The sequence below is a fragment of the Tinamus guttatus genome, unplaced genomic scaffold (assembly GCF_059628265.1).
Source record: "Tinamus guttatus ecotype Peru unplaced genomic scaffold, ASM5962826v1 Tinamus_guttatus_pri_ptg000215l, whole genome shotgun sequence".
Lineage (NCBI taxonomy): Eukaryota > Metazoa > Chordata > Aves > Tinamiformes > Tinamidae > Tinamus > Tinamus guttatus.
Window position 1 is genome coordinate 677172 of NW_028288749.1, and position 144179 is coordinate 821350.

The following is a 144179-nucleotide window of genomic DNA, read 5'->3' on the forward strand; positions in this document are numbered from 1 at the left end:
GAAACCCTATTAGTTAGAGGCTGCTTATGCCCTGAAGCTTGAAAATTTATGATCCCTTCTAAGGCACATGTTTGTTTATTTACTGAGCAAGGAGAAATTCATTTTGTTTAGTCTTTCCTATGACAACTCATGGATCACTATAATTATCCAATTGATTTCTAAATTCGGCTCAGCCCTTGGCCGCAGTGAGATTGTGCGGATTTCAACGGAGCACTAAGATATAACGAGCGGCACAGGGCTTGAAGTTTTTATATAAAATTTGCCAGTAATTCAACAGATAGGACCCATTTTTCCTTTCTGATACGCCCTTGAGTAGAAGGTTAAACAGATAACCTGCAGATTTTAAGCATTTATACTTATTTCCCAGAGGGAAATGAATGACTCCTGCTGCTAAACTTATCTCCTTGGCCACCTCATAGGAAAGGTGTTACGTGTTGCCATGTTCAAGCAGCCACTCTGCCCCCCTGAGAAAAATGACTCTACATATGCATAAATATTCCATTTTGTTTAAAAAGTCAGATAAAGAGGTAGAAATAGAGAATAAGTGGGTACAGGTGCTATAACCTGGATCCTGGCAAATGAATAGCAAGAAAACCCACTCTGTTGTTCTGATTTGGCTTCCTTTTTACATGCTAAATAGCACTGACCCCCAGAATTGCCCTATTAGATATTTTCTCATATTAAAACACATACCACAAAAACAAAGTAACTCAGGGATGTGCAAACTGCATGTGTTGTCTTTCCCCTATGCTATTTGTTATTTGATAAATAGGGCTACAGTGCTCCATTACACAAGGCTATATACAAGGCCAGAAGTTCTTTGATGGCCTATCATGATGTGGGAAAAGAGCTCAACAGCCTGTGTTCAAGCTGAGAAAAAAAAAAACATGAACAATTTGTTCATTACTTCCCTGACATCTTTTGGCCACAGACATCATTTTGAGAATGGCAACTTTGGGATTCATGCACCTGGTTGGGTTCCTGCAATTGGTGCATGCAAAGAGGCAGGGAAAGTGCTCCTGAAGGCCAACTTCTGTTGGACGAGGTTCACCTGCCTCGTCTCCCTCAACGGAGAATGGAGGGGCCGGGTCCTGCTAACCACCTTTTGGGTAGCTGAAATTCGGTTCAGTTCCGATTTAATCTCTGCACTACCCATAAATGGAGCCTAGGAAAAGCAGATTAAAGGTACTCTTTGGGAAAATCCCATGTAGAGTCTTTTCTTTCTTTCATATTTCCTAATTCCTGTTAGGCACACGCACACCAGAAGAGACATTTTTGGAAATTTATGTTTTTTTGGAAATATATGTATGCAATTACAAACATAAAAAAGGCAAACAAAAACCCCCAAAAGCAAAACCCACAGCTCTATTCCAGAAAACTGGATTCCAATGAATATTAGACAGCAATTAGTAAGACTAACCCCTATAAATACTTTTTTCTCCATGTAAGATGTATAAAGGCATATTAGTTTGGCTTCTCAAGCCCCCTGGTCCTATTAAAATTCCTTCAAGGACTTCCTTTCACACAAGCTGTAGCTCCTGTCCGGAGCTGAAACATTTTGATTATTATGAATTGCTTCATTCCAGGAAACTTTCTTTTTAGATTAGAGCAAGGCAAGTGAATCATCTTGACTAGCAGAGAGTAAAGATCAAAATGCTTCCGATTTGCAGAGCTCCGTCCTCGCGGCGCAGACGGCCCTGGGCTCTCATCCAGCTCGACGCTCCCCAGATTTAAGATATAGATTTAAGAGCCTCGCGCCCACGCTGGGGCCTTTCGCATCTCCGCAGGAGGCATCGAGACCTGCAAGAGCAGGAGGATCTCACCATCACCTCCTCACGAGGATGGGGCTGAGGAACATTCGTATGACATTTCAAATTGCTCTTTAATGTAAATGTAGGGGTTTTCAAATGAGGTATCGAGCCCTGTGCTCTGCTCTCCAGGCAGACTTTTTACAGAGTTTTCAAGCAAGTTCAAGGGTCTGGCCCTGAACTTTAAAACTCAGTGCTGTGGCCCATTTATCTCCCCAGGCTCCGAGATGGAGGTGACACCGGCCGGCTTCACTCTTTGCACCTTTCTCTTCCCAAGGGTAAAGCAGTAAGGACATATGCATGCTCTCCCAAAGGGAAAATCCCGCAGGAATTACCGTCCTGAAAACTGAGAAGGATTTAATAATCCAAAACCTAACGGCCTTTGCTTGTAAATGTATTGCCTTGGTTACTTCTAATCACACAGTGGCAGTGATAATAACCAAAGCTTTCACCCTAAAAGGGGCAGTTACAAGACAACTGTAAACCTTAAAGAAATACAGCGGCAAGGCACCTGGAAAATAAAGCTAAGCAACCCATACGACACATTAGTTATAGCTCCTGTGTAAACTCAGATCCACGGGGTAACCAATACTTTAGAAGTGATCTCTCATGCACACAAATTACCCTAATCCTCCCAAAGTTCAGGCATTTTTAGCTAATAACCTCATTAAAGCAGAGAATAGATTACAGCCTGTGGCATCACTCTGCTGTTTTATCTCCTCATCCAGAGATCAGGCTTTCCCTTTCTTAAGGAAACGTGTCTTTCTCTCGGCTGAAAGGATGAGTCCTGAGGCTGCTGTTGCTCAGGGCAGCTGCTACCCACATCAAAACACTTCTGGATCTTGCACACAAACAACAACAACAACAACAACAACAACCCTGCACTGCCAGCATCACCCCTGCACTGCCAGCATCACCACAGAGCCTAGGAAATCTTGCTTACAAACCCATATCCCAAAGGCAGTAGGGCTGGAAGGGGAATTGTCATCTTTTAGGTTGGTCCTATGGTAGAGGGTGACAGTCATGTTTTTTGCACCAAAATATAGTCCCGATGGGGCACCTTTTAAAAAGCCATGAATGCCCTCAGCAGTGACCCAAAGACCCCACTGAAATTTATAGTACTTTACAAGCAGTATTTTCTGCTAAAATGCATAGAGATATACACACACATCCATACATGCCTAAACATGTATGTATACATCATAGCCTTGTCTAGCAATGACTTCTCTGCCTATAGCTCTTTTGTCCTTTGCACCACCACTAGTGCTTGTATGTTATAAATGCATTTGAAAATAAAGCATAACAATCTGCTTCCAATGCATTAACACATTGGTTATCAAGGATAAATAAGAAATTAAAGAATGCTTGGATAAAAAGAAGCAGGTTTTGCTAAAATGGGTAATCAAAGATATCCTCAAAGAAAGAAAGTGGCACTTCTTAGTCAAACACTGCAAACTGTACTGTAAATATTTTAAGATACCAGAGGTTTCCCTTCCTTACTCACAGTTTCTACTGCAGAACTGCTAAACATTAGCATAAATCTAAATAATCCAGTGCTCAGATACGCTGCTTACAGCTCTTACTCAGGATTGAGTAACTTAAATAGCAACTCTTATGCACTGCATCTTAATGGTTTGCAATCAAGGTCTTAGTTGCTTCTCCTTGGACTCCAGCAAAAGCTGAGCACCTTTCACCTGCCCTGGGTGCATTGCAGAAGCAGCCTGTGGCCTCGCTCAGCCCTGGCTAACTGCACCAAGGGCATCTGTAAAGCTGCTCTGTGCATGTTCTTACATTTAGAAAGTTTTTTCACTTTAAAGACAATCTCCTTTAATCTCCGTCTCTCCCCGCCCCCTCCTTTATTTTGGTTGTTTCCTTTTCTGGGCATTTTTGCACATGTTGCAATTTTGCTAATGGGAGATGGAGGATGTTTCATTTAAAGAATTTTCCTGCAATTCAACTGTCAAGTCAGAGACAGGTGGCAAAGGAAATTGCTTACATTTTAGGAAAGGTGTCTTATTTGGGCAAATAAGCAGTAGTTATGAGTCACCTAAAGTGCAGATGATTATCCTCAGTAGTTGCAGGAGTTTTTCAACCTTTTCACCCCATGTGTCTTCCTAAAATGTCCCAGCAGACTCCAGGACAGCAAAATTAAGGGTTTTTTTTTAGTGACTTAGGCTCAAAAGTTTGAAGCTCTCATGTTGACAACCCTCAGTTTCAGCTAATTATAAAATTTTCTCCCTCCATGGGGAAGGTTGCTGCTGCCCTGCAGCAGAACGGAGGGATTTGGACTATTTGACGGCAGTTCTGGTCTACACCAGTTACCAAGTCCTTCTTCCAGGCTCTTTGATGCTCTTCATATACCTCGCAAGCCCCAAAATATATCTTTATGCTGTCTTCCCCGTTATGGCTTTGATGTTGTTTCCATAGCAAGAGGAAAGGAAAGGGTCTTTTGAAATCCAATAGTTTTCAGGGGTTTTTTTCTTTTTTTGTGGAAAGGAAAATGCTTACAATGTAAGTGTTTAAAAAGGCCTCTAAAGTTGCATGTTTTTGCCTCAGTAAAACAAAGCTGCTGCGTCGCCTTTGATAAGGCTGTGAAGCAGGAAGCAGTTTTGTGTCAAACGCTGATAAACTGAAGACTGAAACCAAAGGAGCCCAAATTGGTGAAAACAGGAGTCCCGTGCAAACATAAGCATAACCTCTGCACTGGGGCTTTTTTATTTCAACTGAATTTTGAGGAAAGACCTGTTCCCATACAGAATTGGAATGGGGCAGCAGAGAAGATGATGAGACACATTTTTCCTGTAAATAGAAAAGGAAAATAATGAGAGCACCCTGGTGGGACAGACACAGGCTATTGTGCTATTGTATTTTGTTAGGTAAATTAAAAGCCAGGCAGAACTATTCCACAAGAAAACAAAATTAATATTTCTAGTCTGACATATCAAATGATACGTCTACTTTTTACTCACCTAACCATCTACTGGAGTAAGTGCTTCAGAAGTACCAGGACGTATATACAGTGGATGGGCAAACAGCATTAAACGTGGTTTAGCCACTTTTACAGACTGGTCATATTTAAAGTATTAATAAAAAATGAAAAGAGGAGATAAATTGCACTAATGACTTAGAGTGGGTCTTCATTAAAAGAGAACAATTGAATTATGCTTTTTTATTGTGTTGCTGGGGGTTCAAAGGAGCATGAATGTAAGTATAAAATCATTATCTTCGGGCTGCATTAAGTATATTGCAAACCCTCATCTGTTACTCGAGGCTCCCAAATGACACCGGCTCGTGTGACTGGTGGGTCGCTTGGCAAGCCGGTAGCTGACACATGGCTCTGAGAAGTGTAAATTATACCTTTCCCAAGCTTAGTTAATGTTTTAAGTGAGTGCATTCATACATTTGGACTAAATATGAGGAAATGAAAGAGGATTTGAAACTTTTTTGGGGGAATAATGTTTGAACACGCTGAGTTGAACACTGATTTTTCTGGCAGAAAGACTAGCCTCATAGCTACTGTCATCAGTAGCACACAATTCACCAAGTTAAAATAGAGATGCAATAGGAACCAGCTGTTAGGGAGAGGACCTGCTTTAATGAAGAATGATCCCTTTCTCTTGTACCCTGCATTGCTTTGAGTTTAATTATCAAGTGTCTCCTTAACTTAAAATTTTAGAAGGAAATATATGCAAAGTAGTGACACTTTCCCACCCTTCCTGTCAAACATTCAATGATAACAACAATATGTCATGCTGATTATCCTAATATATGTGTGATATTAATAGTACAATCTCATCTCAGGAAAACTGGAATGTCTCTGCTGAAATCAGTTTATGCCACCAAATAAAGTGACCTGCCAGTTTTTAAGCAAATGGTCATTCCTTCATGTTCAAGAGGTTTAAAGAAGGCTAAATCAGGAGTGAACAAGATAAGAAAAGTTAAGGAAGGTGCATCTGGAAGGTGCCTCAGGGAAGCTCCAAGGTGAAGGTGGGAAGACACCAGTTTTGCTCTGCAGGGCCAAGCATGGTGATCACGGCATCCATCCACTTCAGCAAGCGCTGGAAGGGCCCGTAGAAACTCTGAAAGAAAATTTGCTTTCTGTCTTGATGAGACCCAAATCGTGGTTCAGAATGAAATTTCCAGCCATTCAGCTTTCATCTGATGCTGGTAGAGCCTGGATGGACCTCTGGGTGGCAGAGAAAGGAGGAGAAGCAGACCTGATAGGAAAAACAAATGGAGACAGGAAGTAATTTGCCATAGCTTTCCATAAGAACAGTTGTAGAGCACTCAGCTGAGCACTCCATTTTTTTATGGTGTCTTCAATCTGATGTATTTTTCCCCACCAGTACTTCTAAATTTGAAAACCATTTGAAAACCCGACATCTCTCAAGCTAATGAATATCTCCAGAAGTTGCCTACGCTGCTGCATTAACAGAAAATGAGCCAAGTAATCAGTGACAGGAAGGATTAGAGCCCATCCTGCTTTTGTGGGGACGTGCGTATTATGTCTCCTCTGTAATGCGACTGAATTAAACTTTATGGCCCTGCAAGGTTTTTTTTTCCTTTTTTTTTTTTTCTTTCTTTTTCAGAGCCCTATCAAAGTGCTGTGATATTCTGGTGGCTTGATCCAGAAAATATACAGTCCCTGCTGCTGACAGCCAGCAAACCATCTACCAGATGCTTGAGATCCGCTGCTACAGAGCCAACTATGACTTCGGAGCAAGGAATTAGCATCTCTTCTTCCCTTCAGCAGCTAAGGAATGCCTCATTAGTGCTCTAAAGGAAGAACTAAGGGCACATTGCTCCCAAATATAGTGCACACTGTCTCTCGTTAGCTCAAGTCATTAATAGTCTTGGGATGGAAGGAGTTGTCAGGCTGATAGATATGTGTTTTTATGTCCAAAGACCCCAGTGATGTGGGTTGCTTGCAAATGTTCTCCCTGTTTCTCCTCTGTCTTGTGCAACTCCAAAATTCACTACTGACAAAAAGGGTGTTTTTTGTTGTTTTAAGTGAATATAGGCATCTAATTTACAGAAATGGATGCTCTTGGACAGAACAAATTCAGCTGTTCCTTTGGATATATTTTGTCTCGTTTATGAGAACCATTGCCTGCTCAGTGACTTGATTGTGGTAGTAGTCATGCCCAAATGGGTACTTTCACATTTTCCTCTCCAAAAATTTTCTGCTAAAACTGCCTCAACAAATATTTAGATTAAATTTCAGGATGATTTGTCATTTTTTAATATAAAGCCTTAAATCACAATAAATTAAAACCTTCGAGTTCATAGCAGATAAGTTCAGGGAAAAACCATGGTGGAAAAGCTGTATGTAACACTTAATTTAAATGCCAGTGCTTCCATTTTTTTAATATCCTTAGTCAGGACATCTTTTTTATTTTCCAAGAGCAATTAAATATTAATTGCTGCTTGCTTTTTTAGTTGTGATAGAGGATAACTTTTAATGTGTCCTAGCTGAGAACTAACAGCATTAGTTTATTTGCAGGAATCTGCCTTAACTATTAAGCCCTCCCGAAGTGTCCCCATGTTATTCATGACCTGCACATCTCATCTATAGCAAGAAAAATCTTTAAATATACCAGAAAAAGGGCAAATCCACCAAAATATACATGAGATCTTCATCCTGTATTTTAGGTGATGCCGAAGATGTATCAGCTCTCTGCTTTCCCAAGCAACAGAGTTTCCAGAAAACAGTCTGGAAGGAGCTAAGGATCTAAAACACGCAGTTTTGGAGAGTTCTCATTTCCAGACTTGTCTTTTATTGTGCATTTGAGTGGGACGTGTTAACTGGAGAGCAAACAGCGCGTTGCTCTCCTTTCCAAGCAGCCATTTCCAACACAGCATTGCTAATTAGGCCGACTCTTTCAGGGCTCACTCAGTGGCAAAGGAACTAACTATTGCCATGGAAATTTTGAACCTGATGGCTTATGTTATGCCACTAACCCTTTCCTGGGAGCGAGTGTCTCACTTCTTTTAAGTACAACATAACAGCATCCTTGCAATCCTAACGTGCAAATTGCACTTTTGCTGTTAAGTGCCACGCACAGACAGATTTGGGGCCAGCTGTTTTGTTTAGTTGTAGCCTGTTGTTATTCAAAGGGTGAGCAAAAATGTGACCTGCTGAAGCAACACAGTAAAACTCAATTTTTTGTATTGCCACTGGGCTGGGAGTGATGCGACAAGCCGGCTTTGGGGCCACGGTGGCTCTGCAGTTACCCATGCCAGAATCAAGACATTCGGGCGGTGTTGCAGTTTCACGCACTCGGATGCAGATTGGAGGTGTTAATTCAGCTCGTGCTTGAGGCCGGCGGGAGTTCTGCCAGGCTGGCAGCGGAGCTGAGCTAATGAAGGGCTTTGGGATTCGGCCTGCGCGGAGAGATTACACGGATCAAACACCCGAAAGGACAAATCCCCCATTAGCGCTTCCTGAGCCAGCATTAGGTGATCTGGCCCGGGCTCTATCACTTTTTTTAAAAAATTTAATATCAAAGCCCAGGCTGAAGCCTAGGGAAAGGCTAAGGTGGAGACTTCACATATTTTCCACTGGACCTCAGTGAGTACAGGCTCATGCCCTTAAGCTTGGGATGCATAAAAATGTTATTTTATCCACTTTCTATGGGCCTGGGCTGATCTTTAGGACCTGAGGAGCCACCCCAAGGCACTTGGTTTCAACAGCTCCCATGAAGGTCTTCTGGGTTTGTGCATGAACCAATTACAACATTTGATCCAAAGAGACTACTCTCACTTTTGCATCATCTCCAATTGCTAAAGTCTAAGGAGAAACATATGAGCAAAACATAAAAACACTGATATTTAAGAGAAAACATGGAGAAACCACCTAACGATAGATGAACTCATGAACTCACGTGTTCCACCTGCACATTTGTGTTTACATATATCACATCATGCAAGCTGCTGTTGTATCAGCGTTGCATCAGTGTCTCAGCCAGCATAATACTGCTCCAGAGTGTATTTATCATCCACAATGTTTTCATAATACAGAGTCTGTTACTAGATCGGCAGCAACATTTGTTTTCTCTCTTTGAATATGCTGCCCACACTGGCTACACATTGGCAATCATTCAGACTTTTTTCCGCCCATGGCCTTATACGCTTTTATTTGGAGAATATTGAACATTTTATCAGAAAAAAAGAAACACTTTCTTAAGGTTAGGAGAAGAGCTAACTACAGCAAAACTAAGCTGAGCTCCTTATTCCTGCAGACTTTTTTTTTTTTTTTTTTTTTAATATACCAACAGTGTTACCATAGGAAGCCAGTGGCCAGAAAGGACTAGCCACAGAGGCCATAGAAACTGTTTGCAATGTTTTTTTTTCCTTTCCAACCAAACTACACATCACCACATCTGTATCAAAACATCTGAAAGATAAATTAAACCATCTAAGCGAGCTGCAAAAAGGGGCTGCTAATCTAAATGTGCTGCAATCAAAACTCCTTTGTATTAAGCCCACTCCACAAAGTATGAATTCAAGGAAGGTTGCCTGAAAGTGAAGATGTGCCTATTTATACTGAGAAATATGTAACCAAAGCAGGCATGAGATTAAACAGTGTCCAGTAGGTCCATCGCATCTGTTTTGTAGGCTGCTGGGTGCACTGCCTTTAATATTTCACTTCTCTTCTTTTTTGAATCGTTTCTAGTGATAATTCCATGGAATTATCCAACATAAGTCAAGGTCTCATTCCTGAGTACTAACAATAGCTTTCAGCTTTTCATTATACATATTATATAGGTACATATAGACACTACATTTTATTCTTTCTACTAAAGGAAGCATCATCTTTCATAACAGCTTTATGAACAAATGAACTTACATGAAAGTGGAAAATATTAGATTTCCTAACAAATTGTATCGATGGGTGTTAAAATAGGAATTACTCCTGAAGAAGCACCTCAAATCAGTTTTTAATGGCTCAATTCACCTCTTGTTTTGGTGCACCCAGAAAGTTGCACTTCTTTCAGATAAATATGTTTTACCCACTGATGGGTAACAGATTTGATAGCAAAGGGAATTCCAGTCTACAGGTCACAGTATATATGGAATTAAATAAATATGCTTGCATAGCAAAAGAAAACAAATGCATGTGCATATTACCATAGCTTTGGTTTTAAGGCTGCAATGATTACTTTCTTGATTTCCATTTTAAAAGTGTATATATATATATTTTTCCATTAGACAGTGGTCCCTTGTGCCTGTCAATACCTGGAGATGCAATTTAGTCATGGAAAATTAAAATGTGTCGTTTGAGCTGCAGGAGCTTGTCTTCAATAACGGAGCTGTCCAAGCAAAACTTGCCTTTACTCAGAGTTTCGTGGGCAGCTGGTCCCCGTCCAGGAGGAAGCTTGCAGACATCAGCAACTTCTTTGCTGCTAAACCCCCCATTATTAGAAAAAGTCTGGAGAAACAAGCAGAATAATGATGAGACTCTAATGGGAATGGCATTATTTTCACTTAAATCTTCTAGCAAAAAATGGATGCGTTGTAACGAATGGTGTTCACATGGCACAAATTTCTCCGGGCTGATAAACTCCTGTTGGCTTGTGGGATGCCTTCAGGTTCCCGTTGTTTGCTGTGGGCACAGGAATTAAGATCATTTCTCCTGCTTTCTCCATGTCCATAACAAATGCAAACCAGTTAAGTGTAGACCCAAAATCGTGCCTACACTTACACGCTCATCTTGGGTTATGCTTATATCCAAAGAAGTAGCTCCAGGTCAAATAAAAATATTTCCAATATGTACATGTACCCTTTACTGATATTTTTCTCAGAGAAAAAAAAAAAGCAAGTATTTAAAGAAACCTAAGTTACTGTAGATGCAAATTTGGTAACAGCACTTGAGGCTACGGAGTGATCTGAAGCTAGTAATAAAACTTTAAGTAAAATTATATAATTAAAGCTACACGGGGGATATGAAAGAGCTATATGCATATATCTCCATGCATGTGATTAGATACTATGTCCACAGTTACCTAGCAGACATATGAGCTACAAAACAAAACGTAAATGCTGTCTTGCTGTATAAGGGAGAGAATTAAATCTTTGTAGCTGGATTTACTAGAGAGGCATTGAAATCAATCTCTTTAAAAGACATTTTAAGGACATAAACAAGTATTGTATATACCCAGGGCAAAATTAAACATAAAAATGTATTGCCTCTGAGGCAGAACAAAATAGTTTCTTGCAGTGAACAATATTGCAGAGTCGCAGCATGAGTTTTGAATTCTATTTCAGTGAGGAGGCTCTGGAAAAGAAAAACACATTAATAATAAGCTTCTGCCTGTGATAATGAAAGTTTTGAAATTCTTGATTTTAGTGGGCCTTGTAAGTGAGGAAAAGCTTTTTAGTTTCTTTTTATATATATAATTTTTTTTTAATGCTGAGCAACATCCTCTGTGCTGTTTAGTGGCCATGATGTGATTTTATTTGCATTAACAGACAGCTGGCAACAACATGAGCTCACTCGTCAGGAAATGCTCCTTTTTTTTCCATCTCTCCTCCTTCTCCCCACCTTATCCCAGCCTAACTGGCTTGTTCCATAAAGCCTCATAATCCTTTGCCATTTACCCTCTCTGTGGCTACCTATGCCCATGGCTACCCTCCCTGACACCAGAAATGGGGAACCAGCACCGTCCCCCACCGACCAAGCAGAACCACTGGCATTTGGATGAATTCACTTATAAAATATATGGGAAGAAACACAGTCCCAAATGTGTAGTCATCTTGCAACGGGATACGGGAAATGGGCAAAAAGGGGATTCTTCTGCAGCATCTGGATGGTTGGCTTAAGTGTTTATTTTTACTTCTCTTGTAATAGCTGCTTTTCTGGCTTTCCAGCTAATGCAGAAGAGGAACTGGAATATACCGAAAACCAGCTATAATCATCATGCAACTTCACACTGTGATGTATTAGCTTGGTGCTGCACAGCAGATGCACTATGTTTAATTTTAATGTCTTTGAAACAGCATGGACGCAAAGATGCACATTTGGCAGTCCCATAAGAAATCATTTTCCCCCCAACTTTTTTTTTTTTCTTTCTCACCGTTGTCTTGGAAGAATCTCTTGCTTTTATGCCCGTTTCCCCAGCGCACTGCAACAGCTTTTGCTTTTCTGAGAGTCACCGGAGCTCCTCCGAGAGCAGTGGCACTTCAGTGCTCTACCACTGATGAAAGCTTGAGTTTTAATTCTGCAGGGCACAGCAAAGTGGATCCAAGGAGGAGAAAAATAATCACTGTGCATTCAAGTCAGCATTCATGCCTTCCAAAAAGAGAGAACTTACTTAAAGTCTTAACCTATGCTGGTCTTAACCTACACTGGGCTTTATTTTTTCAATGTTTCTTTCCCATAATTTGAATGCCGTTTTATGCACTTGGCTAGTAAAATCATCTCCTTCCACCCTCCTCCACTCACTGTACACCTTCCCCTCAGGAATACTAATGTCTGCCAGTGGGAAGTAAGTGCTGAACAGCAGTTTTCTTTGTGCTGAACTAATTTAGGAGGAGATTCACCTTGCCCTCCGCTTTGCTAAACCAACTAAGGTTTGCAGCTTTTGACCAGCTATTTCTAAATATAAAAATAAAACCATCAATACAGCAGTAGGGAACCGATGAAACAGTTGCCCTTCCTAGAAGGCAAGAGAAGAAGGAGGACCTTCTTCTTCCCCTTTCGTTCCATCAGCATGTAGGGACTCACTGCACTTCAGCCCAATGCCAAGTGGAAGAGGGTTGTCAGGGCACCCCAGTCAACGCAAGCAGCAGATGGTCTCAAAGCACTCTACAGATATTAATCTGTTGTGCTCAACTCCTTTAAAAGTCCTTTCTGACTAGATGTACATGGCCAAAATTGTCAAGTTTTGAAGAAGAGAGATCAGTATTTTTAGTAGATGTAAAAGACTATAATGGATGATTCCATTAAGTAACAGGAATTTTATCCTATGGAGGTAGGATAAGAGACCATTGAGCCATGAGAACTCCAAGACACGTGTTTCTGATGCAGAAGTATCTTTCAAGATGGATCCTTTGGGTCACCTTCCTCAGTATTATGTCAAAGCTTCTTATGAGTGAAGAAAATGGATTTCCCACTTCTTCCAGTTCCTTCCTAGAGAACTTCAGGTATCCTCCCAAAGGAAGATCTCGCTCCACCCCAACATTTCCTATCCAGTCATTTTTGTTAGTAACATATCCTATCATTAACATGTCCTTGACTCGCACTGTTCGCAATGGTATCTGCAAGGTCCAAAGAGAAATACTATCCTTTCTCCTCTTGCTTAGCCCACAATCCTTCCTCACCATTCCCTCAAGCAACTCATACCCTGGCTCAGCCTTTGCTTTTAGTTTGGGAAGAGGATTGCAAAGAGGAATGGGCTGACTGATAGGACCACAAACACAGTGAAAATACTCCCAAGTGGGGAGTCTTATGCTAGATCACCTTCATTTAAACTCACATTTTTTGCAGAGATTCAGGCCATCCTGGAGAGGGACCAAGGAGCTTAATATATTAAAAGAGCTAAGAATTGCTCCCTTAAATTTTCCAAGTAGTCTCCCTATCCTAAAACAAGAAGGAAAGATGGCTTCTGAGATCTTAGAAACTTACAATCTCTTCTGATGGGTATTGCCACAGTGCAAGATCTTGAAGGGACCTTAAAGGATTGATCACCCAAATTCAATGGGATGGTGCCCTTAATTCTTTCTGGTTCTTGCGAAAGCTCTTAAACAGAGACCAAATGTCAATCACAGCCAATTAAAATTTGAAGTTTATTGTATGGTTTTTTTTTTTTTTTTTTTTTTTTTTTTTGCACATCAGGTTAAAGTATATTGCTGCAATTCTGCACGACAGGCTGTTGGAAGTAAAACATCGTGATTTTGCCAATTCGCTCAGCAACAGCTGGGACAGAACTGTATAAACCATGACTGTTCTTTTGCTGCCTGGCCAAATGTGTAAGCCAGGGTGATTCATATTATGTGTATTTATTAAGCTGTTTACATAATAACCAGCCAAGGACTCTAATAATGAGGTTAAACTGGATTACATCCACATGGCACTTGCCCCACTCCACTTACTCGATGTGGATGCATTCACAAGAACTTCAGCAAATATAGCTTCTATGTTTTTAAACAGACTCTTTGTCAGATATAAATTAAGGAATATTTTTAGACTTTGAAAGGCAGTAACTCAACAGACCCCTTCTCTGTGTGCCCCCAAAAAGCCATAGAGGCTTAAAGAGGGGTAAGGGAGACAGCACCACCCCAGTAGTGCTGTGTAATTCTATAAAAATACTGCTCATAAGGAAACAGAGGCACTACCTTGAGACATTGAATGCATGGGAAGGATCTAAAAAAATGTCCTGTGGGATAACAACAACAAAAAAATATATCCATAACATTTGCCTTGCTTGCTTGAAGGAAATGGGATATTATGGAAAGGTTGTTTCTATTATTTTGGTAGAGACCAAAAGAGAAACAAAGGAAAAAGTGCCTGCTCAGAGGATTCTTCCTGCAGAAATTCCAGTGCAGCCTGGCTTTCCCACTCGGAAAGACTCCCAAAGACATCTGAAGGTTGCAGGGTCATCTGAACTACACTGCTAACCTGTCTACACTGGCCCATTAACACACGGAAGCTGCTTTATGGAATTATTCTGCCAACACAGGAATCAGTAAGGAAAGAGAAATCATATTAAACTTTGATATTACTGATGTTATTGCAGCTCTTGCAAGGGCTGAAGGGCAGATATGAAAGGAGGCCCCTTTCATAAAGTGCATTAATGAATCAGATGACCGTGTGCCAGTGATGGCAAGAGAATATATGTGCATTTTTACTGGAATACATACTTCTGAAGACTAATGAGCAAAGCCACGGCTGTCAGATGATCAATAAAAGAGGAGAAAGATTTTAGGATTAGCATCAGAAAACTGTTAAAAGGCAGCAAAAGAGAAAGAAAAAAAAATACAGCTTTCACATGAATGTAAAATGGACAAATACATACAGGAGCTATTGCTCAGCTGTTGTTGCTTCTAGATGTTTTTCATGTTTTTCCCTCCACTTTGTTTTTTCCCCTTGCTCTGAACAGTCAGCACAAAATGTCTTTTCATTTACTCACCCACTAAGACTATCTGATGCATTAAGTCTAATTTCTGGTCCTGTAACATCTTGATGCAGTCGTGGGATGATTCCAGATAAATGCCTGTTACCTGCCATAAAACAACTGTCCAAAGATAAAACGAAGAAGAATGGATTGTGCTGATTTGTAACAAGTTTCATCAAATACCTTATTTGAGCCATGTGGGAAACGAGACACTCGAGTAAAGTGTTTGTTAAATGTATTTTGATTATAAGATACCACTGCTAGTGTCATTGAAACCTGTGACATATGCTCACAGTGACATTCTTTAACACCTGAGGGTATTGTTTAAATTTCCATTTAGCACAGAAAAATGAGTTGAATTTGTTGCAAAGAAGAAATCAGACAGTATTTACCAAAAAGTCTCCCAACTCCTCAAAGCTATCTCTATGTATTTACTAAGAACACAATCTAATTGCGTTGTCCAGAGGCAGTGTTACAGATATAACTGTATATATTTCAACCTGTGAGGAATGGTAACATGATTAATGTTTCCTGATATCAAGCCAGAACTCTTCAGGTTAAATAAATTGTCATTGACTGATATGAACTTAGAAGCCAATTTCACTTTCATTGATGCAAATACCAATTAGCACTTGAAGATTTGTTGGCAACTAGTGTCATAAATGGGAAAAAAAGAAAGTTTTGTTTATCTATTCTTTTTCTTTGAAGAATTACAAAAGCACCCAGAGGATGCATATAGAAAAGCAGGCATCATCTGAAGCTAGAAATGGTATTTTATTAAAAGAAAGTGCAGAAAATATTATTGATCTGCTTGTGTTTTCTGCCTAGGACAGCTAAAGAGGAAGTTAGGGTAGCACCGTATACCTCTCTCTAGTTATTTTCTGATAAACATTGGAGCAAAATTATGGATAACCACAAAAATGGCCTTTGACATCAGGGGTAGTATTCCTTTTTAAATAGGGGAAAAGAGATTCAGTAGTCATCAGGTTAAATATTAAATGAATATTAAAGTGAAACAGCTCCTTTCTGCCTTGCAAATTAGCAAAGTTGAAAATTAGAGACCAGACCACTACAAAACTACACTCATCATTGTAGGCTTCAACTTCATCAAATATGACCATTAAGTATAAGCAGAATACTGTAGATTTTCAGAATTAACATATAAAAACTAATATGCCCAACTAATGTCTCGTGTTTTCACATGCCAACTGTCAGTATATTCTGTCAAGAATTTCATGTTTTATTTCACAGTGATTAAAAAAAAAGCCTACTTACTCTGAAGCAGCAATAGTATTATGCATTTTGGTAACTAGCTTCACTTATGTTAAACAAAATATGCTAAAGTTATACTAGAAAAATATCACAGTATTCATACTGGGCATACACAACAATATCACAATCATGATATTTAATTGCTGTCATAAGTAAGAATATCTTTTTTTTTCCCTGCTCATGGAATGCAGCTGTATTTTATATTTATTAAACTACTGCCAACCTGCTCGCCAAACTGATCTAAACAGTCTTCTGCTGCAGTTTGGGGCCAAAGAGTTTCTCTTTTATTTCCTGGCTTAACACCACCTCCGATAAAGCTGATTATCCTGAAATGCATAAATATATAAAGAGATAAACTTCGCAGCCATGGGGGAAAAAGAAGAAAAAGAAAGAGTATTCTGCTTGAGGTATTTTAACACTTTAGATTTGGCAATCACAGCCTATGCATCATCCAAGTTTAATTCTCATCAGCATCATAAATTATCTACATACCTAGATACTGGTTTCAAAGATGTTTGGACTTTAGGCAAAACAAGGCTGGAGACCACAGAAAAAAAATAGATTTCCTTAAGAGAATAAAAGCCTTAAAATCTCATTCAGGTGAAACTAGAATAAGTCTTTTTCTTATCATAATAGCCTAGCTGTCATTTTGCATTAGAAATGTCTCTTTTAGTGTCCTTACTCGCAGAATCATTTAAAAAAAGGCTAATAAGGACCTCAAAGGGTTATCTAGACTAAGATCCTGTTGCCTGGAGGGTGCCAATTGCCCTTTTAGGTGCCCTGTGGTATTTGAAGCTGGCAGATGTGACAAGGCCACACGTGCCCCAAAGGCCAAGCAGGGTCCCCTAGGTCATCATATATATAATGCCTCTGGATAACCGCTTTTAAAGAAGGAAATGCTACTAATTATGTTGCCTTTAAACCAGGGTTTCGCTGTACTTTTCTTTCTCTCCTCTTGCTGCAAAGTACTCCTGTCTTCCTCACCTAAGACGAAGAGGACTGATTTCCCCGTTTCTTGCAGCAGCCTTTTACATATTTGAAGACTGTTCCCACATCTCCCTTTAGTCTTCCTTTGCCTAAGCTATCTCTGTTCTTTCAAGCTGTCCTTGTAGATCATGTTTTCTAGGCGTCTAATTATTTTTACGACAGATTTTTCCCTTTTATATTGCATTAAAAATGCGAACGCACCTTTCCATTATAGAAGATTATTTCTATTCTACTGTCAGCTTTCTTTGGGGAGAAGAAATTGAGTGATTCTTCCCTTGCTCTGCTCACTTCCCTTGCTATTATCTGCCTCTACTTGTTTCATTATTTTAGATTTATTCTGTTATGCCCTGCTTTTGATTCTTTTCTAACCTCTGCTGTCTTTATCAGCTGTCCATGGGTGACCGGGTCTCTTTTAAAGTTTCCTTTCCTATTAAAGAAATCTGAGTAGTAAGCACTTCCACTTGCCTGATATACAATAGCTTTCACAACCGGGAAAATAAATCTGAAAGGAGCCTTTCCATCACGTGTGAAGGGAAGGTAGGGTCTGATGGCGAAGTTCTGAAGACATATATTGCACACCGTTTTATTCCCATTTGCACCCAGAATATTGCAGAACCCTTATTTGCAGAAATAGGGATTAAAGTTTAAGGAACATGAAGTGGGAGGCAAACAGCAAAAGCCATGGGTAGATTTGAGAAGCAAGGTGGAAAAACAAGAGAAAGGACACCCATTCTGAGTGGCTTTGCAGCAACAGTGCTATGCTCTCATTCAACACATCCATTTTCATGAGGGCATGTTGATTAAAAAACATTTCAGAAGACTGCCACCAGCCATAAAGAGTAATGGCTTTAATTTTCTAGAGGCAACCCAGCCAGGAAATGAGGGGGAGCAGAAGGATATAAAGGAAAACAAAGGGCCATATAATATTTCCTACTCTTGCTTACCTTCAAGTTTTCTTCCCTTCATCCCTCTTCTACTATACATTTCGATTGTGAGTAATTAAATATTCATACTGACAGCTGAGGTCTTGTTCTTAAAACACGATGAAATAGAAGCACGATCACAATTTTCTAGAAACACCCTCGTTCAGCAGCTATAAAGATTTAAACTCTTGGAAAATTGATGGTAACTCTGTGGAGGCAAAGGCAGGGGAAGCTTTCCATGGATGGATATAGAGGTTTGATCAGGTGAGGCTGGGGTTTTCAAGGTAGTGCCTTGCTGTGAGCACGGTTTTGGGTTTTGTGTTGGGGGAAACGCTGCTGCAAGCGGAGTTGGAAAAGCAGCGTCCAGTCCCCAAAGCACAGACATACCTGTAAGATTAAACAGACTCCAGGCCATGCGGATGATGAATTTCAAAGAAACGGATGAGTTTCTTCAGGACAAATAAAATCTCTTACCTAAATAGGGGGGCAAACACCTTGCCAACTCTGTAGGCACTTCGGGCTAATAGCTCTGAAGGATCCTATATAGGTTAGACAACAGTTTTTCTCTTTTGGATGATCATCAGCTTCCCTGTGATGCGCATTATGCTTTTTATATACCGTAAATTCCCTCAACAGAATACTGCACACCATGTAAAATATGAATTGCCTTTGAGTCGTTACATGTGTCAGCCAAATGAAATTAGAAATCTCTTCAAAAACAGGTTTTTTTCCACATTTTTCTTTCCCACCAAGCAGAAAATATGTTGGTCTGAAAAAAATCAGAAAAGCGTTTCATTTCACTAGGAATTATTCAGGTGAATATCTAATCAGAAGCTCTGTATTTATGAATTCTGTGAATGGCGCCATCACACACTGATACCAGGGAAACACAAATAGCTTAAGATTGCATTGCGATTAAATGAGCCCTTTCACTGAAAATCTGAAGCTGGATTTAAAGTATCAAGCAACTAATGTTGACCCTGGGTGTTCAGAAGAGTTGTGTGAACGTTACTGATTTCACAGAGGTACCACACCAGTAATGGGCTGTAAGGGTAAGCTTAGTGTTTACGAATGTGTTGTCCTGAATCCCGGTGCCACTGGACTGCTTGGCACTGCCATTAGGACTCTCATTAGCACTTTCTGCTTGAACCCTACGGGTGTTATTCAGTGATGACAGAGACAACACGATTCCGTCCTGTCTCTCCAGATCTCTCCCTTGTTCCTGGAGCCCACGTTAGACAGCACAGTTTTCTGTTTTCATGGCCCATATTATTTTGCAGACTCTCATCTTCATCTTCTTAAGCGAGCTCCACAGGCCTGGGTCTCCTGTAGCCTTGTAGCCTACAGAGTAGCAAAGTCTTGTAGGAGACCACAGGCTGTGCTTAGCTAACAGCAGAGACCTGTGAGCTTGCCTTGGCCTGCCCAGAGATTTGTTTTAGCTTGTTGAGCTCCAACAGCAACTGTCTAATCGCCAGGTGCCTGCCCCTGCTCTTCCTTCCCTGGCTTTGTGCTGTAGTGCTGGGTCGTGCTTACCATGTTATTGCAATTGTTTGACTTTAATAACAGATGTTATTGGGTGCAGAATGAGGTATCTGGGGCACCAGAATAAGAGCTCGCATAGGGAAGTACATGTGTGGGAAGACAGAAGCCTTGGAAGTACAGACACAGGATGATGCTGGATGAATACCAGCCAGCAGGGAATTCAGCTCTGGGAGGTGGGCAAACCCATTCCAGGGGCATCAAATAAGCGTCAAACACGTATCAAACACACTCCACGTGAAGATAGAATAAATTCATATGTAACAAGGACTTGCGGATCAGCAACAGCAGGAAAAGGTTAGCAAAAATATAAAGTCTGTTGGAGCATGTAAGAGCATGTTAGAAAAATACAAAAATGACCCCAAAACAATACTAGAGCAAACAGAAAGCAGCCATCCAGACCATACTCCTCCCAGATAAGTCCTGATTAGACTGTTAGGTCTTTAATTAAACTCACAATTATTTCTTGGCTTTGAACACAAAGCATGTTTCTTTCTCCATGAGACTATGGGTGTAAGAAACTCGTGGGTATTGAAGCAACGTAACCAGGACTTGGATGCAACAAATTGGCAGCACTGGACCTTGTGAACTCAGGCTCCAAACCTACCTGCACCTGCCAGATGAGTTTAGACAAGTCACTTCTATCTCTCTGCCTCATCATTTTTCATCAGCAAAATGAGGGTAGAGAGACTGACCTCTGCTGATGGAAAGCACTGAATAAGAGGAGTGAGATAGTAGGAATCAGCCTTAAACTGGCCTGCAATTCAATACAGACTTTCACAACTTGTCTCCCTCTGGAATTTTTGACACCTGAAAGTTCAAAGGTTATCAGACTCTGCCTCCCTGAGTGCTTAAGTTTTATTCTTGCTGCTGACTTCAATATAAAGAGGGAGAGAGAGGGAAGAATTGTTCCTGTATCAATTTCTCCAAAATACACAATTTGCTGATCCGATGGCAGCTCCTCAGTAAAAAAGGGTCCCTTTAGAAATATTGTTCAGGTAGCTGATACAATCTGTGCACCAAACTTTGCTTAAATATTTACTGTTTTTTTTAAATAAGTTGTCTGCCAGGACTGTTTATTAATTGCTTCTCAAATCTCTACTTGTAGTCATTATTATTATATTATAATCCTCAGCAGACACATACGCAAAGATAGGTCCATTATATACTTTTAAACAGATTTTATATTTCTTTAAACTTACTGCTCTTCAGAGAGGTTATCAGGAGAGGCTTCCCTTTCAGTTCAGAAATGTTGTAAACCAGAGCAAATTCTTCTGTTATACAGTCCCGCAAGAACAAAACAAAACAAAACAACAGACCTGTAACACCTGATACAATTTAAGTGCTCTAATACGATTTAAATGCTCTAATTAGGGCATAATTAACATTAGCTTCATTGAAACACAGCCAAAATCAAGCATATTAAAGCAGTATGCATACCCAGACGTGATGCAAAGGTATTTTACATGAGCATGTGAACAAGATAACCACCAAAAGGGCAAAGACAGACGCACGGGGCTGCATGCAGGAGCCATCCAAGAGAGAAGAGGTTGTTAAAGCAGTTAGGCAGAAGGGATTATAAATAGGCAGGGTATATGTATGGATGTATATGCAGTTGTGACAGTCTCATATAAAATGCATAGATAGCTTTGGAAAGGTAACAGTACCCCAACACCCTATTTTACGGAAGTTCAAGTAAACATCAACATTGTTCAGAAGTTCAATATTAACATTCAATATTGTCCAGATTTATTCTAGATCTACACTGAAATGGTTAAGGTTGTTTTTCCACATACCCTGCCTGAACAAAAAAATCAATTTGTCCTTTTGACAAGTGTAGAAAATCGTCAGGTATAATACTAACTGGCTTTGCACAATTTTTTTGGAATGCCATCTGGTTAAGCTCTAAAAAGAATGACAGTTAATATGTCATATGGCTGAATTATTAAAGCATGTTAATTTACCACATATATGCAAAAAAGTAACATTTAATAAAGTTAAAAAAAAAAACAAAAACTCAACAACGGTTCTTAGTTTTTTCCTCAACCTGAAGTCAAATTAAGAAGACAAAGTGACCGCACTATATCATGTGTCAATTTTCCTTTAAACCCTTTTTCTTTCATCCACTGAATAGGACATACGCACAATGCACCACAAACCAGTTCTCTTTAAAGCAGTATAGAGGAGTCTTAGGGTGTTTTTAATTTGCTTTTTTTTAGAGCAGTACAGAGGAGTCTTAGGGTGTATTTAATTTGCTTTGGTGTTTGAAGAAGCATTATGTGAAACCACTGCAATTGAATATAAAACTTTATTAAATTCATTAACAACACACTCTGTGAATCATTGTCGCTACTTATATAAAAAAGCTGTTAGTTCTTAACATTTATATCCTCAATTAGCTGTACGTGTACAGTGCCATGGAGCTGGTGCCCTAGCGTTAGCATGATGGGTATATCCTGCTGATCTACGGTGCCACAAAATACTTGCTCTTGTTGGCCACAGTATGGCTATATTTGGGTTCAAGGAAAGCTAATATTAATTATATCCTAAATACTGCACTTACACTGTGTTAAGGGCCCCAGGCTTTGGCTACAGAACAGGATTGTTGCTCTCGGGCAGGACTCTTCTAGTGATGTTAGCACTAACCAGGTTGCTTCTTTTCCCAGACTGGTCTTTCATGCAGAGTAGCAAAGAGCCTATCAAAATCACACACCTGTAGTCAGGTCTCCTACACCACATTTAAAGCAGTGGCAAATCATGTGGAGAAGTCAGGCCGTAGAGTTAACTGTTGTGTTTATTTCTCTCAGAAAACCGCGAATAGAGTTTGTCAGCCTACAAACAAGTCTTCAGCTGGAAGTCTGTTAGCCTGCCTCAAAGATGATGAATAACAGGCTAAGCACCAGCTGCCCTCTCTCCCTGGATCCCTTCCACAAATCTTCTGAGTGAAGAGAGAAACTAAAAGGCAAATTTGTCTCCCGTTTCGTTAAAATGGTAACAAATCTGAATGAAGCTGAGAATTTTGTGCTTCTCATAGGCGAACTAAGTGCATTCTAATATCAAAAATGAAAGCTGAACTTCCCTGAAAACCTGACCTCCCTCTCTGGCAGCTCAAATACTCCCTATAGGGAACTCTCGCTTAGTCTAGAAAGTGCTTGAGATCAGATTTACAAAGCCAATAGTAGTAGTGCTTTTGCCATCTTTTCTTTTATTGAATTTTTTTTTGGCATTGCAGAGTCCAATAGAGGCAAATCTTTAAAATTCAGGAAATTAAAAAGAATTCCCGAAGACTTGCTCTGTGGTATTTCCAATTCCTATCTTAACCTGTTGTCTAATATCAGAAATTGAGAATTTATGTTTACTCCAGCAGCTGCAAATCCCGGGGAAGAAACTTCCTCTGAAAAGCTGAGCAAAATGTCTTGCTGCTTCTATACCAGATTTGCGCTTTGTTATGAGGATGAATTATACTCATTTGGCTGAAAGTGAAAAGAACGCCTAAAAAAACTGCAATACAGCTTAGCAGAAAATTAGAGTTTCTCTAGAGGAATATGTACTAGCTTCTGGGTAACAGGTATAAAAACACTCTCTGCCTCTACGCAGCAAACAACGTAATTACATCAATTTGCCAGGAGGATAAATTCATCAATGCAAGGAATTTCTCCATTTACTCCAAGAGCCTGGTGATGAAGGAGATTCAGGACCCAGCTGGAGGATTTCATCAAAGGGATAGAGGTGAAGTGCAATGCTAGGAATATAGCAGCACTAATGAGGAGGGAGGCATCGCAGGATCTTCTAAGCTCCACAACTTAAAAGACTCTGAGTACACACAAAAAAAGTTTATCTGCGGCTCCATTAAGCGAAGTGTCAGCCAAGAGCTTGACAGATGCTCGTTGGGAACAGCAGGCACATGCAGTCATTTCAGAAAGACCTCACTTTCAAAGGGATGCATTTGGAGAGCTCTCCAAAGACTTGGGAGACTCCCAAGGGAGATGAAAGTTGGCAATAATAATAATAATAAAAAAGACTCTATAGACATTAGAATTATCTTTCTTCATCTTTCTTCAGCTATGGTCTGAATTTTGGGGTAAGAATCTCAGCAAATACAAATGAGCCTAACGGTCCCAATGTAACAAGGCACTGGCAATTTGAGTGACAGATACCCAGACTCTTTGCAGTAAAGCTCAGATCTTGGTCAGAAAATCTTAGGGAACCAATGCATTGCCCAGCCACAGAGCACTCTTTACAACTCTTTGAAGCCCCATATTTTAAACATATACTAACTGGGAGTCTTGAAGCATGAATTCTTTATATATATGATGACTGCCATGAAAAAAAAAAAAATGTTTTTTTTGGTCACCGTAATTTTATTGGTATTTTTGAGATAATTCCAGTTCTTTTGTTGGAAGGGGGAAGAGTTTCCTGCATATTACGGTAGGTAGTAGAACACGCACAAAATTTCTACTAAGTGTTTGGGGATACTTATTTCAATCCAGATGAACCATATTGTCTTGTTTTCTGTAAAGGATGAGTTCCCTAGATGGGAAGAAGTTGTGGAAGGGAATTGGTAGTTGAACAAATAATTTTACTGCTAATGATCTGCCTCCCTCTCCTTTCAGAAAGTTTGATTTCTCAAAAGAAATTCTGGTGCTGAAATCGTGAGATTCCTCTGCCATTGAAGGAAAGTAGCTTTGTCCGAGTAATTACTACCAAAATTGCTGCTTAGATTTTCCCTTTAATGAAGAACTTTTGTTTATATTGCATTACACCAAAGTTGAAGTTCAGCAAAATACTGTTTTAATAAGGAAAAAAATGTAATATTTGTTATTTGATTTTTTTAAAAGGCAATTTCTTAATAACTAGGAAAAAGATCCATTGCAAAGTTTTCTTTAGTTCTTTTTTCTCAGTGGGACAGAGATTGTAATCTTAAATCCTCCCAAACTAAAAGAATCATACAGCCAGCCTCTGTGTGGGAGACTCTATTCTCCCTTGTAACAGCGAACCTTTGTACATAACTTGCAAGCCCTTCTATTAATTATTTCTAAGAAACCTTGATTAAGATTTCTATATATTTTTTCTGGGCTTAGTCAAAGGCATGTATGCTATCTAAATAATACATAAATAAAACGTCCTTTATCAGAAACTGAAACCCACATTTGATGTATGTGCAATTCATTACATGTTTTAATCTCAGTTTCCGTTGATTGAGATATAAACCATAGGGACAACTGTCCAGGAACAAAAATAACTAAATAAAGTTATCTTCACTATCCAATAATTAAACACAAAAACCTTTCAAGTATAATGAGAAATGAGATGAAGTGAGAAAAGTTCTGTTTAAATAAACAAACAACAAAAAAAGGAATGGTGTATTAAGAGTCTTTTCTCATCTATCACAGCCTAATGACAACATTTAAATGACAGAACTAGGTGAACTCTATCGATATAACAAGTTTTAGAAGTCGGAGCAGAGCTGAGATTGCAAGATCAGGTTATTTCTGAAGCGGTGTCCTGACAAGGAAACATTTTGAACTCAATTTATTTCTCACCTAGAACAGACTTTCAGAGCGATACCAATTTACTATGAGTCTCTAGTGTCTACGGGGATCTGCAGCCTTATTCTCAGAGAAACTGCTTGCAAACTTGAAAGGCTTGAAAGCTTAAATTGCAGGAATCAAATGATCAAAAAATTCCCGGTTTAATTGTATGCTAGACTAAGAACAAGGGTCCCAAGATTTTTTCACAGACTGCACTTTGCAGCAATTAATGTCACAACGCCATGACAAGCATGTAGCAAGGGACTGCATAGCCTATAGGTGTTTTTATTTTAAAATAGGACTGCTGTTCCTTATGGTGCTTCTGCACCCACACGTTCCCCTCTCTCTCTTAATACCAGTCTTAATGTTTCCATTACAAACATCAACACAATGGCAACTACAGCAGTCCTTTATATTGAAAAATAATGGGGAACATGTAACATAACTTAATGGTGTTTAACAACGAATAACAAAACCAACCTTTGACAGGGTTTCTCTTGACTTTGGACATCTACCTGGTCCCATTAGTCTCCTCAGTTCTTTCTATAAGGGAAGGAAAAAAAGATACTGGAGATATTTGATCATGCTGGCCTGGCTGTAGTTATATATATATTTTAAACACACATCTAGATAAAAACACTGAAAAATATATGTATATAACATACATATATAATCAAATAGGATGCATTTTTTTCTGAGAGAAAACCTGTAATTTCCCATATTGCTTAGACTTATTTTTATTGCAATGATGTATATGAATGTGTATGTGTATGTATTTGTTAGATAATAGTTAATTTGAAAATACAGTTTGACCTTATAACCAATGAGAATAAAAGCAGCGATAGTACCAGCAATTCTGCCAATGAATAAATAACCATAGTTTTATATTCTGTCTTGTTGCCAGTGAGATGCTCCAGAGGCAAGGGGCAAAAGCAATCTAAAGTAAAATGCCAAAGCAGCATCTCCTTGGATAAGAAATTCTGCGCAGGTGACCAAGTAGCAACAAAGGCAACAGAAACATGAGAAACTTCATCCAAGGGCACTGATTCAGGGGAACTGGAGAATTCTGTGATTCAGGTCACGGCTGTCAGCAGGATTAAGTTGCTCTTTGCAGACCTCTGAATTCAAAGGCTGTATCATCAGCCACAGCAAGTCGGGTCCAAGAAGCCTCCTCATGTCGCCCCTAGAAGATTTGCCCAGTCTCCCAGTTCCATTAACCAGTTTCATTCCCAGTCCCAACTTCTCCAGTGACACCCTACGGAGGCTGATCCTCAAAGGAGAAGGCTGTTCCCAACTTGCACTAGCAGTTTTGAGTACTACAAGCCCTATCTGCTCAAAGACCCAAATTGAGAAGAGAAGGTTGAGAGGGGATCTAATCAGTGTATATAAGTACCTCAAGGGAGGGAGTGCAGAGGATGGTGCTGGTCTCTTTTCAGTGGTGGCCACTGACAGAACTAGAGGAAATGGCTGGAAACTGAAGCACCAAAAGTTCCACAGGAACTTAAGGAAAAATTTCTTAACGGTGAGGGTGACAGAGCACTGGAACAGGCTGCCCAGAGAGGTTGTGGAGTCTGCTTCTCTGGAGATCTTCAAAACCCGCTTGGACGCAATCCTGTGCCACGTGCTCTAGGTGACCCTGTGTGTGCAGGGGGGTTGGACTAGATGATCTCTAGAGGTCCCTTCCAACCCTAAGCATTCTATGATTCTATGATTCTATGCATACTGCATATGATGACAAAGCGTTTTTATTGAGCTCAACCCTACTCAACCCTCAACTTCTGGAGACTTTGCTTTTGCAAGAACAACTTGGCAATGAACTGGCTTGCAAACAGCTCCCCAGGCACATGCAGTACTAGACTGAAGAGATGCAGTTTTGTGTGTTGGCCCCCAGACTGTAGGAACAACCTGCAAACAACAGGTACATGTGATCTCATTTGAAACTTTGAAATCCAGGATACCATGGGTTGTACCTGGGTTTATATTATGACATTTTTTTAAACCTGAAATGGTGAGATTTATACTTGGGGTCTACCAAAAGCAAATAAGCCATAATTTAAGTTCTGTTACTTCTTCCAAGTGAGACAGTGCAAAGGAAATGCGATCAGTGCTTGTGTACTCATCAAATGGCATCAGTAAAGTTAGCCACCCATGGATAAACTGTCCAAACGTATCAATATCCCACAGAATAAACACCAGGTTTCAATTCCTAGCTTTCATCCAGAGACAGGAGCAGAGAGCAGCACAAAGGTGATAACAAAAAAAGATTTGTGAACAAAAGTAAGGCACAACGTGAAATGCATTAACATCAACTACTGGTACCTGGCACAGTGCTGAGAAATATGCTGGGAACTTTTCAGGACTCATTCAAAACCGTGTTTATCTCGACAGAGCTTCATAGCTTATGTCAACAATGAGGGAAAAAAAAATCTGTTCTCAGTATGAAATCAACCAAAAAAAGAGAGTAATTGAAAGCCAGACAATTATATTATAAACAAACAAACAAATAAAAAAATCTCGAGGCTATCAATAGTTTTCTGCAGCACAGATATCGATTTAGTTGGAAGATAAATATGCATCCATTTGAAGAACTCAGGAGAGTTCATTCATGCTGGAAATTAGTACATTGATCATGCCCAGAGATTTTCTATCCATTTTCTCCTTTCTACTAGTGCTTGCTGCGGGCATTCCTGAAGGAAATGCTTTTCCTGTAGCATTTCAATGCTTACCAATGATACTCACCTTGCAAAGGTTCAAAACAGCTTGCAAGTCTTGTGGAAAAAAGCCCTCAGAGCTGTGTCTGCGTGTCTACATACATGAACACACATGTTCCTACGTGCATATATGAACTCATGCATGTTTGTACATAAGATTCAAAGAACGAGAGTGCAATAATATTTCAAAACATTGAGTAGAAAAAAGTTCATGCTTGCTACATTTAACCAAAGCTGCTAGGAAAACACAACGGGATTGATTTTCCCTTCAACTCGTTGCTTGCAATGAGCCAGGGATAAAGTGCATGACCCAACAGAGACACCATCAAAGCACTGGCAGGTAATTAGCTAACCCCAGCACTGCAAATGCCCCTCAAAGTGCTGATTAGGTGTTTGCTCCATAAAAAAAACTAATTGCACCTACCATGGCTGCGTAAAACATCAACTCATCTGTGAGAAAACCGTGACTACAGCATGAGCGAGCAAAGGCACGAGGGGAAGAGATGAAGAGCGAGACCTGGTAAGAAATGGAGCCAATTCTGCTACAAAATTTCTCATCTGGATAGGCTTGGTTGAGGAGCACAGGCAGAAGCCTGAATAACAGAGCACTAAGACTAATTTAAAGAAGGAGTATGTATTTTTTCAGCATAAGAACGCTGCAAAAACATGCTTTCATCAGTTATTTCAATCCTTTCTTTAGTGCTTCCTTGTTATTGTATTTATGAGGCAGGGATTTTGAGGTGGAGACAGTTTCCCAATTAACTGGTATATCTCCAGGTCCAGTTAAAAAGTGGGAATCTTAGAGCATGATCTATGATATCTGCAGTCCTTATTTCCTTCATGTTTGCAAGGCTGAAGATATACTTTGAATATATATCCTGAAGCCCCTTTACTGACTATACATGCATATGACTATCCATATATAAAAATATGTATTATACACACACCCCCATTTTGTAATCATGGCTGTATCCCCACCATTCTTCGCTTAAGACGGTTATTTATTTTCTTGATACAATGTGCTAATCCAGGAAGTACCGTGCAATTAAGGAAGGAGATGTGCTACATGAGATGGATCATGTCCAACATGGAACCAAACAGCAAAAAAGATCCGCTGAAATGATTGAATGTTCTGTAAAATTGTGCAACTTTCTTACAGCAACCATTTTTGCCAGTCACGTCAATATGCTTGTTGTTATTTTCATTTATTTTCTATTTAGCAGCTGTGGTGAGGGGAACAGTTAAGACTACAAGCAAATAATAAGAGATATGCATTGCCTTGAAGCTAAAGGAAGATGCAAGGACATTTTATGACATGAATTTTACCAGTCGGAAGCAAAAGCACATGAAAAGAAAGAACAGTTTATTGAATCTGTAGGGAATGTTCTTCAGGAACAGGATTGCATCAAAACCTTTCCTACTGTGGAAAAATGAGAATAGGCCAACATGCATGATGGAGCTTGTTCACCCTTCCTTAGAGGTGGCTCAACACAGCTTTAGGGAACAACTGAAGTATTTCTGCTGGGAAGTAGTTTTTTTAAGAAACGTTTTATTTGCTGACACGGTTTTCTCTTTATGAGCCAGAGATTAGTGTAAATAAAGAATTAGGAGAAAATGCCACCAGGTGGAGCTGAGGCTTAATCTGAACTACAGTCAGAGTTAAAAATGCAGGACCTGTAAACAAATCTTTGCTTTCTGAGATGAAATAACTGCATAAAGATAATAATTGCCACAACTTCATTCCCTTCACTTCAAAGCCCTTTATGAACCATGAACTAATTGCACACTAGATGTTAGCAGTGACACAGGAAGGTCCCTGAGGCCTAGTCTGTTCTTCAAGCACATAGTAAGAGATGCCCATGCCAAGGTCCTCGATAGCACTGTTATTCTGAAAAAGCACATCAGAAAATGTTTTAAATTATTCTTGATTCAGTTTTAAATCTAATCCTTAAGTCACAAAATAGTTCATAACTTCTAGCCATAAATCAAGGCAAACAGGAATACTCTATATTTAAGATAATCTCACAACACCTTGTACTCTTGGGCAAAGGCTAGCATGGACAAGACTTTTATCATCACAACTAATTTCAATGTGAAAAAGAAGAAAAAACCACTCTCATACATCTTTTGTTCTATTTTTTAAGCTCACTGTATAATTTACATTTTAGGTGCTCATTAATGTGAAAAATGTCAGTACTGTAGAAAGACTAAATAAATTACCTTCATTTCTTCCCCCCCTCTCTTTCTTATTATTAAACCAGAGATCACTCACACAGACACACACACAAAAAAAGGGTAAACTCAGTTCATATGAGAAGGAATTTATAATATGTCAAATCACATGCTGGTCGAACACCATTACGGTTCATTTTAATTAGGCCTTTCTCACTGCCCGCAGACAAGAATATCTATAGTAGACTTTAAAATACTATCACGACTATTATATAGTTACCAGTGTTTAAAATCAATTATATTTTATGGAACGCTATGCTCACAATTTTAACGTTTGCATTAGGCAAGTGCTGTGGTTTATTCTACGATCAATACTCATATCATAAAATGGCAATGCACCAATGAATCCAGTTATGCCCAAGTGTAAACGTGCATTTTATTGTAGGTTGCACAAATTCTGCCCCCAGATTTGCAGCAACGGGCAGTGAGGAAGGCCCCAAAATCATTTATTTTGGGGCAGCAGCAGGGCCACCCACCATTCCTGGGCAGTTCCAGGGATTTTTTCAGCACTTCCAAGTTGCCAAAACAGACTTTTTTTTTTTTTTTTTTTTTTTTCTGCATACCAAATCTCATATCCATGGCTCAAGTTTCAGACTGAAATCCAACTGATCAGAACATCTGAACCGTGAAGTCTCTGCACACCTCAGAGCTGTTTTAAGACATTGAGTGCTTTAATTTAATAAAGAGACACTATTTTATAATGAATTAGATACTAATATTTTGCTCATGAGAAGAAATTCCCTCTAATAAATCATGTCCTGCAGCCGCTCTTTGCAAAGAGCCTTTTTGTTTGTGCCAAAGGCAAGTTTTACAATTATAAGTGATCCCTTTTAGCACAGGATCCCACAGCGTGACTGTATATAACTCATTGCATATATTTCCTGCTGCCCAGGTCTTGTATGTAACAAAATTAATTGGTTTATAAGTTCATGAAATTTCGAAATTTCAAACATTTCAAACTTCAGACATTTCACAGGGAAGAGTAATCCAGTATTCTTAATTCAACTATTTACCTCATATTTAATCTCACAAGATCCTAAACATATGCATCTTTGAATAATTCCCCTATGAAGGTCCCACTTGTATGTGACATACCAAATTTATTCAGTAAACTTAGAACTGTTTTAAACAAACCAAAGAGCTTTTACCTTTTGCCTGTGCTTTGCAGCTGTGCAGTTCAGTTAACCAGAATGAATGCAGAGTGCAACTATTTTTCTTTATTTTCACCCAATCGCTTCTATAATTTTTGAAAGAGCAAAATCCCTGTTGTTTGCCAGAACAGGAGAAATCTGTCACAACTGATAATCGCTGTGAATGTTTTACAGCTGACGCAAAGGTGAGAAATAAACGACCAGGAGCTTCAGCCTGGGACTGGGGTGCAAAGTGATGGCTTTGAGATCTGCTCTTGATTTGGGCAGCACTTCTACCCTGAGTGTATCCCTTTTACAATACAAAAACACACAATATCATAGCAATAAAAAATCCTGTGTGTAGGCAAGACAGACAAATAAACATGTCACAAAAAAAAAAAAGAAAAAAAGATTATCTAGCTCTTCCTCTTTCTTCATCCATTTGTAAAAAAATGGTATTAACAAAAAACTTATCAGACACAGTACAAAAATGTTCATGTAAAACTTATTTTTTGGTATTTCCTTCTGAAGAGGTTGCTGTGATCTCTTTCTCTAGAATACTTAAAAACTCCAAGGGAAATAAGTATTTATCTTTTAACCACTCTTTTTTGTTAAAAATAAGGGTTTAAAAAATGTTTATCCAGCTCTATTGCTTACTTTCAATGACAAGAATAACCGGAGAGAGTCAATGCATTATAGCAAACTACTGTGAAAGCTTCTGGATGAATGATGCTATGAAAGCTGGAGATTATCATGATGTTTGTTTTTATCCTTTTCAGCAGCAATGAAATCTCTAGCCAAATTCTGCTGTGGATAAGTGAAGTTAATACTGACAATAACTGCTCATGTCACCTTGTTTGATATAGAACTCTATTTTACTCTAAATAAAAAAAATAGCACAGAGTGTGACTTCAGATTTAAATGCTTTTGCGGAGGGGGGGAGAATACAATAATATGATCGTTTATCCATCAGCATTTTCACCATTATCCTTACATAGATATTTTAAGCAAAACAGAGCAAGAGAGCAATTATCACTCCTATCAGTTGTAAGACTACTTGCATTTATGTGTTATTTAAGCTATATGGTATCCCAGGAGATAGTGATAATGTGTAATATCATCATTTTCATCATGGCTGAAGGTAGTCAGCTGTCAGGTTTTTTTTTTTTTTTTTTTTTTGCTTTTTATTGTAACAACCCCTATATGTGGTAATAGAACTGGCAGATTTAAAACCACTGCAACAGAAACTGCCTTATTGCCTTTCTATCACAGCTGTATGAATAGCTATGAGAGCCTCCAAGAAGGAGGCTCCTGACCATGCAGCAATCAGATCAGGTCAGACATGGCCTGATGAAGAGCGACGAAGAAGCAGAATCCCCTCCTGAGCCTGATCAGGCCTTAGGCATCAGGGCTCTGTTGTGCTGTCCTTTGAAGCCTACACGAGGCTGAATCTCTAACCAACACCTCAAATCTGTATACAAAACTGGAGATATCAACACTAAACAAGAGAAAGTCAAGCTGAGGTTACTTACATCTTTTATATAAACCTATTTTGCATATATTATTAATATATTAAAACCTATTTTTATGTTATTTCATATGTATAATACGTGCTATAAGAATACATTAAAAAAATCAGAGTGAAGCCATCCTGTTCTTATACAAAGGCTATTGCCAACTGGAGAAACAAAACTCAAAATCCCCAAAACAATTGTTAAGTACAGATTGTAGAAGAAAATATTACATAGTTCATACCGAAAACAGCAGCGTATGCTTCATTTCCCTAAAAGAATATGGAAAAGGCTGTTGTAGTAGGAAGGAACAGAGGAATCAGTCAACCTGAAAGTACTGGAAATCATACTAAAAACAAGTTTTTTCCATTTTTTTTTATTTTTATTTATTTATTTATTTTTTACTAAGCAAGGCTATTAGACATTGTTTACAATCAGATGTCTCTCTGAAGTACCTTTAAAATATGCACCAAGATAAAGAATTTCAAGGATGTGGACATTATTTGGAATATTTATACATATCAACTAACTTGATGCAAGTCTTCTCTTCCCACATCCCATAAACTGTGGAGACATGAAATTAGCTCTTGATACAGAAGAGCAAGACGTTGGTAGTGAGCCATAACAGGGACATTAGGATAATTTTAGCATCTCTTCCCTGATGTTTTTCCAGCAGGCACCTTTGAGAATAGTAACCACCACCATACAGCACCCTCTTTCCTTTGGGCAGAACAAAACATCTTTTCCTGATTTTCTTCTGCTTATTTAGGTAAAAAATTTTAGAGAAGACGAACAAAACAAAATTTCATGAAGCTGCTTTCAAGAGTTTTCTAATCCACCCAGTTATTCTCCAGTTAAGAGTTTATTGAGCTTTCTCCTCTCTGTTTTATTCTTTCTTGATTTTTCATTTGTACTGGTATGTGCATATTCTGCCTTCAACCCAAACATATATAAAAAAGTGTTATCCTCACCCTGATTATTTCAGTGGTGTTTCTATACGTTATGCCTCCAAACTACAGTTAATCAAGATCAGTGCTAAACTACTACAGCCTTTTAGACTATAGATACGTGGGAGAGCACATGCACCCTTCCAGAAAGGGAATATATCCAGCAGGCAACCTTCAACTCACTAACCATAGCTCTTGAACCACTCAGACCCAGCACAGCACAGTTTACAAATTACTATCTGGTCATTCTCTGGAGAAATGAAGAGGCAGATGGGTATCCTCCTCAGCCTACGTCCAGAATCATTGTAGCGCTGGTGCAAACTCTCTTGCTTTCCTCAAGGGAGGTGTGCAGGGACTTGTTTTTGAAGTTTGTTCCCCAGAAAGAGGTATTTTCCATGCACTTAATTATTGAAAGTGCGTCTCTTGATGCTTCTTACATCTCAGTTCTTCTTCCACTTCAATGATGGGTCCCTTTCTACAGGCAAACTCTTCAGTCTGGCTATGTAATGTACACATAAACACACAAAAAAATCCCCAAACTAACAGACACACCAATAAAACAGATTGTCTGGCTGATGTAGCTACTGGCAGGACACAGCTGGAGTTTATTATTCGTGTATTCATAAAGCAACCTTGCCCTCAACTGCTCCTGTTTTGATGTAGTGCTTTTGTGTTTCGTGGTGTCAGCACTGATTGAAGCTGATTGACTTCCCTCCTGCTCTAGGATACAAAACAACAAAAGGAGGAAAAAACAGCATTGGAAGAGGCTGTGTGAGCGCGGCAGCCGAGGATGCATGGCAGAGGATGCCGGGAACATGCTGGATTCAGGAGCAGGCCAATATTTCTGAAATCCCCCCATGCATGAGGCGCCTGTGTAATACACTGCTCCTAGACTTGATAAGAAGCAAAGCAGAAAGTAGCAGACAAACTTTAAGCTCTCCATACAAAGGAGAGAGGCTTAAAGATTTCCATAAGAAGAGGAGTGCTGAAACGGATGCTCGGTCAGGAGCTTTTGGGGACAAAGAAAGGCTTTCCAAAATGTGCAACATGTAAATGTGCTGCTCCGTGTACGCAGGGAAGACAGATGACAGGCTGCCTATAAAAACTCTATTAAATCGTATCTGATATAAAGCAGACGTGCAGTCTAGAAAGTGTTATAAAAAATGTGCCCTGCTTTTTTAGGCGAGGGAGATTCAGATTGATACCCCCAGCTAACACCGCGTTGTGCCAACACGCAGTCATTAAACTAGAACAAGAGGGCTGGAAGCCCTCAGCCTAAGTGATGCTTATTTGAAAAGAGGATGTGAAGGGAGTGCAGGAAAAACAGATCTATACTGTTTATCCAAGCCACTACAATCTCAGATGGATTTAGAAAGCCTACAAAGGTGGTTTCTTGAGAGAATTCGTATCCTCAGTGAGCACAGCTGTGTGACTTTAGTTAAGGCAGGAGTGAAAAAATGACGATGGAAACCTGAAATGAAAAGTCAGGGACTGAAGACAGGCAAAAACAAGGGAAAGGACACCTACCTGGAGAGGTGATGCTCACATCCAGACACCCGGTCCTGCCAAAGAGACTGTAGAGGACAACCTGAAAAAGGAGAAAGAAAATAGAAATAGAACTTTAGTTCAGTATTAGCTGCATGATGCACGCTGTTTCTTTTGCTTTGATGTAGTTTTCCTCCCTTCTTTTGGTACTACAGGTCAGGCTGGTTTGAACATTGGAAATATTTTCTATAGGTTGTCTCAGGGTGGAAACTACCTTTATTGGGTAGAAGATAGAAGGAAGGAGGGAAAGTTCTCTAAAGCTCTCTCTCACTCTCTAAAATCTGAAGTGGAAAAAGCACTTATAAAAATAAAATGGTCCTTAATGGGAGCCTGAGGCCACCCATCCCTTCAGCCCAGCCTGCAAAGGGGGCTTGTCCTCAGCAGCCTCGCTTCAAATGTAGGGAAGCAGTTTGTTGGGCTATCCCCATGTCCAGCTTTCCTGCTCTTCAAAAGGGTTCCCCTATCCTCGATTAAGAACACAGTAATAATCTGATTAAAGAAAATCTTTCCTTGCAGTTGTTCAGTCACAAGTTATCTGCACATGCACCGGGTATGAACAGTGGAGAGGTGGTTTTCTTAAGCAGTAAAAATTCACAGGAACTATTGCTGGTGCCAAAGACAGCAGAGAGAAAACTCTCCTTGTGTAGAGCAAGGAAATCACTCCTTGGCCTCAAGTAGACATGAGATGTGTTTCTTCTTCAGTGTTACTTGTGTATGAGTTCCAGATCAAAAAGAATTTAGAAACACCTATTAGAAGAAAAAAATACTTCTAAAATCTAAAATAGAGACTTTTTTTTTCTCCAGGTAAATTAAATAAAGCTTTGGATAGCAGTTCTGCATAAATAAATCACAACAAGGTCCTTTTTGCGACCTCCCAGATCTGCCTCTTCACAATTTCCTCATCTTGGTGACCTTCTCGGGATATGAAAACTCAGAGTTATGAAATACTGCCATCAAATTGCAGGGGGGGCTGAATTTGAAGAACTTTTGTCATTACTTCTCAGCTCCAATAACGAAGAGCATCCTTCCTCAGGAAAGGCAGGAGATCTGGGGTCACGTCCAAGGGAGGTCTTCTCCAATCATGACCACCTTGGAGGCAGGTTGTTGTGGACTTTCTAAGACAACTCTGCTGGACTCTGTTCCTGATTCTAGTTTATTACAACTTGAGAGCAGCTGTAAATTCCTTGTTTTTATGAGAGAATTGCTCAGTCTTTCCAACGACACTAAAATGAGCTGCATGCTCATTACCATTTCAGTGCCTGTGTTCAGTGACTAATTGAAACTAGGACAATACTGTATGGATAAACTGAGCCTTTCTGTTTGATATTAGCTCATTAGCCCATGTCACCCACGCAACGTACTACTCAGTAACTCTTCAGCAAGAGCATATGATGGAGAGCAACTTTCAGCTCTAAAAGTAGGTAAGAGAAGGCAGATAAATATGTGTTCATTAGCAAAACCACAAGTAGGGCACATCTGGAAGCTGCAACTGAGGTTTTTCACTCCTCTATACTCTGCCTGATGAAGAGAAAGAAAACAAGGTGTGAAGGTTCCTTCTAACCTTAAGGAAAGCACAGAAGCCAGATTTCATTTGTAGTATGGATCGTGAGTAGCTTGATATGAAACTCAGCCAATGCAGGGCCATTACAGCTGATGACAATGAGAGTATTTTCCTGGAAAACAGGAAAACAAAACACTATTTCCCTAAAACAAAACACATTCCCTATGGAAAACAAGTGTTTTACATTGTCCTGTCAACACGTACTTGAGTTTTCAGCATTTCCATATTATAACTCTGATACAGTAAGTGAGGCCAAGTCAGGGGAACGTCAGTAACTATGTTCTAGGTAACAAGGGCCAGTGTTTACATTTCTTGACAATAGTTATTATCTTCTATAATTAGAATAGTTATTAGAAATGGGAGGAGGGTTAAACAGCAGAAACAGAAAGCTTTGGTCTTGTACGAAACAGTGTGCGATATTTGGGATCACACAAATAGCAAATCACAGAATTCTGAGTATAATCTGTGCCTAGAAAAATGGATTATAAACAGAAACACAGAAGTTATTTAGATGAAACAGACTGACAGTCTGGCAGTAAATGGCACCTGATGAATTGGATCAAAGCTAAAGAGCAAGAGCGAAGCCTGAGAACACATAAATCCAATGTCATCATTTTTGTTATTAAATTGTTTCTGTCAGGATAGTTATACTTAAAAGGCCATCATACATCTTAAGCTTCAGTAATTAACTTTTTCCTTCTCTCTTATGATTCCAGGAAAAGAGGATTTAAGAAATTTTGTATCTCAAACTCTGCCTGACAATGTCCACAAAGGAGGAACAGTGTTATATGTTAGCATTATAAACCTCATTTATTTCCTTGCAGAAAACTGTGAGCTTTAATTTGCTGCATTTTTTACTCAGCGGGACTTATCCCACTAGAGAAGCATCTGATCAGAACTAGCTAGTAGGAATGAGGAATATTTCACTAAATCAGTAGAGCTATTTGGTATTTATACCACTTTAGCAAAGACAATTATACGACCTACTAATAGGCATAGAGTTATTACCAGAGGACTAAGTATTAGTCAAATTTAATATCTAGGAATTGGCAAATTCGCAGCTCAAATAATTGTTTACTTCCTTTTAAGCCAAATGAGGTTTTCTACACACATTTCCAAATATTGAAATACCCAGATCCTCATTAAGAAGCCAACTTAGAAAAGAAAGGCAGCTCTACATGGAAGTTAGGTGTTAAGGCAGGAATTTAAATAGGAAATCACTGCTGCAGAACCCCGAACAGGACCCAGAAGAGCCATTTAGGGAAGGCAGAGGAGAACAGAGTCACACGCAAAGGCCAGCACCTTGAACTCGTGCAAACCTTAATCATTGCCACAAAAGTCCCCCTATGTCTTTGACTTCATAAACTCCTTAAATAGCCTCTCTCGCTACATATCGTGGTTGGAGCAAAACGACTGCAGTGGAACCACTGTTCTTGCAGAGATGAGTTTAACCACAAGCGTACTGGAGGACAAAGTGGTGAGGAATTTTCTTTTTCCCAAAAATTATGCCCTCGTAATAGTTGAATTAATGGAAAAAAAAAATCTCTGAAAGACTACTGGACTTAGATTTAATTAAGAACCACACGAACTACAGCAGAGCAGCAGTGTAGTGCACAGTGTGAGATATAATTGTTAATGTAAAGGTTAATGAGTTAATTAGCCACATTTAAATGTTTAATTCAAAGAAATGTTCATCCATTATCTGTAACGGGGGCCATTTTGCCTCCTTTATTTACACAGGGCTTCCTATCCCCAGTGTCCTGCTACAGGTATGAGGTTCAACATATGGCAAGCTGGCTTTATTAACAACAACAACAACAAAGGTAAAAGTGAAAAAGTGATGGCCTTGATTCCAAATCTTATATTTTATTTCCAGCTATAGCATAATGGACTGGAGCGAGGTTCAGTGCACATCCCAGAGCAAGCAGTAATAATCTTGCCATTACATTTTTCCTCCTTGCTTCTAGGCAGCAGTAAATTTATACCTGCACCAGCCAATGCTAGAATGCTATTGGCTATATACTGGCCCAGGTAGGCTGGCTAGTGAGTAAAAACGGGGATTTGGGACCAAAAGTAAGCGATGAGAGGGAACTAAAGCTCTTTGGATGTTTCCAACAAGACTTTGAATATTTCAATGCAAATTTTGAATGATGCAGAGTTTAAGTTTCAACGCAAAAGCGCTCAGATAACTTTTGCTATCCTATATGTAATGGAAAAAAATCTCTTAAAGAACAAAACTTTCAAAAAATTTTATCCCCCGACTAGCCTTAATTTTTACATGGAAGAGTCCAGATCCATACTCATTACAGACTGATGCTTCATGTCAAGGAAAACTTGCAGAGCAACCCTGAAATGTGAATAAACTGCTTTGACTGAAGAGCATCTTGAGAACACAGGTAATGTTAGCAAACTCGTTACTGCACACTTATAAATAACACACAGATCTGACTAAAACATTTTTATTTCCTAATAATAAAATGAAAGAAACATATTATACAGGAGTAGTAATAGAATGAAAATTACTATGCATTAAGAATTATTTTAACTTTTTTCCTTTCAATCATTAAAGAAAATAATTGGTTCATATTTAAACTTGTTCTTAAACTCAAGAGTTGAACTACTGGATATTAGGAGAACTAAAATATATTTTTACACAGGTTACTGGCCCGCTAAGGTATATATATTCTCCTTTTCTTAGGAGTTATTTTACAACAGGTTATCTCAGGCGCATTTGTAGTTCCTGTTTTTATATGTAGAATTTTGGAAACATCCATCAGAGGGATATAGCTGCAATTTAAGCATTAAATTGCATTTCCATGACAAATGTTGCAAACATCAACACGCTGCAAGGGGATCAGCATCCCCATTGCACAGTGTCCAGCACATGGGCATGGCACGTCCACGGTGAGACCACAAGGAGCACCCTGGGGTAACGTCCTCTCCTGGACCATGCTTAATTCACACAGAGGTGGTAGAAATTAGTGTGGAACCAGGGCTTATTTAATTAGCAACGCCAAATGCTAATGACTGCATCCCAGTTCTGTCCTCACACCCTCTGATATGTTACTAGCTTGCTAAGAGCTGCTGTAGATAGCGACTTCACCCTAACTCGGTCCCATTTCCCTCAGTCTTTACACTTTTACTGATTTCTATCCTTTTAACACCACCAGCACCTACGTGACTATCCCAGAGCCGTGCGTGTCTACAGGCACTCATCCTCACATCCCTCAATTACCTAGTACCACTTTTCACCTCATTTGAACAACGCGATTCAGGTTGCTCTCTGAACACCAAAATTATCGTGCTGTTCAGGGGAAAACAAGCACTTGATCTCTTTTCAAAACTGTACTCCTGCTTTCCTCAGTTCAAAGGGGGAAATCAAGCCAGGCATCTGTTAGTGTCGCTTTGGCTTGAAAACAGGGCTTTATACAGACAACAGGGCTCCGAGTCTGTCAGCTCGGTTTTATTTTGCTCTAAATCAAGGCGGCATCAAAGATGCTGAGGAGGAGCGACAGGCAATAAAACCTGAACCTTTCATAAAGCTGATGCCAAAAAAGAGTCGTGGCATCGTAAAGGATCACCCCTCATTAAAGCTTTCGGAGGAGGAAGGGGTGTCGTTTGGAGGGATGCTTTAGAAGTTAAGTCTCTTTCCCTATTTCCATCTCTTCCCATCCTCCAGTGCAACCTAAATTTTCAGTGAACCACTCTTGCCAGGGAGCCAGGGCTTCTCTTTGGGGGTCTCTAGCAGCTTGCCACTTGCTCAGCAATAATTATTGTGTTGATTAAAAAAAAAAGAGACATAAGACTTGGATCCATGACCAACCTGCATCCTGAGCTGCAATCAAGCAAACCCAGAGTTCTGCTAGACCTTTCTCTTCTGCTGAAGCTGGTTAAAGCCTAAAACAGATTAAAAATCATTAGAAGAGACAGGGACAGTACCAAATAATTTTCATTTCCTCAGGAGATGAGGCTAAAATGACCTATGATATACCCAGCTCTTATGTTTTGAGGGAGTTCATATCCATCAATTGATGGTATCAGATATATGATATGCATTGTGAATGACACGTGTTGCATGAATGATGCTCATGCAAAGAAGATTCAATATAAACAGGCCTGCTAATGTGCCATCCCCAAAGGATTAACACACTGGTGCTGAATATAAGCATGTATTACTCAATATATTGATTTTAGAGCAGTATATTAAGTACGAGTAGTGTGTATGAATGAAAACTTCCTTAAAATATATGTCCTTTTAAGCATGTTTTACAGCAGTGGATTGCTAAAGTACCCTGGAAAAAGTCTGAAAGTGCACTGGAAAGCAGCTAAATATTAAGATATTTCTTAGTATTATATGGAAAAAAGGAAAAAAAATCCAAAAACAAAAAAAAAAACACAAAGATTGCTTTCACCTTAAAGGCAGGTAGATATCCTGCTGCTGGCAAGCCAAACTATATGCAGACTTCCTGGTCACAGGTGTTAATTTTGGAAAAAGATTTTTTACACAACGCAAGGGCAGAAGAGTGGGAATGTCTCAGCAAGACAGAACACGCATGGAAAAAAATCAATAGCATTTGTGGTAACTGAATCTAAACAAAAGATGAGATCAAACAGATAATTCTCAGTCTGACTATCTATAGAATTTGAATGTTTATACATATTCATTTGTCTGACAACTCTCAAAACTTTTAACCTTTCTGGCTGTTGGAAATGATATTTAGCAAAAAGTCAAACACCTTAAGGATATATTAAATGAACAGTTTATAGAGATATATAAGCAAAAAAAAAAACACTTAATGCCTCTCATTGATAGAAATACTTCTTTTCATGAACTGGAAATACAAGACAGCACTTGATAAGCTCAAATCATGGGAATCTGCAGCTTTTGATAATTCCGCAACTATGGGACTAACTCTGCATTTGAGCCCTAAAACTTTAGTTTTCAGTGTGTTTCATATCCAAAGTTAGCAACATCACAAGAGTTTTTCAGAAAATGGTTAAATCTGCCATTTGATTAACGATTTCATTCTAGTGCTCCAAGTCCATTTTTTATTATTAGCTGCAGAAGAGAAAGTAATTAGCCAAATACAGTGGAGCTGCTTAAGACTTTTTAAAGCTGCTAATGTAGGAGCAGAGTAGCATGAATAAATACGACAGAATGAGGGGCCTCTAAAAATATCTCCTTCAAACATAAGGTTCCTTTTTTTTTTTTTTTCTTTTTCTTCCCCCTGCATTTTTCTGTTCACTGGAACAGGAAAGATTTTTCTAAACATAGCAAGGAGCAAGAAGTGTATGTGGAAAGTTAATCTGCACTAAATCGTGAAACAGGTTTCACATGGGGCACATTGTGCTTGACTGCAGGTTAGCCTGGTCATAAAGCACAGCAAGGGCTCTTCAAAAAGCTTGCATTAGTTATGTCTCACCACCATTATTCTTTGTGCCCAGCTGATAATTGCTGCTTTCCAAGGTGTCCAAGAGCAGCTGCGAGCTGCCGCACAGGAGAGTCACCTTTGCGTTGTTCATTATTTTTCAGGAATTCACTGATTTTACCCCTCACACCTGTCACACAAAACCTGAAACGCAGCATCACAACAGCCTAAAAATCTGCCATGTGTCCTCTCTGCTAATCCTCTATTCCTCTCCTATACAACTATTCTAATGTTCCTAAAAATAAATACATAAATAATGTTTTATTTTTTTGGCTAGGTATACTTTTCTATAAGCCAAAGAACATCGCTTAACAATCTTGTTATGTGATCCCTGTTATGACGTGTCTTACGCCCTGTTATGATGATCCCCTTTATGCCTTGTAAAAGACAAGAAGGTTCTAATTAGCAAAAACATCTAATATTTTCACTGGCAGTCAGTCTAGTAACTCAGATAAGTAACTCTGTATGAAATAATAGTCTATAACCTATATAGATATATGCACGTATATATATATATACACACACACACACTTTTTCCTTCATCACAGGCCCTTTGTCAGAACATATGTGACTTTCAGCTAAAGAGAGAAGCAGCTTCACCTCACCTGAAGCTATGAAAATACTTTTATAAGTACATATTCTTTCCATTTTTCACCAGGGATAGTGCTGCTATGTTACATCTGATATTGAAAAACATTATAAAATGGCGTAAAAGATTCTCTCCACAATGCTGTCACTGGTAATTCCCCAAGCCAATGGCTGGCTTCCTTCTACAGTGACAGTGCGTTCACTGTGCTTTAGAAAACTCCAGTTCGCAACCCACTCCATGCACCCGCAGATCAATGTTATCCAAGGATTTCAGAACGCAAAATCCAATCTGCAGAAGCCATTTACTTAGTTACCACATGGCCTAAGAAAAAGCTCGTGAAATCCACGGGATGGACAAACTGTTGGAACAGGGATGGTGTGGGAGCAGCGCTGCTGGAAAGACCCTGAGGTCCCTGGTGAATCAGCTGTGGACCACAGCAGGATCCATAGGAGCGTAGCCAGTGGGTGGAGGGAGGTGACTGCTCCCCTTTTCCAGATGCTCAGGAGATCATGCCTGGAATAATGTCCTGATTTGGGGCACCCAGGACAGGAGAAGCATCGACAAACCAGATTGAGTTGAGCAGTGACCCCTGAGGTGGTCAGAGTTGGACCCTGGGCTCCAGGAGGAGGAGAGGCCGAGGGAACAGGGTTCTTCGGCCTAGGGCGGGGGAGGCCTCAAGGGCATCCATGGACACTCGGCACATGCGTTAGGATGGAGCCAGGCTCCACGGCACTGTGCAAGAACAGGAGACATTGGTCATAAGCTAAGACAGAGGAGGTTTCTAACAGATGTAAAGGAAAATACTGTCACCGTGAGGGCAATTAAACATTGCAAAAAATTGCCCAGGAAGGCTGTCACATCTCCACGCTTGAAGGTTTTCAAGGCCCAACTCGATGAAGCCCTGAGCAACCTGGTTGGATCACAGAGCTGACCGACTCAGAGCAGTCCTGACTAGGGGTCCCATCCGACCTGAATCATCCTGTGGCTTGAGGATACAAGGAAATCCATGTAGCACGTGGCACGTTACAAGCGGATAAATCTAGGACGAAAAAGAGCACTACACAGCATGCATCAGCTTCCAACTTTCAATGCACACGCGTCCATCCTTTGATCTTTTTCTCTGTGTTTATGTTTCACTTCAATTGCTTAGACACTTAACTCTGCGGCTCCGCGTGAAGAAGCTTCTGCTTCTTCCCCAAAATCGTGATCTGCTGAGAACAAACGTTTCCTGCGGTAGGAAACAGACTGCGTAGGCAGGAAGGAGTCAACCCAGGCAGCACCACCTACCTCCTGTTCTTCAGTTCAAATTAGTGTAACAACAACTGACAGTCTTTTAACAGTGTGTTTCAGTGGAGGTCAGTGCTAAGGAGGAAGTGATAATATTCGACGTTATCATGCATTTTCTCACATTCACTTCCAGAGATGCAAGATGTATGAAGAGCTGGTAAGTGACCTCTGCATGTCACACTGATTAATTGGGGAAGTTTGCTATCACCACTGGATACCAAGTGGCCTGTCAGATTAATTATCATTCCCTCCGAAGACTATTTCTCTTCCCGCGCCTCCTCTCGGATCCCCTACAACATGCCTCATACAACGAGGTGCACTCTCAAGACACTGATTATTTAGATCCTAGAAGCTGCGTCTAAACATCTAAATTCTTCCACACATGATGAAAAACAATCAAAATTTTCTGCAATTCAATCAATGCTGGAAAAGAAAGATAGTTACTCGTCAGCAAAATAATTTCTCTTCCAGTCGGCAGCATTCAGGTACTATTTAAATCCCTGAAAAGCTCAGTTCTCCAAATTACATGTCAAAAATTAGAAACTGCCACTCTCAGAGCAACATGCTATGTAATAACAAAGTAAATATTTTGATAATCAAACTTAATTCTAAATGTGTGATTATTTCTAGTGATATCCTTTATTTTATGGGATGCTGGAAGGCTTGCCTCCTAGAGGGTTAAAAACCAGGAGACAAATCCTACCTTACAGATTTTATGCTAGTCTCCTTCCACTTAAACCTGGCCCCAGATGACAGTTTAATCATGCCTTCTGTAATGGCCTTGTATTTCAGGTGCACAGATTGTCTTTCTGAGACAGCCTAGGGGACACCAGAATTGGATTTAAATGACTGAAGATGGTGTCCTAAAAAGGAAAATAGTCCTGCCATAAGCTAAGTGTACTTTTACCCCCTTCTCTGCTCTTTTCTAGTGCTTTTCCTTACCACTAAACTCAATGACTTCTTCCATTAAGACGCTACAGAGAAATGATGGTATCCCATGCCCCTTTGCTATATATTCCAGTCATCTTTCCACATAATTTCTTCTTTTTTTTACAGGCCTTCTTCTCTTTCTTTTCTCTCCTCTGTGCCCATCTTATATTTTCTTTAGTGAATTTACTTTACTAGGATACTGCCTTCACCTTAGTGAAAAACAATGTTATTCCACTCTTCACAAGAAAAAGCTTTTGACTTTATGAATAGGACTTTTGAAAGTCAGAAGAAAAGCATTTAGCAGGTGACTGGCTGCTGTTGGTAAATCCCTGTTCAGAAGTATAGACATGTCTGAATTGCTCCAAATGAGGTTGGTAGTTACACAGATGCCAAGGTACATTAATTTCCAGATTTTTCAGGTGTTAAACGGTGTTTTGCCTGCAAACCAGAATAAGTTTGTACAAAGAACTACACAGAGAAACCAGAGTTCATCCAACATATGCAGTGAACACAGAGGGGAGCCAGAAATAGGTAGTCTGCATCATTTCCAAATTCATGACCAAGGTTAGTCTTTTATCTCCGAGGTAACAAATTTTAAAGCATACCCTAATGGCAAAGAGACATTAACTTGATAGTCATGATTCATCTAAATAATACAAATATACCTGCAGACAAACGTAATTGCAAATCCTTTAAACACTGTATGTGGGTGTATTTCAGATACCATTTTTTTTAGAATTATACAGAAGGTGCTTAATAAAATTGCATTTCCTCAGTCAGAAAAGATACCATTCTGAGGGAAGAATTAAGCGGACTTAAAACTTTTTTTTTTTTTTTTTTTGCCTGTTTTAAACATGATCAAGCAAAGTTTAGTTAGATACAACAGGGTGTTAGATTTCAGAATTCAGAGCCAAAACCATTTTTGGTGAGGTCTGGTTCACTGACTCTTTGTGCTCCACGTTACGAGCGCTGTGGTGCACACTGCCCAGGCACCCTGGCTCTTCCGAGGGCTGCAGGTGCCGAAAATTTCATTCCTGAGCTAAACATAAGCATAGCAATTAACAACCAACATTAACATAGCAAAGATTTTCAAAAGGTTATATCCCATCTCTCAACTAAGCTGATTTGCAACACTCAGCCAACTTCTCAGACAGCTGGGCTGTCACACTGACCTTCACAGCAGTCCTGCAGGAATCTCGTGTTTCTGTTTGGGTTGGAGATACCTGTCAACAAAAGAAATAGCCTTGTGCCTTGTCACAGCATCACAGGATACAGTATCTTCTATTAACTCTTTCTTTTGCTCCTCTGAAACACACCTCTAGCGGGTATCTTTCAAATTAATGTCCTTAGGATGTCCACATTGTATTAGTCATAATTCTACTTGAAGTGAACAGACAACGGGAATTTAAGAAATGAGGTTTCACATCTCCCAAAAGCTCCTCTTCCAACATTTTAACCACATTAAGAACATTGAATCAACTGCTGCACAAGTAAAATAAGCTATGGAAAATCAAAAAAAAAAAAGAAATGCAATAGTTTATCCTAAAGAGAAGAAGACATAAAAGGCTGTTGCAAAGAGGAAGACACTATTGCCCAAATCCGTGGTGGTTAGGACAAGAAGCAATGGACATAAACTATCTTGAAATATTTCATTCGGACATCAGGCGGACATAACAATCTCTGTGATCCCCCCACCACATCTTCAAGTAATTTAAACCACACTTCCTCTATTTCCACACAGATCATTTTTAACTCTGTACATACTTTAGTCTACCAGTCAACCCAAGGCACAACACAGTTTGTAGGACCTATATAGCTTTTCTTTTTTCCTTCAAGGAAATCTCCAGGGACCACAATATTCAATGTTATCAGATGCAAGCCATGTATGGTTAGCAAGTTTCAAACTCCACTCCTTCACATGGTGCAAGCTTTGCATAACTCCCCTTTTCAGTCCCACCTCTAGAACTGTCTGTGCTGCTGGGTTATTTTCAGTTTTTAAAAAGGTGGAACACAGAGCCATAGAGAGGAAAATCTAAATGAAAAAGTTCCTAATGCAGTCTAGCTATGACACGATTACAACTAGGTTAAATGTATTAGTTCTCCACATATTACACTAGAGGTCATACAACATCTAATTTATTTCCTTGACTTTCACATTTCACACTCCCCTGAATGTAATTTCTTTCAATTTTCCCTGCTGTCGGTAATTGGCGTGCCACACATCTCTCTTCTCCAACAGACTCCGTCTGATTATACCGGCACTGCATTCTGTGTATCTATTAAGAACCAGGGATCAAACTTTCCCCCAGGCCTGGTTTTCATTTCTCTCTCTCTCTCTCATACTTGTTCATTTGTTAAGGGCATGAAGTCCTCATACATTTCACATTTAGAAAGGTTAGTATTTTCTAAAGAAAAACAAGAATAAATAAATTTTCCAGGGGCAGAGGCTGCCTTTCGGACCTCACATTCTGTCTTGGCTTTCGCCTCCCCGCATGATGGGCTGCAGGCTTTGGAGCTGTCTTTTCAAAGCAGACAGGGTCTCAATCTCATCCGGCAAAATCTTTAAACTAGAGTGACAACGAAGCAGAAAGTTTGGATTATTCTGTAAACAGTTTTAGGGAAAAAGAACCATTGAAGACAACATGAACTGAATATCGTTTTCAGCTCTACAATTTCTTACCACTTGTATTACATTCCTGATCTGGTTCTTCAGGGCCTGCTTCCATCTGTAGTACCAATTTTTTTGATTGTGGAGTTACATCAAATTCCACTGAATAGGCATTAGTCATGCCTCATTTTAAAATGCAGCACAGAAACTGGACTGTAATTTCTTGACTAAAATCTGTGCAGTTTTGGTGAGACAGCCCTTTTTCAGCCTCCTAGTTCAGCCTCCAACAAAATATGCCTCTTCATACATCTTACATATTCCCACATACTAATCTTGTAAAAGACAGCAATCGGGATCTCTTTCTCATCTGACCTCTGTCATTTTAACTACTTCACACTGTTCCCTAGTGCCTAAGAACCTACGTTTTGCTGTTATCTTGGCAGCCGATTGAAATCATTATTACTTTGCTTTCACATTTATAACAGTAAGTTATCTGAAAAAGAGCTGCAGTTCAGGAGCCGTATAGATTATAGGAAGGAGAGGGGAATCCATGGGGATGGATCCTCTCCTTAGCAAACCCTCCTCTCTAGATTCCTGCTGAATGAACTGCAGTTATTGCACTGATTCAAATTCACTTTGATTCCAGCTCCTCTACTGAAAGCTTTCCTGATGAAACATGAGTGTTGGGACATATAAACAGCATTGTTTCTGGTAGACAGTGAAAAATAATGTTTTAATATTTTGGAGCTTTGTCCAAAATCCACCATTTTCAAGAAGGGCTGAGTCCTTTTTTTTTTTTTCCTCTCTCTAAAGTTTAAAATACTTTTCTGAATCAGCTTTCATGCATCATTCTATGACGGACCTAAAATCATATTTCAGAAAACAAGATATACCCCAATTACTTATAGCTGTGGATTATCACCAAACAATTTATCACAACACCTGCATAAATCGCAGTCATTGCTAGAGTGACAAAACTGAAAAGTCATTAGATGTAAGTATAAATATGTTTGCTAGTTGCTCACCAGTTATCATTTTCATAAACATAAGGCAGCTAAAAATAGGAAAAGGTAAGAGCAGGCACCGTTAGCACAAAGGCTGGATTTTTTCCCATCATTTCTTTCCGGGCAGGAGAGCAATGTTCATGGAAGAGCAGCACCACAGGCACTGACACATGGGAAGCAGTGGGCATCTCTGGTGGGACCTTTCCCATCTGCACGAGAGCAGCTGGACAGGACAAACCCAAACACCTCTCCTCCTTTGGCCACCTCAGATAGCTTTGAGGAACAGCCCATGCTCTTAAGGACCCTGCACACAGTGAAATAATTGGTCAAATACAAGACACTGTTCCTGCTTTGTGTCACTTTTCCTCAATTTATTTTGCACTACTACATTTTCCTACCTGTTGTGAAGCACTAGGATTTGAACATACATTGATTTCAATCACATTCAAACAGCACGCTCTTGCTATTTAAAAACTAACAGAGCACTCGGGCTTTCTGTCTTTAAGAAAGTTAATTCCTGCATCTGCAGAAGGCTATAGCTCACTAACACTGGCATAAAATAGCACAGCAGATACCAAATGTAAGCATCTCCCAGTGCCTACCAGGGAGAACAAATCTGAATTCAAATTAACCTTAAGCTGTAATGAAATTGTTACATGTCATTACATTGTATTATATAATATCTACAAATCAATCCTAGCAAGCTATTTGCTTAAGTGACAAGCTTTTTGCGTGACAGAGTGAGACTAGTGTCCTTCTTGTGATTAATTTTTTAAATAACAGTAAAGCGCAGAAGAGAAAACATGTAATTTTGTCAAATGACAGCATTTTGGCTCACAAAACAATTCATTATGTTTAAGAACCAATAGAGATAACTCTTGAATAATATACATCATGTAATTTAATTATAACAAGGAAGTTAGTTTTGCCTGACAGCCTTCTGGAAGGAAATGTGCTCGAGTGCCCACCAAGCCAGCTGCCGCCCTTCTCCCACTTCCCTTGGCCCAAGCAGGGCAATACAGATTTTCTTCTGATAAATAATGTCCTTCTGTATTTCCAAAATCCTAACTTCAGTGAGGGACCTCAAAGCAATTTGTCTGAGGTTTACTCAGAACATTTCCATTTTACCCGGTTCAAACACACACATACATCTACAGGTTATTTTGCTGTTGTGAAGTGCTGTGTTTCATGAGAAGGTGTTATTTAAAAGGTTTTCAATTGATTTTTTTTTAATTAATGGATTTTAATTTACAATGTTAATTTTTAAATGTTTCAAAATTAATCAGGGATATTTCTCCTTTGTCATTTGGTTTTGCTCCGCCCATTTTTACACATATTTTATTGTCAAAGTAAACCTTTCATTAAGATTGCTTTTCATACCCAAAACAATCTTTTCCAAGATACTGTGGAGAAAACAAAAAAAAAATAATGTTTTAGAGGAAACTACTTTTTTGTGTATGTGTGAATGTTTGCTTTATTAACACTCGAGCACATGCACCTTTTTAAAGAGCACGATGGCAGTAAAGGGCCTCATTCACCATCACTTCATTCTAGTTGGATGTTGAATAAGTATTGCTCATAATGCCATTACGAAGGCATAAAACTAATAGAAGGCAGTAGTAATTCAATTCCTATGTAAACACCAGATAATAAAAATGTCTATAGGGAAACAGCCTTAAATATATTGAGATAAATAGACATTTGAGCCAACCACCATATACCGGATTACGAGTGCCTCTGATCCATGGTAGATCCATGGTGACCACAGCCACGGAGAGCTGTGAACACGGGAGCTGAGGGGAGACCACCCCTTGTGGAGATCATAACATCTTTAGCATTTTGGTTTTGCTCCTTTATCTTTCTCGACACCGCTGGAGAAATCCGATCCGCAAAATACGGATGCATAAGGAGTTTTGTCCTCAGGTTGTGCAGTAATTCCTATCAGCCAAATTCATTCCTGGTGCAGCTCCATCTGTTCCCAATGAAGTTACGTGAGGTGAATTTTGCCCAAAATGTTTAAAACCTTGAGGAGCCATTAATTTGCACAAATTTTGGAGGCGCTACCAAGATGGAGAAGGAGAGGCGTTAGTGATGTCATTTGGGAGGCAATGGATGAGAAAAGGATTTAATTAAAGGTAATGGGAAAGCATTAAGGCAAAGGAAATTAGCCAGTAGGTTGATTTAAAAATATACACATATCTCGGTCCTCTGATCAATTTAACAGTTCAGCAGTCATCAGAACAATGCTGTATCTCGCAGTTCGACACATTTCAATGCATGTGTTTCAAACAGCAAAATCACAAAACAGAAAAACCAGAAATAGAAAAATCATAAGGGTCTTTCATCCCCAGGTGTCTCTATTTTGAGGTTTTCCCCAATGTGATGGCATCGCATGGGACTAATTGCATTATTTATCTGCCAGCTCTAACACTCGTTGTGCTGTTTGGTCATGACTGACCTGACAAAACTTAGTTAAGTGCAGAATATCATTTTGGGATCCTTAAACGTAAATTGTCCTTTTCTGCAATAGTTTGCTTTTTTTTTTTTTTTTATTTGTCCTCATGCAAACTACAACAAATTATATTACTGAAATAGTGAAGAAAGTAATGACATTTTCAGAAGAGCTATATAAAGAGGAAGAATAACCATCAATATTAACAACATGCACAGACTCCTACTCTATGTGATACCATTTGTTCAACTATCTCAGTTAAAAAATGTATGTATATTTACAGCCAGCTTATTTGGGTCCTACTCCATGAGTAATTAATATTATTGATTTCCTTATTCTGAAAGGCCATTAAAGAACAACCCAGACACACATGCTCTGGAGAGAACTTATTGACGGCGTGTTAAAAAGTTAGCACATTCCAAAGGCTGGTAGCAAGACCCAGGCACACAGAGTTAACCAAGTGTGCTCCCTACCATCCATCAGCTGTCACATCGCAGCGATCTGGCGCTAAAATCAATATAAAAGCCGTCAGATCCACAACACCGCTTCACTGGGAACTCTACCCTCAATGTGTCATCATTCAGGTATTTAAGCACTGGGGTAAATCGGAGACAAAACTTAACGTAACTTGTAAACTCTGACAAAAGATCTATTTATTTTGCAATTTGGTTGGCTTTGAGCACACTTCTCTGATTCGTTCATCTCAGCAGTTATCTTCTTGAGACGGATCAAAATGCTTTTTTATAGCCAAGACCTTCCCAATGTACTTCAGCCAAGTGAAATCACACTTTTGATTTTAGTAGAGATAGAAAAATGTTTAAAACATGAGGTATTTCAAGAAAAGCTTTTCCCCGATTATCTTTCATTGCAACAGGTGACCCTGAAGCTTTAATTAGCTTTGTTTTTACATTCTCCCTGTTTCTGTGTGGAATTTTGTGCACCCTACTGAGCTTGACACTATTTATGCAAAAAACAAATCCAAGAAGTATAGGTAAATCAAACTTTGAGATCAGATAGAACTGGAACCACAACATCTCTAGGTAGAGCAAAGCAACTTATGTGCCACATGTTGATTTAAGATGGGCATTATTGCCAATCCCATTATAGTTATGGTGTCCATGAGAAAGAGTAAGAGCAGCCCAAAGAAACAGCTTAGACACTGCGATGTTTCCCTTTGAGCAGGGCTCTGTAAGATACGAAGAGCCAGATATGAACAAAACCACCTCCTTATCTCCAACCTCGTGACCTTTGAAGTTTGTAGCCATGAATCACATCACAGAACAGCTACACAAGAAATTGCAGTATATGGGGTGGCTCTTAATGTTAACATTAGCCCATAGCTCCTTTCATCTCTCCAGCTTTCTCTTTCACTTGTATCGCCCAGCATCTTCTTCCCTGTTTTTGCTCAAGGGCTGCCCTTACAACCCTCTGATATATGGAATAATTTACAACAATCTTTCTACTGTTCTACTCACTTCTCTTCAAAATGAGCAATCTTGAAATCTATTGATAATAACAGTGCTTGTAAATCCATAGACAATGGTTTATCCCAATTACAACAAATACGATTTGTGTCAGTAGCAATTTTTGGCACTATTTCCTATTGCTAAGATGCAGGCATTCATTTACTTTTTACATTAACTCCCACTATGACGCCCAACAGAAACAGGAGACCTGAAGACAAGGATGTTCCCCTTCTGCTCCAATAAATATGCCGAGCTGCATTTTAAGGAAGCAAAAATTAAGTGTTGGGAAACAATACTGACTCATTTAATGTCTATTTTCCTCACTGATACTTCATTACAGGTCAGCAGAAGTTACCTACTGTCCAAACCTTTGTTGAAGGCACTCTTAGCTGCTGAGGTCTTAAAAATTGAAGTTGGTTGCCAGTTGCTTTCTACAATCTTCTTGCAGTGTATGTGGATCTTCACTATGACTGTGCCTTCTCCTTGCCAGACACGGTGCCCATCCTGATCCTCCACAGTGTCTCACGCCGTGTCAGTCCAGCCTTCCGTCTGGATCATCTCGTCCTTGTCCCAAATCATGTAGTATCGGAAAAACTTACTACCATACACAAAGAAGCTCAAAAAATTAACATAATACTGCACAGTTCTCTCTTCTGCCCTAAGCATTTTCAACGCATTTTCAGAGCCACCTGCAACAATTTTGTTTCAGCTCAGTAAGGGCAGAAGTAACAGCAATGGCAAGAACCTGCTTCAAATGTCAACCTCATTAGGCTCTTACACAAATTACCTTAAATCAAAGCCATGTATTTTTAGCAGAAAGCATATGAACTTCATATTAATTCCAAGTCATACATTAATATCCACTCATGACATTAAAATAGAGATGAGTAGATATATGATGGTTGTTTTTATTTCATGAATCACCCATGTGTTGAAGTGCTCCATTTATTTATTTTTAAATGGTAGGATGCTACTTCTGTCCCAGTTTTTCTAAAAATATATACACTGGCATGATACGGAGAGGTGAGGAAAGTCAGAAAGCTCGCTGCAGAAGTATGTTTTTATTCTCACACGTCAGTTTTTTTCTGAAAAGTAATGAGCTTATGAAATAAATGGTAAGCATTTTTAAAGACATTTATTTGTCTCTTCTGTGAATGCAGCACTTTCACAACTTCAGTACATATATTTGAATAGCCTTGTTCCCTGTTTCTCTTATGGCTGCTCTGCATATAACCTTAGAAGAAAACATCACTCGCGGTAGCACTGTTATAAACCTCCCAGCTGAACAAGAAACAACCACCCTCAAATTTTATATTCCTCAACTAGGAATATTGAAATACACATAACACAGCACAAACTCAATCACAAAATCAAACATCCAATGCAGATGTTTGCACTGGTTTCATATTGGCTATCTCGGAGAGCCGTTTATAAGGAAAAGAAGGAGCAAATCAGTGTAAATTCAAACAAGAATGTGAAAAGTAGCTGGAGAAGCAGCCTTGGGGGCTGCAAAGTGAAGTTTCTGAAGCTTGGCCATGCTGTCAGTTGTTTAACTTCCTAGAGTGAGAGGAAGTCAATTAGCCAGGAGGGAATTAACCAAGAAACACTTTCATAATTGAAGATTTAAATTGTTTCTCTTATCCTCAAATCATAATCAGGCTTGGACCTGTCAGAGAAATGGGTTGAGAACACGAGGAAGCAGGAGCAAAACGATTAGCGTGTTTTGTCTCTAAGGTATAGCCCAGAGACAGAAACACAGAGGCTTTTAAAGCTTACAGATAGAATTGTTGAGTGCAAAAAGATTTGAAGTATAAAACTTGTTTAAGCCAAATCCATTAGACATCTTTATACTTACACAAATAGCTTCCCATTTTCAAAATTTATTTTTCTAAGGCATACTTGTTTGTCACAAAAGAGGGAATTCAAGTAAGTTACCCACAAATGCTTCTTCATTTAGTCACTTTATAACACTGCTCCTGCACTGAAATTCAGCATCCTTTCCTTTTGTGTTGGGATCTGATGGAAAGGCTGTAATAAAGAATAAAAATCAACAGAGGTGAGTACATCTACGTGCATAACTGATGAGCTGATATATGAGAATCACTTGAAGCCCTGTGCTAATGCACTCTACAAGCAAGAAAAGCACTCGTTTTCAGTCACGGAATAAAGCAGTGTTTTCCATTTGCTTTCACACAGTCCAAAAAAAAGGCAGTATTCTCAATGGCAAGAGCATGAGGGCAAGCCTGTCTTGTGGGGTCACTGATGGAACCACAAAGGCAAATTATTGTTGTAAAATCTGCTACAAAGCAGTTAGTTGACACCACTGTACACAGACATAGGGTATAAAAACTGCAAGTTATATCTACTTACAGCAGCCTTCATACTTGTTCTTGTTTGTGTAAAACACCTTGCAGCTTTCGCACCTCTGACTGTTGGGGAAATAAGAACTACAAGCACCTCTTTCTCCATCATTTACTATAAAATACATTGATTTTTTCTTCCCTTTAAAACTTCAGGACATTTCATTGAGAAACTTCTGCAACAAAATAAGCATCAAAGCCTTAATCTCATTTATGTTTTAAATTATTTGTGATAACGGAATGATTCTCTCACTCACAGGCTTTATTGAGAGAGGGCCATTGCCATGCAGCGAGAAAAGTATCCCTGTTAGACACATATATCTATTATTGATACTACTCGATAGTTTTGAGCACTTCAGTGGACCATCGGCCCAACTTGTGGCATCCCTTGAGGTATTTATATCCTTTTTGAGAGCTGTCATGTAATAACTGGTCCTTATTCCGTATTTACCTACAAAGTTGCTGCCAGATTCTGACTGCTGCCATCTGTTCCTAGAGGTAACAGAGCAAAGTGCCATCTTGTATATTCATGTCAACATGCCAAGCAGTTCCAGTTAAAATTAGCTAAAAGGCAGATTTTCACCCTTTATTTTTTTTTTTCTCCTGGAGAATTGAACTTGAGAACCGTGCGGGCAAATAAGCAAATAAAACTGGTTAGAATCTGCTTACAAAATCTCAACCACTACCAGTGTAATGCAAAAGCTTTATGTATTTTATGTACTTTAGTCTGAAACATTTATTGTCACTGTTACATTTTGCAATTACAGTGAAGTGAGGCAGAAAATAGAAGTTCAAGGACGTATTTGAGTAATGACGTTTGAACTATTATTTGAAAGGTTGTTGTTATTTTAATAAATATTTAATCGCTTTTAGAAGCTTGGATTCCTAATTGATCCTTAGCTATTCTGGTTCCTGGACATTCACTATAAACTTTTAATTGCTGTTTTTAGGTAGCGGAGAAAAATGCAACGGGTGCAGGAGACTGTCATGCTACATCGGCCACCTTTACTAAAACATTGAGAAGCTTTTTGACAGAAAAAACCACTGAGGTTCACATCAGCTATACAAATCTCATTTTTTTCAAAGCTCCTTGATCATATGCCAATAAATTAATTAATTACAGTTAACGTTCAGGTTAGATGAATGGAGGTTGTTAAAAACTTGACAATCGTTTTATCCTTTCTCTTCATTTTCTCTGCAGTGAAGTTTGTCCGTTAAAAACCTTTTTGATTCTTGCCTCTGTTACAGAATAAGGGTTTGATTTGGAATGCATTTCTTTCGCAAGGGGGTGTAAAAGTGTTTAGTTATTTTGACCTTATGTTACACCAATAATAGTTTCCCAGTTTTGATCAGAGAATATACCGTGTTCTACTGGATTATATGGAATGATTTGTATAATTATTTTTAGTAATTTTTGATAAGAAATATGGAACAGTCTCATGACATTTATGCCTCAGGTATCGCTACACGATGATTTTTGCTGAGGATGAGGCTTATCACTGCTTCAGAAACAGTCAGATACTGAAATATATTTAAAGATTCCAACCATAATTAACACTTTGCTATTAGATCTCAGGCTTTGTGGCTGTTTGGAGCCTAGGAACTACGCACTGATAGAAGTGCTTTGAGAACCATATGTTCATTCTCATTTTTATCCTGATGCTTTAAACATTTTTAATGAATTTCTTGTGAAGAGCTTACAAAGTAAGCCTGGCTTTCTGTGCAGAAGTTAGGCCACTGGCTATTACCTTCCTAGATGGTAGCAGACAATTTGCCTTGGTTTGCAATTTCTAATTTGCTGAAAGACGGGGTCTCCTAGTTGGTTTTTTGTTAGCGCTTATTAGTGCCTGCTGGGAAATGTACAGCTTCATGTAAGGCTTTGTGGATTTGTACAATATTTATTAGTATCAAAACTGTGCATAATTTGCTACTGGCTGCTTAATACAGCTCAGTATTAACCACACAATTATGTATGTACAAACAAATATACTTGTTCTTTGATGAAGGGCTCCTCTCCAAAATTAAAGTCATTGGCATGAGAGTAGTGACAACTCTGCAAGAGAAAACTCTTTGGAACAGGGTAAAGAGCATATGCTCTTCAAAATGCCACCTAGACTCACCTGTTAAAAATAACACAGTTTCTCCACCATAAATAGGACACTTTCACAGAACAAAATAATAGCTAACTCCAAGTGTTAAATTCTACTGGGAATTATCTGGATGTCCTTCTTTTTATGTCTAAATTTAGCCTGGAGTGAAGCAGTGTATTCTCAATACAAAAAAATTGTTTCAGGACAGAAACTTGTAAACCCAAAATTTTTCATTTGTTTTCTTTTGTGTGTATGCATGTGTCTTTGCAAAGGAATGCAAGTCATAGTAGCAACCCTATAGTTATTCTGTAAGGTGATCCTACCCTTGCACATTTCTATAAAAAAAGCAAGATTTTGCTCTGAAAAAATATAATTGATTTTAGATGTAATCTACTGACTTCTCTGCAATTACTGATACAGCCAAATGTTGACTTTGACCCAGTAAATGCTGATCTTGAATCAGTAGTTTACATCATTGCATGACTTTGTGTAGGTTACTCTTTTACCTACATATCTGAGCCTGAGAAAAACATATTTGGGTGTCAGCTTGCTCTTGTGTCATAAAAGCTTATTTATTTGCCAAGAACAAAGTAACAAATTGAAACAGATTCAGTTCTAGTAAATTAGATGGGAAAATATTAACCTAAAGTATTAGACTGGTGAAAACTACTCACAGATCTTTAGGTATCATAGGTGGTACTTTACATTCAAGAAATAAAACAGAAAATGTCACTTAGTCTATGCTGATACAAGGGCAAATAAACTAATGGAGCAGAGGGAAGAACATTTTAAATTAATTGGTCCTACTTACAGGCTGGCATGCAAAGAGCTACCTCTCTCCACTCCCCATTTTCCTTTACAAATCTTGATTTACAGAAGTACCAAATTTGGACCAAGCTGCATCTCTCGTGTCACCCTTCTTGCATATTGTGCATCAGTGGAACTGCAAAGTGTCTAGACATTACTGATTTTTAGGGTGGTTTTCCTATGGAAATCATATCTATAAAAGCTCAGTCTGTATTATCTCTAGTCTCTCAGGAGAGTAGAAATCGTGCTTGGAAAAAAAAAAAAAAAAAAAAAAAAAAAAAAAAAACCTAAAATACATTTACATAATTGTGACTCTCATTGAGTCACCTCTATTTTCTATATATTTAAGATAAACATGTAGAAGTTTTTGTGCTGTACAGGTGGTATAGCAAGTATTGTAACACTGCTCACACGGGTACCTTCACTGGGTGAAGACAGATTCCATCCCTGTCACTTGAGCATCGTTTCGGAACTGTAGACATATCCCTGAAAACAAGGCAAAAAACTTAGTGTGGGATATTCTGCTAGTTAAAAATAAACTAAAAATTCATGCAGGCTCCTTGGATGTAACCTGTTTCTTCATCTGTTAATATTCAATTCTCAATAACACCATTTTTATATTAGCAAATACATTCATACATCAGCTAATAAAATTATCTGCTATTAAATGCTCATTATCTGCATTGCTTAATGCACAAAGGAATCATCATTTTAATATAAAGAAAAAAAAATTTCATCTTGCTTTCTACATTCAATAAGAAACTTTCTTAATCCTGATTTTTATATTCATCCTGAGAGTTCATTACTGCATTTGACTTTGTTAAAACAGATATAGTTTTAAATACACAAGCACGGTTTCAAACAGAATTTCAGACTGCCTTGAATCTTAATGATCTGCGGTCATACACATTTACTAACTAGGTCCTGGTTAAATCCTGTTTGCTTTGGAACTGCTTATTAAACATGGTCAGTAGCTATGGCTTCATTTTCTCCATAATTATATTTGTGATTAGGGTGGTGGTTCCCAAGCAGGCTAATGATAAAAAACAATGTTAAATAACTGGCTAATTACAGTCACTATGCTTTTTGATGTTTTGCTTAATTGATCCTGGGGGAAATGGGGCTGATGCTGAATAATCGTCCTGATCAGAAACATAGGAGCTGCTGTAGTTTGGGTTTTATTTTGTAGACAACTAGCGTCAGCTGCAAAAACATCAGATAAGAGCGATGATCCCTTTACGGGACCATTTTTAATAAGCAATTTGTCAAGGTACATTCATTTTTTCCCCATATCCACCAAGCCTATAACACATTCCCTCTAAAGAAGCCATCGTTTCATATCTCTGTGCCTGATGTAAGATGTATCTGAAAAGTTAGACTGAAACACAGATGGAAGAAGAGGAAAGTAAAAAAGGATACACACAGGTGATTACTTCATGCAACTTCTCAATAAAGAAATCAAAAAACAAAAAAAGCCACGCCTTCATTTACTGTAACTTTGACACACTAAAAGACATTCCAATCTGTAAAGAAATTCTGCCATATAGAAAAAAATGAGTCATTGTTGACTAGGCATTCCTGAAAAGTAATAGCATGCTCATATATTTTGCATTGAGTGCTCATTCAGTCTATCCAGAACATGGAAAACCAGCTCTTTGGAAGGGTAGTGGATCTGTGGCAGAAGGAAGAGAATGATTTTGATTTTCCTAGTGAGCAAAGCGTCGGTTAGTTGCATACTATGAAAACATGTATGTAATTCAAGGTATTTGCAATACCAGATCTGGGGAGTAGGGGCTGTAGCCAATGGCCTGGCTAAGCCCATGTTGAAGCTGCTGTGCACGCATTTGGAAGAATCTTAATTTAATCTTAATGTGTATACACCTCTGTGTGATGTGCTATGTCAGAGCTCATTATTAAAATTTAAAAATATTGAAAATGATTATTAAAATCAAAAATATCCTGGGAAAAGCATATGCTAAGCTATCATTTTCTCATTTTTTCTTAAGAATTATAAAATACTGGCATTATTTGGTCTTTTTATAGGTTAGTATCAGTAATTTTTTTTAGAAACCAATGCTAGTTTAGAGTGTCAAAATAGCTGTTGCACATAATAGTTCATTGAAAATCTTGCCAATATATATGTCCCTGCATAATTAAGGCTTCTAATCTTGCTGTTTATGCAGTTTATTATCCTACTGCGTAACTTAGCTTATCTCCCTCTCCTTCAAATCAGATAGAAAACCAGAGTTAAAACATATCTTCCTTCATGAGTTGAATATAATAGTGTGAGGTATTTTCTTGAGAAACTGCTCACAAAGAGTTAATTTAGGGTTTGCTGAGAGCTATTTTCTGTTTGTATCAGTCAAAATATAGCTTTAGGGTTTGATATTAGAGTCCCACGGTTTTAGTTCGGTGTTAATGAAAGGATGGTGGACTTCAGTTCCTGAAAAATCAGCTCCTTTTTGCCTTAGCAGACAAGCAACCTTCAACTGCCTGTGTACAGAAAATGCATTATTAAAGGAAATGCCCCTAGAGCACATAGTAACTTAAAAAAATAATCAAGTGCTTTGTTTCAGAGGAAAAAAAAAAAAAAAAGGTGGACTAGAAATGTTTTGATTTAGTTTTGGACTAATTAAAAAAGTTTTTGTTAGATTAACATTTCCAAAATCTGGCATTGAGTATTCACTTGCTCAGAGCTACCTCTCCCAACATGAGTGACTAAAATTAGAATTGAGCAGCAATGGTCCTAGACTTGCCTAGACAAGACCTTTAGGAATCCTGACAGTTTGCTCCAGGGGATAAAATAACAGTTGCCTCTCTAAGAGAGAAAGTTTTTCTACTATTATCATCACAACACCGGTGCAACGATGACTACAAGTGACAGGCTCCCTCTTTTCCTGGGATGAATGGCATGGCCAACAACCTCCGCGAGCAGATAACAACGTCACGTCGGCTGATTTCACTGACCAAGCAGAAGGTAACGTGGCAACCTGCAATAAATAAAGGGCCCCCTTGGAATAGGTCAGGCAAGAACCGGTGAACTTGCTGCTCTTCCGAAAGTTTCTCCAGCATGATTTAACAAATAAAAAGGTACTGCCTTCTGGATGCAGTCTGTTTTGTTCAACCGGCACAAAATGGACTGCTCTAAATGCTTCAGTCCTATTGATTATTTTATCAGGTTCAGAGATTTGTCTGATGTTGGAAGTAATGGAGCCATGCATAAAGCAGCTTCCATCGCATTACCTGACATTACCACTAATTTTTGGACCCCGCTGTTGTGATAATTGCCTCAGTATCTAGCAATAAATACAAGTAAACAGGCAGATAGAGGCAGAAAGACACAGTGGAAGAATACAATCTAGCTACATACACAGTAATACTAAAAGGTAAAATGATACAGAGAAAAAATAATTATCTGACAATTTTCAATGCAGTTCTAGCACAAAAACTGTAAATGAATTTGCATTAGACATTAATACTACCAATAAAATTTAATAGAAGACATTGTGGCAAAAGAAAATTCCAGCAACAACTGAGCATTCAAACACTAACCACCTCTGAGCAACCTAGCCCTATTTGTGTAGGATAACCATCACCACACAACTAATTTTTTAAACTAAGTTTTAAGTTATATGAGATACCTAATAAACAGATATAGTAAAGGATACATATATACACACACATATGCTTTTCTAGACATTAGGCACAGCTATTGTTAGGCTCTCTGCTGGCTACGGTGAAGAAACAACTCAATGAGGGCAGTGAAGCAGCTTAACTTCTACACATGAGGAAGAGGCAGAGTAAAAGATGGTATGAATGAAGTATTGATTTGGTCTCATTTCCAGGCTTTTTCTGATGTTTCCTGGGGCTAGGCAGCAAAACTTTAGGAATCAAGAATTTAACTAGACTAGAATAACAATAACGGAACACAGTTTCTGAGAATTGATCCAATTTGGATCATTAAAGCACTAGAAATATCAACATACGGTGAAGCTAACGATACATAACTCATTTCTAAATTTAAAAACCTCACCTGAACCAATTTATTTGTTCCTAGTTAAGTTATATTTACACATCTTACCTGCACCAGATTAATTTAAGAATAGAGCTAGCAAAGATGCAATACGCTCCATCTACTAGGACTTCTTCTTAACCCTCCTTAGGAACTAGGGATTTCAGATGGACTAGATTAGTCTAAACCATCAGCCTCCCAGTAAATAACTTGGGGGTGACTTGAGCAACAAAACTGCATAAACTTCAGCAGTAAAGCACGGAAGATACCAGACCTGTTGCAGTCGCTCTGAGATGCTGCTCAGCCCGAGGTATCAAATGGACAAAATGCAGGAAAGCACAGAAAGCTGAGACTAGGAAAGATGCACTCCAGAAGCCCGTTTTACCTAGGCACGTCTCAGTGGTTTAGTGAGCTGTTTGTAAGAAAAATGTACCCACAAACAGGACCCTCTCTGCAAAGCAGCCACACTCCTCCATCAGCAAGTCTCAGCTTTCCTAGACAAAAGGGGAAAAAATAAAATGTTTCCTACTCTTCAGTGCTTCAGGGTAAGGCAGACCCAAATGCTCTGTTTTCAGAAAGGATACAGCAATGTCAACACCAGATAAGTTATTTCAATATTAAGCCATAATTTTTCATTTTAATAGCCTGCAACAAAATGTTTTTTTTTTTTCCTCAACAATTTCACATGCTTTACTTAATGTTGCAAATTGAAGTCTGCCTTCCTGTTTCAGGGTTGTTTTTCAATGCATTCCTTCTCACATAGATTCCCTCATGCAGGGTCAATTTTCTGCCTACATTACAATTCCCACACTCCCATCAGGAACCAAGACGGCTTTGTCAGAGGCGGGCGAAAGGAGACAAATGGATCTGTGCTCCAGTCTAATAACCTTCCTGAAGAAGACAGATGTGCAAATTGCAAAAGTTTCACCTGCAAAATCCCTACTGGTATTCTAATTAAGGACTAGATCTCTTCAACCAAAGCAGGAAAAAAAGGTCCACTGAGAAAGAAGGGGGAGAAAATAATTGATGGGAAGTGGCTCAACATCTTCCCAGAATCCTTTTCTGAGGTCTGGATTACACACAGCTGCGGTGCATTTTAAACTAGACCTGTAAGGATTTACTCGTATTTGAAGGATCTGTAAACAGCATAAAAATCTTCAGACATGCTCTGACTCTGCTTTCCTATCTTATCGCTCTTATTTGGCCTACAAGACTCTGTGTGATTTTTCATGCTGAAAACCCACCTTAAAGATGTTTTTTTTCTTCTTTTTCTTCTCCACAAGGAAGAGGCAAACTGGAAAAAGGCCTTCACACTTACTACACATTCAACTGTTAGAATAAAACCAAGGCAGCTGCCACCCATTACCTTGCATATCTCACCCCAAACCACTGAAACAGTAGCCTGTGATTTATATGGCCAGCCACAAACAACCCAGTCCCAAATATGAGAAGATAATGGATAAAACTGACAGCTTTTTTATGTGCTTTATCACAGTTCTCTTTGCACAACAGTTTTGGGGGAAAAACTCCACCTTAGCACCAATTCTGTTTGAAAAAATTAAAAAATAAAACAAAAACAAACTATGCATCACAAAAGATGTTATGGTGTTTCACCCAGCTGTTGAGTCATACTCTAACTTTGTAATTCAAAACACTTGAAAACAATTCATTAATGTCCTTAGTGCCTCTGGAAAATAAATCTTTATCAGCAGTACCCTCTTCACAGAAATGCTAGATGTGACATGTGAATACTGCAGCCTTGTTAAACGAGACTCATTAATTTTACTCGTGAGCATTACTACATTCTGATTTTTCAAAGACTTAAGGGCTAAATACTTGGTTCCTAGCTTTGCCTTGCTTTTCTTTATCTATAAAACGTGTGGCTAATACTGCACATCAAAAAGTTGTGGTGATGAAACAATCAAATCCTTACAGTCTTACACATGTCTGAGCATAAGCAGATCAAATGAGCAAATGTTTTCCCATGGACATTCCACATATATTACGATGTTACTGAATTTACTGCTTGAGTTCTCATAAATAGAAAAGAAATAGATACAAAAGTGTATTCAGAAATGCAATAAATTTATTATGAAGTACCTCTCTGGAAACGCCGATATTCAGAGATTACCTGAGCAGTATAAACAGCCAGTGAATTTCCCAGAGCCTTGAATAGGACAACGCTCACTGTGATCCCAAACAGAAAAAGCATTTTATCCACGGTGAGGGCAGTAAACTCCAATATTACATTAGCTCACACTTTAGGACTAGGCGTCTCATAGTCAGTACAAGCTCATAGTACCACTCACCCAATAGGTGCTCACAAGTGCAGCCCAAAAGCATCACAGTTGCACGAAGCACTTTTCCTCTAGGTGAGACAACTGTTCTTCTTTATTTCTGTTATGAGTATGCTAAAAGGCCTCAGTCAGGATGCATTAGCAGTGCAGAAATGCATAAGCTTATACACCTTGTGCAGACCTGTTTTTCCTCCAGAGAGGAAACAAAAATTGTGTTTTACTATAGCAGCAGAGGCAGCCCTAGGGCTGCAGGAAGAAAAGATGTGCAAGTTTGAGTGGTTACCCTGCCACACGCTCTACCTCTTTATTAGCAGCAACAGCAGAAAAGGCTGAGCAAGACAAAAATATATATATATATATATAGAGTGGGTTGGAACAGTTAATTCCGTCTTCTCTGGCTTGCACAAAACTCACCTACACCATGAGCACTTCTTTTCTAAATATCAGTTATAACTCTATCCTTTCCTCTCCCTTCTATGGGAGGAAAAAACAAGTATAATGCTGTTAAATATCACAGAGAAGAAAACCTCATTAAGGTGAGTGATGCCACAGACAGGCCATAGCACTTGTATCACCCGATTTATCAGGCCTCCTTTCTGGCACGTCTGAGACTTTCTTTGTGGCTATAACCATGTGAAAGAGCAACCATTTCTTTCTAATTAAAACTAAAATTCTGTAGAACAAAGCAGCAGGTTCAAAATGGAAAAACAGACAATATGTAGCCTTTTCTTGCTGTTTCACATCCATTCGACAACTTGATTAAAATTAAGAGTGAGCCTAAACATTCTAGGAACTGCAGCCTCACCGGGCACACGGTCCAGTTTTCAGCTAGAGCAACCAGCCTGCAAGACAGACACTGCTTTAGGGATGCCAGGAAAAATGGTACATACCTTCATTTATTAAGGTGGCTCAGCACTAACCTTCCACTAGTTTGTTCTGCAATCTACAACTAGACTCTAATTTAGTTAAAGAAAAACTGTGGAGAACAAAGTCTTCCAGATAAGTTGTGTCTTGCTTTTGTTTTATTATTAGAAAAAAATCCCTACCAGAAGGTTTCTGTTGCTTCATTTTAACTACGATTTGTTTTCTTACACTGGTTTATAAATCCTAGCAATGACAAGATTCCATCTAAAAGTTACAGTGTTCCTGAAGATCTCAAGAAAAAAAGAGAGTTGTTTGCAAAGTTAAGCTTGAACCTTTTACTATTACTTTCACAGTAAGACTACTGGATTGTATTAATTCTCTGTAACCCAGATTTCCATGTGATACCTCCTTTATAAGAGTTGCAATTATCTAGCTATTTTGCAACTACATCTGTAAAATTTCATTTCATTTCTGCATGTGCCTCATCTTTCAGCTGCAACGAACTCTTTTACTGAGAAAGATAGTCCTGGAGAAAAAGGTTGACACACATCAAGGCTGTGTACAACAACAGGACAGACTGCAGGAGCCGGCTGGACAGGAAGACTGTATTTGATTTCGGAAGGCTGTTAACTAGATATGCCCATGAAGCAGATGTCCCTGCGCTCCTGCAATCCATGCCTATTCAGTATTTCCAGGAGAACTGTGGTGGGCAGCCTCCAAAGAGAAGCATCACAGCCCTACATCCCTTCCCATCTTCTCCGGGGTCTCCGCTTCTCTGATGCGCTCCAGATGGGCACTGGGTCCATGTGTGGGTTATACACACACAGTGGGTATATTTGGCTGCACAGAGCAGTTACTTGCTGCAGCAAGAATGAGCCTGACACATCAGCTCCGGGGCATTCCCAGAGCCTGTGGGAAGTCCACGCTACCTGCTGCTGCTGGGAAGCCTGTCAGGATGCTGCCTGCCCTTGGAGAAGCTCCGGAGCCCACGTGCGACTCCTCCGGGGAGCTCACAGGAGGCAGCAGCCCATTTACTCACTGTGCCAGCGCTTCCTATAAATGTATTTATAACCCTGGCATGCCTGCCTTACCGTAATCTCAGGGGTTTGCCTGGTTCGGAGCGAGTCATAATGGGAACTGTAAACTTTTATGCTTGCCCTCTCTAGAAATTGTGTCGAAACTTTTATATTGGAGATTTTTCACCTTTTGCTGCCTTCTCCAGCAATCTTACTCACAAAGCAGCTCCATAAAGAATTTTAAATAGTGTGAGGTGCACCCCAGCCCGATGGCTGCCTGCACCTGCTGCAGCTCCTCGTCTAGACGCCCCACTACAACAGCTCGGTTGTCACTGTCTGAAGTGCTTCTTCCTGCAATAACGTTGATGGAAAATATTTGTTATCCCCGTTACCTGCGTTTGCGCTGGAGACAGCAGAATAGTGCTCAAGACAATTCTTCCTTTCTGCAGAGATGTAAGGCTTTCTTTATAGACTTCTCAAGGAAAAGGAAAGAAGAAACAAAACAGAAATACTTTAGAGGTATCTATGTTAATAATATTTTGTCAGGATTGCTGGGAGGTTTAGGAAGGGGAGCAATTATTGTGAGGCGAACCAGAGTTTTGCATAACAAAACTACTGCTGAGAAGTTACATTTTTCGTGTGAGCACCAAAAAGCCCCATGCAGAATGTGTTCCACACTATGAGAGGAAAGTTGAGATGCACAGTTAACAGACAGCTCGCAAAACCTGCCGTGACCTTACTGAGGAAAACACCAATTACCATGAGAAAAGTCAGTAATTGTCCATTTGCCAAGAGTTATCATAGGATGATACCCAGCTACAGCTTTCTGCGCACAGCAGATGCACTTGGGCAATCATTTTTTGGCAAGGGGCACTTGAGAACCACACAAGTGCTGTTTTACCTGCCGACATGAAGCAAAACTCGGGGGAATACATCATTAACGCTCATAAAGCCTATGCAAGTCCTCACTTGACAGCCAAGGCCATTTACACAGACATAATGCCACAGTCCCGCAGCAGAAAAGGAGGCTCTTTCCTACATCCCTAATTAAATTCTGGAACATAGCTCCTCTCTGCTACCTTTTGCTCCCCAAAGACCCCCGAGCAAAGCAAAGTTGCTGAGAGATGCTCAGGCTCTTTGCAGCCACAGAGGTTGTGTCACCTGAAGAGAAAGGCACATGACACCGTGGCCGTAACCGTCACGCATGTTCCACGGGATGGAATTTGTTCACACACACATTTGATGCATATACCTGTCACCGTAACAAATAGTTCTGCCAGGCTCTAGGAAGAGGAAATATGCAGTCTTCCTTCCACCACATGAAATTATTTGTTCATCAAATCCAGCAATTTATCCAAGTTACACAAACCAAACCAAGAAAAACATATCACTATTCAGTTCTGCTTGAAACTACAAGGACATGATTTTAATGGTCTATATTGTGTTTTATCCTTTAGCAGTGATAGGAAAACCTTCTTTATGCAGTATACCCCCATGCAAGGGCACTCAGAACAACCCCTTTGAGTCGGATTTCTCAGATTTTGGTATGTCAGGGAAGAAAAGGGACCATTTGGGAAGATGGAGCAAGGACCATGGCTTGCACCTTTCTGGATTGGTTCAGCTGAGAGCCCTGTGAGCAGTCATTATAAAAGTATCATAGCATGTATTAATCAAACCTAAAAGAATGAACCTTAAGAAGTTTCTTTCCTTCACACTTTTCTTGCAAATCACATACTCGAGCTGAGACATTCAGAGTCTGAGACATGCTCCATTTGGGCTTTCTCCCCTGCCACAGCACATAACAGGAGAATGAAACATTCCCTTTTTGTGCCCTGCTGCAAGCTGACTCTCCCGCCTGTTATGAATTAGATTCACCAGCTGGATATCTCCCTCTGTGATCACCTTTCATTGCTAATAACCAGCTCATCTTGCTTTGCTACAGTGAGAGCTGAGTTAGTTAAGGCAATGATGTTTCAAATGTATGAGTGCTCAAAAACTTCCAATTAGTGCCTAAATTGGTGCCTATCACCCTTTTTTTTTTTTTTTTTTTTTTGGCATATTGGCCCCTGATTTTATCTCCTTTACCAAGGAGGTATCTTTCTCACAAACTTCTCTGCATCTTGGTCCGAGTTGGTCCATTTTGCATCATTCTTCCTGAATTGGTTTTGTGCACTGCTTCCTAAACCTTATTTCTGATTATGAAGTCTGTATACCCATCTTCCTCACCCCCGACTCCCCAAATTGTTTTTAACCAGGAGCAACAGATGGAAAGAAGGGATGCATTTCATATAAAGTGAGCACCAGCTGCCTGACTATAAAGTCATATGCTTGTATTTCCTTTTCCTTTGCTGGTCATTTTAAGAGAAGGTTGTTCAAAAAGGGAAGTAAAAGCACCCATTTGCAGTGAATCATCTGCTGGTTTGTGTATCCTCACCATAAGGATCTTTATGCATCTCTATTAAATAGGTCATATTCAAGAGCAATTTGTAACCTGGAGAATCATTTGATTTCCAAGGGCAGGAGCCAAAGAGGGAATCTGACCCAACAACCTCCCTGAAAAGGGAGACTTTCATGGCTTCTACTCTTTATTTCGGGTGCATCTGTTTGGAGATGGGGTGAGGAAGCCCAACGCACGGTTCAGGCTGAGCTCCCACATGGATTTACCCAACGGCCGCACGGTGTTTTCAGGAGTCTCCTCTATCCTCCCTGGCGCGTCGCGACGTCTCGCTCTGCTTTTAATCATCGCCGAACACCGGGCACGAGTTGCTCACAATGACAGCTGGGACTTTTTCCCCGAGTAGTTACGGTTAATTTAGATCCCATCAATGGATCAATTGTTCTTTCTAGTGTGCCTTACCTCGTGGCTGCCGCAATGAATTTCATCTCCCGTTGTGCTCGCCGGATACCTTGCTTTGTTACCGTCCTTTGTGAGCTACGCTCGATAGTTTTGAGAAGAGACTTTCATGGAAAAATTGGCTGGTTCGCAACTCTCATTTTTCCAGCGCAGTACAAATGTTCACAAGGATGCAATCTTGACTACTGAAAGGAGCACTACAGGAAAAAATATAATAAATACGGATACCTCGCTGGTCACCGCGACTTCCTTCAGTACCAACTCGCTGAAATTCACACAAAAGCAGAATACTTCTGCTTCTGATAGGAGAAAGGCATTTGGCTTCCTTATTAAATAAATTTAATTTCCTTAGCAAATAACATGTCAGCTTTACCCTGACAGTCTGAGGAGGGGATCAAAAAAGCTACAGAGAACTAGAAGACAGTGGGGCAGATAGTTTTTGAACTTTGGGCAAATGCAGCAGCATTTTCTGCAAGCAGAGATGACATTTCTGGCAGAGAAAGCTCTAACCACCCTGGTATCTTACTGAATTGCTTTGCTTTCTTACGATACATCATTAGTATTTTAGATAGCATTCTGTTTGGAGCATCCAAGCTACTGCAACACCAAATACATCACTTCCTTGCCCACTCATCTTTCACTGCTCTTTAAGCCTTTTCCAGGGCTTAAGGTGACCTTGTAACTTATGAAGGAAAAAAATGGCATTAACATGTAAGAAATGATTGACCTATCTGGATGGCAGCTGGTGACATGCCGCAGGCTGCAAAGTTCAGGTACTAAACTTCACCCTGAATGATAGATGTAAAAAGCAGAGATAATTCCTATTATATCAGCAACATTTTCAGAAATTTGGAGAAGGAAAAGGACCAAAGTTCAGGGAGGGTGGAAGAGGTGCACGAGGGCTGAAAGGTCCTTTCAGGGATGTCAAATAAAAGCTTACTGGATATGAGGATGCTGGAGGCTCTCTTAGCCTGCAGAACGGTATCAGAGACTAATTCCCTTGGACCACGCAGGCTGCAGAAGACAATAGAGCTGCTTTAGCTCAATGTGAGAACTGATGGAAGTTTCAAATGGGAGGTCCCTAAAATCAATTTTGTTTAAATAAATAAAAAAAAATGCTAAAACTGCCCATCTTCCCTGGGTCCAAGAGACATTGGAGTAAGAATGAGTGGTGGTACTTGTTAAAATGTGGGGAACTGCAGATTAAGTATTAGGTCTGAACCAGGCTCACATATCTCAGCTATCACTGAGTTGCTGGATGATTCACTGAATTAGGGATCCTTCTGCTTTTTCCTCCTCAAAAGCTTCTGAAAGCTCTTGTTTCTACCCTGATGTGGAAAACACACTTAGGAAACCTCAAGGTAACTTTGGAGGTGAGGAATTAATTTGCTCCTCAGAGGAGGCACTCAACCAGCCAGAGGATGCTCAAGCCTCAAGACCACTGTGCAAAAATCAAGTCAGACAAACCCGCACTGCTGTCCAACTTTGACAAACTGATCACATAGATGCTTCAAATCAAAGACTTGTCTACTTTTCACTTCAGACACAACTATGGTGATTGATTTGAACTTTGGATTCTTCCAGCCTAAATAGAAAGGAGCATACTACACAATTCAGTTTCCTATTACTACATCCACCATAAGATACTGACCCTGCTAGCAGATTTTATTTCCACAATGCCAAAAGACCAAACCTAACCCAGTATTTCTGGACCATATATTTATTTATGCATGTAATATCATTTACAGTGCCTATGAAACGCGGGAAAAATGGGGAAGCACTTCTGCTATCCAATTTCCAAAGTTAATTCCTTTCTATCCTTTAATCCAGTTGCTTTAAATGGGCACCATGTACATGCAAAACAACACACAGTTAACCCCACAGGTGTTTCCTTATTACCAAGGCCTATAAAACTTAGCCTGCATGAAGAATAGGTAAAAATACTTCAGCTGTTCTGCAACTGGGGTAATAAGGATAGATTCCCCACTTTATGATTATGTTGCACCATCTATCACTTGTTTTGGGGAGAACTATGAATCAAAAATGCTCAGAGGGCTCCTCACACTGCAAGTTCTGGACAAGTTTGGAAACTCTTTGCTGACTATGGGTGAAAAGTTATCACTGTGAGAAGTTTTCGTGCAACATGTCTAAGGAATTGGCCTAGCTTAGAGAAATTTTCAGTCATCTCTATCCTAAGTAGTTTGGGATAATTTTCCTCTTTTTTTTTTATTACTCTACTCTTCTACATGTCTGACCTGTACAAGTATTTCCATGCTACAAAGGCATAACATTTTCATTATATACTAGGCCTCTCAGACAATTATCTAACAATTATACAGCCTTAATTTATATACACTGAGGGACAGACTTAAGGCTGATGTAATAACTTTTTCTCAGTTTTAAGTATGGAAAGTGTTTGTAGACATCTTTAACAGCTATTTTAGTAGTAGATTTTTATTGAAAAATCCTCCCCTCCACCCCCCATTAATAATATACTGGAGTAGAGCTTACATGCTTTGAAAGACAATAAAGGTAAATAAGAAATACTTCTAGAATATATTCAGCCTACAGAAACTGCTGCAAAACTGCTATATACTTCTGGAAAATTGGTAACATTAATTATTGTATTTTAACGGGTGAACAAATGTTTGCAGACCTGTTGTAAGGATACTGCAAATAATAAAGTAGGAAAACACATAGAAACAATGAGTTGCGATTGCAAGTATTTCCATATTATCTTTCCTTCATACGCTTTAATATTACTATTTTATTGCTAACTCTCTATATATTCCAGGTTCTTTTCCCTTAGTGAATGCCACATCAAGCTTGCTTCCTGCAGATATTTGAAAGAGAATTTTCTTTACTGCCACCATAACCTCTGCCACGCATGTGAAAGTCAAACTGTTTTTCTTGCTTCATACATCACTATCAAAAGTAAAAAATGTAGAGGTCATGGAGAAAAATTTTGCTGTTACTTAAATAAACAGAAATAAATTTGCTCTTTGATTTTGTAATGCCTAAGGCAGGACAGTCTACTTCGTCAGTAAGATAATCAGCTGCTCTACAGTACAGAATGTAAAAAATACACAAGGAACAGATACAACACAGCTACAAAAAGATCAATTTTAGATTTCTGTTCTTATGTGTAGCTGTATTATACAGAAGGTTACATATCAAAATACTGAAAACTGTTTTCGATAAACACATACTGTGATTTAAAGGGGGGAAAAAAAGAAGTTGGCTTCACAGCAGTAATATAATCAAGTCCTGCTTTCCAGACCTATTGTTATCAGATATTAGATTGCATTTGTTGATAAAGAGAACAGAAAAGGTTAGTGAATCTGGCTCCACTGAATGATGAAACCTGCATCCACCTCACTCGGTCGGGAATTTCACCTTGTGTATCTGAGGGCTCAGAATTCATTATCTTTTACATTCTTCTCCTAATCATTTATAATGAGAATTGTATAAACATTAAGTGGAAATGGCAACACTTAATTCAGCTAAAAATAACTCATGCCTGAAAAGACTTCTTAGTTATAAAAAGTGTTTTCAGATAGGTGGATAAAGTCTTGCTTCTGCAACAGAACTACCTGACACTTCCTGTTAAGCATGTCCTTAATTCTATGTAGATCATTAATACATATTTTGACAAAATTATGCACACATAACAGGTCTCCCACTAACCATCTGTGTATTGCTTTTTGTTTCCCAGCCCTCTCCCGTTTTCCTTTTTGGTTCCCATTTAATGGTTAACTTGGTAAGAAAAAAATACTCTTCTGATCTGATCATCATTTATAATTAGTTGTTTAATTGCATTTGTACAAATCAAATCCTTCAAGTCAACAGAATGCTGTCTATAGAACTGCCATCAGCACTTACATTAGTAGCTAGTATTTTCAAGTATATTTTAGCTTTCTGCCTATTACTATTTTGCATCTAGTTATCTTGATTGTGCCCCTGTATCCATGGCTTAACTCTCCCTTTACAGCCACAGTATCTCAGTAGAGTTGTAGGACGCTAAATCCAGCCTGGAAGTTTCTACGTTTCTATGAGTACAAATCCAAGGAGATGCATTCCTCTCTCTGCAAGCTTAAATCAATGCTGCTCAGGCTGCTGAACTCACAACATAGGAAAAGAGTCTTCAAAAGTCAAAATGCTGAGTCGAAGTTGTTGATTCTCACATTTAAGAGTTAAGGTCCTCTGTTCATTGAGGTTGGATGTTGCAAAGATATTGATTCCCCAACACTGTATCTTTTCCAACTTTGAGTTGGAAAATCGGGAGAACTGCTCACTGTCTCCATTGCTTCTTCTCTAACACAATTAGAAACAGCCCCAGGGATGATTTTGGAAGCTGATTTCTTTCCTCAGCTACAACCAGTACACACATACCATCTCACATCAGAAGGGTCTGGAATTCTCACAGCTTTACTACAGGTAGTAGTGCTGTACAGGGGAACACCACCTCAATCTGTTATTAAACCAGCCCATCTGCTTTACCAGGTTTCAAGGTTTTTTTTCCCCCCTTTGATAGGGGGGCATTTCATTATGGACTTCATTTCATTTATGGACTTCAGGAGGGCCAACTTTAGCCTCTTCAGAGACCTCCTCGGTAGAATCCCATGGGCTAGTGCTCTAGAAGGCAGGGGGGCCCAAGAGAGCTGGTTAGTTTTCAAGCGGCACTTCCTCCACGTCCAGCAACAGTGCATCCCTGTGTGTAGGAAGGGAGGCAGAGGGGGCAGGCGACCTGCGTGGATGAGCCGGGAGCTTGTGGCAATGCTCAAGCAGAAGGCAGCGGTATACAGAATGTGGAAAAAAGGACAGGCCCCCTGGGAGAAATACAGGAACATAGTCAGGGAGTGCAGAGATGCGACAAGGAAAGCTAAGGCACGTCTGGAAGGCAAGCTGGCAAGGGACGTTAAAAATAACAAAAAAAAATTCTTCAAATACATTAACAGCAAAAGGAAGATCAGGGAGAACGTGGGTCCGCTGGAGGACGGGATGGGCACCTTGGTTACAAATAACACAGAAAAAGCAGAGTTGCTCAATGCCTTCTTTGCTTCGGTGTTTACCAAGGGCAGCCCTTTAGAGCCCCAGGCCCTAGAGGCAAGAGAAGAAGCGAGTGGAGAGGAAGACTTGCCCTGGGTAGAGGAAGATTGGGTCAGAGAGCACCTAAGGAACCTCGATACCCAGAAATCCATGGGCCCTGATGGGATGCACCCCAGAGTGCTGCGGGAGCTGGCAGATGTCATAGCTAAGCCGCTCTCCATCATCTTTGAAAGATCCTGGAGGACGGGGGAGGTGCCGGAAGACTGGAAGAAGGCCAATGTCACGCCAGTCTTCAAAAAAGGCAAGAAGGAGGACCCAGGCAACTACAGGCCAGTCAGCCTCACCTCCGTCCCCGGAAAAGTGATGGAACGGCTCATACTGGCCGTTGTCTCCAGGCACTTGGAGGACAAGAAGGTGCTCAAGAGTAGTCAGCATGGATTCACCAAGGGAAAATCTTGCCTGACTAACCTGATAGCTTTCTATGATGAAATGACCGGCTGGACAGACGAGGGGAGAGCGGTGGATGTCGTCTATCTCGACTTCACCAAGGCTTTTGACACCGTCCCTCACAACATCCTCCTGGGCAAGCTCCGGAAGTGTGGGATAGATGAGTGGACAGTGAGGTGGATTAGGAACTGGCTGGATGGCAGGGCCCAGAGAGTGGTGATCAGCGGTGCAGAGTCTAGTTGGAGGCCTGTGGCTAGTGGGGTCCCCCAGGGGTCAGTCCTTGGTCCAGTCCTGTTCAATTTATTCATCAATGACCTGGATGAAGGCACAGAGTGCTCCCTCAGCAAGTTTGCTGATGATACCAAACTGGGAGGAGTAGCCGATACCCCACAGGGCTGTGCTGCCATCCAGAGGGACCTGGACAGACTGGACAACTGGGCGGTGAAAAACCTCATGCAATTCAACAAGGCCAAGTGCAAGGTCCTGCACCTGGGGAGGAATAACCCCAGACACCAGGACAGGCTGGGGACCGACCTTGTGGAGAGCAGCTCTGCAGAGAAAGACCTGGGTGTCATGGTGGACGACAAGTTGACCATGAGGCAGCAGTGTGCCCTCGTGGCCAAAAAGGCCAATGGGATCCTGGGCTGCATTAAGAAGAGCATCTCTAGCAGGTCGAGGGAGGTGATCCTGCCCCTCTACTCAGCCCTGGTGAGGCCGCATCTGGAGTACTGTGTCCAGTTCTGGGCTCCACAGTACAAGAGGGATGTGGAGCTGCTGGAGAGAGTCCAGCGCAGGGCTACAAGGATGATCAGGGGCCTGGAACATCTGCCCTATGAGGAGAGGCTGAGGGAGCTGGGCCTGTTCAGCCTGGAGAAGAGAAGGCTGAGAGGGGATCTAATCAGTGTATATAAATACCTCAAGGGAGGGAGTGCAGAGGACGGTCATGGTCTCTTTTCAGTGGTGGCCACTGATAGGACTAGAGGAAATGGCCGGAAACTGAAACATCAAAAATTCCATAGGAACTTAAGGAAAAATTTCTTAACAGTGAGGGTGACAGAGCACTGGAACAGGCTGCCCAGAGAGGTTGTGGAGTCTCCTTCTCTGGAGATCTTCAAAACCCGCTTGGACGCAGTCCTGCGCCACGTGCTTTAGGTGTCCCTGCGTATGCAGGGGGGTTGGACTAGATGATCTCTAGAGGTCCCTTCCAACCCTAAGCATTCTATGATTCTATGATTCTATGATTATTTTCTGATCACTGCGTAGCTGAGGAGTTAAATACTTTAAAAATATCCCCTTGCCTAGTGGCTTGTGATACATGCCACTTGACACAGCTGTGATTTCTTGGCCCCAGCTGAGGAGGAAGCAGCCTCGTGGCACAGCTGCAAGCGTATTTTGCTTTTGTGCAAACGACCAAATATTGAGGAGAAAAAAAAAAAAAAAAAACACACACAAGATTTCAGACTCAAAGCCCTAAGCTGGCAGAAGCAGTGCACATCATTCAGGTAAACTGCTTACTGCCTACAGGGAGAGTCTTGGCTGCAAAGCCCCTGTCTCAGCCTCTGCCAGCAAATTATAGCAGTAACTGGGATAGAAATGGAAAATGTAGTGTAGGTCATTGTACTCCAACTGGTGGAAATGTTGAGCTTTTGTTTAGATTTTATAGGTCTAATTCTGGGATTGTTTACTTATCCACTATCTTAGAATATTGTTCAAAATTGAGGTATTTTTGGCACATGGTCTCAAGAAAAGAAATTAACCCACACTTTAAGCTCCTGGTTCCTGGCTCACATTAACATACATTTTTAATGAGGTTTTATTGAAGAAGTCTGTCTTCCACTTTAGTAATCTTCTTAACCTAAGTGTTAAGAGTAGGATTTCTGCTGAGAAATGTCAGATAAAAACACCTGCTTTTGAACCCCAGCCCATGCAAGCACAACTACACTTATTTTCTGCTCTTACTCAATAGTCCATTCATTTTTTACTTTAATTAACTAATGAATGGAAACATGTCCTATTTATCACAATACTGCACTCCAGAGCCAGTAGTTGACAGTTGGCGATTTCTTAACTGATACATCAAGACATTGCTATGATACCCATTTCCAAAATGTTCTTAGCTAGTTAAAAAACCATGTGGGAAAACCCACTTCCCACAACTCAATGCCTAAAAATATTCATTTTCTATATGAACCACAATTCTCACGTGAATTCTTTTTTTTTTCTTTCCTCATAGTAGGCTTTCTGCTCTCTCTACAGGCATTTTCTTGCTCTTCCTAGGTGAATATTAAAAAAGCAGCAGGCAAAAATCCCATAAACCCCTTATAATGTCTTGTCATTGCCAGAATAGGCACTAGAAGATCTCTTTGCAAAAGACTAGACCACCACCGTCAGCAGCTCCTCCAGCTTCACACAGATCATTTGTATCTTCACAGAAGGTGCTGATGAGTGCTCTAAGTTCAGAATTTTCCTTTCTCTCATTCTCAAATGACTTCTGCAGATTTTACTTCCTTAAGGATTCTTGTTCATTTATGCTAATTTAAGCACTTTTAATCCCTTCAGCCATGAGCAATTTCTCTTAAGTATTTGCTTTCTTTTATAATACCCAAATAGTGAGTCCATTTATAATTATTACCTTAGGTTTTAATTTGGTTATTACTACTTGCTAGACTGCATGTGCTCCATCAAGTGAAAAAGTACTTTTGTTTTGAAGTGATTATTTAAATTTAAGAGGTTTTTACCATTAAGCCGAAAAGGAAAAAGCTTCTTAACTTTCCTCCAGTTGCAATTGAGTTCCATCAGGATATCACAATCCCAAAAAAAGACCAAAATACAATAACTCATCTATAGCAGCAGAATTAATCGTACCTATAAGGAGTGATCTTTCTATCTCCCCTGGAAAAGTGGCACCACAAAGGCAAAAATAAACATTTTGATACAGTTTATCAGGCCGTGTAAGGCCATCATATTCCCAATGAGTCGTGATTCATGGCATTTTAATCTTGCAGGAGATTGCCTAAAGAAATGGACATAATTTTTTGGAATAAACTGTGCCAATTATATATTTCCCACAGCTGATTTTTTTTTTCCCCCTAGTGCAATATGATGGCCAGTAAAATATAAAACCATCTGGGACTATAATCAAAGAGTATTTCTGTAAATCACTCAATGACAATCTGGGGCAATGTTCAATTACTCTCAGGACAGATTTTTCCAATTGACTAGACAGCAAGTGGCAAGAAAAATTTAAGAAACACCTCGTAAGTGCTGATCAGAGAATGTGGTACCAAATATCATCAATCTGTATCCTTCTGAGACCTAAATGCATTACAAAATAGGCTATTGAACTCACATAAGCATCAAGTTACAGAATTTTATATCTGGTGGTTCAGCATCTTGGGATTTTTAGTATTAAGGGGAATTGTACCGGCTCGTACTTTGACTGTTTGCAATTACCATGTGCTTCATTAGATTAATGGCTTAGCGCCAGAAAACTGACCCACTTTCTGTTCAGGAGATACTTAGTAAAGCGTTTCACGGGTTACCTGTAGTAACATAGGTCTGCACATCGTTGCTACAAAAAAAGATCAGGAAACTAAAACAGCCTGAACTAAAATATAGCTAATAGTCTAAAGCATCTTCCTGGCACAGTAGACAAATTAAAATCCTTGCTAAAAGAGAAAATAGATATGCCAAACTTGTATATATAACTTTTAGATTCTCAATGCTCCTTACATATGTTTAAACATAAACACAGGAAAGGAATTAGTGGGATAAGTCCAATCTCCAACAACATAGTGGTCCCTTTACACAGCTCAAGCAGCATAAAGAGGTTTTACGTTAGATGTTACTGTCACATCAGTGAATTTAAAAGCCCACTTACTCTGCTAGAAGAGCCCTGAGAGGGGGTAAATCATCCAGCTTCCAGTCACTCTGATATGCTTATCTTTCAAGCATTATACTAAATTATTTCACATAGCTAATTATTTCACATAGCTAACTCTTGCAGGAGGAAAGCAGACCTTGGAAGCACTGCACAGTTGATGTACCAGTATCTTCACTATAAGGATATCTTCCCTCAACACAAGCATCAACATTTCACATGTCTCAAGGCAAACATTTCTAATTTGCTGGCAAACAGCATTCAACAAGATGACAACCCTGCAGTATTTGGTGTGGTTTTGCACCGGTGCTCACTCACACATCTCCTTGGGTTGTTCTTTGTTAATTATTGACACGGATGCCCCCAGCTAACAGAAGTTGTCAGCCTAAATATCAGTAGATGAGACGAGGAATTGGGGCTTCTGACAACTTCTCAGCCTGTCAGCATTTTTTTTTTTTAAAAAGCAATTCTAGTTTCCTATAAAAATGCCAAACACCTCACAACAGCAAAATATATTCTTCAATAACAATTCTATAGATTCTCTCTATTTCTGAAGGCCAACTGTGAGATTTAAGCAACCTCCACAATGATGGTTTAGAGGAAGTCCTCAATGTGCTGAACTACAAATTCACATCTCAGCACATGGACCTTGTCCTAGAGGTTTGCCATTTGAGATCCCATAAGAACAGCTTGTCCCACTATATATATTAAAAATGTAAGGTATAAGTTTGCTCTTAAGGCCAAATCCAAGCATAATTGGTAAGTTTGTATGAACATTTTGCATGCCTAGATATTCAGCTCAATGCAGTATAACACACTGAGATGTAGACTAACCAATTTTGCCACAGTCATCTCCTTTACACAGTTCGACTTACCCTTAACGATTCATGACTTTACCAAAACACCAAACAGGAACATTTTGATGCACCATGTGTTATATCTACACTCATTTCTGCGCTGAAAGACTAATTAAAATGCTAATTAGTATTCCTATCATTCCCTATTATATTTGTATTCAGAATTGCAATAGATGCAATCTGTGTGTATTTTTTTTATAATTCAAGTAGTTTAAAATTAATCTGAAGCCATACAACAGCAATCATATTCTAATTAGTAAGATAATCAATTAATAAGCTTGTAACTAACGGTTCTCATGTTGCAGATGGAGATCATTTCAACAGGGATGAAATGTAATCTCAGTGTTTTAGAAAAAAGATAAAATTAGTGAATCTGTCCTAGAGCTAAGAGATACTTCTTAAACAGAAGTATCATTTTTACCCCTACACTCTGACAGTGATGCATGTGGCTACAGCCACACGACTTCCATTAAAATAACAGCTTTCCATGGCCAAAACCACATGCTGTTCTTCAAGTATTTATACTTCAGTTAACACATGCAAAATGATTACAGAAAGCCATTAAAGCAAATATTATAAATGAGTTCAAGAAAACAGATTATTTCTATGGGGAATTAATTGAAAGATGCAGAGAAAGAATAGGGAGGAGGCTGAGATGAATAAACCTCATAGCACTGGCTTGTTGTGCCAAATGGCCTTTTCCCCTCTAATTGCAAACAAATTTGGGCTGCAAACAATTTCCACCTTCAAGGTCCTATATTAGCACTGGCATCTGGTTCCTCTGGGAGCCTCTTACTTTGCTTTCCAGCCAGAAAACACATGCGAAAAACGAGAGAATTTGTGATGAACAGAACAAGGTGAGGAAGATGATTCCTGCTTGCCCAGCCGATGGGTTGCTTGCTGGAACACCTCGGGGGCTGCTTTGGTCATGGTAGGTTTGCCACCAAATTAGGACTACTATTAGGCATAGCACTAAATTAAAGGACTAATATTAGAACCATGTCAGAGGCTTTAAAATAAGAGTTTTCCGTGCATCTCCTTTACAATAAATCTCTGCTGTGTATCCTGAAGAGTCATAACCACAAATAAAACCTGTTCCCTCGACTGTGGTGCACAAGCAACATAACGGTGCCCTCCCTTTGCCCGAGCTTGTTGCATTAGGGTGAAATGTCCTTATACCTGGCGAAACCTGCAAGGCAAAGCTTCAAAACCTTCACTATGGCCCTACACTGCAAGCAAATTCTATACAGCCTTAGCATTTGGAGCATTAACACAGCTAATCCTATACTTCAATAATAAAAATATGTGTGAATATATCTGACTAGAAATGTGTTGGAACAATTTCCCAAAATTGTGTTTTTCTTTAGTCAGCAACTTACAGGTTTCTATTAGGAAGAAATCAAAACAAAGCAGCTTAGTTCTTTACACCTGTTTTCACTCTTACTGCTATTTCACAGAGAATTTGACTACTGCTACTTAATACTTGTACTGTGTTTCTTTCCAAAAGACAACAGGGATCAATAAAAAGAATTATGAAGTTTTATTTCCGTTTCTACAGAATCAAAACTCTTCTTAGCATCAGCACATCTTACTTGCATAGGCAAATTTAATGAAAAGTATAAAATTAAAGCAGTCTTGAATACATCAGATAACTTTTTCTAGCACAAGAGCTAATCAGTTGTATCTGCATTAAATCTCTTTAGACAGTTAAATAACCTGTTCTCATATGATAGAAAGAACATAACCTTTAAAATCCACCATTAAAATAATTAAAATAACATTTCCACACAGCACTGATGACCACTAGGAACACTCTGCAATGCAAGTGTTTGAGTACTCATTTTTCTAAATAAACTGGGGATTTGAAAGTCTCACCTATACTCACCTCTTCTCTTTTCATGAAATTCCTGTACCCTGCACTATTCTTACACAAAATTTCACTTAAAATGTAAATTACATCTTTTACTCTACACAGTTACATTTCTCATTGCAGCAATTACAGATTCTTAAGCTGCAGGGATAATTTATATACCTTGACCTTCTACATTCAGAGGAACAATGCAAGAATATATATAACTTGCATTCAAAAACAAGTAAGGGAGATATCTTCTAGGTTATATTAGAAATGAATATCTTTCTTCAGTAATATGTAAGATTTGTTAGATAAAATGATCAACTCAATGGCTTCAAAAGTTCCTGAGAACAAAACTGGCAAAAAGCACTAATTAACTCACAGGACATCCACACATTTACTCACACCCTCCAAAATAAACTTCACATGAATTCAGTGAATGAAAAAAACCATTTAGGGGAAGTAGTGTGTAGTGACTCATTAGCTTGAGCAGTTTGAATGCTGAGGATACTTAAGCAAAGTGTTATACAATTAAAAACCCAAATGTAAGTGGTGGTGCAATGCAGAAGTTAAATTACCAAGAAATATGGACATAATCATTTTTGCCATAAAGCTGGTAATAATGCTTAGGTGATAAATACTATAAAGTACATGCACATGCAGAGACTAAATTAATGGCAAAGAGCTAGGCCAGGAAGATCCTCTGAACTGCAGGTTATTAGTATTTATTCTCAGTAAAGCCAAAGAGGATTATCTTTTTCTTTTTTTTACAGGAAGGTCATTAATGAAATTACTTTCCCTGGGGATGACTGCTGTGAGCAATATCAATAGCCAAGCATGGTGTATCCAATTTAAATTTTTATGCTGCCCAGCAGAATCATTGAGCGATAAGACACCTGACATCCTTTTTGCTAGGCAATAAGACTACAGGAAGTTGAGTTTCTTCAAAGTGTCATATACATTTATAAAGGATGCCCTTAGGAAACAGCTTGGATAGTGAATTATGAAAAGTAGAGTTTGCTTTATTTACTATTGTGGTACATGTGTGTGCTGTAAGTACGATCCAACAGATGCCTAGACAATCTGGCAGTTTGACACTGAAAAGAGTGACTGTTTTAGCCTTGTAGATGACCAATACAGACTCTTGCCTTGAAAAGAGAAAAACATATAAAAAGGAAGCTTGGATAGGCTCATGCATAGCATTCATTTTTTCTTCTTGTCTCAAAATGTCATTCATTTATCCTTGATTACCCTAAAGTGAGGCATTCAGTGAAGAGCAGGACAAATATGTTTAACAGAAATGTGTAGGTCTTATTGTCAAAAAATAAAGAGGTCAAGGGTAGGAACCTGAAATGCAGAAAAACATACATGTAGAAAGATCATCCATAGCTACAACATGAAACAAAACTAAATGATGTGCCCTCATGGCCAAGTAGTCCAATGGGCTCCTGGCTGCACCAGGAGGAGCGTTGCCAGCAGGCTGAGGGAGGGGTTCCTGCCCCTCTGCTCAGCTCTGGGGAGGCCGCAACTGGAGTATTGGGGGCAGCTCTGGGCTCCCCAGGACAAGAGGGATGGGGAGCTTCTAGAGAGGGTCCAACTTGGAGCCACAAAGATGATGAAGGGACTGGAGCATCTATAGAATGAGGTAAGACTAAGCGACCTGAGCCTATTTAGCCTGGAGAAGACTGAGAGGGGATCTGATCAACATGTCTAAATACCTGAGGGGAGAAGGGAGGGAAGATGGTGGCCAGTGACAGGACAAGGGGTAGTGGGTGTAAGTTGAAACCCAGGCAGTTCCATCTCCATGTGAGGAAGAACTTCATTCCTGTGAGGGTGGCAGAGCCCTGGCACAGGCTGCCCAGAGAGGCTGTGGAGGCTCCTTCTCTGGAGATCTTCCAAACCCACCTGGATGCCACCCTGTGCCCCGTGCTCTGGGTGTCCCTGCTGGAGCAGGGGGGTTGGACTAGATGATCTCTAGAGGTCCCTGCGAATCTCAACCATTCTGTGATTTTGTAAATGGATAATATATCTTTACATATACTGTGGCTGTAGGAAAGGTTACTGTGCACCTACCCAAGCACCTTTAATAGAGAGGCTTGGAATTTCCTAGACTGAGGAACAGCCTATCCTACTGGCATCATTTCTTGTTCTGGCCATAAAAAACATCATGCTATTTTGAGTCATTTGACTCTGGGAGAGCCATGGTGGGACAAAGTTGCCTAAGAAAGGAGATGACCAAATCCTGTCAGTCAATAAAAAGCCATAAATATTTAGCCACGAGTTTAGTACTAGCACTATTCACTCTTTGCTCCTGCACATACCAAGGGCATCTCTGGAGGGTCAGAGAGCAAACAGGAATAAGAATTTCATGCTTAGATATTGCACCACATTGAACAAAGATTTTCCTCAAAAAAATAAACATTAATGTTCTGCAAGAGATATTAACAATATCTCAACTAATATCACAATACACAGCTTTTGTACTGACACATAGAAAACACTTGGTTACAGACTTGCTTTACTTACAGCACACAGCAGCATCAGGTCAAAACTATTCAAGCGCATTCCAAAGCCTTTACAATACCTTCAAAATTGACGTTGACAGCCTTCATGGAGACTTAAGCATGTATGAATTGTAGATGCAGATATGCTTTTATACATAGGTTAAAAAAGTAGCCTATGCACACCTGAAAATTTATTAGAAGTATAAAATATATTTGAGGATATCAGTCTGCTAAACAACCTTCAAGTATATTAACATCAGCAGTTTGTCCAACTTAAAAAAATTAGTTTCTCTTGCCATTTCAGTTTCAGCCTCAGGGTATTTGGACAATGCTGAAAGACTGTAATTTTGCTCAGTTCAGCATGAATTCTAATTCTTTTTTTTCCTCCCAAAAAAACCTGCCAGTAGAATTTCATTCTATACTTTGCATTTTAATTTGATCATTTGCCCTTTGCTGTTCTCTTCTTCCCCCAGACATATTCAATTGATCTCACAATTGTATATGTCACAGGAAAAAAAAATAGGTTTATGCTACTTACATACTCAGTAGCAGATAAGGCAGAGTAATTTAACCTTTCTGCAAGAGTTTGAGAGAACTATAGACATGTTTCTAATGGTATTATCTGAGGAGTTGATGCATTTGCATCTATGCAGAGCCCTGATGTTTTAAAAATCACTTTTCATGGGTTTTGGGCACGCTAACAAAATGTTTCAAAAGGTTCTTTTTGATAAGTGATCTGCACTCTCAAGGATTGACTGCAGGTGGTAGTAGCGGAAGTAAACACAAATCTCTGATTTTTCTTGATGAACACCCTGGGCAATGCATGCTAAAGCAACAGGAACTCATTATGAATGTTCTTAAGGGACTTCTCCAGATGTTTTCGTCTTCCAGCATTGCCTTGGTCCCAAGACACAGTTGTCCTGGAAGTATTACTGCAATTCATCATGTGACATAAATGGATCCCCAAGCTTTTACTTCTATTACAGGTCTTCATATCAGGTTAATGAGTTTGAGGCTGCATACCATGCAGTTCTGGTTTGGCATGCATATGTTTCATGAACAAACCTACTCAGCAAGTCAAGATATTTTTCTCTCAGATATGTTCTTCTATAGACAGGATTTAAAGCATGCTTAGAAACCCAGTGGAAAATACGATGCTGCTGCACAGAAAGAAAGCAGGAATGAGTAGTGTGACCTCAGAAGATGCATCAGAAGAGAAAAGAAGCTCCATAAGAGAAGCCCTGTTGAGCATTAGATGCTGCAGGCTAATGAGACAGGCCAAGTCTCAAGTCAATGCCATCAGCATGCCAGCATCTTGCTTCTGTCACCCCCTACCTGCTGGGTGGCCAGACAACGAAGAGAGCTGTTTCTTTAGCTCACCTTCAAGGGAATCCCAAACACTATTTAAAAGGTGTTTATATAGACTTCCTAGTAAACAAATAAGTTATAAACTCGTTGATTTTTTTAATTAAGACTTATTTCTCATTCCAGGCTTTATCCTACTTTTGAGATTATGTAGGACTTTGTCTTAAGCTGAAAACAAGCCTAAGAAGGGTTAAAAAAAAGCATTCCATTTCCTCCCCGATTTAAGGAAGATTAGCTCCAGAAGATGCTAAAATTCAGCTATAACAGGATTTAACAATATCAAGAGCAACATCCAAGCCTCCCAGACCATCACTGGAGGTGTAGCACTGGTTCTCCAAGCTGTGAGATATGCAGAGAGAGCCCCTGCCCATGATTTCATTCTGTAGTTTGGAAGGACTGCAGATCTAGGTGTACTTAATTCAGATGTATCCAAGAATTAATCTTGTGTTACACAAATGAGATAGGCAGGGGGATTAGTCAGAAGCTGTGAATGTTCAAAACATGTGTTTCACAGATGTTTGGCAAAATGCTTGCTGCTAACAAATCAGAATAATAAAACAAGGAAAAGAGTGCAGCCCGTTGAAAGCTAAAACTGTAGAACTGCAGGCAAGAGAAGAGGTAGCACGAGACTGCTGCACAGAGCAGCTCGCTGTCTCTCCACATTTGACAGAGCACAGAAACTACAGATTCATTGCAGGGAAGCATATAGGTACACACACACACACCATCAACTGCACATATGCTGCAAATGAAGACTATGTTGTACTAGGATGGATAAAGACAGTGATGCTCTTTCAACTATTTCTTCAGCTATTTGAGACAACAACATATATAAAGTGCCACTAGCACCTATAACATACCAAAAGCAATTAATTCTGGAAGACACCCAAAAGCTAAAACACATCCTATACACCATATGCCTTTACTTCTATTCAAAGGGTCATGAGTATTTAAAATCATTAGCAGCTTGTAACATATACATATGCTGTCTTCATAACAGCATAAAAACCTAGCATCAAGTATATATACACAAATGGTTTTCTAGAATATCCCAGTGTTCTTATCCTTCAATTTGTTATATTTCACAAAAGACTGTACAGCAATCTGTTTAATTTTCCATTATTAACTGCATTAATAAAAGCAATAATCTTTCCCAGCCTGGTGTGCTGCCAGTGCAAAAGAATTTTCAAGCATATTCCAATTTTTCCTATATCGCAGGGAATGGTGTCTGCAACACAGATATATCTCATTAAAAGACTAAGTGGCAATGAACAAGAAAAATCAAGCAACTTTTTGCATCATAACTTTGTGTTATCATTAATAGTATTAGACAGGAGGGCCATTTTAAAGAGCAAATCACACTAGGATTTTACTGCAGTATTAAATAAATAAATAACATTTAAACCATATTATCACTGATTCATCTAGTTTCATCTCAGTGCACACTAGACTTGATTTAATATTATTAGGGCCACACGACTGAACAACCAGCAGAAAGGTAGGAAAGGTAACAGGTCTCAGAACTGTAGGAATTAATGACTTGCAGTATCTAATAAACATGGCTTCCTGCTTAGGACAGGAATCATCACAGAATGTTTGAGGTTGGAAGAGACCTATGGAGATGCTGGGACCTCCTCAGGACCTTCTCCCTCACCAGCCAAGACCAAGGCCATGGCCTCGATCACTGTCCCCAGAGCCACACGGTCACACATCATACTTTACAGCTCTCCCTGGCAGTATCACTGGTGCCTACATGGAAAAGCAGCAGGGAATAACAGACCAGTCAAGCTGCAGCAGCTTCTCCACAAGCATCCCAAGGTCAGGGCAGCAGGTGGGATTCCCCACCCCTGCAGTAGGCAATGTCCTGGTACTAACACCCCCCCTCTCCTCCTCACGGTCCCATACAGGCAGCACAGAGGCTCCATTGGACAACTCTCCCAGCTATGAGGGCAGCAAACCTATTCCACGGCCACAAGTCATGAGAGAGCACAAACCTTCATCCTGGGGCCAGGAATAGCCACTTTCCAGCCTTTGTCACCCTGGGACTTTCAGCTCTCACCCACCAAGCACCAGCTCTGCCTGCCCCTCTGCTGCAGCAGCAGGTTTGGGCTGCTGAAACCCCAGCTCTTTCATAAGCTTCACACTGGGTACTAACAGCTCCATGCAGCCCTTGATCCAGGACAGCTGATGGGTTGTGATCAGCTGATGGAGCTTGTCATCAGCTTGACAGAAGCCAAGACCTCCTGCGGCTGTCCTTGCCTGGCAGCAGCAGCACCCTCAAGCTCCTCAGTGGGTTCCCAGGAATCTTCCCACAATCCCAGAAGAAATTCCCAGGAGATGTAGATGACCTTGAAGCAGAGCCCCAGAACTGCTGCACAAAGTGCTGTGGATGTTGGCTGCTTCTGTTAGCACTGGCTTGGGTTTCTCTTTTGTGAATGCAGCACGTAGACCATTACTGATAGGATTACCTCCTATCTCTGGAATTGAGTGGTAAAATTCCAGTTTCAACACAAAAAGTATTCCAGTGATATTTATTCACTAGAAGGAACTCAATCAGTTATGGTTATAAAGTGTATAATAGGAGTCCTGGCTGCCAATGTTACTGTTCAAAACAAATCTAAGAAACAATCAAGGTGTTTTATAAAAGAAGATAGTTGAAACAGCAGGAGCCCCTACAAAACATACGGTTACCTGTCAAAGCATGAATCTTATCTCAACTCTTTCCATCAAGACAGATAGACAAATGCAAGATCTGGCACCCTGATTGCTGAAGGAATATGGATTTGCGTGTCCCTCAACCTGGAATACAAGTAGTAAATGTACCCTGCTGGCATCCCTTTGAAAGAAGAATAAATAAAAGTTAAAGTAATCCAAAGTTTCTGAGAAAAAAAACACTAGTGGAAAAGAGGCTTAGACTTTTAGAGGCATTCAAGGAAATTCAAGGAAACCAGACTGTGAGCCCTCTTGCCACAAAGATGACTTTGTCACTCTTGAAGGTTGAGTCATCTCCAACTTCAATGGTGGGAGCAAAGCCTTGGGAGGACATGGCAGCTCAAGGAGGTACCCAGACACTCCTTGCATCAAAGGGCTCCTAGGATGGGCAGGCAAGGGAACAAGAAGGAGAAAGCAGAGAAGTGGGAAAGTGACAGCACTGAGAGCAGAACCCGGCTCTTGGGGGCCTTCCTTCAGTGTTTGCTCTGCTTGGCCTCACATCTCTCTCCTCCAAATGACTATTTTTTTTCTGAGAAAGTGAAGTCAGAAGACATGCACTAAAAATGGGGAAAGGGCTGCACGGAAATCCCTGACGAGTGCAGCATGTAATCCATTTCAATGGTATTACTTTGCTTTTATAAAGAGATTTACTGCTATTAAAGGAAAATACTTACCCTGTCCAAAATATACATGTTTTCCAACTAAACAGAGAACCTAATCCACTGTAGTTTAATAAAAAACAGCAATTAGAAACAGGCTGCCTTTGCAGTCTGATGTTTCTGCCAGGTCCAGGTCCCTTGGTAATCTCCTTGCGAGGAAGCTGCTCCGCTTTTGCTGGACCTGGCAAACAGATCCCTGAGAGGTTCGAAGCACTTTCCACCAGTTGTATGCCCCAAACTGTATTAGATAATAGCTTTTAATTGAAACTGGCATTCTCTAGCCTACTAGAAGTGGCAGCTGGCTTGCCAACAAAATAATACCTGGCACTGCATCTGTAAAGTCAGCAAGAGAATATCTTGATTCTACCTTGCAGGTTTGCTTATTTTTAAAGGAATCCAGATCTTCAGTATGCAGCCCAAGCCACTTTTATAGCAATCCCTCTCCAAAATATTGCTGCAGCTGTACGATTGCAAATCACTTCTAATGCCCTGAGCCTGCAAATATGTTCACACCTGGTTAAGGCTTTCTTGGAGTTTCACTGGATCGTGTATAGGATGGTTCAATACAAGGGCATCTGTCCTGACACCTACAAAAATGTCAGCTATTACTGTTCCCAGGCACCTGGGTAACTTAAATTTTCCAAGATAAATTTAAATTTTACCAGTGAAAAGACAGTCAATCCTCTTCTGGACTAGCGGACAATGTGTTCATGTGCTCTACTATCCTGGTTCTTATTCTTGGCATAATACAACTGTCCTTACAACAAGCACTAACTTGTTAGTACCTGAAACCTCACTTGACCTCTGCAGGACTTGTTGCAATTGCTTATTACAGCATATTTATTTATAATTTTTATATAAATTCTTAATAGAAAGCAGCAATATATTGGAATACCATGCAGATCTCTTTGTTTCAAGGCTTGAAGCATTGTAATCAAAGCTCTCCTTCATCTGCTGTAACTTTTAAACACACAAAAAAACATTTCAGGTGTTTTTTAAAGCCTGCGCTCGCTTTTCTCCCTGCCAACATCCAGTATTTTCACAGAGCGTTTATTTAGCATATGTGAGCTGAAGTTCAGACGTTTGTCATTTGAAGCCTCAGCAAAGCATCAGCCAAAACGCGTCGCTTTTAATTCCGCCTAAACCCGCTGCAGAGAGTGGGAGCCGCGATGCTCCTTCCTTCGGCGAGCACCTTTGTCCTTCCCTCTGCTCACTCAAAGCAAACCAACATCAAGGATTCTCCACGCCAACCAACGCTCCGTATTTTTCACTTAATCCCGCTTTATGGCTTCCCCACCCGCTCGTCTTTGACAGGGAGAATATAGAGCTTGCCGTTATAAATACTTGATGATGACCCTGTCTCCCGTGCTCTTCATTCCAATCATAGCTCTGCCACTTACTATTCATGTCAGTTTAGAAATATAGAAGAACCATAAAAGTAAAACCTCTCCCTGCTCTCTTTGAATTATCTTTCAGAGGGCTATAAAAACAAAGCTGAAATGAGTTCATATGGAATTTCAAAGCACTGACGATCGCTGCTCCCCTCCCCAGAGGAGGGAGGGAGGGAAGTGCAATGATGTCTCCCCACTTCTGATTGAAAAACAAGCAGTTTCCACGTCCAGCTTGTAAGATTTATTTAATGGTACAATTTCAGTGGCCCACAGAGATGTGCACATGTCTTAGCTTTCGATTCCTGTGTGCTCTTCAAGCAAAGTAAAGTTACAGTGTTTGTCTCCATGCTGCTTCGGATGGGAGCTGAGGAAGCTCTCAGGAAGAAGCTGCATCTAAATTGTGCCAGATAAAAGTATCTCAGGAGCTGTTTGGTTCCCAAGCTTCTCCTCGAAGACATGCATGACCAACAGATATCTCTGCCCTTACCCCGGGCAATGGAAGGGTCTTTTTAAGGACACCAGCTCACCTGCTTGACATCTGATGTCTTCCAACGGAGCAGGATCCCAGGCACGGGAACTCCGAACACCAGATCAGCTCCTCCTAAAAGATCAGAGGTGAATGGTTAAGGTGTGGTGCAAAATCCTCCGCAGTGAGAGAAGAGAAAAAAACCCTCTCCAGGGTGCTATGCAAAATAAAAGGTGCTACTGCATTAAAGGGTATCAGTCTTATCACGGCATGTCCTGGTGGATGTGCAGGGGAGAACTTTGGAAGTGGGAAGAGAATTCCAAGGTCTATTGGAATGGAGGAACCCGTATGCGATCACTGTTAGTCTTCAGGAAGAAGTTACTTAAGCAATTATACAAATTGCTGCTTTTTATCAAATACTTCCTCAGCAGAGGTATTGTACAACCTGCTCTGACGTGCTCAGCACACAAGCAGAGGTCCAACACCGACTGAGTTTCACATGCCTGGGCAGTGCTAACGATGAAAAGATATTAATTACCCTTATGTTTTTATTAATCCATGAGAATTGCTGTGTGCACCAGCAGGAGGTAAACTGCCTCTAAATCCAGGCCAGCTTTGGTAGATTAAACAGACTGGAGGATCTGGATCCCCATAGCAATAAAACCTGTAAAATTTCTATGCATCTCTCAGGTATTTGCAGCTCCTAAATCCTAAATCAATTGCTTTGACTTGGACCCCCTGTTTATGAGAGTCTTATTTTGGCAGAGGACGACAGCCTTGCTCTGCGAACTGCATTTGCTGTCATTTTATCCTCCAAACTTTGTGCAACACCCTCTCAGTGCTTTGGGAAGGAGCAGGAGGAAGACACAGAGAATGTCTGGATCGCTTCTGCTAGTGCACAGCCGGACAGCGACATTTCTTGGTCCTTTGTATCCTTTTCTCTGTGATTGATTGGGATGTTCAGGAAATGGAGCATATGGATAAGGGGGTTAGCTGGAGCAATAAATATGCTAGACTGAATAGGGAAACTTCTCTCATTCCTGTGAACCTCTGAAAAGCAAGCACTGGGCTTAACTTGTTCACAGAAGCCAGCACATTCCCCATGTGTCTTCCCAGAATGATATTCCTGCTGGAAAAGCTCTGCATTTACTGTGCTAGCTGCCTGCTCATGCTGCTGCTTGACAGACCGTTCAGCTGTGAGCAGCAGAGTCACGGGGCGTGCAGGATGCCAGCCCCAGTGCGTTCACGGGCTTTGCTCTTTTTGTGGTTTTTGGAAGGTTTGTGGTTTGGCAGGTGTAGAAAAAGCAGTAGGGCACAATGATTAATTTTAAGAGAACTGAATAGAGACTACAATAGAATTAGTGATATTTTATCAGGCATAATTTTGTCTTGGTGCATTTTTTTTCCTCCTTCTGGTTTGTTTTCCCCTAAGCTCTGCACCTTCCTGTTTGGCTTTCCCCAGTTTCCATCTGCGAAGGTTCATGGATGCTTTGGTTCTGCTGAGAACGGAGTGGAAACTTGGCATTGCACATCATGCCTCTCCTGTCCCGATTCCCTGAGCGTGTCCGGGATGGAGCGGAAAACGGGAAATGATGGGCACAATCTGTCCAGACTCTCCAAAGGACACGAGCCAAGTCCTTGGCAGGAAGTGCTGCGGACACTAAGCAGTCCTGCGGTTAAAGGTAAAGCCCTGTCGTGGACTGGAAAGCAGCTAGGAGAGGGGGAAAACAAAGAGCAGAAATAAAACGGTCAATTTTCAAGATGGCAAAAGGTTAACGCCGAGGTTCAGTAACTCTTGGAGTGGCTTCAAGGACAACACTTACCGCTCATGTAATTTACCAACAAACCCAAGCGAGCAGGAGAGATTCTAATATAGATGGCATTTGAAGAGGAGCCTTTTCCATACACACTTGGGCTTATAGGTCGAGACCTCAATTTCCCTCCTCTCTGCTCCAGGGCTTGTAGGCAAGAGACATATTCATTTCTCCTCCCTCGCGACCTGTTGTGATTGGAGCTGTTGGGAATCCTTGAGGAAGGCACAGAAGCCGAGCAAGATTCTGAGCTCTTGAGCAGCAAACTTTAAATGAAGTCCGGGGGGACCCTCATCTCAACAGCGTGGAGAATTCGTTTGACTGTATTCACAGTCTATGACCCTTGAGTGAGCGAGCCCTAATAGCGACCCTTGAGTGAGCGAGCTAATATAATAGGACACAGCAAGGAGCAGGAGTGGGAAAGACTACCTGGAAGAAACAACGTCTCTCCCGTCGCGCTGCGGCAAACGAGCACGGCACAGACCTGCCCGGGCATTTTCCTCATCCCAAATTACAAACATCTGCTGCAACAGTGATTGAAGATTTACCTTATGACAGCGGCTACCTCTTGCAATGCAAAAACACTCCAGACAGGTGCAAATTAAAACACAGCTGATGGATATGGTTATTTTTCTGTAATGCCTTCAGAGATGAGACAACGGATAACACTCTTGGCTGGTGCAGAATGGCCCCCACATAAGACAACAACTGAATAAGGCTATTTTAGCAGCATATTTTTCAGAGTGAAAGGCTGCTCTGCTCTGCATTTTTTTCTGAAGACATTCCAGGGTAAAATATCACCCCTGAATACATTTGTGGAGACTCTTGGAAAAAGGAGCAGGCAGAGGATAAATGAGCTGCCAAGACTGTATCATGACACTTCACTGGAGAAATATTTTAGCCCTCAGAGTGATTCCCTTAACCAAAGTCAAGCAGGCTCCAGCTCAAGGAAAACGCTGGTTGTTATATACTACATATGGAATCATCAAACACCTGAGCAACATCGGGTCAAACTCCTACACACCTTCCCCCTGGTGTACAAGTAGGAGAGAAAAATGTGTTAAATTTCAAGGTTAATATACCTGCAGATTTTCTTATTATGAAAGGAAAGAAAAAACGAAACAAAAAAACAAAGAACAGACCAGCACTGCACATGGCAGAGCTGTCTTCTCTCTATCTGGATAACTTTTGTGGGCAAAGAGTCAGTTCTGGAGCCCAATTCTTCCCTTCCCGAGTTTGGTCATTCACTTCAGTGAGTGGGGCAAAGGGGGCAGAAGTGTTGGGATGGGACAGGATCAGAAGGCAGAGCTTGGGACGTGGCTGGAAAGCCACCCGTGCAAATCCCTTGCTTAACACACTGAACATTAAAAAGTGGGAAAGTTGCCTGGCAAAAATAATATCATTAGATTTCAAAGTCTGGCATTTCCATGGGGGGAAAATATTACCCGAGTAAATCTCTGTTCCTTAAAACATCCTGAAAATTCAACCCAACACTGTTAACATTTTGTTAACGATTTAAAAGATTTGTGAAGGATGAAGCCTTACCTGATAAATAGTATCATGGTGCCCTCTAGTAGCCTTAGAATTTGGACACTGGTCAAGGTCATGTACCATTGGCACCAAATAGGAATGGTCTTTTTATGTGTTTTCATGCTTAGCCTCCTGCTGTTCTAACTTCCCATTGATTGAGAGCTCCCTTAATTGATATTTTTTCCAGTTATGTTAAAAAAAAATGTTTGAAAAATCTGCAAAAATCAGGGGGCAGCAAATACCACCCATGGCTTGCTTCTGTCAGAACATCCCATCTTGTATCTGGCCTGCGGTATTAAGATATTAGAAAAGCAAGGTTTTTACCTCCATGGAAGAATGAAACAACGAAAAAGAACAATTTTTATCAGTGTGGATTTGTGTATGGCACTTCAATGAGCAGAAACAGGTCCCCCATTAATTAAAATGTGGGAAAAAATAGCTTATTTAAGCTGGGCATCTTCTCCGTATAGTTAAATTACAACTCACGACTCTATTCCTTTCCTCCAGAAATGCAAACACCAGAGTATCAGTATGTAGAGCATTTGTCATATCTGTTTAATATGTCTCTATAATTTTCTCAAGAATAAGTATGGCATGACTTTTGTTTCTGAGGGAGCTATATTAACCATAATTACTTTTTCTCTTATTTTCTCCTTTTATTTTTATAATCATACTGTAAGACAAATACCCTTGAGGTAAATATAATTCTACTGTATGCCTAGTGCTAGTAAAGGATTTCACTGCTTCTAAACTCATTAAGTTAGTGCTTATTAAAATGTGCAGGTTGCTCATTATGTCATGGAAAACAACTTCTTATTTTATTACAAGTTTCATTTTCAAGGTTAGCACATAGCAGACCTAATTATATTGAACACTGGGATACATTTTATTTTTTATTTATTTCAGTGTGCGTTTTCATCTGAATCTGCTTGTTACTTATTTTTTTCAGCTTATTATAAGCTGTGTCACTGGTAAGGGAGGAAATCACAACAGCTTCCAGTGATCGACTATGCCAAAAGCAGACACAGCTACTGGGTTTCAGACTCACCTATAGGTTTTGATTGTCATAGAAGAATTTTCTTGCTTTGAATTAGACGATTACATATCTTGAAAAAACTCATGGAACATCCAAACGTTATGTAGAAATGCTAAAAAAGAAGAAACAAAAAGGCAAATGGAGATTTTGAAAGCCTTTGTACTCTGTCTGAAAAGAGAAGGAATCATTGACACTTCATGTAATGCCATCTTCTAAAGTCCTCGGTGTTGCTGTTTCATTTTTTATCCTGTACCTTTTACGATCTAATCTTAAAAGTGTATTACTATCACTTTTATATCAAGGCCAACATAGGGATCCTCCTTGAAATTAGGAAAACTCACTGCATTACTGCCCTGTTTAATCATCATTAAAAGCTTCCTTTGAATTATACCCTCTGTCCTCCAGCCAGCACATCGTTGCATCCAGGAGAGATGTAGGATAAAAGGAACCATCTTTCCATATCATCTTGGGACTTTGCTCCTCCTTCCCAGCTTTGAAATTCCCCCCAAATCATAAAAATAACCAGACCAGGCATTTAACAGGCTTTTTTTGTGTGTGTGTGGTAGAGAAAGTCCAACAATAAGATGAGAAAAACAAAAGTCCATTTGTTGGCCTACAGTATTGCCCCATTTCTCCCAGCGCTATGACTCTGACACTGTGGTGACATTGGCATGAGTTTATGTCCCTGCTGCTCCAAATTCTTTAGCTTTGTGTTTCTCTGCTTCGTATAATCCATATGTAGGATCTGTGAATGTAAGGAGCCTGAAAGGCTATGGGCAGCAACCAGGAATGGTTATCTGGCCTCTATTTTTGCAGTATTTTGAGACTTTATGAATTATGTAAAGGAAGAAAGGATAACCTTTGATGAATCGAAGCTACCAAAGCAGACAAAACTTACCCCTTTTACCATGCCTTTTCACACACACAGCCAATGCAAGGGAATATTCATCAGCATCAGTTCATCTAAATCCAATCACAACTCATTTTAGGCTCCGAGGAACTGGTGATTTTTGCCTTTGTTATGAAGAAAGAGCAATCACAGCAAAGAGCTTTGTCATTCTCCTAGTAATGAGTTTAATCTGACATTTGGGAAAGTGGTTTTGTGTGTTTAGCATAGCAAGGTTGTTTGTACATTTTTAATGGCAGCTTCACAAAGGTATACAGTACAAGTAGCTTCATCTTGATTTTTTTTCTATAATTTGAATGCGAGTTAAATGCTAAATTACAGTAATTGCGAGCTGTTTTAGTACTGCCTGTTATGCACTAAGTGTCATTCCAGAGGTACCTTCCCCTTAGTCGAGCAGTTCTGGTGCCGTTACACCGTGCTCTTCCAGAAGGCCGGAGTATTTAGGGACTGCTGACTTTCCCAGGCAGCATTTCAGTAGTTGTCTAGTGGAAATCAAACCAGCAAAGCCTCTGGAAATATAGGATGGGACCCTTGGGAGTCTGGGTACTTAAAGACCTGAGTTCCTTACTCTCCTGAGTGATATATTTTAATCATACAGAGCGCTCAGTGGTCTTTTATAGGTGGAAGATACGTCTTAGCATCACTTTTCAGCCATATCTCTCATGGCATTGCATAAAAGAGGACTGTATTATTTTCAGTGCACATCTGGGGAAAAAGAGGAATGGGGAAATGAGATGATGGGCCCATCTCAGGAGCCAATGGCAGAGCCCTGTATTGCAGGAGTCAGAATCTAGCTCAGATTGTGATTTAAAATTATCAGATCTTAACTTTTAAAAAACCTATACATTGATGAAAAATGCACGTGTGGTCAAGCTGGCATTATAGAAAGCAGATCTGCAGGCCAGTGCTATTACATGATGATCTGTTCCTGAAATTGCATTATACACTTAACTGTCACAAAGTCAGATCTGAACTTTGAGAATGAGAGCTAATGTATTTATTGATTACAGTTTGGAAAGACAATGATTTATGATTTCCTCAGTGCCCTTGGCATAAGCAGCAGGAGCGTGCTGATGAAATTTGTTGATGACTTAAAGAGAAGAGGCACTGTCATTGCAGAGGGGAATCTGAATAACCTAAAGGAAGAGCAGGACCAGCTCCAAGCCCGCAGTGAAGGGAAATTCAGCCGGCTGAAACATGGTGTTGCAGAGCACTTGTCCCTCTGAGGTTTTGCCTGTCTCATGGATGGTTAAAGAAATATAGGGGACTGATGAGTACTGTAGCGCGAAGTAAAAATTCAAGGAAGTTACTGCTGTTGTCAGCAGTAAGATCTGCTCTATTCTTTCTGAGTGATGGAAATAGAGATTCAAGAAGACCTCCACAGTGACTTAAAACTGCACTTTATCTCCTAATAGCTCCTTTATATTGAAGCCTGATTAATGCAGGTTAGTTATAGAGGAAAAGCTCTAAAGTGCTTTAGTGCTAAAGGGTCTCTGTTAAGGGAATACGTAGCCATGTATATAAATGTACTGCAGAGCTGTATCAGAGCGCAGCTTCTGAATTTTCTCCCCTTTTCCTTACTAGAAGGAGTGTAAGGAGCTCATTATTTAAAGTCATCTGATTTTTCTTATGCATTTATTGACCCACTTATAATTATTGTTATAGAAGTCTAATTAGTATGATTGATGCTCGTGCCTGCTGCAATGAAGCACTTCTGATTTATTATGGATGTAGAGAGCCTATGCCTTTGGGATTTCCTTCTGACTCCGAATGTGCAGATTTCCTTTTTTTTTCATGTGAAGTCATCATCAGTACTCTTAAGGATCTTAAGGATCTGTCATTCTTCATCTTGGCTCCAAGAACAGGAGAATTTGGGAAGATCTGAATTCAGGCCCTTCAGCTACCTCAGAGATACCTTCACACTCAGAGGAATGTGCACTGAGATCTGGAGGACTCTGCAAAGAGCTGGAGAGTTAGAAGTAGCAGTGTTCAAAACCGTAAGCCCCAAACCCTTGTATCCCCTTTATCCCCAAAAGGCATAATCATTTCTCTAATGCAACACATTTTACATCAAAGCCCACTCTGAGCAGGACTACAAGCTCCATTCATTTAATAAAGTTAGATGGCATAAGAAGTGCCAGAAACTGTGAGGTGAAGAAGGGGCAGGACAACCTCTGCCCTTAAATGCACGCATACACACACACGTCTACCTGCACTGAACTTTCAAGACCACCAAAGAGTTGTCCTCTGAGCACCGATTTTCTTGCTTCTCCATGTAGTGCTAATTATGCGATGGCTTTCAGATGATATTCGGGTTGTTAATCATGTCACTGTTTGCTCATGGTGTTAACACAGATGTTAAAAACACAACCAACCAAAGGCCCGGCAAGCAAAGTTTGCAGAGATTGCAGAAAAGTCCATTTCGAACACAAAGAGAAACCCAGCACAACAGACAAACATAAAGAGCTAAAGACAAAACTTCAGGTGTGAAGATATCGTACCTGACAGCATTAGCAAATGGTTGCTGCAGTGAGAGTGCAGTGACCCATCTTTCCCTACCCAAGAAACTTCAAGGTCTTGATTTTAGTTCACCACAGGGGTACTTCGTATTTCCTGACAAATTGACTACGTTTTCAAGTGAGAAGCATTCCTAATTAGTTCATACCCTAACATCACCCAAAGTGTGCTTGGTGCTACTAATAATCTACTCCTTTTATTCTGATTTTTAATAGAAAAGGGTCTCACCTCAATCACAGCAATCTTAGCTTCACAGCTTGAATGTCAATAATTTCTAAATGGCATAATGCTACTTTTACATGCATATATTTTATGTATTTTCTTATCTTTGCTGACCTTAGTAGGGCATCTTTACATAAAGGCTTGTTGGCAGCAGCTCCACAAATGCAGGGAAGTAGAATAAACACAGTAGAATGCCATGAAGTGACACAAGGAATAAGTCAGAGACAATCTTCTTAACTTGGGCACTGACTGCCCCCAAGAAAGTCAGTTCTCTGAGATGGGAGGAATATTGTATGAAGATAAAAAATAAAAAAAAGACCATATCATGTATGTGGAGAGGGAGAGATCTTAAGTCTGAGATGTAAGTAAAATCCTTTGGGATTTCAAACACAGCTATCAACTAGAGTTAAATCATCTTGTCCTCTTGTTCAAGGCAGGCAGGTATTTCAGGAGGAAGGGTTAAAAGAGAGCAGAATGGGGACACCTAACATATTTAGGTCTCCATACTGTTACCAACCATCGCAGTCTCTGTGGTACATGCTCTGAGCAGGAGACCTGGGACCTGGGACAGGACCAGGACTTCATTTTCCAGTGTAACCTATCCTTCCTAGAGATCCTGCCAAGATGTGGTGGGTTTTCGGCTTGTTTTTCTGTCTAAAGGACTTTAGCTGGATTGTGTGCTTGCTCTTTGATTTTTTACCTTGTGAGTGGGATAAAAATAATTGCGTGGGGACAGTTTTGCCCTAGTTTACCCCGAATCACACAGTTTCTTTCTCCTTTTTTGTTCCTCTGCTCTCATCTTGAAGCTTTAAGATATTTTCAAGTTTTATTTTTTTATTTTTTTTAGTGTCATCTTCATGCTTTCAGCACTGACAGAGGGTGTTTTCTTAAGCTATCTGAAGTTATGAGGAAAAGTTATATTAAAGCAGCAGGCTCATTACCGGGTTAGAAGTCTGTCATTATCAAGTTACACTCCAGGTGTTCATTCCCACTCCACTTCTGTGACAAATTAGTGATTCTAATGAGTGCTCATATGGCAACTGCTAGGATGGCAGATCCCTTATTCCTGTGGCTATGGCAATAGCATATCATGGGCTTAGCAAGCGCACTGATTTCCCCCAAGTAATAATAATAAGAGACTGTTACAGTTCTAGCATAAGTTTATTGAGCAGGGAGGATGTTAGAGACATTTCTACCTAGGTTGGGATAGTTCAAATTCTTACTCACTCTCAGTTATAAAATTTTCTCCAAGGAATCTTAAATGAACTTATAAAATTTACATAAATGGTGGGCTACTCCCTTGCTGCTCTTGACCTTAAAATAGACATGGAAAAAAGAACATTCCCACCCCACCACCACCGCCCCTTAGTTTAAACCCTTCCAAAATTGGAGCCTAAGGAACATTCATCATTTTTTCTTCAAAATTACATTGTAATTTAAAGCCATTCACTACTAGTTGTGTATTGGGAATCATTTCTATCAAAGCCAACCTGATGCAGCCAGGCTGGGAATCCATGGAAGGGCCACCATTGAGGTCAACCCTGAGTACTTACGTGTCCTACTAGTACTTTTAGTACTTGCAGACTAGAGTGTTCTCTAATGCAGAGATCAAAGCTCACGAAGGAAAGCAGGTCTCATTCTGTACCTACAGGGAAAGAAAGAAGTGTCATTAGAAGTGTGAGCACTTACAGGAGCATTTGGGAAAGTCTTTGGGAGATGAGATTGTATGTGCGGGGGAAAAGAGAAGCGACTGTTTATACTCTGAATCAATCAGCTCTGACTGCTAATATCCTGCCTGCTCAATAAACTTTAACAAGGAAAGTAGCACTGCACTCTTCTTATTACATATGGGAAATCAATGTGATAGCTCACCCCAGTAAACGTTATTAGCATGAATGCAAGGGGAAGGGATCTGCCACTTTAGCAGTTGCCGTGTGAGTTTGCCTCAGAAATTACTGCGGATCTGCCGGAGATCTCAGAAGCATCAGGGCTCAGGTAGGATAAGGACTCACTTTCCCTTGCCTTAGTGCACTCACATGAACCTGTTTTTATTTATTTATTTATTTATTTATTTATTTATTTATAAGTTAGCCAAGTTAGCCATTTCTTTTAGCCATTGGTTTCTGTCGTTCACATAAGCACTGCTGAAAAGCACTGTTGGCCACCAGGTCTACTTTTAAAAAGACTGAGAGGAATCTGAAGTGCATCCAATATCCATGGTTATATCTGTTCAAACTAGTGTTCTGAACATCCAAAAAAACCCACCAGGATGGCTTGAGTTCTGCCAGGTCTGGCTATTTCTGCATGGGTTTTAGCATTTGCCCTCTGTGGTTGTGGCCTCCTGGTCCAGTATTTCTGGAAGTGACCTGGAATTGAGTGCGTCAGCTGGAATTAAAGAAATGCAGATCAAGGCATCATATCTAAATTAATTTCCTGACTTTGCGTTTAGTCTTCTCTGCACTACCAATTAGGAGAGCGGAAGATGGAGCACTTGGAAGCAGGGGAAGGACTGTGACAAGGTTGCACGTCTGCCAAGGGACGGGGACCTTGCCTGCTGCCAGCAGCGGAGGGCGCTTGCACACAAAATTCAGGGCTGCAACATGTCCTGAGGCTACAAGACACATCTCTTAAATAGATTTAGGCCTTAACCTTGCAATAGTCTATGCTCCAAGCGTAGGCTCCTAGAGGCAGCAGCATTAGACAAGAATTTAGGGCATCATCCAAAGAAAAAAATGCACATATTCAAACCCTGAAGGACTAAGTTCGCTCTATTCTTTTCTGTTGATTGCCAATTTTTATTTTAATTGAATTTAAACGTAAATTGATAAGTAATGATTCCACATGGTTTATGTGTACAGGCCGGTGCTGAGCTGTATCATTTCCTTTTCTCCTCCCCAACCTTCAGATGCTATTTTTTCATTTTGCAGATTCATTCAGTTACTGGTCGAATCATTTGTCCCTTCTTTCTTTCTCCACTGGCACATCTGCATCTGTGCATGCTCAGATGCTGTTGCCAGAAGAGAAGGATATGGTGTTACTGACATGAGTTTATGGAGCTTTTATTAATTTCCATATCATTCTGTGATGGCAATAAAAGTAATGACTTTGTACATCTGCTCTAACCACGGCAACAGCAGCTTCCATCCTTGTTTTACAACCCTCCATAGCACGTTCCTCACTCTGGTAAGTGCTGAAGATAAAACTGCAGCATTGCCAGTATTAGTCGCCTATTCCTTTTTTGATGAGTACGTGACCACCTCCTGCTTCGATGCGGGCGAACACTGGGATGGAGCAGGAAAAGCACTTTCAGCACATACAGGGAAATCCTAACGGTTGTGAAGGGATTGAACGGGGTCGCTAGGTTGTACTTAAAGGCTGAGAAACTCCTTTCTAGGCAGGTATGAAACACATATAGGACCTGCTTGCTCAGTGAGAGCATCAGTAACTCATAATTTTCTAGCTTTGCCATCATCCTTTGTATATGGATCTACAAAGACAGGCTTTGACTTTTGATTGCTCTGTAACATACTTCTAACTGAGTAACGAATTACCCAGGATAGAGGGACTCTTTGCAGCACGTACAAGTGAAATGCTGAAATTAGTTTTGACGTGCAATTCAAGCTCATGAATCGATATGCTGCTCCTATAAATGCGTGATCAAAGGGGTCACCCCACTGTTTATGTAAACACTGAGTTGCTCCCTATCAACCTAATCCAGAAATGGAGTAATTATATAACAATATAATTCCATTTTAAACCTTTTCTTTCCAGCTTAACTTTCTTGTAGAAAACACTCTTGATATCACATTGGGGAAATTTTTAACTTGCAACATGTCTCATCCCAGAAAAACAAAAAAAAGACCTTATACTTCCTCATAAGAAATACTATTATTTCATTGCTCTTTCCAGTGACAGTAATACTACACACACTCAGGCACCCCTCGCACCAATTTCCATGCCACCGCGTGGTACCGTCACACACAGTATTAGTTTTATTTATAGTATAAGCTTTTCAAATAATAAGCATTAAATGCATAGCTACAAGCTACATTTTATTTCACGGGCCTGTCTAGATATCTCCTTTGCCAGGAATAATGACGTTATCATAAGAATTCATCGTTTTTCCCTACCTCTGTAATAATGCAAACCACGAGCAGTCATCACGGCTAGTGAAGAAATGTCTCAGATGCCTGTGACGAAGGTATCACCCTTCCAGGTGTCACCCCAGTGATTCCTGAGAGGTGCCAAACTTCTCCAGGGAAGCCACAATGCTTGGTGGCTTCTTGATTTGTAGTCGGGAGACCCATGATTTGGGTGTCCATCCTGTGCCCCGAAGTCAATAGAAATATCCTCGTGTCTGGGATAACTTGTCCTAAATGGAGAGGCCTCTGCAGGTAGATCTACAGGATGTCACTTGGTTTTCAGCTTTCACATCCAGAAACAAGTCTTTCTAGAGACCTCCTGGCTTAGGTCTTGCACTTGTACCTTGAAGATGTTATGAAGAGGATAAAGGCACTTTATAGACAGATAAAAACTCTAGAAAAACACCACTTTATGGGTTTTCTACAAAGCTACAGAAAGTGCATCTACATACTGGTAGATTGTCAAGTGTCTCGTGCTCCAAACATTGAGCATCTTTAGATGATTCAAAGCACAGTCCAGTTTCCTACTGGTGCCAGTACTGAAGTATTGCATTTAAGCTTCAGAATTTGTGTACCAAATAGGCAGATATGTAGCATTTCAGAGTTTCACTCAAGTCTGGTTTTAAGTGGAAATAAGGAAAACAAAAAAACACTCAGGCTAATTCGTGTCCCTTCCATCAGCATTTTATACAGATATCTTGCCCAAAACTTCCCATGTGTGACTGTACATTCCTGCTGTGGGCTGTGATGTTGTCAAAAATGTAAATAGAGCAATGAAATAGAAAAATCAGAATGCTTAAAGAAATCAAAGAAGCACTGAGGTATCACTCACCCCTGTGCCACAGTGGGAGCATCATCTCACTCTGCTTTGTAGATGTGGAAGCCTACGGCAAAGACATCTAAAGACAGACAAGATGATGACAGACAGATTACAACTCTCTTCCCAAAAAAGAAATGCAAAGAAATCTAAATGCACAATCAGTATGTTCCTATGAGTAGTCTGAATGTATCTGTAGAACAGGAGACTGGAGAGATTTTGCACATTCAGGAATAAAATCCTCGTTTAAGAATGATCTGAAGAAGCTTGTGAAAAAGAGAATAAAAAGTGGTACTAATCGGAGACAAGAGTCAGCTTGTATTTCTGACACCAAGTTGAGGATGTCAACTCCTGCTGCTGTTTCTGACCTTCTCTAGGATACCTTATAACCCAAACATTTCAGTTTCTAAAGTAAGAAGAGGAAAATAAAGCTCTTCTCATGTCTTTTGACTGAACTGTTTCAATTGTAAGAGATACTGGCCAGAACCATTTGAAAGACTTAATAAAGCAGCAAGCGTTAAGGGATCCACTTTTCCTTTGGTACTTCTATGCTCTGATGTTTTAGAGCCAACAACAATAATTTAAATTAACAGTGAATAGTACATTTCAACCTAGAGGTTTTTTGATGGTTTTCCCTTGGCCCAAGCTCTTAATTTAGTAGCAGCTAGTGAGCTCGGTCAAAAAATGTAGCCTCAAATCTATCAAAGTTGTGCCCAAATGATTATGATTTGAATGAATTTGGCTGAATGAGGATGATCATGACTCAAATGAAATTGTACATTAGGTTTGAATCTTTTTACCAGGCTTAATTTAGGGAAAATTGGGAGGATAGGAGGAAAAATATAACCTTTCTTTTCTATTCTTTGTGTTGATGGCTTTTTCTTCTCTCTCCTCTTCTCCACTTAGGATAACCACATTTGCCCTCTCTGGCCTTTCAATGCCTTCGCTGGATTCATTAGTGAAGAAAACAGTGAAATGAAATCAAGTATTTTGTGGTGGGGAGGAAGGAAATTTCTGGAAAAAAAAAAAAAACAATCCTTATAGGGCCAATCTGTGTAATACCCTCTGCCTCCTGGAGCAGACCGAATTACCTTTCCAAATTTCCTCACCCACTTGGTGAGATGGCTGTTATTGCAGCCTTCCCACTGTAAAACAAATCACGAAACCTGTTTGCTTGTCTTTAATGGATAAAAACGGGACAACCTTATTTACAGAAATATAGAGGCAGTTCTAACTTTAAATTGGTTGTTTCAAAAATGCAGATTACAGAAATTACCTCTTTGCCTCTCGTTGGAGCAGCACCGACTGGGAAATGCTCAGAGTAATCAGCCATTTCCTAGTTCATCCTACGCAATCTTCTTCTGTCATTAAGCCTGATAAATCAACGCACAGGAGGTGGTTTTGCTTTGGTGAGCAAGCCCGTGTGCTAAGCGAGTAGCCGTCTTGTATCTTCAGTGCTGCTCATGTGGGGACACGGCAGCTAACGCAATTAGTTGCCTAAATCTGGCTGAATGTGTGGAACATCATATTGAGAACTAAATAATATATGTATTACTCCAGCGAACATCGCTAACACAAATTTCTATCAAGCCCCTTTCCTTCATTTTTCATTAAATTGAAGAGCTGTGACCTATATAGAGATTTCTGGTTAAATCAAGCTAATTAAAGACTGGGAAGAGCTAGGGTGGAAATGGAGTATATGTAAATCAGTTGACTCAAATTTAAATTAATGAATAAAACGAATTCGGAAATATGAATTTTTTTAATATGAGTCCATGACTCTGACAGGATCCATCATGACTTTTATGAAAAGTCTTGAAATGCCGTCATTGTACAAAATGTATTTTGTTTCAGTCAGTCTTCGTTTTCCTTTCTCCCAACCGCAACACCCCAATAATATTTTATTGCAAAAAGTCAGGTCAATACGAAATATTTTTAAATTATGCCATTTAGGCTTAGGTAGATGGAGAGGGGATAGTGGAAAAGGATGAGCTTTCCACTAAAACCAAAGTGAAATGAAGAAGAGCCCTGTACCTGAAGCAAATAAATAAATAAAATCATGAAGGTGGACTCTGAGGAGCAGAGCTGTGCCTAGACAAGGGAAATCTCAAGAAAGCCCCGTCTTCCTCTCCAATAAACCCTTACTGCATAAACAGAAATGTTGCATTTCTGCTAGCAAAAATGCTTCTTGCCAAGCTTATTATCACTAAAGTCTTGATGAGCTTCCCGGGTGAAGCTTTTACAGCTGTTAGGATTTGTGTAGCTAACAGGAAAATTAGGAAATCCTAGTGCTCAGCAATGTATAACCAAGATTCAGCTTTTCAACTGGTAAACTTACTCTGATAGGTTTCCACTAGAAAAAAAATAAAGAAAATTGAAAGAATAGGTAAAATAGGCGACTATTTTGCTAACAAAGTTTAGGATTTTTTTCCTTTCCTACCTGGTATACATGGGAAATGTGAAACTATAGGCAGAATTTTACCCTGAATTTATAGAGCGAGATGATATAGTGAGCTCCTGTGTGCAGATGAAAATAGGCAGGAATAACAAACTGCCTGTGCAATGTACCCTACGTGCTAAGAAGTAACTGTAGATAAGAGCAGTGTGGCAGGTTCAAGCATGAAAAAGAAGCTAGTCTGCATGGTGCAGCAGCTTTTAAAGTGCATTTAAGAGCCTAGATACATCATATGTCCCTCTGTTACCGATTCTCAGTGAAAATAGATACTTTTAGGTCTAAAAGTGTGGCTTTTATTAAGCAAGTTTTCTCCTTTTTATGTTATCTGTTGTTTTGGAAAAGAACATCTTTGAAGGCAGCTGCAGCATTCATTAAAATAAGAAAAACAACAAAACCCCCCAAACAAAATGCATTAAAAAAGCCTCGTGGCATTTGCTATTATAGAAAAAAAAGAACGAAAATGATGTATAAGGAAAAGTTGTGTGTATAATGAATGGAGAACATACCAGCAAATTTTAATGACAATGTGTGCTAATTATACATGAAATGTGTTTAATTGCAATAAAGCCCCAGCCTGTTACGTGTGCTACTACTATTGCTGAGCATTTCACACAGAGCTTGTTGCTTTATAACAAAAGATGATTTCTTGGAATGATGTCGTCAACCAAAAATCTCAACTTGGCTTCAAAAAATTGCTGCAATCTTTTATAAAAGTTAGTCTTTGAGGCTTTAAAACCTCAAAAGGTTGAAAAAATGGTTGAATGGAGGCAGTTTCAAACATTAAAAGGACAAAGAAGCCTCCAGTTGTGTTTTGTAGATAAATTTCATGATTTTTTGGGGCTCGTGTTTCATAATTTTTTGAGTACTGAGTTAGAAAGACTAAATAAGGAAGATGGGAAGATATCAATTTTAATGCCTGAAGAAATATTGGAATAATGTTAGAATATACTACATTGGCAAACTATTAAAATGAGGATTTTTTTTCAACTCTTACTATGTCATGAGCTCTGGTTTGACAAAAGGCTTTGACCTGGATGATTTTCCAGGACTTGAGTCTTCATTCTCCCAACACTACATGCATTTAATGGATATGTACCACATTTTGCATTTTACTGCATAGACATTTGCATATATAGATAGCATTATATGTAACCATACATATATATTTATATAAATTATGTGCTATAATGTATAATAATAAAACTCTAATGTGCCACAAAACCTGTTTGAAGCAAGTTAGGCTTGGGGCACACAGGTGCTGAGCCAAGAGGCTCAATATGGTTATTTTCCCTGCTTTCAGACCAGCCTCCCATCAGCTGGAATTAATTTAGTTTCAAGAGAAAAGTTTCTCAAAGCAGAGAAATCAAAAACTCCTTTGTGCACCAGGTGGAAAGCAAACATTAAAGCGGGAGGTGCTGTCTGCCCACGGCTCCTCTCGCTCCTAGAGCACCCCAGCAGAGGCCAGAAATGAGAAATTTTGAGGGCCATTGGACACCGTGAGCCTTCCGAGAGCCAAGCCCAGCGTTCCCTCATGGGTGGCATGCCTTGTAACTGCTGCAGCAAATGGATCCTCTTTTTCTTTTTCCCACTTACAAGGAACAATGGAAACATCTCACCTGGGTGAAGGAAACCTGGAGGCCTCCCATGCCGAGGACGCGTCTCTCCAGGTGTCTGTGCAGGCTGCTTTGCCAGAAGGGTGGAAGCCACAGAGCAGACCATCTTCTGTGGAAAGACAGCTTTGGAAACCCAATGTATCTCCATCCTTTTAACTACTTTGCTTATTTGGCTGTTTTTTGCCTCTCACACTTCTCTAATTTCAGTTGAGTCTCACAGCTCAACCACAGGTTTCGCCCAACAGCGGACATGCTACCTCAGAAGGACGTTAGTGCATGTTGAAAGGTCTCAGTCACTCAATTATGAATATATATTTAGTACTAAGTCAGCGACACATTTACATATGAAAATATCTGGTTTTCATGCAGAGATCCATCAGATAGCGAAGAATATTTCTTCTTTTTCTGCACAGTTCTCTCCACCATGCTAGAAACCTTATTTTTATGGTGTGACTGAATATGAGGGGGGTACTAAGTGGCAGAGAGGTTGATAGGAAAGAGAAATAAAAACTTCTTCAAAGTCATCTCCCAGGCTCCTCTATAAAAAGATATTCCTTGAGTTGATTTGGGGATATTTGCTTTTGACTAGGGTTATCCGTGATATAGGGGATATAATATGGCATTATACTGACCTTGGTGCACATGCAAGAGGCTTCGCTACCCTTGAAAATTCCCATGTAGCATCTGCTGAGTTATTGGGAGGAAAAGTCATGCTTGATGTTCTCACTGCCTTTGCAGGAATGAGTGATTACACCCTGCTCAGCAGTAATGCATCAGACAAAGGCACAGGGTGGCTGGGAGGGGAGGCTGAGCTTGTCGTTGCCACCTGCAAGCTTCAAAGTGCTCAGGGCTTGCAACTTCACACTGCTATTTCCTCAAAGGGCCAAAGGGCCAAAACCAAGCTGTGAAAATTCAATCAAGAAATAAGAAAGACTGTGAGGATACCATAGGAGCAAGATTTCCTTTTCTTTTAAGATAAATTAATATAGAAAAGTGTGCAGATGAACTTCAAAACCCACAGTCTCTAAGTGAACACAGTGACAGATAAAAGTTCTAAAAATCCACAACTGTTTTACCCTTCAGCTATTCCCATTCATGAATTGACTGCCTTTTTATTTTCCCCATAGCAACGGATGATGCAGAAAACTAATATTTCTATTAATTGATCCTTTACAAGCCATGATTAACATAAACATGTTATAATGATTTCTATGTTAAAAATCTTCTTTGATTGCAACTGGCTGCATCTCCCCATGCCTGTCTCCATAACCTTTTTCACAATACAGACCTTTTCATTTGTCCTACTATTGCAGATGCACTTTAATGGGATAAAAGCTCTTAAATTTTTTAGTGATTAAGAGACTGCAGCTTGAAGGAAAACAGGGAAATACAGTTAAAATTGCTTAATACTTCACGTATATTCAGGAGCCCACAAGTTGTCCCACTTGCATTATTTGTTGTGCAGTAATGGTGCTCGGGGAAAGTTTTGAAAAAGTTTCCATGCTTTTCCTAGACTTCCTTCAGAAACTTTGCTATTTTCATATACTAAATATCACACATGGCCCCCCATGTACCAGCTATTGCAGACTTCCAGACCTGGGGATAATGGTGCAGATGAAGCTTAACTCTTTTACTAGCCTCACACAGCAAAATCCAGGCTTTCGTCTTAGAACTCAGCATCTTGGACTAATTTTAATCTGAGGATCTGTTAGCAGGGAAACGGGCTGGCTGAATGCTTGCCATTGCCTTTCAGAAACATTTCTAGGTACGTCTTCTTGTATTTTAGTACGTAGGGCAACATCAGTAAAGAATGGCACTGTCATTTTACCCACACAGAACTTAATTGCAGATATTTGGATTTTGACACATTGTTAATTAAATATTGATTTGTCGGAGGATGCACTAAGCCTTTGCTGTTTTCCTCCCTAATTACAATGACAACTCCGCCACACATCAAGGGTATGAATCTACCCAAAAAAACTGTAGAGTTACTACAAATGTAAAACAAAAAGCATAAACCACCCCCCCACCAAACCTTAAATAAGGTAGCAGATGGCACCTGAGTTGTGATTAATAAATTAGTGAGTGGAGCAGTTGAAGTTAAATGTTCCTAGCCTTGCTGTACCGATTAAACGTACTGTCCACATTTTAACCTACTGGAGGTGAAGAACTGGTGTTTGATACCTTCTGTTTATCCTAAAGGTTCATGCTTGAGTTTGCCACAAGTTAGTGGTCTCAAAATACTGGAAAAAGTCCTTTCCTTGGTGCAGTTAATGCTGTTCTTGTTGACTACACTAGAAAAGCAAATACTGAGCGGATAATGGAAATAAAATACTCTTCTGCACTGAGCAAGCTGCTGCTTTAAGACTCTGGCACATTAAATAGTTTACTAGCTTAAAAATAATTAATATTTTGCTTTCTTATGCTCTGTGGATGAAGAAGTGATTTCTGTTTTCACTGCAGTCAGCCTGGTGTTTTTTAATCAACATTCACTTAATGTTAAAATCGGATTTTCTCCATCACGCTGACATGAAAGATAACATGCTGATTTCTACTGACTGCTCGCTGATGAGTGGGTTTAAGTTGCAACTTTTCTCCCTCATCTACAAGTTAAATTTTGACTTGGAAAATGGCTGCTCCTTCTCCAGCTTTCATCTTAAATCCCGCAAGATCATCCCAAGACCCACCTTGTCCCAGCACAATAAATATCATCTCGTCTTCCTTGTCTTTTTCAAAGTATTTCCACACTACACTACAAATAAGATACTTGTACTGAGGACTGTTCCTGAGGAGATAGTGCCCCTTCCCCATGATTAATATCATTAGGTTATTCACCAGTATTGTTTTCCTATAAAAAAAGAGAGAAAAGGCTTCTAACATACATATATATATGTGCCGTCATGAATATGGGTTGGGAAACTTGGAGACAGTAGTCCACAACATGATACAGACCATGCATTTTTAATACCATAAAAGGACCACTTGCAAGACATCCCTGAGCCTTCGTTTGCCCCTTATTTTTTCCTTTAAGCATGTTTCAATAGATTGCCATATGAGAAGGCATTCTTTGCAGAGCCCCTTCAAATTTTAAGGGGATATGATTTCATGCAGCATTTCAATGCCACTGCTTAAACAGGTATTAAGAGATGCAAAGTGGATATTACATGCTTTTCCTTTGTAGCCTGTGGATTTCTACTTGGTCACCTGAACTCTTTATCCAGAAAAGCAGAATTTTCCTTGCACCTCATACGTTGTCATAGATTACATGAAATAAATTTCCTGAAAGGTGGAAGTGCAAACCTCATTTTTCTATTAATAAAGAGATGGTAATTCCTCTGCTTTAAGGTGATTATGATCAGGCTTTGCAAATCTTGTGTATATATTATGATAGTCTGATGGAGATTATTGAGAAGCACCCTTGCTTACAATAAAATCATCACACATCTGTTCGGAGCAGCACGGATTTTGGGAGGCCTCCTTTTGTGTCTGTCTCTTTAATCCTCTTAAATTTTCATAGCTGAATTTCCATATATCTCCATTAGTGCGATCCTGTAAGAATAGGCCTGCAAACATTATTTGGGTTAGTACAGTTGTGGAAATGAGCAGGGAGCCGGAGAGCACAAGCCAACCCCTTGGGGACAACTTCTTAGCACTAGAGTGAAAACTTGAAAACTCTTGAAAACTGCCATCTGCAGACTTCTAAAAGTTCCCTTGCACAGTATTTTCAGAACTGAAATACAGCGTCACCTACTCAATTTTAAGATGTGCACAGTCCCTTCTTTTGGGATGGGAATTCACTTGGTTTCTGTCAAAGTTCTTATTTGCTCTATATGCAACATGAATACTTATTTTTTTTCCTGCAATCAGTTACTGAGGTAGCTCACAACAGACAAAGGTAAGAAATGTGTGCTACAAAAAGGCACTAGGAGAAAGTGCCTAGCTTAAAGCAGAGATGGTAAGAGAGGTCTAGGGCCTGGGTTGCACATACTGTAGGGAAGTCAGCGTCAAACATTAAGGTGAAGATTTTGCATTAGCTTGAGTACAGTGCAGTGAACTCAATGCTGCAAGAGCACACGGCTCTTCAGTTCAAAAGTCATGCTTGCTTTTAATTTGCTCATTTGCCCATTACAGTAAATAGAAGTCAAAATAAATTGCTGTTGGACGAGCTTCATTAGAGAGAAAATTTGATCCTCTTCTCCAAAGTATTTTGGTCAGCTGTCTTGAAACACAGAGGCCCATGGCTCATTACTGAAATATTACAGAAATATTAGTGTTCTTCTGTTGAATATATGTGTCCGTATTATAAGTATCTTTATAGTACAGGGCAAAAGAGATGATGAGGAATTGTTTTTCACTAGCAAAAATCTGATGGTTTTACTAATATTTTGCTGGCATAAATTTGAGCAATACTCAATTAGGTTCACTTTGAAGTTTTCATTGCAACAGTAAGTTCCTTACCACTTAAACTTTCTTTCTTGGGCATTTTTCAAGATAAATTTCTCTCTCCTTCTGTCTGTCTCCTGTTGTAGAATACAGTCTTTGCTCTTAGTTAAAGATAGCATGAGTTTAGATAACCTTTAATGATACCACGGAGCAGGACTGATGAGATTAGTGTGTCCTGATAACGGCAAGTATGAAAAGCCTTTGTAGGACTGAATATAATTGAGACTGCCACTCTGCTGACTCTGATGTGCAATAAATTCCTAAAGCTCAGTGTTTTATCTGAAGATACATATATAATCTCATAGCAGATCGTTTGGTAGTATCAGCATGGCTCTGGAAGCACACCAATGTTTCATTTCACTGTTTACTATTCCACAGCTTCTGTTTCCTTCTGGCGAAGGCAGAACACATCTTTCCACTCATTAACAGCAATAAAGTCTTATGAATCTCCAGCTTGGAATAAATTCAAATACCTTCTACTTACAACCACTGGCTGCCTTTTTCAACGTAGGTCTCATCTTCTGTTTTGCATAAGGAAGTTTCTCAATCACTATGTAAACTGCAATGAGGAAGTTATGATTTCTTACCATTTCCATAAGCAATTCATGCCCAGAGGAAAGATTTGACTCTAATATCTGGTGGCCCTCCATACTTGCTCTTCATGATCAACATCACCTTTACACCTTAACTTCAGAAGTAGGCATTTGGATCAAAAAATGTTCCTCTCGCACTGCACTTACAGCTTCCTGCACCTACCTAGGACCCCTGTGATCCACTTCTGACCTGGCTGAGTATCCTCTGCTGAAGAATGCTCCTTCTTGCTATAAGGAAACACATTAGTAAATGGCAGCCCCCCAAAAGCAGGCAAATTACTACCTCTACAAAAGTAAAGAGGAAAACGGATACTGTTTGATGCAGACACCTTGCAATTCGCTGTGCTGCAAACAGGACAAAAAAGGACATTTCACAGGATACTCTATGCTGCCTTCAAAACTACTTACTGCTTTCCCTATGTGCTGTGGTATTTATGTTTAGCTACTAAATGTCATTTTGACTTTTATTTTATTTTATTAGGTCAAATAATTTGACCAACATTGTCTTCGGCCAGCATCCCTGGGTCGGAGGATAAGCTCCATTGCTATGTCCCCATCATACACATTGCAATCTTTAACTTGGCAGTTTCCCTCTTCTGCCTTCAGAGAGCTCTCAAAAATGCCTAAAAGGCAGAGGAAGTCCATCGAAAAGGCTTTCATCTTCCTTTAGCAGACTGGCTCACAAGACCTAGCCATTAGAAAGCACAAAAAAGGCAACAAGGTAGTTATGTTTTCACACCTTCCTTGACACCATCCAAAAACTCTCTGCAGAGGAAAAATATGTGAGGTCAGAAGAGTTGTCTCTTCTGACAGAAATAGGCAGAAGTATAAAATTTCCACTGAAAACAGGTCTTTGTGAGTGAAATACGTTTAAACTTTATAATTTCTTACTGGAAGGATCGTTCATATTATTAAGAAACTTTTTTATCCTTCTGAGCAATTCCTTTTAGTTTTGTTCTTTCCTAAGATTGTATCAAAGCTTCAGGGAAAAGAGTTAGGAAAATAATTAAATGATAGAAAATGACAAAAAATATCAGAAAGCTCTAAATAAAATATACCGTCAATATGCCAGACAATAAATGATTAAATGGTTGGGTAAAAAACATAAGCCCAGAAACTCTGGCAGCAGTATTCAGGTATTCTCTGACTGATCTGTTTTGGAGAAGAGAGAAGGATTTCCTTGGAGGGGAAAATAAATCTTCTTTGTAGGAAAATAAAATATATTAGTTGTTTCTTTTGAAGGAACTAATGGCTACACAAGTTTCACCAACAGAAAGGTCAGCTTGCTTAAATGTTTGTCTCTTCCAGCCAACTTGATCTCAACAGAAATCTGTGATAACAGGGAACAGAAATAATGATCTCACATTGGTATCGCTGGCAGAGGATGGGAGGTTTTTATTTTCAGCTGGGGAATAACAGGCTGACCTCAAGTAGGTGAAAAAATAATACCTAATGAGGTTTCCTATCATTGTGTTGCAAAAATGAACTCAGCTTTCGCTCTGGAGATGCAACAAATGTTTTGTTGCAAATGCTTTTTAGTATCTGCACATGAGGTGTGCTTGCATTTTCAGCAATTTTATTTTTAGAAGCCATTTTGAAAGAGGAAACTTGCTTTTTATTGCGATATAGGCACTATGCAGAAAACAGAGAAACCTGCTTTAGTTTCACTTCTTTTTTCTTCCTTAAAAGCTGTAATTAGCTGTGGCTTGCCGAGGATGGCTGATGTGGTATTTCACACCATGGCATCCTTCCCCACTCTCTTTAATTTGCCTGCAGGACTGGGTTACTTTGGATGCTGAGTTTAACAAATCTATTGGCAAGGTGAGTGTCACAACCTTGAGGCCAAGTGTCTCCTTCAGCACTAGAGCAGCAAAGCAACGGAGCAGGCTGAAGCTCCACGAGGCCAAACCAGGCATCTCCGGATGGCCTGGAGGCTGCTGAGACTGTAGAAATCTACCCCACGTTTTCCTTGAGTCTTAAACTCAATGTATATATATGTATGGAAGTATGTATAGATGAATCTTCTTTACTGTTACTTTAGCCTTAGCGAGTTCAATTTCAGCTGATTACAGATGGATGTCCCAGGCAGAAGCGGCCCACCTGAACGCTACTTCCAAATGCTGCTGCTGCGCTTTGAATTAAAGATTTAATAAGAAACTCTTCTTCCTTAAACAAGGGCCATATGGCAAGACATAATTCCAATTCTCTACTTTTCCAGTAAGGGTATTTTTTTCTAGTTATTGCTCTAAAATCCTCTATAAAATCGTTCATAGCTCAATATGGCAGAAAATGCAGTTTCCTGTAAATAATGTTGAATGCTCAGGCTGTGCGATGAAGTGCTCATAAATAGAGTAACATTTCTTGTTTCCTCTTAATTTTTTTTCTTTGCGCCTGTTCACTGCTGCTCATGAAATTATGATGATGATGCACAAGCCATCTTTGGAAATAAAACTGGTAATTTTCCTGAAATATTCACGTAAAGAGCAGGCGCCTGCCCAGCAACAGGTCAAGACGGCAGCTGCCGAACTCACTGTTAGGAATCGCTGCGAGAGGCGGCAAATCACGCGGAGAGGCAGCAAAGAGCGGTTTAAGCAGGGAGCAGGCGGCGGGTTGGCGGCCCCGGGGCGGCTGCTGTGCTGGGTGAGAGCTCCTGCATCTGCAGAGGGGCTGGGATGGCTGGTGTGGGTTGGAAGCAGCACCCGGAGTTTTGTGGGAAGAGCATTTGTTTTGTTGACCCTGCAGGGATGCTGGAAGCGCAGGTGAAGGAGCCTGCAGTGTGAGCCGTGCCTCCTACTGCAGGGAAGAACACTGTAATGACTGCGAAAGTCACGCGGAGAAGTGTTGCCAGCCCCAGGGGAGAAAGGAATCCTGTCCGAGCTCGGTGGTGCCTCAACGCTGCCAACACCCGCGGAACACCCACCTTCAGCCACAAACCTTCACCAGCTCCCAGCACTGAGGAGGCCGAGCCGCTTTAGGTGGGCAAAGACAGGCCCATGTTCAACGGCGAGGGTTGAGGAACCCCAGGTACTTGTGGCTGCAGATCTCCTTCAGCAGAAGGCTGGAGCGGCAGCAGGAAACGCCGCGCTGCTCCGATTGACCGGGACAGAGTCCCCTGTGGCGGGAGGAAGGACGTCCTGGCGGAGCCGCCCGCAGCAGGGAAGGGCCAAGCGAGGAGGTTTATTAGAGCACTAAGTCATGGAGCTGATGGACGACCTGATGATGCTCCTAGATATTTACTTGAACTGCATTAGGCTGCGGAAATCCTCAAGCAACCTCGGCATCTCACTCAGAGAACCATTCCTGCCCCAAGGAATGTGCCAAGTGAAAACTGCTATTTAATACCTCGTGTAAAGAATGGGTGAATTAAGTGCAAGGGATGAACTAAGTTCCTTAACGTATTTTTACACTCAATATAAAAACTACTTGTACAGGTGGGGTTCCCAAACACGGAGTCATTAACTGATTCAAGTGTGAAATCTTTGACTTCAACCCTTGTAATCCACAAGATTATACTTCCTCCTGTTGAAACCAGGGACTTAACAGGAATATTGTGATTTATTAATACTTTTGGTCCAGAGAAAAACATGGAAGACTTATAGTCTCTAAAGAAATTATGTTGCCAAAAAACAAAATTATGTTTTCCAAATTAAAAAAATCACATTTTTATTTGATAAGAATTAAACTGAATGCTGTGCATCTGTCCAAATGATTGTATTTTAAAAAGGCTTTGTCATCAAAAAGTTTTGTCAGCATTTCCTTTGGAAATGATGCTTTTTAGAGAATAGTGTTTTACATATAAAAAAAAGACTAACCATCATACTTTAATGTACTATCATTTATCCAAATATTTAATGTTTCCTCCTTCCTGATTTTTGTGTTTATTTGCACATCTCTACTAATTTTGAAGCATTAATTTTTTATAGTTTAGGTATTTCCAAATGTCAGCTGTAGTGATTATGGCAGTGCTCATTACTCCCTAATTTTCTAATAAATTTTTATTACCAGGGAATTTATCACAGATAAACTGATCATACTGACATCAGTGGAAACTCTAGTCCTGTTTATGTGCAGAACTTCAAGCCCTTCTTGTCTAGTTAATGCCCTTGATTTCCAGCCTGGATAAAGCTTTTTTCCAGGAGGAGTAGATTAGATTTGGTGGCTAAACCAGTTCTGGATTTTAAGGTTGGGCGCAATATTTGCAATGCAGTGAGCAAAGAGGTGTGACTGAGCCAGGAAAACTCGGTACCTTGGCTCCTTGTGAGGTTCCTTCCTGGAGGACAAATGCTCAGCCCTGAGGGCCAGGAAGTTTCCCTTGCTGCTCATGTGGCAAAGACGCAAAGTGGAGCTCTGACATTTAAAGACTTAATTTGCTATTAGCCCCAGCATGACTGATCCCGTGCTCTGCAACAGAGGGAACTGAAAATTTCAAGCTTTTTCTTTCCCCACAAAATGAGGCTTTGCTGTTTTCTCTGCGCGTGACCAATCTCAATCAGTGTGACTTCAAACACTCAAGCCCGGGCTCCACAGCAAGTAGGCGCCTGGCATTTCCAGCGGCGTGTAACCTGCACGAGCTCAATAAAGCCTCCAAAATGATTATGTTGCAAAACATGTCTATCAGCTCGGCTGACCTTTAAGCTTCACTTCATGTTCACTTTTGGATTAATTATTCCATTTCTTGCACTTCTGAATCGTGCTCCATGCTGGTGACGTGCAAGAGGCGCTACCCGTTGTCCTTCCCCTGTCCTTTGTCATGGAGAACAGAAAAGGTCCAACTTTTAATTTTTTTAAATGTTTTTTACAGTTGGGAAAATAAAGCAATATGCTTTTATTACATGGCACCGGAGCAGCACAGTTAACTGTTTACTTATTAGTTTTCATGGAGAATTATGAGATGATTATATCAAATTGTCTCCGTGGCAATACACATACCCTAATGCAAAGCAAATTATGCGCCAAGACATTACAGTGCCAGTGATATAACAGAAGCTGACGTTTCTCATAAAGTTTCTGAAGAGCACAATCCATTAAAAGAAATTATTTACTTGAGTTTGCAAACTTTAAATAATGTGAGTATAAGGGGACAAGAGAGGAAAAAAGGGTTATTGCAGCGTCGAGGCTCCTGTTTTCCCTGGTGCAAGTTTTGGCCCTGGGGATGAGCAGCTCATGCTCAGCCTGATGCAGCCTGGTGGGGGTCCATCCAGCCATGACCCTGTGAGGTCTCTTCAGCAGGAGCAGCAGGGCAGGACACTCTTTTCCTCAACCTTGCAAGTTTTCCCAGTCCCCAGGTTGCACGATATTAGTCTTGCTTTGCATTTTCCCAATTCCCAAAAGTCTGCAGTCATATTTTTAGCACTTACACCAAAGCATCTTGGCTGGAGGGCCTGGCAGCGAGCCCTCAAGTTGGCTTATGTTCAGCAGTGCTGAGAGTGCCAGCAGGACTCTAATGAGTGCGGTGGTGTTTATGTTTTTTCTTTAGACGAATAAATAACTCTTTTCGTCTGCTATTAATTCTTTGAGAGAATGAATCGTGACTAAAAGAGCTTTTGAACATGTAAATATTTGAGTTGGCTTGAAGACTTAGGAAGATGTTTGACCCAGAGTGAAGGTCCAGACGTGCCACTTGATGACAGGACTGCACCACCCTCCCATGGGGTGAACCTGGGGAAACACTTGCATTTTATACATTTGCTGTATCACTGTTCACTGACCAGCCAGGCTGCTGTTTCAGGCCTGCAATTGCTCTTTCCTATTATTAGAAAAACAAGGCACACAGGAGACATTCACGTAATACTTTCTATTATTGTGTATCTCTGTAATTCAGCAGGGCTGAATAATTTTAGGAAAGATAAAAGGAAAAAAGAATACCTATCATTTTTTTCCTGAATATAATCTCTTGCTCTCCATAGTGTCTGTGTTATTTTTCTCCAAGTTATCTGCTCAGTCCTGCTGTGGCATTGCTATTCGGATAAAGCAAAGTAATAGAACAGAAATTGCAGAAACAAATGCCTTTTAGAACTTTATAAAGAGAAGACCATAAACCTATGTCTTTTTAAAGCTTACAACATTTTTAACTGAGCAGTAACAGCCTTAAATAAAAATATAAATATATTACTTTCTAATCTCACAACTCCTAAAATAAGATTGGAAGGAATCTGTGTAAAGGAAACACTGTTAAATGCACCTAAACTTTGGCAAATGGGAACTTATGTTGTCTATGGAGACTCCCATAAGGAGAAAGTTTTCCTGTCACTTTGAAAGGCTTAAACAGCTTTGCCGTGGCTGGGGACAAAGTATGGAGACTCCTATATATGAAACCCTGGTGATAAAGACTATATTTTCCAGCTATGCTTTTCAAATGTCTCAACTAAACATCAGATTTTGTATTTTTAAATAAAGTTTGATGGTCCTTATATAGGTACGATACCCTATGGGATGTAAAACGAGAACAACCAACCTTCTGTCCAGCCAAAGGGAATAGGTGAAAATAAACTTAAGATTTTACTTAAATTTCAAAGCAGGAACAAAAGGGTTTACCAGGCTGCTGAAACACCATGTTTTACTCGTTTGCAATTTTGTAACTGAAAAGTGACTTGGCACAATTTGTAAATAAGAGCACCGGAACGAGCGTGTTTTGCTGGTCTCTGAGGCACATTTCTACAATTGTGCCTGAGGCAGGTTTCTACAATTGCGTTAAAATTTCAGAAAATAAATGGTAGTGCTTGATACCAGAACAGCTAAAAGCTCACTTACAGAGGAGCTGCTTGCTACAGTTGTAGTTGGCATCCTGGCAGTCCAAATCTTGGCAAGTAAAATAGGACTGTGGATACAATCAGAAAACTTCCATAAACGCATAGATTTGTTTGGCAGTTTGCCCTCCAAAAACCTGAAAACACGCAGAAAAAAAGATGAGGTAATCAGAAGAAAATAACTGCAAATGCCTTACCCATGAAAGAATGAAAAATAAGAAAAAAATAGTAAAATTAGAGATATATTTTAGCCCCCAAGGGGGCTGACATTATGGAAAACAAAAGTAGTCTATCGTTCAACACAAGCACACTGGTATTTTATATAAAATTCCCTGAAATTCAATGAAAAAGAAACAGGAGAAAGAGAGTCCATACTCACAAAACCTGTCCCAAAAGCAGTCATTGCTGCTGGTTCCTACAGGCTAAAGGGTGGAGGGTTTTTCCAGGGTGTAGGAGACCTATGCTTTAATCCTTCTGCCTGAGGAAATTCAAAGCAAACTGTCATCTTCTGAGAGAATATTCTGTGTATTCTCAACTATGATATCCATTGACTTTGGTTTAAGCTGCTCTCCTTTGTATAAAATACATGCATGGGTGTTAGAAATGCAGATGGGGACAAACACAAGGAATTTCAGGCTTCCTGCTTACTTACCTGCTATTCAAAACGTTATGAAAAACCTGCATTGAGTTGATTTGTCTGTACTGAGAATGCTTCCAGCTTCGTGAGCCTGTGCCAGGCTGAAATCTAAAGTATAATTCACGAAGCTGTGTGGATATGCTGCAGACAAGAAACTATCAACTGCTGAATTCAGTCCTGTTTGCAAAGACTGCAGCACCCTATCTGGCACGCTGGAGATAAGCAAAACATTTACTGTGCACTTTGCAAGATTTATATTCCTCCTTGAGCAGGAGGGGGGCATCACTGCCTGCACCAGCCGACACAGGTCAGCCACAGGGGCAAAGCTGGGGGTTTTCACCACAGAATGAGTTACCGGGGACTTTTTCCCACTCTTTCTTCTTGCTTTTCAACATCCTTGATGAGTTGAGAAGAGACCTAATAGAGCTTCATCAGGTGTAACACTGTAACATAGTCATGCATGCACTATATATTTTGTATAGTAAAAGAGAGATAATAGGTAACATTTAATAAAAAGTAAGCTGTTTTCCAACAACATGTGATTTTTTAAATACTGCCTCTGCTCACCAAAGTGGTGGAGGTCTTAACGCAGCCTTCAACTTCTGTCACTGGTACAGAGCAGCAAAGACAGAGTATAGAGACCTGTCTGAACACCAGGCGTGACCGAACTATTCCTGGAATTTAATCTAAAAGACTTCCAAAAGAAAGGAGAGATGGTGATTTTAGAACATGTGAGGGGAAGAGATTCTGAGGAAGTAATGACTGGCCATGAAGCAGCGTGCATAGGAAAGCAGGTGTTGGTGCACTGGTGGAAGGTAGGCAGGGCAGGGAAACTATTGCTACTAACATCTTTTATCCTTCGTAAAGCAGAGCTTGTATTTTCACACCTTTTCAAAGTGGCATAGGAGACTGGGCACTTCTCATTTTCTGGCCATTTAAGCCAATTTGTTGTCCCACTGAAATGGCTTTCTCAGCGTTGTCCTCCTGAGCTCTCACTCCTTTTTCTGCAGTTCGTTTATGGAGCTCTTCCCTGCTACTCCTGCCTCTTCAGCTGCAGCATCCATCAGGCACAGAGAGGCAGTTCAAACAACAAAATGACATGACATCCTCTGAAAAATGTTATTGCTAAGAACTGTGTTGTCTGGAAATAAAGATTGCTGGAGGGAGCTGGAACTGCTGAACTTTGGCACCCAGGGCAGGTCTCCAGCCCGAGTCCATCAGCGCAAATATCCATTACAGATCCCAGCAAGAGAGATACAGATTAAAACACCATTTATTGGAGGTAAGAGGAGAAGCAAAAAGGGGAGAGCATCGATAATCCTGCACCCTTTCAGATGCTGGGAACCCCGAGCTGTGCAGCATTGCATGGACCTCCAGCCCATGACAGGAAACAGAGCTGGCAAAACCCCTCGGTGCCAAATGTGAGCTGCTCTGTACTTGGTCAGCACTCAGTGTGTCTTTATCTCGCAGAGCACATTCTACCAGCCTCTGTGCAATATATTAATCTCATTATTAATAAAGTTAACCATCCACAGAAGTTTTTGCTGATGAACGATGCGGTTCAGAAAGGTCTTCCAGTTTGAAGCCAGCTATGCTAGATTTTAGGTTTTTCTCCTCGGTATTCTCTGGAAAGAAGCCGAAGGAGCAGCTCATTTTCTAGTGCGCGCGTGTTGTCTTACTCCCTGACGAGAACACAGCCATTTGTCCAAATTAGCGCCTGCAGTAACTCCAGGTAAAGCATGAACATCACGCTCCAGGCACTAAATCATGGCAGCGGGACAACTTCTGCTGTTATTTATATCCACACATCTTCCCTGTGAAGTGAGTGGACCTCAGAGAGACAAGAGGAAGCAAATCGGGCCCTTTTCTGCTCAGACATTAGACTGCATTAATTAACAGTGTGTTCTCAACACGGTGATTCAAAACATTCTATGCCAACATCTGGAATTCTTCTAGTTTTATTTGATTTCACTCGAACAAACTTCTCTGCCTGTTTCTACCTCTCTTTTGAACGCTGAAATCTGTCAATCGCTAGCCAAAATCTCAAAGAAGCTTATTCCAGTGCTTCAGGATATGACTTCCTACTGAAATTGCTAGAAAAAGTGTGCTGCTTCTCTTCGTTTTATCTAGTGAAAGAATGATACAGTATCACATAGCAGCCTAAGAGCAGATTTATGACGTATTTACATAACCATAACACTAGTGGTCTACATGACCACAGTACTGGCCGCAGCAGCCGAATCCTGTGTCCCTCTCAGGAGATCCATTTGCTTATTTGGAGACAGCTGTGTGCAAAAAAAAAAAAAAAAAAAAAAAAAAAAAAAAAAAAAACACGGTATTTTAGTTGTGTTTTGTTGTCTGGTATGTTCAGGCTCATGCTTGGGTGAAGTCCTCAGAACTGCCCCAAAGCCTGCAAGGCAGCTTGGGCATCATCACTGTGACAGTAACACTGTGCTCCCCAGGCCCCATGCAGCGATGCCTGGGGTGGTTTTAGGAAGGTTTCTGGTTATCCCGGCTTCTGTTAGAGCTGGGGGAATGCTCCCTGGGCTGAACATCAACCCCCAGTGGGCGCTTATCTGGTTAAACTCATAGTCTCTGGCACTTGAAGACAATTCAAAAACATGTTTTTTATTATTACTATATTACCAAGAGCCATGTAAGGAAATGCTGGTTGAGAACATTTGCTATTTCCTGTATTAAAAAGTATTTTCCCCTTTTGCAGTCATTCCATTGTCTCAGTGAGTGCTCACAGTTTAAATATGTTTGAATTTTCTCTTCCAAACTGTGTAGGTTTTCTAGCTTCCTTCTGAAACTGCTCATCATGAGGCTTACACAATTTTAATTTGAAACAACAGACAATTCTTGGCTCTCCTTTTAACTTCAGAGAGGTACCAGAGGCAGCTATGATTGAATATGGGCAAACCATACGCAAGGAAGAGCATAAATTCACCCATCTTGCAGTGTATGTCTTGCTTACCACAAGAGAACATTCTTACTGAATTAAATTGGTCCATACTCCAAAATAAAAACACACAATAGATGCTGCCTCCAACTAAATTTGAAAGTCAGAGTGATGAGGTTTCTTGTCACACTCCTCCTACAAAGCCAGAGAATGTGCCTTATCTGAGGAGTTTCTTGATTGCATTAATACAAGCTACTATATAAGACCATTTATTATAAATTAGATAGTATTAAAGTCAGTGAAGCTTTACAGTGACTGAGGGTCTCACCTTTTTATTAAAAATATATATAAAAAAGCAAGCCTTCCCCCACAAATTGGATGTCATCATTACCATGTTTTTCTTGCACAGACTCTCTGTCTCATCTCTTTAGACTCATTATGGTTTATTATTGTTATTTCTCATTTTAATCACCTTCGCTGTTTCCGTTTCTGTTTAATTGCAAATTGTTTTCCAAGGAGATTTCCTCTGAGGACTCCACTATTGGTTTTGGCTGTACTGAAAAGGAAGGATTAAACTTTAATTCAATTCCAATTACAATAAAAGGAAGAATATGAAGCAGTAGTGACATATAAACTTCTCCAGAGGAGTGTAAGAAATTGGAAGACTATACAGTTACTCATGCTATTTGAAAAAATAACAAACCAAAAGCTGGCCATGTTTCTATGCATTAATACCACTTCTTAGTATACAGGGAGCATAGAAAAAACAGTTCTCTTTTTATCATTTTAAGTGAAGACAGTAAAATCACATTTGGCCTCAGTTTTCCCAGCATAACGTAAAATCTGTATGGGTTTTTCTCTCCATCTAAGAGTTCAGCTCTCCTTCTACCTGTGCTTGTCCTGTGTCTTTCCTTGCTAAAATCAGAAGAACGGGAGGAAAGCGGCAGGGTTGGTCTCTGGGTAGCTGGTGGCACCACGGCCCTACCAGACTGCTCGGTGCTTTGTTAATCCCGCAGGAGGTGGCATCTTCCAGTGCTGCTCCTGCCACTTCATCCCACCTCCAAAGTGTCCACTGGCCCTGACTTCTCACACGTACCCCTTATTCTTGCTGGGGTGAGGTCTTCTTTTCAACCTCACAGAAAATTCATCTCCTTGATCTTCTTCTTGCTCTTCAGGCAAGAATATCACCCATAATATGATCCATTGAAATACATAATAAGCTAGGGTAAAAAAAAAATGTTGTTTTTCTGCTCTTTCTCATAACTACTATGCCCATGTTTTTAAACCATTGCAAATGCAATAACCTTAATAGACATCTTGATACTTTTAATGCTCTCCTCCTTTCTAAGACTGCCTGTATTATTTAATGCTTAGGGGTTATATTGTTTGCATTTTGGCCCTCTCCCTTTTAACATGATCACTTTTACAATCTGATTATTGACTTCATGATAGGCATTCATTTAGTTAAATATTGCAGAAGAAAAAAGTGCCAGAATAACATCAAGCAGGAGACAATGGCATCTGCAACATTTGTTCAATTATCCTCTAAAAACCCAAGATGATGAAGAAAATGGATAATTAAAATAAAGAATTAATTCTTACGATATCCTTTAGACTGTGAAACTCTCTGTAGCTGGAGGTCAAGGAGGCAAATGGTATAGCTGAATTTCTAAAATGGCTGGATAATTTTATGATTTGACATAAAATTTTGGCAGTTAATGCCACATGCTTAATAGTATTACCTGATCATCCCAGAGTCAGAAGGACATTTTGTTATTGCACAATCGGCCAGCTGTGATACGAAATTTATGCCCTCCTATTAAATAGTTGGAGACAGCAACAAGCTCTCTGCTTCCCCAAGCTCTTTGGGAGACTGAGCAAGCCAAGTTCTGTCGGCCCTTCCTGGTGTCTCATGTGCTGCAGCCCTTGCAGCCCCTGCCCACAGCGGAGCGCTCCACTACCTCCAGGGCCTTCCTGAGCTGGGGAGCCCAGAAGTGCCCGCAGCACCGCAGCTCTGGGCTCTCACGTCAGGAAGGAAGGGGAATCACTCATCAAACCCACCCGTTGGAGAACACAGCCCACAAGGGCACACAGCTCCGCTTCTCCACCACGACCCCCAAGTCCTTTCCCTCAAACCTGCTTTCCAGCCTGTGTGGAACCTCTTGCTGAACCTCTTTTGGTTCTGGGCAGCCCTTTTCTTGCCTCCGAGCAGCAGATTTGTCCCACTCTGCATCAACCACTCACCCTTCTCTGCTAACTTGTGCTTTGCCCTCATGGTCCTGGTCATATGGCCAAAAGTTGCCTGTTCACGCTGGCCTTTGGCTTTGCCTGCTTGACTTTCTGCTCATGAGTATGGACTGAGGAGATTTTTCTCTGGATGAGCAACTTTTCCTGCTAATTAGGTGTCTAAGTCAAAAGGGAGGGAGAAAAGGAAAAAGTAACACTAAGGACAACTGGGTGACCAAAGCAGTATCCGTTGATTTAGGTCCGTGCTGTTTTGGTGGAATGATACAAACATCATGAAGCTCCCATCATGTTCCCAGCATCTTTCATAATTTTCATTTTTCTAGCTCAGTGGAGGAAGCAGCAAGAGAATCTCATTATAGGAAATTACATCCTCAGGCCTTAAGATAAAGTTTGAACAGCACTGAGACAGTAACTAAAGTATAAAAGTTATTTGTTTATGCTGTGCTGCTGCTTCTTTCTTCATCTTATTTTTAGGTAGTAAGAAGGGCCTAACCCCTCTGCCTCTGCAGTGCCCACTGCACTCAAAGGAAATCCCAGCCTAGGGAGTAATGGACTCAGGACATTATTCAGGCTGGCAGATTTACATGGAAACATTAAGCTTTGCTATCTCTATTTCAGCCTGTACAGCAAAAATGTGTCATGAATAGCAAGATCAAACAATTTTTCCTAATAATGTCTCAGGATATTTTTTACACCAGGAAGATTAACAAGATCCTTTGTGGACTTTTTTTTTCCTGACTGAGATTTAGCAGAATGACTTAAGTAAAGATCAGTCAGAAGCTACACAGATTTAAACACTGCCTTGAACACTGAGCCACTGCTATTTCTGTTGCTGAAGTTTCTTTTTGCCCTTGTTTTGTTGGGGATATATGGCTGATGAATTTTTTTTGGTAAAACTGATTGCTGTTTAAAGGGAAAATCTTCAGACTATAAAGTGGACTGCTTTGCTGGACCAGCTAAGCTGTAGGTAATGACAAAAAGCTACATAAAATTGTGAAGATCTATACATTTTTTTTCTGAGTAAGTAAGCAGAGTTACATTTAAATTCTATGATAACAATTATTTCCTGTGCACTGATATGAACAAGAGTAATTTCATTTCTAAAACACAACACTCTCTGAAGAGATGCTGAGCGTCAAGTCAAAAAACCATCTCCCACACAGGTTAGCTGACATCTCTAGAGGACAAAGTGAATTTATTACTTAAACATGAAGGCATAATGATAGTGATTTGTTAGAGCTAGCCACCAGTGATGCATTATTAACTTCTATGTATCTTAACTTCTGTATGGAAAGCTCAATGTGAACGGTTAATTTGTAATTCATGAGAAATAAATATAAGTCACTTACTGAAAATGTCCCATGAACCAGTAATGTAAGAAAGGAGAGTCTCAAAAGTTGTGACTTTTCTTCCCTGGTAAAAGAGCCAAAGGTTATTAACACTGGTTATTGAAACAATTTCATATTCATTTTAAAAGGTCAAACGGAAACGTTGCATTATGGAATTGACACTGGAATAATGGTAGAAAGGAAAGAAAATTACTTGAAGTGATTCACTTAGAACTATTAAAATATGTGTCTACAGTCTCTTGATAGATGTATTAACTTGCCAGGAAAAATAATCACGCATCAGAGAAACAAAAGGTATTGACTCATTATTTTCCTCTGGATTCCTGGGAGTGTTGCAGTGATCTGGCAGAACAAGAAACATGTCCTTAAACACAACTTACATGTCCTTAACTTCACTGCAGCTTTAAGGACAGTTTGTTTGCCTTTTTTTTTTTTCCTCTAAATGCAACAAAACAGACAAGTTATTTCAGGTGACTAATTTGTGTTTGCTCAGCATGAGTTATTTTGAGAGCTTGATACTCAGAGAGTTCTGAACTGCCTTCAAATCAAAAGCCTTTGAAGTGTCTCACTTTGAGTAAGTAAAATTAAGTACCTCCAACCATTTAAAATGTCCTGCCTTCATTTTTGTTTTCATTTTGGCACACTGAGGTGCCCGTAAAACAACTGCCAGTATCTCCTGGCAAATACCTTCCCCTCTGAAGGAAGAAATCAGAAGTTACTTGCTCCAGAGGCTGCTCATATAGTGGAATCAAATTGTTGTCTTTGCAGTAAATATAAAGCATCATGCTGCTATGTTAATTGGAAATCTAATCTGCCTAGTGTCTAAACTTTAAGATTTAGAGCACAAGAAAAACAGTCGCAGACATGGGGCAGAGGCACGTATGAAAACATTTGGGGAGCTTCAGTCTTTCAGGTGTTCTCTAGAGCACAGTGCTCTGTGATGTCCAAGCACAAATTGATATTTATGTAAAACTAGGCAGTCCTCCTAAAAAAATAATTGTTTAGAAGAAAACTGGGGTAAAAAATCATATGAAAAATCCAGCAACCCTCACCAAAAATCACCATTTAATTCATTGTCTTTCCTGTTCCAAGTCTTGCATATTCTTCTACAGAAAACTGGAAACCTCTTTTCCCCATCAATCTTTTCTTCCAAAAAGTGCAGATTAAACAGAATAGTAAAGCGCTTTTTAAGGATGTGACTAGTCACTCTGATTTCCCTCTCACATTATTCTTTTAGTTCAGCTTTTATCAGTGCTCTGAGAAGGACTTAACAGTGATACGTGCCTTATACAGAAATGATTACACAGAATACACAGAACATCACAAAAATATATGGAATTCACATAATACATAGAAATAATAGATTACATTATAGGAAATTGCCTGCAATAACTTCAACCATAGAATGGGCAATTTTTATAAATTTTCTCTCCAAGTTTTTTAATATTGGCCTTTTCTTACCAAGGCAAAAAGTTCTGTATTTGCCAATCACAGGAGAAAAAAGAGGGCACTGCCCCTTTACTGGAGATACCTGACCTGGCTTTTCTAATGCCACCCTAGAATGAATCTTGAGGGGAAAAAATAAGAAAAATGGGATCATACACACACACACACACACAAAGAAACCCTTTTACCTGCATTTACCTGAGAATTTTAAGATATGGAGACTTACCGCCAAGGAATAAGGAAGAAGCTGGAGCAGCCCAATGGATAATTTGAAGCAGTGAAAATAGGCAGTATTTTCAGCATTCCCCAGAGATTACTAAAACTCTGAGATTTGAAAAAAAAAAAAAGGGGGGGAATGGAGGATAAAGTCTCTAGGAGAATATAACAGCTCCTGCTATGAGGACAAAATAGGAGGCAAGAACAGCAAGAAATGACCCACAGCAATAAGTCACAGATTCTGAGAGCTGTGCAATTAATGAAATCTCTACTGATGTGGATTTGTTTCTGAATATCCTCTCAAATCTGGCTGCAAACTCGTGACAGTGGCTTTCTCCTGTTCAGTCTTGTGCTTCACCCTGCTTTCAGTTAGCCAGGGGCACCCAGAACTTCTGTTCTTTCCTCTGTTCTTTGCAGGCACTTATTTCTGTGAAACCTGTAGGAACTTAACAATATTAAAATGACTTTTTTTCCCCTTTTTTCCCTCCATGAGGCTGGTTTAAATTAATTCAAATTTAGAAGCAAGATGGGAATGAAAGGTGCATGTATAGGTCTCATTTGTGGAGGGATGAGAACAACATTCATATCCTCTTTCCAGGAAGAAACTGTGGGCCAAGTTTTCTCCTCACTCCAGCACGTTTAATGGGAAGCAAATGGCAGATAGAGGTGTCGGAGCACGTGGTGACTTGGTCAATCTGTTTTAGTGACCATGTCAGAAGCCTGGGTCAACATTTACTGCACAGGGTGGCTGTGCCTCCTGTGCACATCAGAGCTATTACTGTTTTCTTAATGTGTAATCATAGCGTGTAAGGAGGAAACCATCTCTGCTGAATGATCATGTCTGCATAAAGTCACTGTACTCAAAACTTCTTATTCAGGGGCAGTAGCATAATAAATGATGTAGCTATTCATTAGATTAGCAACACAAGCATAAGCTTCCCAAGGCATTCAAATGCACACAGGTTTAACATCTCATATTGTAACTAAGAGTAAAGCTTAATGACTTCTGGGACACCAAGGAGCATTTACTGACCTTTTCCTACTGAGTTACAGTAGCTCCGAGATCTGGCTGCCCAAAATTATGTCCCACAGAGGTCACTGCATTGGTACCTTTTTCTTTTCCAGCACTGTTTGGATACATGATATTCCTTGGTGTTTACTACGCTGGAGATGATTGCCTAGTCTGAGAGACGGAGAGCGAGCACTGGACATCGTCTGCACTGTGCTACACTCCTGCAAAGCCTGGTTCACTACCTCTTTTGAGGTCTCCAAACAAAAAATGCTCATTTCCTCTTTGACTGCTTTAAGGAATCTTTCTTTGAACAAGTTGCCATATAGATGATATTTGTCTTCTCTATTTAGACATTACAAATTAGTTAAGATATTACTTAAAAATCACTGTGCAATGGTCCTTTTGAAGCTAACAACTGAATAAAGCCTTCACATACACTCATTACTGACTTCCAGTGTTCTTCTGCAGCCTGCAGATAGCTATAAAATTTGGAAAATCATTCTCTCCACCTCGCTGAGGAAAGTCTGCCCAATAAAAGCACGAAAACCTGTAGGTAACAACTATGCTTTTAACTTAAGTCCAGAATGTGTGCAGTGGATTCAAATATTCCCCAACCAGTTAATGTCTTAGGACAGAATTTCTCCTTTATCAATTCATATTTAAAATTCCATAAAATTATGCATACGCCATTTTCACTGAAGGAAAAGTAAGGATTGTTTTGGGAGGTGCAAGAGTTAATGCTGCTTTTATCAAAGGTGAACCCACAACTGTGGAGAGGAGTTACCTGTAACGACTGCAGAAGAGAGAGGCAGGTAGCAGATGAAAAAGAGCAAATCCGGGATCATTGCTTGCATGGGGAACACCTAAGGAAGAACACCTGAAAAGAGACGTGGCATTGCCTACAGGGACCCTGGCATGCTGAAACATATGAAAGAAAAGCAAAATATGGACATTTGGCATGAATCCAATGCTCAGCTACATTCAGGATATATAAGAAAAGAGTTAAATGACTGAGAAACTTGTTTACCAGTGCTTTTTCACTCCTGCAGAAAACAAAATGTTTCAGGCATTTGCCAGGCTTTATTTAAGCACATCTAGAGAAATAACAGCTTGTGTGAGTTGGTATTCTGCAAGGAAAACACTGCAAAATGTATCAGAACGCCACAACTTCTGCCTCTAAGTCTGTTAGCACACGGTATTCTGGAAATAAAACCACCACCTAAAGCCTGAGGAGACTGCCTAGCAATAAACGAGGCAGCTTGTTCTTCTCTGCAAGAGCCAGCACTAGCTCTTCAAGCAGCGGAGGCAGCAGACGGCCCCTCGGCTGCCTTGGTGGCTCCTGCAGGTCACTTTTTGGTCCTCCCGCTGCACGGGAGCCCTCCGAGCCGGCCGCGTTCCGCTCCAGCCCCTTCCGTGGCGCTGCTCCCAACGGCCTCCGTTTGTCACGCAGGACCTCGCTGTTCTCCGAAGCGCACGGGACTTGCTCTTGGTTTTGATAAATGCCTGTGCCCTTTCGCGAGCAGCCCCCGGGGCTCGTGTGTGCACAGTCCCTTTCTGCCTGCTCCTGTCTTGCAGTGGGGAGCAGCGTGGCCAGGCACCAGGGACAGCCCTTGAGCATTTCCACGCGAGCTGAGCTGACGTCCCAGTGAGTCGTGCTCTGCTGCCACTGCAGACGGGCACAGAGGTCCTATTCGCCTTCCATTCTTGAAGAACTGAGAAAACATCTAATGGCATAAGGTGCTTTCTTAAACAACACTCTAGCAATGCACACACTTAATATTTTGGGGGGAACAAGACATACGCTGTCCCTTTTCCTTCTTCTCTGACAGTCACTTCCTATAATAACCACATTAAATCATGCACTTTCTTCTCTCAAGCCACACTGACAAATACTTTTCTATGTATAACCTCATAAAATTATAAACCATCTGGATAACTCACGCATAGACACCTGAAACCTTTAGTTTTAATAATAGGTATCTTGTATTTATATAAAGCTAAGTGCCTAAAATCTTTATAATCTTGTCCTGATACATAAATCTTAAACAAAGCCATTCTAGCTATCCTGAACTGTCATGTGGGGTTGAACAGAGAGCTTGTTTCTCGCCCCTGCTAGAGTCATTGCAAAGATGATTGTGTTGAGTCCGAAAGGGGAAAAATATATATGTATAAACACGGGTGAAGATCAGGAAAAATGTAACACCCTGAATACAAAACTCACAGAGTGCTTGGGCTCTGCCCCAGGTAAGTTCCTAACTCCCACAGCAGCAGCACAATCCCCATGGGCTCCAGGGCTCTGCACAGGCTGCTGCTCCAGTGCTCCAGGTGCTCTCCAAGTAGTTCAGAGGCAGTTTCACACTCATGAGACCGTCTAGCAGTCTCTTTTATTCTATTTCTTAAACCAGAGCTTTACTTTCTGTGGAAGGAAAGTCTGTTTTATGTCAGGGCAGCATAACTCTCACTCCAAAACAGCCCCAGGTATAAATTTATGGTCACATTCCAAATATTGACTTTGCAAAATGTAGTCTGCAGGTTGGGGCGGTGACCAGACAGGTATCACGGAGACTTGAAAGCCTCCGAAGGCAGGCCCAAAGCTGAATTCCTGTGTTAGATTTTTGTTATCGCACCTTCTTTCTGTTCTGTCTCTCAGTAAACACACTAAACCAGGCAAACCACATAACCTTTGATACAGCGGAGCAATGTAGACGCCTTTTAGTTCGAAGCCACTTCCCTTACACCATCCCCAGCTCCTGCCTTTGCTTTCTGCGGAGAGGAGGGGGCTGCCAGCAGTGCTGCAAGGCCGCCCTCCTCCGAGCCGCGCGATTCCCACCCGGAGCTCCCTTCCTCCGCATGCAACCGGCCGCAAACACGAGTCTGCAAACTTCCCTTCCTGCCCATCTGTCAAAAGGCACATTAAAAAATAATTGGAGAGAAAGCACACGGATTTTTAAAATGTATTGAGTCATTTTTCTTCAATGCTTGACTGGGTAGGTTACAGGACACCACTCTCTCTGTTATTAACAAGACACAACTGCCGCTTTAGCAAAAGAAATATTACTGTATCCCACATACTAAACTCCTGGGATTTCCCGTTATTGGCCTTTGATTTAGCAGCAAAGTCAACAAGCAAAAGATCTAGCATTTTCAGTTCATTCCTCTGGTTTGTGAGACTATGGAAAAAGGATTTCTATACTGTTTGGCCTCAAAAAACTTTTGCTGTTTGGCTGCTTTTTTTCCAAAAAATAATTAAAAAGCCTTAAAAACTCCCCGTTACTCCAAAATATTTTTAAAATATAGCATTATAACATGTTTTGGTTTGGGAGCAAAATACTGGGACAAAACAAAACAAAATCATTTGTATCAACAAAACTACACTGATTTATACCCACTGAGAATCTGGCCTGATGTTGCTTTCAGAAATGTGAAGTTACATTAATTCTGAGTCATGACAGCAACACAAACATTTAGTCTGGGCCTGCTCTCACAAGGATTTATGAACGTTCTCATCTGATTTTTTTTTTGTCCATTTCTCACTATCATTAATAATCAGAATGGTCCTCAATATTTTGTGATCTGAGCACAGTAATAAGATGCTCCAAGGTGCATTTAAATACAAGGCAAGGCAGAGTGTGACATGCAGCATAAAAATGTGTAAATTCAAATGATCCTTCCCTTTGACACACAATATATTGCCTTTCAGCCGGCTCCTCTGCAAAGTCAACCTTGGGGTGGATATGCAAAAGATTTCCAGCCTACTGAATAGGCCACCAACCTGCATATTATATAAAATGTCATTTCTTTTTTTTTTTTCCTCCTCTTGATGATTTGAAATTTTATGCTAGTGCTGCTGAATCCAATTCACTTAAAGTGTATCCTTACATAAACTCATTTGTTTTACTTGAAGAACTATACAGAACCCAAGAAAGGAGCCTTCAGTTTTTGACCACGGAATATACTGCAGGTTAAAGGATAAGGTAAAGGGAGTTATCATAACATATTCTTTACAAAGTTATGTTTTTCCCTTTTACTTAGGAATTCTGCATTACATTTAACTAATCATCTTTGCTGTCTGTATATTACTTTAGCAACAGAGACCAATATTGCTCTGTGTGGAATCTTCTGGGGACAAAATAATTGTAGCGAAGCCCTGGCACAGGCTGCCCAGAGAGGCTGTGGAGGCTCCTTCTCTGGAGATCTTCAAACCCGTCTGCATGCCACCCTGTGCCCCGTGCTCTGGGTGTCCCTGCTGGAGCAGGGGGCTGGACTAGATGATCTCTAGAAGTCCCTGCCAACCTCAACCATTCTGTGATTCTGTGTCTAGAATTATGGGATCAGACCCAAAACACCCTTATAATCTAATCTGTGCATTGCTGCGTTGATATCCAGGCTGCCCCCTCTCCCCGCACAGGCTCATGCTGTCACTGGAAAGGAAAAGAAGGGCAGCAGGATTACCTGGGATACACAGGGCCCAACAGTTTTCAGATGTTATTAGTACACCAGCGTGCACAACCTAACAAGCTCAACTTTGTGAGCTGCCCCTCTGCCTCCCAGAGTGAAAACTCCCTATACTAAATGGAAATTTCTTCCAAATCCAAAACACTGGCTGTCAATTAGCATCAGAGCAACTTAGCATTTGAGATGGTCTTGTTTCAAATTTATGAGATGTTGGCTGTATGTTGCTTGATTACTGGCTTTAGATTAACAAAATTCATGTTCCATGGTACAAGTCAACTTTCATCTACTGATGATTCATAGTTCCGAAGAAACAAGAAGAAACAAGAACCTGCCTTTGATTTCTTCTTGTGTGCTTAGAGCTTTGATACATTCAGTCATCGGAAAGTTCCTGTAGTACCGAGGAGTCTTTTATGCTGAGCGCAGGAAAGCCTTGCACCTGCATAATAAAGGAAGAGAAGGAAGATACAGTAGGAAAACTGTCAGTGTAGCCTAGATGCTGTTTCCCACTAAAATCAGAATGCCTTTTGCAAAATGCCTTGTGGATTATATGGTGGTACCCTTGTAAGCCTTGATTCAAAGGTAAATGTAAGCAGGAGATCCACGATAGCAAGTGGCTCGCCGTGTGTTCCTGGCTTTGGTGCACCTACCTCTGTGGGGGTATTTCAGATTCATTCTGACCATCTCTATTTGCTCACTCCTGATCCGGGGGGAAGAACGTACTGCTCCTTTATAGAGACCTAGAAAGCTGTCAGAATATCCAAAAATTGGCAGGACTGCCATTTTCAAAGGCTTAGCTTTTGTTATAACTTCTCAGGTAATATCTAAATCTTTGAACGATATTTCAATATATATCTATTACTTATTTTAGTGCTTAAATGATTAATCTGGTCTCACTTTCTCCATATGCTATCGAAAAGGCAATTAATACTCAGCAGTTCCAATCACACTTTTAAGGAAATACATTTTACAGGAGGGTATTGAGAAGATGCACAGTGACAGGACAAGAGGCAACAGGGACAATCCAGAACACAGTAAATTACAGTTAAATAGAACTGAAATACAGTAAACTACAGTTATATGGAAGTATTTTTTTTAATTTAAAAGTTAGTCAAATATTAGAATAGGTTGTCCAAGAGGTTAAGGAATCTCAGTCCCTAAAGATACTCCAAATTTGGCAGTTCAGCTCACAGAAGGATCTGATCTAATTAGACCTGCTTTGACAGGGAGGTTGGACTACATGACCTTCAGCAACCTTTTCCTAACTAAATTATCTTATGATTCTGTGTTATATTTTCTGGTAAGTATCTTAAAAAATTGCACAGATGTTTTCTACCTACTGTTTCAAAGATAAATGATATACCAGAGATGACATTTTAATAATCAAATAGGTTATCAGGTAAGAAAGGAAAATAAATGCTTTCTGATCAATTAAGCTGTGTATTATCTCATATGCAGACAATAGTTTTTCCAAGGTCCTAAACAATTCCAAGAAGTGAAAAGAAGTCAGGAGGAACCACTGGGAAGTGCTTTAGTTACTTATCGGGTATCTCTGTAAACACTGCTTAATTTGTAGCTTGTTTCTTTCTTATTTCTATTTTGATCTTAAAACTAAAATGGTACACAAAATTTTGACAACTAAAAAAAAATCAAATATAGCGAAATTACGATTTTTCAAAAAACCTGCGAAATAAAAAAGGTTAGAAAGATCTGTTGCCCATTCAGTTTCAGGAACTGTACTTTAAGTGAATAACATCAGAACTTCCTTTGGTGCTTTTGGTGAAGGGTCGACTAATTCAGTAAAACCTTGCAGATGAAGGCACTGGAATGGATGGATTAACCACAAACATGAATCTTCTGTTGTGTATTTATTTGTATTCAGCATCTAGGACTAAAGAGAGTTGGAGAATTAGAAAAACTCCAACCACAGACAGCTGTGAACCACAGCGCACTGTGAACGCTGGAAAATATACCTAAAAGTTGGAAAGTGGAATAACAACATTGTACTGTGCTCCGATTTGGCTTCAGGGAATTAAAAGCCAAACCTTGCCTAAAATGCTTAGACAAGAACTGCAGAGTCTTTATGGACATCGGGGGAAGACCTTCTATTACCTCCCTCTAAACTGTTGTCTTTATTTTGCCTACACAAGACTAATAAATTCCAAAGGGAATAATTACCCATACCTTAAACTGAAATTCTGGAACCGCAGATGTTTACTTCCAACTCTTTTATGGTTATTATTGCCAAAGTTTAAAGCAAAATCTTTATGAGAACACTTTTAATTAATACATTACTGTATTTGTACACTAACAAGACACTATCTCCTGCATTTAGCAAAATTGTGTTTTCAATGAATAATAAATATTGCAGATTATATTGTTTTGATTCTCATGCAGGTGACAATAGCCTAAAATCTTATACTTTTCTAGAGATATTTAATAGCTCTTTGGGGTTGAGTAGATGGCCTATTTCCTGTGGATAGTTACTTTATACCTACCCAGCCAGAGAAAATTCTAGTTAAAACCCAAGATGCTCTTGAATCCTGCAACTGCACTCTGCAATTCTCGATGTACCAGCATCACAGGAAATCTGATTTCACTGTGACAGTGCCCCTCATTTATTAAATTGAGTTGTTTTTTACCTCAATTACTTTTCAAAAATATTTTAGTTGGAAATTAATGCAAATATTGGCTTCTGCCTAGTCCAAAGAGGAAAGTTTTACAACAGTGTGCACCTGCAGAGCTTCTGAAGACATTTTGGGGGTCTTGCTCTGGACATGGCACCACCTCCTCACGGGCTGCTCGCCCGGGATGCTGCATCGTTGATGTGAACGTGGCTTCTTGGGCCATCTTTTTGCTGCTGGAAATAGGCTGCTCTGACCTTTTGGTTGCTTTGTGACTGACCTGGGCCACATCAATCCTTCTGTCTCATGGCCAGCCACAATGATTGGAGTGTGAAATACAGGGTGGAAGATCCTCTTCCACATTTGTTTCACCAGAAAATGTTGGAGGCCTGACAAAACCACACGCAACAGTCTGTGGCAGTGTCAGAGCAGTCATATTTCAGAATATTTTGTCTTCCACGCTTCTCAATCCCTCCATGTTCTTTTCTCATTTCCCTACTTCTCACTTCTTTCTCATTCTAGCTGAGTCATCAGTGTTTTAATCCAAAATATTGTATTTCTTTCCCAGCTGTTCCTTGTTGCCACTATGGCAGATTTTTGGGCAGAGTTTCTTTTGCCATGCCTCCAAAGACCTCCTAACATTCACAACCTACCTACCCACCTTCCATAATTCCAGTTTCTTCTGGGATTCCTAGACTAATTCCCTAGCTAATACCAATTCCTTAGGCTTTTAATTCATTGTTTTTCAGTCCCATTCTTTCCTGATCCACTTCTTGCCACCTTTCATATGTATTATTTCAGGAATTACCCATAGTAAGCTAAAGTATTTTGGTAACATCCAATTTATTAGCAAGTACTGCAGATAATATGCGGCACGTTGGCATCTCTTATTTCAGACCGTGGGTGGTGCGTCCAATTAAAAACGATGTTTGGAAAAAAGAACAAACTAGGACCCAAATTTCAGCAAATACTGAAAGGTGCTGTTTGGCTTTTTTGAGTCTTAAGTTATGGTGAAAATATAGTATTTTCAGTTCTGACAAAATTTCAAGTTCCATTTTTAGTACTTTATGAAAAGGATAATACCAAAATAAATGGCTGTGAACAGTGCACTTGCATTACTGCAGTAACTGTGAGACCAGCTACATTTGTGCTCTTTCATGTTATTTTAGAGAAATGAGGTAGCAGGGACAGAAAGTCCAAAAATAAAAACTGCTGAAGACCTCAACATTCTCATAGGATATAAACAATGTCTGCTGTACAGATGGGCTACTGGTTATCTCCAAAATTGCTCTTTTCATGATTTGAATTGTAAAATATAATTGGCCTGACTGAATTTTTGCAAAATTCAATATGTTCATTAGACATTCAGTGTAAATTATATTTTAAAAAAGTAATAGCACAGGCACTTAGAGCAGGAACAAGAATTAACAATTTTGTTTAGGCCAGTGTTGTAAATATATGCTTTTAAAATTGCATGACTATAAAAGTGATGTTACCACAGACTGTAGTTTTTTCTGTACAAATGTGTGGTATGTTTTACAGCTATCTGAAAATTCAGAAATACTTTTGAAGACGGTTTCTATCAGTAATGTTTTAACAAACAGAAAAGGTACAGAAAAGGTTAGTAAGACTACTCACAATTATGAAACATCTTCTACATGGAGATTAACTGACCGAAGTCCTCAGAAGACAGGGTTACGAAGGGATATAAAATAATGAATAGAGACTGGCTGTTCACAGTAATTTTTGACACAAAACCTATTAATTGAAACGAACATGCAGCAGTTCAGTCACAAATACAAGGAAGAGGCTCTCCACAGAAAATGTAATTAAGCTGTGGTACTCCTTGCTGCAGTAGGCTGATAAAACCTTACATGAGCTTAAGAACAAGCTAGACAATTCAGAAGAGAAATCTACTGAGAGCTGTTAAGTATTTAAAGACAAAACCCAGGAATCACCTGGCTAACAGATCAGTGTAGGCTGCGAGATTTGAGGGGGAGGTAACACCACATGCATACGACTCGCAGACATAAACACAGTGTAAATGAACACTGCAAAACAGACCTGCAGACACAGCCAATTGATAGTCCTGTAGTGCTTTCAGGAAATGGGCACATGGCAGTGTTTTATCTAAATACTGAAAATACTGAATTTAAATTCTGACAGGGTCAGGAACTCGCGTTTGCAATGCACATGTGAAGGAAAATACTGAAGTCCATTGCCAAACATACTTGACACTGTCTTGATTTCCCATTAGAAACTATGCAAAAGAATAAATTTTACAGTTTCAATATAAAAGCATAAGCCTTCTATTCAGTTACTTTCATCTAGCTACTTTTCACACACACTTAATGAATAAAATGTTCTATTGGGAGTATTCAATGGCTACAGTTGTTTGAGGCTATTATAAGACAGAAAACACTAAGCACAGTTACAATGAAATCCTCACCTTTTTCAGTCAACTCGGATCTTGCCTTTATTTCAGTGCCATTTATTGGTATCTCCTGTCGTGGTATGAGCTATTTGCAGGGCATAGCATTAAGCAGGTCATTCCCGTACTTATTCTCATCGTATTCTGACTCACAGTTGCACACTGTGGCATGTGATGTAGACACCCTAAAATGGTGATTTATTCATTTATGAACATCCTACATTTGCCTGCCATTCCCAATTTTCACATATCCTTGGGTCACTTGTATATGTGTTACATTTCAAGGTCTAACTTCCTTGATCTCTCTGTCACAAATCTGGGATAACCGGTCTATCGGGGCTCATTTCTATGCAGAAACAAATTCACCTGATTTTGACCATTTACTACCACACCTTTAAAAACAATTATTCTCAAAACTACAAACTGCAGCTATTCATAACATGTGTAAGCCCATTTCAAAGGCTTGTGAGACTGACTTCATCTTGTAAAGGGTTTGGCAAGCTAAAAATTGAAGCACACAAACTTCACTAATTAACAGGAGAATCAAAAGTAAATATTTTACCCTGTTAGAAACAGTGTTGCAATACAGTGTCAAATGACTTCTGTTTTAAAATGAATTATAAGCCTGGTGCCCAAAATGCAGCAATTGGAAGAGAAAGGCTAGAGTCTTCTTACCTTAAACTGTCTTTCTGTTCTCCTATTATCTAGCAAGGAGAGAATTAAACCTTAATCCAGCAACTATACTATTTCAGTTGTTTAAATACCAAAACCCAAAGCAGAAGAGTTCAGGTTTTCACTTGGTTTCAGCATCTCTTCTTCAAGTCAGGTCTACACAAACAGAAAACACAAACCCAGAAACAGGGCAATATGGTCACCCAAGCACTGATGCACGTTTACTTTTCTCTACCCACTGATACAAAAGTCCTGTTTACCCACTGATACAAAAGTCCTGCCATGTACCTTTGCCACAGGTCAAATCATACCGCACAAAGATTATTTAAGCAGGATCCATTGCTTTCACAGTTACTAAGTTCAGAATTTTATGATATTGTAGCAATTATTCTGTAGAAAGGCTAGGGGGTTAGGCACATGATGTATCATGGGCTTTCATTGGGATTTAGATTCCTGGCTTCCTTCAGTTCTTCTGAAAAGCTAAAATAGAGGGATTAACAACACAGGCTGAGATTCTGCAGCCAATTACTTAAAAATTATTTCTGCAGACAGGAAAAGGAAGATGTGGATAAGGCTCGATACATTCAGCAGGAATTCTAACATAGATTTTATACTACTTTCAGGCTAGGTGTAGCTCCTACAGTGTTCATTCATTTAATTATGATGGGGTTACTATTATTAAATTAAAGATTACTATTTATTCAAAATTATACATTTTAAATAATAAAATAAAACCTTTGAGCTATTGCCTCAGAAATAGCTTTACAGAACTTTGTAGAATATAGTTTCTCTGGAACAGGGAAAAATTTAAACATAAAGCACTGAATTTTTTTTTAAACAAACACAGACTATTATGTGATGTTTTACTTTTATAGTTCTGACATACCTCTATTAAAACATGTTCTCATTTCAGACAGGTGTTGAAGTTATTCCTGCTGAAAGTCATTCTCTTACTGTCCAAAAGCTACAGGAGAAAATCTTTGCTGGAATTTCTTTGCCAGAAACGTGTGCCACTGATGCATCTGAATTTGCTTTTGGAAGAAGATGACAAACCTCTTCAATGCTGGCTTGTCACACCAGGTTACACTGGAAGAAAAAGAAAGAAGCCAATTCTGGTAAGTCTGCCCCTGTGTTCCAGCTGTGTTATTCCTGCTGGAGTCTAATAACAGGAGATCTCATTGATTGCAGCACAGCAGGAACTATTTAGGAAAAGGGAAAGCTGAGTTTAGCCTAAGCTCAGGCAGAGCCCATGGGGTTGGAAGCATCTTGTGGTTCTTGTTTCAAAAGGCCTTTGCCTTCTACCATAGACCTCAACCTCAAAACCAACTTGTTTCAGGCAAAGGGCAGCAGCTTTGCAAAAGGAAGTTCAGTTAAGCAGCATCAGACTCCAAGGAACCACTGCCAAAGCCCAGTGACTGAGGTGGGTTAGAGCAAGCAGAGCTCTACTGAAAAGCAGCCATCTCTCTGAACCGTGCTTGTCTCCAACTACTGAACCTCCTTGGAAAGGCTCTAATGAGCCTTTAGAGGAGCTACAAATATAATCCCTAGATTAATGAAGCTATTTTGTTAATTCCACGTTCCTTGCAAATGTATTTTAATCGACTTTTGAGCAAAAACAACAGCTGTCTCCTTCTACAATTGGCCTATACACATTTTAGTTTATATGGCAAACAGAGAATTAATGAGGACAGCAGACAGGTGGGGCTTCAGAAAACTGCTCTCAAAAACAGGACATTAAAACACACTACTTGTAAGCTGCTAATGGAATTGTGCATCTGTCCAGAAGCCTCTCCTTTCATTTTGCTTATTGCTCTATTCACTCCCTCTACTTTAAAGAGTCTATCACCGGGAAAGAGAGAAATTAAACATCCTATTTACTGTGACTCTGAAAAGAAACATTATAGCTAACGGTTAACTATGATTCCCAAATTAACTGGTGCCATTCTATTTACTGTGGAGCAGCTAGTAAGGAAGATGCTTGAGCACTGTGCCAAACTCTTAACGTTTTTAATTACAACAGTAAGTTTTTCCCCAGGTTCCTATCCAAAGCAAGCAAAAAAGCCCAAAGCAAAAGCAATCCCCCTGCAAACAAGCAAAGCAGTAACAAAAAGAAAAGCAAGGAAACCACTGCAGCCAGGAACTTCTGGAAAATTTGGGAGGGCATTTTGGCCAGCACTAACAGTTCGCCTTTCAAAAGAAACCACTGAATACTCTAGATCTTGATCTTTCCTCTGCAAAGAAAATGATCTTTGCCTTTGCCTGAGCTTTTTACTTTTCTAGAATTTAGGCTTTCAAATTTGAGTCTCATTTACTTCCACTAAAAAAAAAAAACAATAATCAAGTATGGAAGATGAATGTTTATCTGTTTAAAAAAAAAGGGAATCTAGAGATGAAATTTCATAAATCTTTTTTCAATGGTGATCATGAATTAAACAATGATACCTCCTCCACCTCTTCGTACTTTGTGTTAGCAAAAAGATTGTGTGGGTAGGCACACAAGTCAATGCATTTCTCCCCACTTCATCACGCCAATATTCACTAACACTTTTTTTGGGTGCTATAGTTCAGTCTAATCATGAATTGAGGAAGAAAAGGCCTTAGTATCAAATAAAACACGAGGTCTCTTTAGAGACAATAGCTATAAAAATGTGGAAATGTCATATTTAGTTGCATTTCCATGATTAAGACATGAATTAAGATGTTGCAGGTGCTTTTTCCTTTTTATCTTTCTAACAGACTTTCAGATTGCCAAGTAGAGCTGATTCAATTTTCAGTTATGTTCTGCTTTTTCCCCTCTCCTTGAATACTAGGCAAAGTTCTCAAGTCCTGTGAAAACAAAAGGTGGCCTTTTCTCTGCCAGCGTGCGAGCTGTTGTGCACCGACACACGCCTGTAACTTGGGCAAGAGCAGGGGAAAAGATCGGTCTTTACTGCGGAAGATCGGTCTTTACTGCAGATTGCAGAGCTCCCTTCGCTCAGGGGAACAAGAAAACAGTTTCCTTGGGAAAAGAGAGCTCTGGAATGGGCAGCTTTCCCTGGCCAGCAAGGCAGCGCAGACCCGCTGATTCGGCACCCGTGTTACTTTGTGGGGCCCTTCCAAGCCCGACGGCGTCCGTCGCTGCTCACAGCTGTTTCATGCAAGGTACAAAGTGGTTCGGTAGTTTGAGAAGTCTCCTCCTCGGCTGAAACTGGACACACTCACAAGCAGAATGGTCACTGATACCCAGTTTAAAGTAACTTTCTAATGGCACCTTTACAGCAACAAGTTGCCTTTCACTTTATGACAGTGCAAACTGCAAAACAGCTTCAGCTTGAAAATAACACCAAGTGATTCTTGGTTTTCTCAGGTTTCCCTTATCAGATTATCCCCGGAGTCAAATCACAGTGTACTCTTCCTCCAAGAAAAGAAGAAAACCATTACTGATTAATTATGTCAAACTTGCAGGAAATAAGCAATTAGATCTTGCACACAGGGCAAAGAAAATCAATACTAGTCAACTTTCCACAACAATTAATGTCTGGAAGACAGGAGTACTGACAGGTGAGACTAATCTGGAGCTGCCATAGCACAAATGCTTAATGAAACAATAAGGCAGAGGGCTTCTTACAGTAATAGCCTATAAACGAACAGCAACAACAGTCTGCAACAAAAGAGGTATAGTCAGATGAGGTAAAGGAAATCATTAAAAAACTCGAGGAAACCGACAGCGTAGGATTTTCTAATAAGGAATTATACACTGCAGAACAAATATGACACCTGCTATATCCCTGTGCTCCCCTCTCCTGAGATGGTATTTAATAGTACAGAAGGAGAGCAAAGCACATACTTTAAAGCCTAAAGGATATGCTATAGTACTCATTTGTATTTCTTGTTTCAGCAGCTTGTTTATAGCAGCTATTCTCTGATTCATGCTTTTGTTTCATAAAAGGCAGGTCACAAGTCAAGCAGGACTTACCAATCCTCCGAAAGTCACCCATGCTTATTTGCCTTGCTCCATCACAGCACATACAGCTATTTTTTTCTTATGAACTATTTTTCTCCCCCTTTTTCCAACAAAAATTCTATCTTATGCAGAACAGCCTTTCCTCCTTCCTTGCACTTTACTACCTTTGCACTTTCCACACATTATTCCATCTTTCTGCATATTCTCTAGCTCATTCAGGTGAGTGTGTTTGAAGCAAGCCAGCTCCTTTGGCACAAGCACTCCGCAGTGAAGGGAATGGGGGACAGAAGACACCAGGCGCACACGCAGACTGTTTGTCCAACTGCAGCCTCTGCCTGATCACTGCAACCCAACCTATTTTCTTACTGAACTCTATTTATCGAACGTTTTCTGCACAACTTTAATTTCTATCCTCTACGTACGTGTGTGTGAGACCAGCAGCAAACTTCAAGTGGGACTCACTGCCGAGAGCAAGAGGGGAACGGATGCCAAAGAGTGATAGTCCAAGAGCCAGCTAGCCAGATCAAGAAAGGGCTTTGCCAGGAGGCAGGGTTGGAGTAGGGTTGGGCTATTCACGCTGGCTGCATTTATGCGGGTGTCTGAAACGGTACCGTCCTCCTGTTTTGTTAATCTTTCAGTCACGTCTCTACCGGGTGTACCAGGAATTTGTGCTCAGATGGATTTGGAAACAGGGACGAACACCTGCCATCCCCTCTCCTCCACCAGGCTGAGAGGGGCAGACCCCGCTCCGCGTCCCTCAGCCCATTGGATGTCATTGCTCTCGTTGCTCTTAATGAGAAGATTTTATCATTATCTCCAGATCCCTGAAAATGGATTAAGCCAATAATAGCAAGTTTCTTCAAAAAACAGACACAGAGATGGAATTTACAGTAATGGCAGCTAGTGTGTTCAATAAGCTGTTACACTGATTTGGTCAACAAGTCACTGGTTTTACAGCTAATCTTATCCATCCTTCACAGCTTATCACCACCATAATGGATGCATTTGTTGGAAAAGAACGATGGAAGAAACAGGGCTTAAGCTGCTCAAAGAAGGATGACATTTTTTCAAAGAAAGTTCTCTGAGAAAGCTACTGCTGAACATAAATTAAAAAAAAAAAAAAGAGACAAGCATTGGCGGAAACTGAACTTGTGAAAAAGCATGGGAAAAAACCTAGAAAAGTGGTCTAGGAATGTTCTCTATTAGGCCTAGAACTAGGAAACTCACTGGATTGGGAAAGGGATCTTTCTGAAGAAGATACAAGAGCCCTTTTTCCTTGCACAGTGTTAGTGCTTGCCAGCTCCAGCAGACTGTAAGAGTTAAGGGATTCCTCCTACCCATCGTGTCCACGGCCCAT

The 144179-nt window shown here is 40.0% G+C and overlaps 1 long non-coding RNA gene across 1 annotated transcript; it reads left to right on the forward strand.

The window, feature by feature from the left end:
- Positions 1-9051: 9051 nt before the first annotated feature.
- LOC148594665 (uncharacterized) lies at positions 9052-82805 on the forward strand. The gene is made up of 2 exons (XR_015913382.1): positions 9052-9084; positions 82757-82805. It is a non-coding gene; the product is annotated as an uncharacterized LOC148594665 (long non-coding RNA).
- Positions 82806-144179: the final 61374 nt, after the last annotated feature.